A 121,896-nucleotide genomic window follows, 5' to 3' on the forward strand; every position below is an offset into this window, starting at 1 on the left:
TTGACGTAAGTAAAATAAAAATTACAAATACAATACTATAATAACGCTTAGCATCAATACCATACAAAATCCCCGCTAATCACTCTGGCACCCCAACCTTCGCGACCCGTCATTTTAGTGTCGCTTGCGCTATCACGACTTTGTAGATGCAGTATCATCAATTAATAATAATAAAGTCATTGTAGAATCGCTAACCGCTCAACAATTCATAAATATGCCCAACAATATTTCAGATCGACGAATTCAAAAATGTTCTCCAAGAGCATATTTGAAAACTATGGTACAAGTTAATTTTAAAAGAAATGAATTTGACTTATTTTATAAAAATAATTTTGACGAAGAAGAAATAGTATTGAGATTTCTGAATGATAAATATCTCAAAAATCCTAAAGCTGTATCACTATCTTTCAGATCATTTCCTAAAGGTATCGAGCAAGAGCGAAAAGATAACATACATACATACATAAACTCACGCCTCTTTCCCGGAGGGGTAGGCAGAGACTACCTCTTTCGCTTACTTGCCACGATCCCTGCATACTTCCTTTGCTTCATCCACATTCATAACTCTCTTCATGCAAGCTCGGCGGTTTCGGGCACTTTTGACCTGACCCTTCACCAGGACGTCCTTAATTTGATCAAGATATGTTCGTCTAGGTCTTCCCACCCCGACCTTTCCCTCCACACTCTCCTTGTATATCTGCTTAGTCAACCTGTTTTCATTCATCCTCTCCACATGACCGAACCATCTCAACATACCCTTTTCTATTCCTGTAACTACATCTTCTTTCACATCACAACATTCCCTTATCACGCTGTTTCTTATCCGGTCACTCAATTTCACACCCAACATACTCCTTAACGCTCTCATTTCCACTGCATTTATTCTGCTTTCGTGCTTCTTTTGCCATACCCAACTTTCACTCCCATACATTAATGTCGGGACCAACACGCCCCTGTGCACAGCCAGTCGAGCCTTTTTAGATAGTTTCTGACTGCTCATAAAGGCATGCAAAGCTCCATTCACCATGTTCCCCGCGTTCACTCTCCTTTCAATATCACTATCACACTTGCCATCTGATGTAAACTTTGATCCTAGATATACCCAACTCTTTCACTTGCTCAACTTTTTCTCCTCCAATCAAAATATTACATGCTGTCATTTCTTTCTCCATTTCAAAAACCAGTGTTTTAGTTTTACTTACGTTCACTTTCATTCCTTTCTCTTTTAAAGCTTCATGCATACAGTTTACCATCTCCTGTAACTCCTCCGCTGATGACGCCAGTATAACCTGATCGTCGGCATAGAGCAGACATTTGACGAGTAATTCATTCATCCTTAATCCACTTTCAGACTCTTTCAAATCTGTCAAACAACTATCCATTAATAGGTTGAACAGCCACGGTGACGCAACACATCCCTGCCTAACACCTTTCTCAATCTTAAACCACTCAGTGTGCGCTCCGTTTATCCTGACACAAGCACTCGAATCCTCATATAAGGATTTCAGTGCTCGTATCAAGAGACTGCTCACCCCATGCATAGAAAGTGCTGACCACAATTCATTCCTCTCAACTCTGCCATAGGTCTTTTCCAAATCCACGAATGTGCAATAGACTTTTTGACTCTTGGCCAAAAACTTTTCGGTTATGCACCGCAAAGAAAAGACCTGATCAGTACATGCCATTCCCTTTCGAAATCCCGCTTGAGCATCCCATATTTTGTCATCAGTTTCATTCCTGACTCTATTAATCAATACCTTAGCATACAATTTGCCGACGACGCTAAGCAGGCTTATACCACGATAATTTTTGCAGTCCAGTTGTGACCCTTTTCCTTTGTAAAGTGGCACAATAACAGCCTTACACCAATCTTTTGGTACTCGGCCGCTTCTCCAACACAAATTGAAAAGGCAGTACAACTGTCTAGCTACGACGCCTTTTCCTGCTTTAAGCATCTCGACCGACACTCTATCATACCCGGCAGCCTTACCCGCTTTCATACTCTTAAGTGCTTCCACAATTTCAAACATTTCAATTTCGCCTTCCATCTCATTCTCTTTTTCTTCGCTATAGCAGAACTCTTTCTTATTTTCTTCCTTTTTTTCAAATAAACTCTCAAAATAGTCCTTCCATATCTTTAGCACACATTCTTCTCCTTTCACAACGCTACCATCCTGGCATCTGATCCTAGTCAGCTCTCTGGTTATAGTTTTTCCTCGGGCTGACCTTACGGATTTCCAGAATACTTTCAGATTTGACTGAAAGTCTTCTGATAGCCTTTTATCAAAATCCTCTTTATACTCTTCTTTCTTTCTAATCACAGCTTTCTTAACCAAATCTTTCATTTTTTTATATTCCTTACGTGCTTCATTCACATCCTCATCTATAACCTCTTGCATTCTTAAGTTAGCTTTTGCTGCTAACAAATTTAAGGTTATACTAAGATTAAGATTTTAATAAAAATCAACCTCTAGGAGGTTACCTTTTTAATTTAATACAAATTGTAATTGTTTTTGTACAAAACCACGTGAACGGTTAAAACTTCTTAAAGTAGTGTATTGTGTCTTATGTGAGAAATTTGTTTAGTTCTAAGCTTGTCACAGTCATTATTTAAAAGTATACCTATATTTGTGTTACATATTTTATAAAAAAATCTTTCAATGTGATCTCATTTTACTAAGTAAGTATAAATATATGCTGTGTGCTGCCGACAGGCCTATTTTAAGTTTTTGAGAAGTTTATTACCAACTCAAAATGCATATTTTGAACGCAATTTGTAATGTAATTTTTAATTGTTATTCAGTGTTATTATTTGTGGAAAATCGTGTGTTGGTTATTACTTTTAATAAGTGTTATAATATTTTTTTTTATTTCTGTTTAGTTTTATTTGAAGTCAGAGTTTGAAGATTTTGGTTTGATATAATTTACCTATTCTTTAGAGAACCATAGCAAGGCAGGTTACATATCTTTCTTTTAATAAACCTTAAAATACATAATATTTTGTTTCAATTTGGTAGTTAATGTTCCTATTTTTCTATAATTGCATAAACTTTTCCAACCTAAAGTCACAGCTAAAAGATCGCTTATGTTCAAGGTTTTGGGCGTAACGTCTTTTAAGTGTTTTAATAATAAGGTAAACAATAGAGAAAAAAAATACAGCAATGTAGCAACACTGCAAAGCTAGTCTTGAAGGTTGTTAAAAAGCTTTTGAGTTGATACAGTCATGTTTTGTTTCAAATTTAGAGCTCTCAATAAATAACTAAAACGTCGTTAAACACCTTAACGATATTTTAGTAATTTATTGTAGACTAGTTTTTAGAACCTAAAAATGCAAGTCATATTTATATTCGAATCATATGCTATAAGGTCGCTAAGGTATACTTAATGATCTTTTAGTAAAGTATTCATAGTAAAAAAAAATTTAAAAAACACAATAAAACTGCCTTATACGCTCATTTTCAAAATAATAGTTGATTAATCTTATTAAAATTATCGATTTTTAATAGTGATTTTGATTGCCTATCTTTGGGTATTTAAAAGTTCGTTGTGTGACATATGGTTTTAAAATGACGACAATTCTAAATATTTCGCGCGTTTTTCGCTCGTATCTCAAAACTTGAAAATGTGGGTTAGCGTGTTTTTAGTAATCGTGCGGCAGCATTGTCTTTGGGAATCCGCCGAGCGAAGCAGTCAACGGGATTACACATGTCGATATCGCCCTAATGAAGAAACACCTAGTCTAAGAATCTTTGTCACTGCTTATCTCTGCGCATGAACTTTATCAGTATTTAAATACAGATAGTGTTTTAGTAGAACATTGTTTTATATCACAAGTAATATTTAGTTCTCTCAGTAATAATCTAGGTTATTATAACATCTTATTTTACTAGGGCTTTACAATGATTAGTTCAAAGACTAAAATGTGTACCGTGGTATAGGTACGTATACGATTATAGGTACTTTGAAAAGTAAGTAAGTTCAAAATATGAAGAAATTGTAACATTTAACAAATGGAGGGGTCAGATGTAGAATAAAATTATAACGTCGTTTCAGTTAACTGCATGCTACCCACATAAATCTTCTTACTTCCGTACTTAGATGAAACAAAAGAATCGATTTTACTAAAAATGTTTCCTACATAAACTGCATATTTACAATCCCAGATGAACAATGAGAGTATTTGAAACAATCAATGCGTTATTCTACTTTATAGCCATCATAATTCAAGTGTAGCATAATAGAATAAGTAGGCCAAAGCATCCACTGAGTACAAGTATCATACTCGTAAATTAGTAGGAATGTAGATTATGTCATTAATTCATAGGCCTCTCGTTGATTCCATGATAGATCTATTTAGCTTTAATATCTGTCTAATGAACGATGGAAGGTTTATCTTTCCTAGCTTGTGTTGTATTAGGTAATTAAATAAAGTAGGTAAGTAATAAAATTTAATATAATAGCACTATATATGACCACTAGGTACCCTCTATAGTTGATAAAAGTATATTTAGTAAGTAACATATAATAAAATATGTAATTCTTTGCTTTCAATTTGTTTACTTACTTATTAAAACATAAATTTAAAGATTTTAATAACAGTAAGTTTCGCCAAATAGTAATAGATCGATCAGTAGGATCACAGTTTATCTTACTGAACGTTCCTTCAGTAAGATAAATTGTGACAGTAGAAATAACTACCGAATAGTAATTAATTGATATTGCAAAAAAATATACAGAAAGTGGTTTACAGTGTCATGAATAGGCGAGGCTTCTTTTGTGATCCTGTGGGTGCGGTGCGATCCCAAATTTACAACGGCAATGATTAATGATTCGTAAACTAACAATAGACCAAGTATACCACCGTCTTCACAACTACTTATTAATGATCTTGAAAATTCCGAACTGATTTATTTTTTTATTTAATCAGCCTTCCTCCATTTAGATAAGATGACCGTGATGTTTTGACAGATAAAAGTTAATGCCTGGAGCCTTGTTGATTATTAACTTCCTTGGATAATAACTGTGAAGCTTTTAAATCGATATTTGATGGACATTTAATTTGGTAGCAAATTCAAACTGACAATAGTCAGGTAATTCAATTGTATGACAGTAACTTTACAAGTTAGTAGTTTAAATATTGTTTTTTTATTTATTCAAATTTCAGAAACTAATAGACAGCTTTAAAATACTAGAAATATCTACCCTTATTTTGAGTGTGGTCATGATCAGGCTTTTGATTCGTTTACGGTGAATCGTCGGATGAAACCGCTGAAAAAATTTAACATTGTGATACTAACTTAATATGTTATTAATAAATAAAGATAATCTAGTCTGATAAACTATGTTAAATACTAGTTCATGTAGCTCGGAAGCCGTATGGTTGCACCGATGTGTTAATACGCGAGATTGCTTCATCAGAGCTGGCATACCGGTGTAAGAGGATTAACTAATGCCTCTTAACTCACATCACACCATAATCTTGTGAATATCGACCTTGACAATTAGTAAATTTATGATATGGGCATTTTGAAATACTACTATTTCTGTGGATGATAAAGATTCTTAAGGTGCAACAGTCAATATTCTTATCGTGTTGTGGTTAGGTTTCTCTATTTCATAGGTGAGCCGACTTTTGCCGAGCCGACCATTCTTGCATTTTAGTAATAGGCGAACTCTGCGCTTCTCTCTGCCACTTATTTAGTATCAGACCATACCTAATCTTGTGATCTTAGTGCACGATGACTGGAGAATTAATGAAGTTTTGGTCAACTTAAGAACAGGACCTATAAGTTTATCTTTATATATCGTTTGTTGTTCTCGTTTGTTCACTAGTTCACAGTTAGTTTTAGTTCTCCTAGTAAAGATTAGGAGGACGATGATACCCGGTATGAGAACTAGCTAATGCTCTTATCTGGCATCAGAGGACAATCTCGTGAACCCTGGTGATTGGTAAATTGCCGGACGGTTCGGCACGTATCACGTCCCACGTGTGTTCAGAAGTAGGAAGTCGGGACATTGTTCTTTTTGAGGATTGAGTAATGTTCGTCAGGATAAATAACTCACTACATGACAGCTTCCTCTTGTACTTCCCTAGTCCGTGTAGTATGTGTTGCTTAATTCCGACTTAGGCACTATGATTTATAATGGGCTAGCAACTGCACTACCTGAATTTCAATTCCTTTACCTTCCAGCTGAACTGAGTCTTCTTCAGTTCTGTCAGGAATAAAAACGTTATATTTTATTGATATTGTCTAGTCTGTATCATTGGTTTTGAATATATGAATGGTAATTCTACAGGACAACATACTCGCTGTGTGCTATAGTTGTACATTCGTAAGTACTCGTACTTATTTGTGTGACAATAACTAATACGGCAATTCTGGTGTAAATAAATGGAGCCGTTTGCCATTGCCTTTTAAATTTGGCATACTATTAAAGGATAATGGCAGATAATTACGACTGCGCCTCAATCTTTACGGCAACTTTCAATACAATGATAATATCAGAGCACCTTATACAGAATTAAGAATTGTTTGTTTATTTAATTCCAAATCGGTTTAAAATTAGGGTAATAAACATCGCCCACAGAGAATTGCAATCATTACGCCGATAATATCGTACCGATTAGTACAGTTTAGTCGCGACATTGCGTGAGACTAACCAATTAGTCGCTGCCGCCAATTAAAACTAGTCTATAAAATTAAACAATGACGAAAATAATTAAAAAGTTTGAGCACAGCTTCGTAAACGTTACATTATTGATATGTGCGACAGAAACTATTAGTAACGCATTGGATTGCAATGCGCTATTTTTGTCAATATTTTGACTTGAGTTTGTATATTTTTTTCAGTATAACATTGATGAAATTTGATTAATTTTGTATTATTTCTATCAATCTCTGTAACAGGAAGGATATCTACATCTTTTCAACAATAATCACTTGATATTCAGCCTTTCCAGTATATACGAGTATCAAATTGGAATAATATAAATATGCTTCCAGATATATGCAGTTGATAGTAAGATTTATAGATTGGTACAACGCGGTGACGTCAAATGACGTCTTTATAATGAGAATGACCCTGACTAAATGATTTGATTACTGTTAATCTTTTGAGGATATTATTATGATTAACATGACATTCAAGTGCAGAGTCACTGTGGCCAGTTTTAAATTATCAATCTTCTTCTAACGAAACTTGACCTTTCTATGGTATTAATGGTTAAGTTCTAGTGCAGGTACGTTAACGTTACGTCAACAATTATGTTAGGTTGACATTGGTAGAAATGTAGGAGTGATTATACATATGGTTTAGTACAATTTAAATTGGCATTCATTCATTCAAATAGATGTATTACAGTTACAAGATGTATGTTACAAAGTAATGGATAGCCATTACCCGTGATTCGCTCCTGTAGCGGGCCGGCGCGTGAGGTCGCATACAAATTGAGTAGCTGAGCGTATGCGCAACTACTTACTTTCAATTCAGTGACGCAAAAGTATATTGTGTCCATAGAAAACTCATGTGAAACATCGGCGAACCTTTCAGCATATCTTGAAAATATGCAGAACGAGCCTTGGTTGCTTCGGAAGAATGTAGAGCCACAAAAGTATTTGATCAATAGTTTTATTTAAAATAGTGACGGTGCTTATCAGTAGAAACTTAAAAAAAAAACAAACTTTGAATAAAGAAACAATTATGATGCATTCTTCTTACCTCTTTACTTATTTCAAAACAAAAGCAAATCGATATACGATATCCTTGATAGCATATCAACTAACAAATATCACTGTCTAAGCCACAAACTTCGATGACCTAAAGCATCAAGTGGTATATTTGTAGTGATGATGCAATTCTTCACACTAGATGACGATTTTGTCGAAGGTCATACCATGTCCCACTGATCAACTTTTGCAACAATTGATAGGTACTGTTTAAACATATCTTCGTTGGCGTTTATTTTTGTTAATACAAAAATAACTAAATAAGTAAACTTAACTCTTTTCGAACACATTATTTCTAACGTCATGCACTAGTTACTACAAAATATAAATATCAGTTTAAATGCCAGAATCTCATCAAGGAAAATATAGTAAGAATATTTAAGTTTTATATAAGCGTGGGGTTTCTTTTCATAAATATTTTAATTACTATTTTATGGATTAATTGATGTTGTTTAACGGAAACTGAAAGTAGGTGAGTATTTGTTCCCGATAAGATAAGAGTGTATCGAAGAATTGCATTTTTCTCGACGATATGGGTCGAGATAAGAGGATCTTTTATAAAAGATTAAGGATTTTACACACTGAGCAGTCAGAGGAAAACCACCCACGTGGAGGTCCAACAACCTTATCACGCGTGTAGGAATACTCGTAGGTTGTAATCTTGTAATCCATACTAATATTATAAATAGAAAAAAGAATATTACAAAGTACCTATAAAATTTTGTTTCTAAAAAATAAACTTAAAACTAACTGAACTAATTAAGCTTCAGTAGGAACATAGGCTAGCTCTGGAAATTCAAACGGGAGCGGAACTAAGTAAGTAGTGTTTATTATAAATATACAAAACCTCGGTTTTATCTTTTTAGGCATGGTAAATGCGAAAAGGTTATTTTTGGGGTTGGCCGGCTTTGGGTATCCTTGGAGCTGAGGTGATATTGATGGCAGGCATAGTTTATAGTGAAAAACATAAAAATAATGAAAAAATAGCGTTGACATATAAACATTATTCATGTATATTTTATAAGAGACAATAGAACTAACTGTTGAATTATTTATATTTTGGTTAATAATTTAATAACAAAGATACTATTTTGATATTTAATATTTCCCTAAAATGATTTTTGTCAAGCAGTTAAGAAGCTGACTATATATTTTAAAAACGAGTAGGTATATACGACGAAATATATAACTTAACTTAACTACCTAATAACATACAGGGTATATTTGTACACGACATTAAAAGCTTTACGTTCCCAAAGATTTACTAAGATTTTTTTTAATTTATTTGAATCAATCTCAAAATTTTCTAATAATAAAATATGAGTAATGTGATGACTGTCCAAACCACCGGATCTATATTTTACCGTTAGGACTTCCCACTTATTTGAAAAAGGATAGTGTAATGGGCTCGTAAAATATAAATAGAAAATGCACTACAAGATATGTTTTAAAGCTCTTGGATGCTTTTAATGGTATGCTTTGTTCATAAAGTTAAACCACGTGAAAAAAAATTTTTAGACATAGCTATTGTCTTTAAAATACTTTTAAAAGACAATCTTAACAAAATATGCAAGAAATTAGATAGAATTTTGAACAATATTTATGAGATATTTTAATAAACTGGAACGATACCTAGTAGGCGTGGTAATTAAGATTTGTTTCTTAGGTATATTTGAGAGTTTGATGTCTTGTTCTATTCACTTTTTTGGCAACATTATAAAAATGATGCTATTATATATACCTAATCCATTACATTCAGTTTGCCAATGTTGTTTGAAAAGCAGGGTGAAATTAGTTTAAATTCGGGGACTCGTCACATTGTTCTCTTACATCAGTTTTGCGGTTCGGTTAAGTGAATAATCGCTAAATACCCAAACAATTTGTGGATTATCTGTGAAGGGTGAAAATGGGGCTGAGTCATGTCGGCCATTTCGCCGGAAAGGGTTGAGTAGGTATTAGGGTAGAGACGCAAGACGAGTCTATTGTTCCACATCGATCCCAGAATAATTTTACTTCGTGTAGAACATTTTAAATATGGGTAGGTAAAGTTTGCCGCGCATTGCATAAGCAATATCGTCCCCTTACTGCAAAAACCAACTAAGTGCATGAAATTAGGTTTCGAGAAATTGACGTTTAAAGATTTGCACTGTCAAATCACTATTAAGATTGTAACCTATCAAGAATCTGTTCATGTATTTTTAATACTTATTTATTATGCTTTAAAGGTAATTAGTACAATAAAAGGAAATCCTCATAATACTAGAATAAATTAAGGTATTAGGGCGAGAGGTGGTGCAAATAAATGGTTTTTACTGTAAAGATTTTTTAACTTTACTACTTAAGTGCCCTAAACATTACTTAATATTGGGTTAGTTGCTTTTAATTTAATATTAAAATATCCCATAACTCACTAAAATGTTACAAATATGTTGGTAAAACGAGTTTAAAACACAATTTTGTCGGCCTTAATACTTTATTATGTTTAAAAACAATACTAAATAGTACAATCATCATCATTAATGTTGTGAATATAAAAAAAATAATTCTTTATTAATTTAACATAACCAAAATCAAATAAAAAAAGTCATACAAAAAGTCTGCAGTTTTAGTGGCTGATTCGTTTAGGTCTGAAGATCCTCTACTGTTCTCTGCTAACTTGCAAATACATACATGCATACATATGTACATACATAAAATCACGCCTCTTTCCCGGAGGGGAAGGCAGAGACTACCTCTTTCCACTTGCCACGAACTCTGCACACTTCCTTCGCTTCATCCACATTCATAACTCTCTTCATGCAAGCTCGGCGGTTTCGGGTACTCTTGACCTAAACCTTTACCAGGACGTCCTTAATTTGATCAAGATACATTCGTCTAGGTCTTCTCACTCCGACCATTCCCTCCACACTCTCCTTGTATATCTGCTTAGTCAACCTGCTTTCATTCATCCTCTCCACATGACCAAACCATCTTAACATACCCGTTTCTATTCCTGTAACTACATCTTCTTTCACATCACAACATTCACTTATCACGCTTTTCCTTATCCGGTCACTCAATTTCACACCGATCATACATCTTAACGCTCTCATTTACACTGCATTTATTCTGTTTTCGTGCTTCTTTTGCCATGTCCAACTTTCACTCCCATACATTAATGTCGAGACCAACACGCCCCTATGCATAGCCAGTCGAGCCTTTTTGGATAGTTTCTGACTGCTCATAAAGGCATGCAAAGCTCCATTCACCATGTTCTCCGCGTTCACTCTCCTTTCAATATCACTATCACACTTGCCATCTGATGTAAACTTTGATCCTAGATATACAAACTCTTTCACTTGCTCAACTTTTTCTCCTCCAATCAAAATATTACATGCTGTCATTTCTTTCTCCATTTCAAAAACCAGTGTTTTAGTTTTACTTACGTTCACTTTCATTCTTTTCTCTTTCAAAGCTTCATGCATACAGTTTACCATCTCCTGTAACTTTTCCGCTGATGACGCCAGTATAACCTGATCGTCGGCATAGAGCAGACATTTGACGAGTAACTCATTCATCCTTAATCCACTTTCTGACTCTTTCAAATCTGTCAAACAACTATCCATAAATAGGTCCTCGGCCGCTTCTCCAACACAAATTGAAAAGGCAGTAAAACTGACTAGCTAATACGCCTTGTCCTGCTTTTAGCATCTCGACCGACACTATCATACCCAGCAGCCTTACCCGCTTTCATACTCTGAAGTGCTTTCACAATTTCGAACATTTCAATTTCGCCTTCCATCTCATTCTCTTTTTCTTCGCTATAACATAATTTTTTAATATTTCCTTCTTTTTTTTTCTAATGAACTTTTAAAATACTCCTTCCATATCTTAACACACATTCTTCTCCTTTCACAACGCTACCATCTTGGCTTCTGATCCTGGTCAGCTCTCTGGTTCTAGTTTTTCCTCGGGCTAACCTTACGGATTACCAGAATACTTTCAGAACTTGCAAATATTCAATTCAATACATAAAATGAATGAACCGATTTAGATATGGAAAGACTAGGAGTCGTCGAAAGCCTAAAAGGCGAGGTAAAGTAGGAATGGGGTGACAGGGGAGATGATGCATCATCTCTCCTGTCACCCCAAATGGATAGACAGACGGACAGCGGAGGCTTATTATCGGTCCCGTTTTACCCTTTGGGTACGGAACCCTAAAAATGATGTACACATATAAATTCACTTTCAAAACCTAACAACTATAAACATTCATTTAAATATCTTTAATTAGCAAATGAATAGCATAGTAACATATATCAAATGGTAGCTAGACATGTAATTTTTTGCCATAAGCACTTATACGAGCACTTACGGTCAACTCCGATGGGCTAGATTCTTTCACATTTACACTGACTGGGTAAATATTATTATAGTCACCTAAAAATAAACGATCATCATCACATGCACATTCTTTTGTTAGAAGATATAAAAACTGTTGTAAAATATTGTTAACTAGCTGTGCAAATGTGTGCACCGTAATAGGATTAGTTCCTGAGATTAGCGCGTTCAAACTAACAAACAAAGAAACAAACTCTTCAGCTTTATAATATTAGTATGATTAAACAAACAAAATAAGCCTTCCCGCCACTCCAGGTCGCATTTATTAATTACATAATGATTTTACTTACCCGATTTTTTCGTATTATTACTTTCTCCCCGTACAAGGTTTAACATTTTTCTAGATCTGGAACCCATTATTATAAAAATATACACACAAAACAGCAAATTTAACGAAATTCAACGCAGACGCACAGTAAGAGCGACGGTTGAAACGCGACTTACACGGTTTTTGCTGACGGACCGAATGAAATCAAAGTTTAAAGCTTACAAGTAAAACCAAAAAAACTACTTTATTATATTTTTCTTGTAGATAATATTTATTTACGAGGGAAATATGAATCAGTAAAAAGGACTAACAGATTATTAAATATTTCGTAAGTAGGTAACATAGAGAATTTTATCTAACAAGTAACTGCTAAAAGCTTGCTAGTATTGTTTAGTATATTTTTGCAGTACTTGAATAATTTTGTTTTGTCAAAATTTAACATGCCAAAACCATTGAAAATACGATTAATGATCTTTTCTGTAAATTTTATTTAAACATTTTATTTAACCACTACACATTACTGTTTTACTGTACATTATTTTCAAAATTACATTGTAAGATATCTTAGCGAAAAGCTAAATCAGGAATGAAGCGTCATATCAAAAAACGGGTTTTACCAGCGTATAGAGCTTGAAAAGGAGATTATGAAGGTGCACTTAACTCAGTTTTGACAAAAAGTGACTTTAATTGGTTTTTGCAGTAAGGGGACGATATGTTTATTTATGGAATTAAATATTAAAACCTGTGATTATAATTTACAAAACATCGTTGTTAACATTGACCTTTGATATTTTATTACTTGGTTGTAAATAATTACTAAAATAATAATAATAAAAAACTCTACATCATCCGTACATCCATCTCACTTTTGTCAACGAAAACGTTCGACTGGCAGAGAATGCCTTGTGGCATTAAGTCTAACTACTGTACATTTTATGAGCATAAAGTTTAAATAAATAAATTTAAGTTTTAATATGAAATAAATACTTAAATGCTTTTAATCCTGCCGATTCCTGAACGGTAAATATACAAATATAAAAAGTAAAAAAAAAATAGACAGCGCCATCTAGATGAGATGAAATTATACTTCCATGTTCATAAAAGCAGAACCACGGTTGTAGCATTTTACCATGCATTGTACTTCCATTCTCAACGTTTTAGTCCTGTGATATGATGATAGATGGCGCTAGTATTAACAATCTCGCAAAAAATTCAGTTTTTGCAACAAAAGCGATGTTTTTTTATCTTGGAAAGGTTTTCGCAATAGCTAGTGCCTTGCGTAATAGTTGTTTTTTTAGATATATTTAATAACCTTTGCAAGACCTTTTCGTTGAATAAGTTAGATTTAGTAGATTCATTGGTTTAAAAAATTAAAGACCTTTTGTAAGTGTAATATACCTACCACATGTTACAAAAAACTTGATCTTTAAATAAATAAAAAAGTTATTAATTGCCATATATAATGATTCAATAAAAAAATACTACTTATTTGTATACATAAATTACGATGCCGACTCGACATGTTTTTAAATTTTTTAATCTAATCGAGGTTTTCCTAAGCTCTTTCGATTTGACCTATTTTGGTGTTTAGTCGATATTCTGCAATTTAATCTGCAATGTCAGAGTCAATCAATATTATTGGAAAACCGTTTATGGGTGCGCTAACCGATACAAGGGCGAATGGGATCACTTAGAAAGCGAACATGACGTAGCATCCTAGTACCTATACGCATTATTATAAAGAATTTATGTGTGTGTGTAATTATGATATTTTAATCTCTAACAAAATAATTATAAAACGGAAACAAAACTTTTATTCACGTAGCTCTAATATTTCGTAGCTTCCTTAGTGAAATAGTACGAATTAAAATAACAAGGATTAGTAGCACTTGCTACGACGGCTACGCTTGCTACGAGCTACGAATAGTTGTAGAATCTATAGTAATATTATAAAGCTGAAGAGTTTGTTTGTTTTTTTTGTTTGTTTGAACGCGCAAATCTCAGGAACTACTAGTTCGAATTGAAAAATTATTTTTGTGTTAAATAGACCATTTATTAAGGAAGCCTTTAAGCTATATAACATCACGCTGCAACTATAAGAAGTGAAGAAATAATGGAAAATGTGAAAAAAACGGGGAAAATTATTATTATATACATCCTTAGGGGCTTCAATGATGCCCGAAATAACTATTCCACGCGGACGAATTCGCGGGCACAGCTAGTATTTTGTAGTGTAATAGTTTAGGACATAGGAATGTAAAAAAATTGTGGTTGTACATTTAATTAGCTAAATAGGCCATATTTAAGTATAAAAAAGTATATATATACTGAGTAGATAGGAGATAGGGATAGGGTTATAAACTTGGGATTCTTCTTTTAGGCGATGGGCTAGCAACCCGTAACTATTTGAATCTCAATTCTATCATTAAGCCAAACAGCTGAACGTGGCCTATCAGTATTTTCAAGACTGTTGGCTCTGTCTACCCCGTAAGGGATAAAGACGTGATCATATGTATGTATGTATGTATATACTGAGTAGAATTAGTAGGTATCTTGAGTAATAACAGCAAATTTTCAAAAATTGGCCAATAAATTATCAACATCTTCGTCGGAATAACTAGGTTGTTTCCTGCAAAAGTTTTTCATCTATCTAAGAAATGGTATCGATTGACCGATAAAAGACAATGCAGCGTGAGTTCCCGCGGAGGACACGCACAGCTCGTAATGAAACTGAGCACGCGATGACTTCTTCCTGCTTCGAACGCTCGTAACCTTCAAGGACTTCGATATGAAACATCGACACTATAGAAGATAACACGTGGGTGTCAATACTATTTATACAATGACTCTTTAAGAAAGTACTCAAGTTATACACTCTTTATGGAGAAATAGCTTAAAGATGGTCTTAAAAGACGCTGCAAACTCAATAAAGTTGAGAGAGAGTCCCGAAGGATAGTAGCAGAGGATATACGATAATAAGAAATAAAATCTCCGCATAAAGGCCTGCACGTACCCACGTAACTACGTAAAGTTAAATATTTAAATGGATGTACGTACATAAAAATAAAGAAAGGTACCTGGCGTAACTATATATTATTTAATAAAGACATAACAATTATTAAGTGATATGAAGTATCCCATAATAATGAAAAAATATGTTTGAATTTGAATTAAGAATTCCAATTTCATTTTTTTTTGGTGTTTATAGGCCTTTGATAAATAATTTATTGGTGGTTGCAAAAGTTGCACAGGCCATACAGGAGTCGCTTCGTGTAAACAAAACAACCTGACTTAACCAATTCCAGATCATAGTCAAACGGCACCCCGGGCTCCTCTCCGGAGAAGTGAGGATGTAACTAGAATATTGCTGTGAATTTTATATACTTATTAAGCTTTATTTCTAGACAGTCTTTGCATTTTGACTCCACAATTTAAATCAGATCACCGGGGTCGAATGTTCATATTTCTACTGGCAACTTTCGCCGTATTGTGGCGTCACGTCATCAGATTGTTTTCAGGCATAACTATCTACTTAAATCTTACTTGTACCTACTTAGACTTATTATGATCACGATGGATTATAATTATAGTATTTTCAAGATCAATGTCAAAATAAGAAATATATTTTATCGATAGTTTTAATTAGGTGATTTAGTAGATTGGTACTCGTATTAGATTAATGCATAAAAGGAAGATTGTCTGGTAAAGTGACATATCAACACTCAGTTTATACCACTGGGTTTAGAGATTATAAATTTGGCGTGTAGGTTTCTTATGAAGTTAATGGATGCACCAAAAGTTCATTTCTTCTCAGTTCAGACTTTAACTCAGGCGGATTCGCGAGCGTACTTATTGATTGGTACTACGTTTTTGATTGGTCATCATGATTTCCCTAGTTAGTTTCCTTAGTAAAAAAACCAATTTCGTTAAATAAAGTTGCTATAACATTGAAACCAGTGACCATATCGTAATCGACCACAATGCGTAATCTCGATACGTCATGATGCTGCAATGACGTTCATAGTGTGCGTTATTGAAATTGATGCCGAGTTCACTTGGATTACTACCCTGTTTAAAGACCATGATCAGAACCTCAGACGTAAACCGTAGTGGGAACTGGCCCTATGGGAATTTCAAATCCATAGACTCAGCAGGTTTCTTTTTCTTGAATTTTAGAGCCAACTCTTATCGGTGGAGTTATGTGGAGCTTCCTATATTAATATCGTTTCTTTGTTAATTTTTAAAGTCCATATTTCACATGTATTAAATTCAATCATCTTATTATAGTAGACAAAAAAAGGAATTGACACAGTGGTTTGGGCTGTGCGTTGTCTGTCAGTCAATCACTTAGTAACAAAGAGTTTTATATTTATAGATAAATATAATATATAAATATATACGGGATAAACAACACAGATTGTAAAATAGATAATTACGAGTACCTAACAATTACAGGCAGTAAGCACCGTGCTTTTGGTAATAGAAAATTTAAATAATAAAGTGAGTTTAGTGAATCAATTTAATTGAATAGGTAAACAAGATAATTTTGGAGGGGCACCAAGTCGCCACGTCAGGCTGCATATCGACTGAATTACATTTTATCTCCATTTCGTGAATTGCATACGTCTATTTTATCGCATGATATCATAAAGCTGGTATGCCATCCAGCTGAAATAAAATGTAGTGACATAACATAATATTTGTATACTAAGAATACCAAACCGATGTGCTGTTCATAGCTGTTGATCAGAATGTTGTCATTATATCAATACTCAATTTATTTCCTTGCATCGATTTAAAGAGGTTCAAAGTTTTTATAACTAGATTTTCATTACATCGTTTATTATGATCGTTGTATTTGGCGACAGAGCTTTTGAGCATTGAGAAATTACTCAATCCTCATTAAAGCAGATCTTAATTACCTTATCGGTAAATATTTCATAATATTCGTATTGAAATCATTAGTTTGATATTCATTCATATTTTTTAATGTAGACAATGTGCATTCGTCTATGATTTAGATTTAAGATATCTATACTGAAAAGCCACGTTCAGCTTTAAGGCTTTAAGGTGAAATTGAGATTCAAATAGTGATAGATTGCTTGCCCATCGCCTAAAAGAGTAATAAATAAAAGCGTAGTAAAAAAGCAAGTTCTGCTGGAATGTTGCAATTCAATTCTGTTCTACTTCAGAATTTAATTGCAACATTCCACTCAAAAATGATATTTTACATACTTTTATTTAAGTTACTTGCAATGTAACTAATTGCAAGTTAAATAAAAGCTTGTAAAAAGGGCTTGTACAATGTATTGATTCTGCTCATGTTCACATTGAATATCCCTTTTCTGGTTTTGTCAGTACAACATGATGTATTAAATATGTTCTTATTTTTGTTGCAGGTAATCACTGTTGGCGATATAATCGTAGTCTTAATTAAGAATTAATTTGAATTATTTTTATTAATTAATTTAAATTTGAATTTTGAATACAAGTTTGGCTCATCTCAAAGGTTCTACCAGGTCTATTTGACTCTTTAGTTAAACATTTCCTTATTTAATATTCACATAATATAATAAACATGGTACTTTCATGTTCTTTGTTTACATACTCACAGCTCTGACTAATCTTTCTGTAGGCTGTGACTCACGGCCGTTATACCTCTTTCAAAGTTTAGCGGTATCGCGTGTGCGTACCTTTTCGTTTTATGATGATATGAAAGAGAAAGCAGACTTTTCTCCTCAATGGTGTAAGAAATAAGCGCTGTATTGTAACATCCCGAACGCGGGGCTTGTCCAGTGGAGGATGCGCGCGCATCTTTTTCAGGGCGCAGGACGCTATTTTCACTAGTCTTATAAAGTTATAGACTGGTTGCATTAAAAATATTATGACACAAATTTGAAATAAGTTAATGCGAATTAAAAAATACAAGTAACTGTTCTTTTAAACACTTCTGCAAACAAAATTCTATTGAAATATTGTATTGATTTTATCTTGATACTAGTTGTGCCCGCGACTTCGTCCGCGTGGAATAGTTATTTTGGGCATCATTGTAGCCCTCAAGGATGAATAATTTTCTCCGATTTTTTTTACATTCTCCATTATTTCTTCGCTCCTAATAGTTGCAGCGTGATGTTATATAGCCTAAAGCCTTCCTTGATAAATGGTCTATTCAACACAAAAATAATTTTTCAATTCGAACTAGTAGTTCCTGAGATTAGCGCGTTCAAACAAACAAACACTTCAGCTTTATAATATTAGTATCAAAATTAAAAATTGTTTTAATCAACATCTAAGCAGTGTTTTTGTTATCAAAAAATAAAACATTACTTATAGTATTCAAAATGATTGGGGCTTGAAGTTTTAGAGGCCTAGTTCCTCAGTAAAAGGAATGCCATTTCTTGTCAATTCTTCACTCTTCACGTGCTTCAGCCGATAGAGGCCTTACGTATCACGGCATATCAGGTTTTGTCGGCCACCACATCGGAGGGTGCCTATACCATTATCCTTATTAAATAAAACCTAAACTAATTATTATTCTAACTGCTGTCCATCACAGTTTTCCAGCTTCCGAGGTGAGTGACAAACAATTTAAATAGAGCACAGCCTAAGCTTTTTTTCTTATTTCACTGAGAATTTTCTAGTGTCATGTCGGCATCACGTTAACTACGCCGTAACTAGTAAATATAGCAGTTGCTGGACAATTCTAATGTAAATATCGATCGTCTACTTCTTAATTATTTAAGGGGACACGCATACACGATTCTGTAGTTGATCACCGTCGATGAGAGCTTATATGTAGATCACTTGAGGGTGGGTCTGTGTGTATTTTTAGACATGTATTTTTTTAATCGCGTTTCGAAACCATCTATTAATAAACAAATACTCATTTCCCAAAAATAGACTTGATAAAGGTCTAATTTTCCGGACGGGCTAACAAGCTTCTGTTAGACAGTATATTTATTAAGGTAGGCAGTTCAGAGTATTTAAGATTTAACTATTTTATTCATAAGTTCTTACTGTAATCATAGATAATAAAAACCTAATTAAGTTGGTTTTGGTATCTCTTAACATCTACCGGTGATTCAGTTGGATAAGCCAGATAACCATTAAAATATTAAATGATATAAGTTTATCTGATACAAAAGTCACTATTATTGAATTTCTAAGTTTATAAGTAATCTATTCTACCTTCAACAGTTCTCCGGAAAGTGACAAATGTGTAATAATATAGTTACAAACACTTAGATAATACCTATCATAGGTTTGAACATATCAATTCATAAAAGTACAATATCTTATCAATCATAATGATGTAAAACATTGTTAATTCCTTGTTATTGTAAACTATTACAAGGAACTAAAAACATGAAAATTTTGCACGTTTTAGGTAACTCTTACTTATTATAAATAAACAATATACACACCTATATTTAAATTAAGTAACATAAGGAATTGGTACTTGGTTATTTGTTGTCATATTATAAATAACAGTTTTTACCGTTTTGGGTATATTCAAGAAAATGGCATGACACACTATTCTCTGTAATTTTTTAATATTCAACAGTAAAGTTTGGTTGTTTTAAAACACAGATGAAAGTCGTTGACATCAGTACAATGGATCATTTGACAACGTCCGCCTACACCGTTTTAGATAAATTGTAGAAGAAAAATAGGCATAGCACCTACCAATAATACATTCTAAAGAATGACATAAGACTTTGGTCTGAAAATGAATTTATTTCTTTATATATATACCTATTGTGCGCAGATAAAATTACTGAACAGGTTTTAAGTGAATTTTGGTAGTGAGATTTCCCACGCCAGCAAAGGCCCGGCGGACTTGACTTATATTTGATTGATTTTTTAAACTGGAAGACTCCTAAAGTAATACGTAGTCAAGTTCTTTTATTTGAAATAGAATAAGAAAATAATAAAATTCAGGGTACTTAGTAAAATAATGGAGAAATATATCAATTTAGTTACTTTGAATCTTAAATGATATTCGTTACCATATTTGTTTTTATTCTTGTTTCCTTCTGTTCAAGGACGTAACTGCTACGTCCATTGTTTATAACTCACTGCAACTGAAATAAAAACAACAGTTATTGAAAAAGATACCATTAATTCTATATCTGTCTTCAACTAAAACAAAGACATTTACGTATGTAAACTTACAATGTAATTATGCATAAATTCTATCGACTTATCATATCTGAGAACTAAAACTGTATTAATAAAATATGGCCACGCTAGAACTCGAATCTAGGACCACCGGACGCTATGGTCGTCATATCCTGGTTCATAGGTCATTTACCCTACCTCGTCAATTATACTACTTACGTCAGTCAACCTAGTGTTTTTTTTTCACTGCGGTTAGATTATCATATCATGTAGGACTTTTTTCTTAGTATGTGATTAAATCTATATAATTAAACCTTTTTGGAGCTTTCTGTTGGTAATAACGACACGTAATCAAAATCTGTCTAATGACTAACTAAAAAGACTATATAAGAGAACTTTCTTTTTTACAAGTGCGCGAATAAATCTATATAAATATCATTATAAATCATCACATTTGCTTGTATACTGTTGGTATTAACGAAAATGGTCATATCTATGTAATCTAATGACCGACTGACTGAAAAAGCAGACTATCTAATTGATACTAACTTACAAGTAGAATAAATTATGAATGAAATATTTGCTGTAACCTGCAGTAGCGTGACATTACATTGATACTGTATAGTATATGCTGTAAAATGATTTGGCACCATCGATTTTGGTAATTAATACATATAAATTAATACAGATTTTGTATTAATACAGATTTGTATTAATTTATATGTGTGCCGTGTGATTCCCGGCACCAATATAAAAAAGAAATGGACCACTCCAGCTCATTTCCCATGGACGTCGTAAGAGGCGACTAAGGGATAGGCTTATAACCTCTTCTATTCTCTCTTCAATTCTTATTTTAGGCGATGGGCTAGCAACCTGTCACTATTTGAATCTCAATTCTAACATAAAGCCAAACAGCTGAACGTGGCTAATGAGTCTCTTCAAGACTGTTGGCTCTGTCTACCCCGCAAGGTATATAGACGTGACTATATGAATGAATGAATCTATCTGTGTTTACCAAAAACCTTTTTTCCCTTTAATAAGGTAATAGTATAAAAGAAGTAGATAGCAATATTCAAAAAGGGTATGAATTCAAGGTTTTTCTGTTATCAGATGACGATGATAATAGAACAGAATAATAGCTTGTCAATATCGATCAAGACTGTCACGGTGTCAATATTATCGGTATTGTCTTACAACATGTCTGTTATCTCAATTATCATACGTTGTACCTAATGTTGAAATTACGTAAAAGATTTTACGAAGAAAATCTTTGACTTTGCATGCTCATAAGTTGAAAAGATAGCCATAGATCATCATCATATAATAAGAAAAAAATATATTTAATTAAAAAATATATTTCAATAAACTTGGGATTTTATAAACATAAATTTATATAGTTAATTCATGACTGCCAAAAAACCTTAGTTGTTTCTGGTACTGGCACTATTTTTCTGTACCTAAGATAAATTTGATGTACTCATACTACGTTTCTAGTTTTATCATCTAATACATAAATATTTTAACTCCGAAAGTAAATACTTTTTTGGCAAGAACTTAACAAACGTTTCTTTCACGGAAATATTGATCAAATTTCCGTGGTCGTTAGTTTTTCTAATCGATTAACTTCAAGTTATGCGCTATAGAGCATAGATTAGATACATAGAGTTTGAAATGAAATCTGGACTTGGAAAGTTCTTGTATGGCTTCAGATGCAGGGGTTTAACCTTAGAGGGTTGTGGTAATAGATTAGTATCGCTGAAAACATGTAGATATTTCTAATATTTTTCAGGTATGTATGTATAATTTTTTGTAGGTTATATTCGATATTAAAACAAAGCGAAATGAAAGGTTCAATAACAGTTTATTTTCAATTTAATCAACAATCCCGATAAATTCTAGATAATTAACCTATTACTTACATGTTAATCTATAATTTATCACACTATCATAATTTATATTGCCTTTGGTGCACGCATACATATGTTAAATTTACACCGATATATCACCAAAGTAACAAAAACAATATAGTCGTCCTGTATATATTGGACGGTAAATAAACCCCACATTTCCTCGTGCGACGGCACATATTTACAAAATCTTGAGCAGATATATCACACACTGGGAAATTTTCGTCCACTGACGTATTTTGGCCAAAGTTTACTCCGGTCCGTGTCCGACGGAACGAGACATATTTTTATTCGACTTTGTGGAAAGTCCGTGTTCTGACAAAATGGCATCTTGCCATTTGAGAGCTATATCGTTTGTGGAATGGTCTGCTAACTACCCTATTCGCTTGGGGAAGAACTCGAGGGGTTGAGAGTTGTTTTGCGGTGGCGGGGTCGCAGGGATGTCGTGCTGTGGCTTCAGCAGTGTGGGGTTCACAGGCCTCTGTGGACTGATGTCGGTCTTTCTTTGTGCACCGTCTGATGGTGTCAGGTGAAGCAGAGGCAGCTGGTTTTTTGAAGCCATGGGCGGTCGGTCCAATTTCGGCTGCATTTTGTCTAGAAAGAAGGAAACAATTAATTAGGTGCTTCCTAAAATGATTGCGCAGATTTATACCGACATCATTTCAACATACATACATACATATAATCATGTCTATATCCCTTGCGGGGTAAATTTTATTGATATATCTAATCATTTTAATGAAATATTAATACCGTCCTCCTTAGTTTTATTTTGTACCCAATACTAATATATTATTATTTCGAAAATTTTCACTGGTGTAAAGATTAAAGAAGAAAAAAAATATAGGAAGACATTGAAAAAACATTTAAGATCAATGGAAGATATTGTTACCCATTCGTTATTAATTCACATAAGCACAAACACCGGATAAACTCACTTTGAATATCCAAACTGATGTTTCCCAACTGAGAGTTTATAGCTTCTACACCGTTCATGAACATTTGGTTGCTGATATAACGGAATAATATCAACGTTGTACGAAGTTTCGATATGGAATGGCTCTAGTGTAGCTATACGCTGTGGTTTTATATCGCGGCTGAGTCACTTGGCAAAAGACATCCATTGGAGAACACGTCACGCCGTCTGACGCAGAGTGACGCTAAATAAAACGCATACGTGCATTTATTGATATAACGTTTACTCTCTACGTAATAATTTGGGCCATTAATTTCGTTGAATAAATCGAAGCTCGACTCGACTGATCATCACCGTGATGACTAAAAAGCTATTACCAATAAAGTTAGGTAATCTGTTAGAATCATTAAGATACTTGGTGACGACCTGTCTTTTAAAGCACAGCTGAAACGAGTGAATGGATTTCGTTGTTAGCTGGAATAGTGAGGCTTCTGGAAATTCCCTTACAAGCAATCCCGGAAAAAATCTAGTACTTATTATATGCGAGTTGTGATATACTCTACATTTGTTTATGTTTGCCGTGTGGTTCCCAGCACCTATGGAAAAAAGGCGACTAAGGAATAGACTTATAAACTTGGATTCTTCTTTTAGGCGATGGGCTAGCAACCTGTCACTATTTGAATCTCAATTCTATCTTAAAGCCAAATAGCTGAACGAGGCCTATCAGTTTTCTCAGGACTGTTTGCTCTGTCTACCCCGAAAGGGATATAGATGTGATTATATGTATGTTTATGTTTGGGGTATACACACGTTTTCAATTTCAGGAAATTTAATTAGTTGCATCGAAAACTAATCATTAGTTCACGCTTTGCGCGTTAACGAGCTACACGTGTGTTTGGAGCATATCATATCACAGTTTATCGATTCCGTTCCATGTCTGGAAAATTACCTACCTAATATAAAGCCTTGAAAATACTGAAGGGATCGCGTTCAGATGATGGAATGGGATTCAAATAGTGACAGGTTGCAATCCCATCGCATAAAAGAAGAATCCCTATTTATTATCCTTGATTGATTTTTACAATTTAGAAGAGAAGAGAAATAGCTGACACAAATTGTTTTTTCTTCGCTTTCTTACTTCCTTAAAGATACTAAAATAATTTTGCTCTCATATCAATAGTCTCTGCCTACCCTTCCGGGAAAGAGGCGTGATTTTATGTATGTATGTATGTATCAATAAAATTCAATCTTCGTAATTCCGTGCATAATAATCCCTGCAATAATCTAATAGTTGGTAAAAACACGGATAAGCTAAGTGTATTTCCCTAAGATAGGTAATGAAAACCTCTCGGAAAACCCAAATGAGACGCGTGAGCGCAATAAGTACCTAATCAGCAATATTTAGTGATTTTATTACTGACAACTTGTTTGAGTTAATTTGCATTTTATATACAGGATACCCTAAAACATTTCATGTGAAAATTGTTATTTTTACTTACTTAGGTATTATAATTAAGTATAACTTTCACTTAAGTAATACAACATACATACATACATATGGTCACGTCTGTATCCCTTGCGGGGTAGACAGAGCCAATAGTCTTGAAAAGACTGAATGGCCACGTTCAGCTATTTGGCTTAATGATAGAATTGAGATTCAAATAGTGACAGGTTGCTAGCCCATCGCCTAAAAAGAATCCCAAGTTTGTAAGCCTATTCCTTAGTCGCCTTTTACGACATCCATGGGAAAGAGATGGAGTGGTCCTATTCTTTTTTGTATTGGTGCCGGTAACCACAAGGCATTGATTACAAACTAAACATACATACATATGGTCACGTCCCTTGTGGGATAGACAGAGCCAACAGTCAGTCAGTCTATGTTTAGTACAAACTAAACATAGACTGACTAATCAAATATCATGTAAGATGTTCTTTTGAATCACAATCGTCCTATATATATTTGAATCTCGAAAGAAATCTTGTTCTTTTTTTCCGATATGAAAATGACAAAGTTCACGTGATTGTTGATCTATTTTTGCTCTGTTCTTACCAGACACGAAGTCCATTTAATCGCCATTGATAATTAGTGTAGCCTTCAGTACGCCTAGCACTTTAATTAGGCTCTATTGGTTGTTACTGGATCCGTGATCATTATTCTATATTTAAAACTAAGAATAAAATATCAGTTAAAAGCAACATAGTTACATACTTAAAGCAATAATCAAGTTAACGATATGTTTTTGATTGTTTTTATTTTGCTGCCTTTTTCGAGATCTTATACTGTATATATTTCAGAAATTATAATTTTGCCCATTAATAATTGAGTCACATTTGCCTCAATTATGTATATTATATTTGACTCGTTGGAAGCCCACCTAAATGTTTATTTTAGTGCCATAAAGAACATAACAAAATATGATTACATACAATGTATGTATAGCATATTAGAGCTGTTAAATTGGAATAAAACCTTATTTTGTCGGTTTCGGGAAGATAAATCGAACTTAAGTAACAGCCTACTGCCAGCCTACCTACCTATAAAGGCTTGCTATTATCCATAATAATTACGATAACTTAGAATGTGGGTTTGTGTGTTCTTTTACACTTAATCTCCTTCAGTCTTCGCGAAATTTCTCTTATATTTCCGAAAAATTAAATAAGAACTGAATTTCTTATAAAGGAACATGAATTTTCAGAATGATTGATATATTATTTGTTGCCACTGCATCTTAATGTAGTGCATTACTTACTTACCTCTAATAAACACATTTACTTATGTGGTAATTACATCAGAGCAATAGAACCCTGCCTGAAGGCCATTGTCCAAGACCTTGATTCAAATGGTACAGTGCGATAGTGAACAAGACTGCCAAGGCTAAGGCCAGCCAAGCCCTCCGGACCAGCTCCCATGGGTGCGACCGAGCGCTAATCTGTTCGCGTCAGCGCCTCATATACGCGCACGCGCATTCTGCGTGTTTGTTTACGTCTGTTTCCAACGAATACGATTTTAAACGCAGCGATGCTTGCGTTCTTTGAGATAACAAACACATTTTCTTTTCATAAAGTATCGATTTATTTTTAAAACCAACATCATGTTTGTACATCGTCTGAGAATATAAAAAGGCCTATTTCGATATCGATATTACACTTATAATGTGATCTGACTGACGTTAGGCAAATATCAGTAATTTTCCGCAACAGTTACGTGTTTTATTTTTGACTCCCCTATAAATATCCAACCTATTTTTTCCTATGTTTTATGTTGATCGAGATACCAAGCATTTGTATTCTCATTAACACTTCAGCAAAACTTCAGTATTTCATGTAGATTAAAAAAAAAAGAGTGTACCTTTGTTTTTTTCTGAGACTTGTTAAGCTCGTGATTGACGTAAAGACCTACTTTCTAAAAATTTTCTCCAATAAATTTTGGTAAAAATATTGACGATCGTAAAACTACGGAAGCCGAGGTCGACTAACGACGACATTCTCTACTAAATAGACACAACACCGGTGTTATTTTCCACTTCGAATATATGTTTTATTATACATACATATGATCACGTCTATATCCCTTATGGGATAGACAGAGCCAACAGTCTTGAAAAGACTGTTAGGCCACGTTCAGCTATTTGGCCCAATGATAGAATTGAGATTCAAATAGTGACAGGTTGCTAGCACATCACCTAAAAGAAGAATCCCAAGTCTATAAGCCTATTCCTTAGTCGCCTTTTACGACATCCATGGGAACGAGATGGAGTGGTCCTATTCTTTTTTTATTATTGGTGCCGGGAACCAAACGGCATATTAAAAACAAAATTCTATTTTCTAATATTTACAAACGATTGTGTGAATTTACCTACGTGTGTATTCGGATAATTACACAGGCGCTGTTTTAATTTGATATTGATCAAATCGATTGATGTCACGTAAATGATTCAAAGTACCTAACTTTATAATTTAGTCAGGGATGTCAGTTATCATTTACTTATGAAAGAAAAACGAATCAGTTGCCTCATTTTGACAGGCATTGAACTTTATTTACCATGGCATATGCTGAGAAGTTAGAAAAATTTTTGCTTTGCTTTTTCGTTCTCTTTATAATTTATCAAGCTAACTGTCGTTTTCTTTTGTCAGACAACAGGGAAATAAAATAATGTATGCCACACTTTCACGCTTCTTAATGTGTTTTTCAAGTTGTGGTAATATTAATTATTCAAATTAAGCTACTGACTAACGACAATCCAAAAATGAAAATACGCATTGATTTCTGTATTTACGTTACCGATAAGCACTAGTCATTTTATTCTTGTCACAATATTTGTGTATAGTAGTCGGAATCGTAATGATTCACACATGGCATTGTCTTTTTCGGTTACAACATCCACGGCTAGCTTAAAGTGTGATTCATCGATAGAGATATATTTTTTAAATTTTAGGCAGCGTTGCTGAATCACATCTTTAATCTTATAATGCCATACAATCAGCCCACGAATTAGTTATGAATGGTATAATCATGGCACTTAGAGTGATAAACAAGGATCCATCTGTAGTAAAGTAAAACTTTTAAAATCCTGAGATAAGGTAGATAAGATTAATACAGGTTTACGGATACATGAAGATACTAGAATGTTCTTTATTGTAATGATACAACACCCGAGAAAATCAATAATATCATATATTCATTGTCCATAGTTAACGATTATCACACTTTCAAAGCAAGCAAGTACTTAAAATCATCACTTTTCACTGTCACAACAAAGTAGATGATTGTTGGGAATTCTGCAAAGCACAACAATTTCATAGCTACACGTTTGCGTGAGAATAAGCTAATAAAAATTTTATTATCTTTTATAGTTTCAAGGAGATATCGCAAAAAAGCAATCAACTCGTCGCAAGAAGAATTATGATATATAGTTCGTCATTGACAGTTTGAAGATTTTTAAGGTTTAATAGTCGAGTATGGAATCTAACAGCGTCAATCGGGTAAGCCCAATCGTGACGTCACGAAGGCACCGACTGAAAATAGCACTAACGTCAATGTAGTAGGATAATATCATCCATATTTGTCTAGCATTTGTACTAGCATCGACCATTTCAGTATGAATCAAACCAAGTATTTTTTTCTGAAAGGCCCAATTTCATAGCTAGGTATTGGTGGTTTTATATTCTGACAAAAGGTGTTAAAACCCATGCTCTTGAAACTCATGTTTATTCAAATGGAATATTCGCAAGTCACCTTTGAACACTCTTACCTTGGTTAAGAAATCAGTTTGAGTTTATATCAAATTAAAAATAAAATATGATATCATAAGATTGAAAAAAATTGTGTGTAAGCTCCTATTTATACTTTTCTTTTATTTTGTTAATTAACAAGAATATTTACAAAATATAAGTGCGGTTCTTGTTTGTGTTTCTATAACTAAGAAAAATTGTTTTTACAATTATAAAAAATTGATTAAATGTTTTTTTTTCTATATGAAAAATATTTAAAAATCGTAACATTGACTGAGGACTAGTGCTTGGAAATCAACCATCATCAGGAATGAGTGACTTTAAAAGAAAATCATTTCACGGGTTCAGTTGGAAAACTGTATTATTGTAGTTTTAATCAATATTATAACGAGGCTATGCTTATTTTTATACTACCCAAAACTTGAGTTCATGTTTTCAATGTTCAAAATAAGAAATAAATTAGTGTTAAATTTTCCATTAAAAGAAATCTTGATCAGTATGATTACCTAAATCCTAACTCGGTAATCGGGATTTTCTTTTGACTGAATTTTTATTTATGTTAGTTTTTGTGTAGTTTTGTTAAACCTGTATATTCAGGTGTAACACAAGTATATTTATTAGCAACTAAATATAGAAAATACACAATGGCATAATTTTATACAAATCGCAAAACAGCCTGAAGTAAATTTAACAGGTTTCGTTGACAAGAGCCGTAAGCTTTAAGATTGCCTCAAAGGATGGTCACGCGAATACGAAATGCTGAATTATACCTTTTGTAGATAGGTATAAATATGTAAATTGTATATGGTTGCCCTGGGGTTCTATACTTCATATGCCTTTACAATAGTTAACACCGTTAATTGATACTGGATTATTTCTCATATGGTAGAGAATGCTATAAGCATTAAGTCTAGCTATTGTACATGTAAGGCTCAATAAAATTTTAAATAAATAAAAAAGTTGCATTGAGGAGCTTAAAGGTAAAGATAAAGGGTCAGGTCAAAAGTACCCGAAACCGCTGAGCTTGCATGAAGAGAGTTATGAATGTGGATGAAGCGAAGGAAGTATGCAGAGATCGTGGCAAGTGGAAAGAGGTAGTCTCTGCCTACCCCTCCGGGAAAGAGGCGTGATTTAATGTATGTATGAGGAGCTTAAAAGAATAGGCAAGTAGAAACATTAATGTACAAGAGAAAGATAAGTTTGAGCCATATGTTTACATATTTCAAAGAGGTAAATATAGGTGAAAACATGGAAATCGGAATAATATATCTATATTATTTTGATTTCTATAGGCATAAATATCAGTAAGTAACTATTGGAAACAATTTAAATATAAGAATTGAAAGACTAGGTTAGGCTAATCGATGACTTACCAGCCGAGTTTGTATGGCTGTATCTGTATATATATGCATCTGTATGACTCCATGATGGAATTGAGATTCATATAGTGACAGGTTGCTAGTCAATCACAAGAGGAATCTCAAGTTATAGGCTTATAAACATACTCTTAGTCGCCTTTTATGACATCCATGGGAAAGATATGGATTGGTTCTATTATAAAGTGCTGGAAACCCCACGGCATTTATACACTTTAAACATATTTTCATAACTAGATATTTGTAGTCAGTTTATAAAGAAAGAGGCAGTTATAAAAGGATTGTGTGGTAATTATCACATCATGCGACAGTTTTCTTTGAACTTAAATTATCTGTAATTGTTTTATTGTCCTAATAAAATCGCACTAGATTCCTTTTGAAGGTAAAGATTGGAATGATCTAACATGATTCACAGCAGTAGAGATTTTTGAATAAAGTTTTTTGATATCGTCGAGAGCAAGCGAGGTGAGGCGGTGACAGCACAAACATCTCCGCCCCGTTTTCGTGTTCAATCGTTTTTATTTCGCGATTGTTTGCCAAAATCGTTCTGACTATGTTAAATTATTTATGGCTTGCATCTGAGAGTTCAATAACCAGTTGGTAATAAAATAGTAATTTTATTCTTTATATAAATAAAGGTTACAGTTTCATAGTTAATTAAATGCGGTAGTTGTTTTATCGGACCAATGAAGTAGGAATATAACAATGTACATTGACATGCAAACCTTACTTCTACGCTAATTTAAGGTGTAATGAGTTAAACAAGTAGTTAAAATTTTAATGGAAGTACCGACAAACTAACTTTATCTAAATTGTGATCTTCCTGCGAAATTTTAAGCACTATTCATACAAAAGGATCTTTATTTTTTTGATAGATATTAAAGTAAAGAAATAAATTTATTACAAAGGCACCCTTGGAGACCCGTCCTCCGAGTGCAGGCCCTCCTGGCTCGGAATCTTCTGGGCCGACGCAGCTGCCTCCTCGCCCGCCGTTGAACAGAGCTGACTCACGGTCAGCATTCCCACCACAGCATTTAATACGGGCAGGAGCTCCACCACAACCACAACTAAGACCACAATTTCAACCTGGAGGCCCAGTGACTAGTGCACCGCAGTTTATTCGGCAAGGCGCTCCAGCACAACGTGGTCCTATACAAGTACAACAAGGTCCCATTGGAAATCAACAACCAAGACCCCAACCACCCCAAGTGAGAAATTTGGGGCCACAATCAATTGCACCACAACAAGTACCTAGACCATTACAGTCCCCGACTTCAGCTCTTCCACAAAGAGGTTTTCCACCAAATAACCTTCAGTTCGGTCCTAGACAGCCATCCCAACTTGGAGCGACTACGCCAGATGGTTCTAGGGCACAAATAAATCCACTTTTAAACGCTGCTTCTAAAAACGGTACTCCGCAGTTAAATCAGCTGCCAAGACAACCGTCTGAAAGCTCTTTGAGGAGCGCTGATCCTATGAATATTTACCAAAATAAATCAGGCAACCTGGATAATCAAAGCATTGCAAGTGAAAATCAGAATGTTATCAAATCTGAGAATGGCATTGATATTACTGGAGTGCCAAAAGGTAGAAGTTATAGCATTGCAGCTGCCCCTGGGGCACCAAGTCCACTCAAAATGGATGACGATAGACGAAAATCTGTCAGCGTCATAGGTGGTAAAATTGAAGAGATTTCAAGTCGTAGTCCAGGACTTGGCTTGATTCAGGAAGGTAAAATGGACAGCAAAGATAACATTAAAGGATCCAAAGAAAGCGTGGTATCAGAAATCAAAACTGATGTAGGAAAGGATACACTTGATAGACCTGAATCAAGATTATCAGGTTCCAAGATGACAGATTCAATAATAGGATCGTTATCAACTCCAATACCAAGAAAGAAATCGGATGATAATGATGACGTTATTTCCCAAAGTAGTTCAGTGCAGTCGAAGAGCTTAAACGAGGCAGCTCGTAATCAAAATAAAGTGGATGTGTCAGATCGGTCACCATCACTAACACGAAGTGATGATTCCCCAGAACCGAAAATTAATCCTTCTCAAAATTCCGTACCAAAACCGCAGTCAGTGACACCAGATATACAACGTCCCAAAACGCCTAAGACCGAAACCAAACAGGATATGAAAATAGACGGGAAACCTCCAATAACGCCTAACAAGGTTCCATTATCTATTCCAAAGTCACCTGTTATGGAAACAAAACCGGTAAACAAAAAACCAACCGAATTATACACTTCTATCACTCCTTCTGAATCTAAAAAATCTACTCCTAGAAAATCAGTATCTGCACCAAAGACGCGGCCAAAAGGTAAAACTAATGAGATGAGCTAAACTATTTATATTTATAACATTGTGTTGGGTCTGAAATGACAATAAATTTATTATAAAAATATTTTCAGATGGTGATAACGACAGCGGCGTCGATGAGTCTACTCAAGGAAATGTAAGTTCTCATGTTTATACACACATGTTATAAATATTCTGAAAGAATACTCAATGGTCATTAAGATTTTATTTTATGTTATGGGTTCAGTAGACTCAACAAGCATAACACGCGCAAACAAATGTCCTTGATAACAATGTCCTTATGAATCGAACCCAGAACTTTTAATCTAAGGGATAGGAGTATTTTATTATACCTTCTTTTAGCTAAGTTATATTAATTAAGTACCTACGTAACTCGACACAACGGATATCCTTAAAAACACAATGTAAGCATTATCTTAGTGTTGCATTCTGGTACCATGTTTTGAATGATTGTGTTGTTGTTGCACAATATATTTTCAAATAATATTTTAGGATCTCAATGGTTCACCGAACTCACCAAACAAGAAAATTGCTTCTAAATTACCGACCAAAGAAAAATCTAGTAGCAGCTTGAAACCAAGTCTATCCAGATCGTCAAGCAAAAGTGCTACTGTGAAAACACCTGAAAATCCATTACCAGCTGAGAAGAAAAGTAAGTGATTCAAGTTTATCATCTTCTTGTCCTGGTTTGTCCCGATCGCTAATGGGAGTGAACCCATTGCGAACATTCAAACAAAGGAAGACATAACCCAACTTGGATAATGATAACATTCCTTTTTGTGAATGTGTGAAACACCGATCAGAATGAAAACGTTAATCATTTCATAGCAACATATTCAATTTTGACACGTTTTTATTAATTGCGGGCTAGGCAGAGCCAGTCAACTTGAAAAGACCAAGGCCACATTCAGCTTTATTGGTATAAAGATGGAATTGAGAATCAGGTAGGTTCTGGCAGGTTGAAAGCCTATCGCATACAAGAAGAATCCATGTAAAAAAAATTATAGGAATATATCCGTAAATGGAATGAGGTCATTCTTGTATGTTTATTTATCTGTGAAAACTCTTATAATGTATTTCTCCTCTAATTATGACATTTCATTATATCATTATATATATATATATATATCTGTGGATAATTAAGAAACACATCCAGCCAAACGTATTCTATGAGTCTTATCTAGACTGTTAGTAACATGATTTTTTTCTCCTGTTTACAGAGGTACCAATGAACAAAATTCAAGTTGGTAATGCTCCGTCACCTAATATAAAGACAGTTAAGTCTAAAATTGGATCTTTGGATAATGCTACATACAAGCCTGGTGGAGGAAAAGTCAAAATTGAAAATAGAAAGTTAGAGTTTGGTAACGTCACTCCGAAAATTGCAGCCAAGAATGATGCTTATACACCTAGTGGTGGAGCTAAGAAGGTATACTTTTAAATTTGTTTAACCCTTATTGCATCTTTTTAAATTTTATGCTTACGCAGCATTTGTGTTTAAAATATAATGTTGGTGTAACAGATAATAACGACAAAATTGGAATGGAATGCGAAGTCAAAAATTGGTTCTCTACAAAATGCTGCCTACAAACCTGGTGGTGGAGATAAGAAGATAGAGACAGTTAAATTGGACTTTAAAGACAAAGCTAAGCCAAAAGTTGCGTCAACAGCAAACATTACCCACAAGCCTGGCGGAGGGGCTGTTAAGGTAAATTTTACTTTTTTATAAAAAAACAGGTTAATCATCCCCATATCTATTCAATTTGTACTGAGTGTTTAATTAAATGAATTGCAGATCATTAAGTGAGTACTTACAATTATTTCACAATGAATCAACACGTCGAGCTTATAGTACAATACAGCCGTACAGAATATACAGTAAATTTACGTAAACACTAGCAGACCACTCTAATGAGTAGATATTGCACAGCCAGTATGAGCTAAATAAGTAGTTTAAAAAGTCATACATATTTAGTAGTCGTATAATCTAGGTCATTAATATTATTTATCTTTAGTCAACAGTGACAAAAAATGGAGCCAGATCAGTAAGTAATTCGCAACGTTTCCAAATGTTCACTTATGAAATTCAAACGTGTGGTTGACACAATTCTGCACACAGATCTTGATGTGATAAAAACTACACTTGTATGTTGTATGTAATGGTACCTTCAAAGAGTATCTTGTCCGGTGTGAAAGTTAACGTGTCACTATTGTTTTTAGTTTGTTAAATGGGCGTTGCCACGGTGGAGGGCATCACATAAACACGTTGCCTTCCACTCGTTGTGGAGTAAGGTCAGTTCGGTACAAGTCCATGAAAGAGGATAGTACCATAGGTATTCACATTTACTGCGTTCTGTTAAATTATGTTTTAGATTTCGTTAGGAATATGTGGGGCTGTTGAAGTTTGCACGACGAATGCTGTGCTTTGAGAAACGCCTTCGGTGATGAAATACGAGTATATATTAGCGAATAAAATTTTACTCAAACATTTCATATAAATTACACTATCGTGATTTTTTGTTTGTTTTATATTACAAAGCATATTAAGAATGTGTTGAAAAACTTCATACAGATTGCAATGAACTTTCTAAACATTTACGTACACATGCAATTTACACGAAAATTGTCTTCATGCACGCCACGAAAATCAATAAAATTTGAAATAATTATAAGCAATGCCTCGGTATGAATACAAACAAGCACAACTCAAATGAACCGAATCTGTCTACAAAAGCACGAACCATATCACATAGTGTTTATTTTTATATATTTATTACATTATATTGGACTGCTTTAGTGTTTCACGAGGATTCTGTAGGTTCTTGATAAACGCATTTAGGTAAAACATGTGATTCATAGAAGTCATTTCAAAAACTCCAGATTTAAAACTCAATCTACAGAATCCTTTAAGATATGTGTATGTACACGATGAGCAATCAACTTTATAGATGTCTTAAGCAAGCACCCTTGACTCTTCCGAACAGATTGAAAATCAAAAATTGGAATTCAAAGCACAAAGTAAGGTGGGCTCGCTGGATAATGTAAAGCACAAGCCAGGAGGCGGAGACATCAAAATTTTCGATGATAAAGAGTACATCAAGCAAATGGGCGGTCAATCTCCGGTCCCTGATGGTCTCAGTCGCTCGAGGCAGTCGCTAGAGGTGAGGCCCCCTACTTTTGTTGGGCCTAAGTTACTTTTTGTTGCTGTTCCTGCTTCTTTTACGTTTTGTTTTTTGGTTGAGGTCTTCATCATTGTCGTAACATTCATTGTCATTCTTTGTTTCAGCCTGACTACTTATATACATTTTATTAAATAGGTAATTAAATTACACGTCCGAGGTTTGGTTTTTGGAGTTAACTAATATCATCACTTTTGTTGTTTCTGGTTATTGTTTGGTTTTTGGTTGCTCTTTCTAACTTTGTGTTTATACGTTTTTTTTAATGTCTTATGTGTTAAGGCAACGTTTCAACAGTCTTTAAATATGATTTGTTTATTTTACAGAGCCCGTTGCCGCCTGCAGCTCAGCCACCAAAATCAGATGAGAATCTGAATCAGCAGCAGTGTTAAGTCGTCAACTTGAAGGACCTCATATATATAATTTTCTCATCATACTACTAAATTTCAGGAGTCCAGTTTCGTATAATGTTTTATTTTAACTTTATTAATATTATTATTGTTATTTCTAGCTGAATAATTATTGTTAGGTATGCGTTTAGTTGGCAAGGAATGTCTGCAGTTATGTTTAAAATGCTATTTATTAACTAATGTCAATGATTTAGCATATCTTTCGACAATATTGTGATCATTTATTACATCATTAATGTTAGTCTTAATAGTTTACTATGTTTGTCATATTAATCATCTTTTTATTTTCTGTTTTATAATTTCCCATGCCGATCTAATATATCATTGAGTGCCAATTCATATTCAACTTACTAGGTACTTATATCTATCTATGTACTAACCATTATCATATAAACAGATTTCTGAAATATTTCGTAATATAAGGTTAATGTATCCCATTTAATAAAAAACGAGTATGTACGTATTTACGGTTAAAACAGTTAACTGTGTTTTTATTTTAGACATATTGGCACTTTTATATTTACGGCACCATCACATTGTGTTATTAAAGTTAAAATTTATACCTATTCAGAAGTGATATTTATGAAACATTTAATGTTTATGTAATAATAGGTGTAAGCAGTTTAGATATTTTTGGTTTTGAATGTTTGATAAACAGCTGACTCTTGATAAAGCGGCGTTTTTGTGTTTATAATGTTTTCGTAGATTTGTCTGCGCAGACTAATGATTTGGTGTGTTTAAGTATATTGGGCAGTTCTTGGCACAGCAAAGTTATTAGAATTTGTAATTTCATAAAAAATACGTTAGACTAAGCTTTTATTATTTTATACATTTTTGTATTGAGAACACTGATAATACGTATTAAGACACCTCTCGAAGCTTTTATATTTTTGTACAATTGCTGTGGCGAGAACGGTGAGGGCTCGAGATGACTGACCAGATTTATTACTAGATTAATTAATGTTTTATAGTGTATTATGATTACAACTAAGATTTGTTAGTTTTAGATAGCGCGTTTCAATCCACTGTTATGGCTTTTCAAATATTTAATTTATACCATTGATTACTATGCGTTGTATAATAACAATTAAACGAATGAAATTTTGATTAGTACCCGTTTCATTGAATTGAGCTTTTAGATTCAAAAAGACAAGAATCATTTGAATGTTTAGTTAAGAATATTAATAACATTTAATATTTTCGGCCTTCTGACCTATGTGAATTTATACTAGTAACATATAAGTAGATAAACCAAATTCTATTCCTGATATAATTTATGAATTAGATTATTTGTGAACTCAGAATGTCTTACGTAATTAGTAAACATTAATATAACATAACAATAACTATTTTGTTTCATTTTAAATTGTTGTATATAACATCGTGTAACTGGGCCCTAAGCTGTAGCTGCAAGCCTAATATTTTAACCAGTCATCATTATCAAAAGAATAAGTGATAATTTATTTCTGTCTTTAACATAAATTTGTAAAAAAAAATTACTTCTTGTGGGAGGCAATTATCATGAAAAATACGAGTTGTAATTCGAAAATATTTAAATACATTGTGATATTTTTATTAACTTTAAAATTTATTTGCCTTCATAGTAAAAATATTAGGCTTAGCTTTCTGTTTTATAACAAGGACTTTTAGACTGTGGAAATCTTGATAATATTGCCTTATTATTCAGATTTCTGTGCTTAGTGTGTTAAATTTAGCTGTGAGTAGGTAGGTAGATAATTACTTGACACAATGCACACACATGCACATTCACAGTCTAAATTATGCCACCAGTAAATCGGTAAGTAAATTTTTAATTTTTTGATAGTGTTAGAATAAAGTATTTGTATCCCTATTAATTAAACATAAAATTTTTGTAAGTTTAACAATACGTTTACTTTCTTGTAACACTTACTTACTATAAAAAGGCAATGAGTTTGTTAAGACAATCAATGAATCCACAAATTGACGGAAATTATAGATTTGTAGTGACCTAAGAAGCCGATTTTGGAAATATGCAGTACTGAAACGCGAAACGAGATAAGGAACAATAGAAACCGAAGCCGTGTATGAGATTACAAAACAGATTGATAGTCCTTTCAGGCTTTGATACCGCATGAAAATGCATTCAAAATTATAAATGAATAACCATAAATTTCTATGACAGGAACATTACTACATGTCGGTCTACGAGTGGTCGGAAGAAGACCGTCCTCTGACCCGTTGCCGCTCCGCCCGCGCGCCCCGCACCCCGCGCACTCCCCGCGCCCTGTCCCCTCGTCGCAAGTACACCGGTGGTGGGGATGATGATGAACGGGTGATGAGGAACAACGAGAGGAACCGCCGCGCCTCCATGGCGCGCCCCACCAGCGCCCGCGAGCCTCCGTCCTCAATGTGCTCACGACGCACGTCTCTTGCGCAGCGACCAGCGTTCACAATTTATTGAGGCTAAAATTTTATTTAAAGCTAAGAATGAGGAGTTTTATCAATAATCTAGAAATTGCTACGTTTGCATGTATAAGACAGCCCAGACATTAAGTTGGAAATCGGACAAAAAACAGAAGTTAATGAAAATATTACATGAAAAATACATTGAAATTTTATGAAATGTAGATTATTCTAGTTGTTTATATTACAAGCCTTAGGACATTCGCTACTGAATATGGGCCTCACTCAATGACTTCTACCTCGCTCTATTGGACGCCACGCATCCAACGGTTCCTCGCGGATCACCGTCCGTCAGGGCGTCCTATGCTGCGCGAGAATAATTTGGTTTTTAATGCACATAAATAGACCAGATTGTAAGTTATGATTCTTAAAATCTCATTCTTAGCAATTTGTATTCCTATCTTAAGAAGACATAAAGAATTGGCAAAAAATTATAGTTATTGTTGCAATAGCTGTTTGACCAGCAGCTGTTGTGTAGTGATAGCACATTCCACACATTCTTCTTGTAGTAGATATTTTGTAATGAGAAGACCATCTTTTTTGTTCTGTTCACACGCTACTGAAACGTTTTTCGTTTTTACATTTAAAAGGGACAACAACAAACATTTTTAGGTCGCTCAAATTAATGTGACTTTACCATATTATTAGATACTCGATATATATATTATTTTCCAGCCTCATGTATTCTAAGATTGTGAGATCAGGTTACGAATAGAATTTTTGTACTTACTTCTCAGTATTCACAATATTAGTAGCAAAGAATTCTATAGGTCCACCTAGTGTCCTATTGCACATAATGCAATTATAAAATTTGAAAATAGTTTATTGTTTTATATTAAAAAAAATATTTCCTTCTGAAAAACTGTATTAACTGTGTTCTCTACATTTTCTTTGATTAATTATTGAAAGAAATAAAAGTTAAAAATGTTTTGAAAATCGAAGTTGCAAAGACATTGGAAGAATTAAATTTATCTTAGAGCCATTATTTGGAAATTCTAGAGTCAATATTTGTAGTTCTTAGAGTTATTTATTATTATTTATATATATTGATTATTTAATTGTACACAATTAAAATGTTTTTCCGAAAAAAAGTATTAAAGGAATTTGATTAATTTTTGCATTAGATTAGAAATAAAAAGTGTATATTTACTAAGTTTTGCAACACATCGCATTATTAGGCACCACTGGGGTGCAAATATTTATACGTTTTATGTAGCTTCATGAAAATAAAAGTTAAAAAGCGACTGCAAAAATCAACCTTGTGTCAAATTGTCTAAAATTCATCATTCATTCATCAAGGGCATTCATCTCAAGAATCTTATCGATGTTGTTTGAGCTCTTTCGAAGTACTTAGTTTATACTATTCATAAACACATTCAGTTAATAGGACAAGATAAATAAGTTTTGCAACACATCGCATTATTAGGCACCACTGGGGTGCAAATATTTATACGTTTTATGTAGCTTCATGAAAATAAAAGTTAAAAAGCGACTGGAAAAATCAACCTTGTGTCAAATTGTCTAAAATTCATCATTCATTCATCAAGGGCATTCATCTCAAGAATCTTATCGATGTTGTTTGAGCTCTTTCGAAGTACTTAGTTTACACTATTCATAAACACATTCAGTTAATAGGACAAGAAAAATAAAATCTGTCCCTGCAAAAATATTACGAACATGTTAATAGTTACACAATCACAAATATTAAGTAGATGCTTTCAAGCAATGTGCTCATATTATATAGAGTGTATATTAGATGGAATCATTATTATTGAATAAATGGATGTGAACAAAATAACACTGTTATTCTTTCAAGATGCCTCTACGCCGTAGGCGTTAACTCGTAGCGACCGCGACGAGATTAGTCTGTTGCCCAATATTTTGTTATCACTCATGCACAGATATATAATTTTCACCTCATAAATATTACCTTGTATGCTTCTATATCACCAAACGATGAGTCGAGTAATAATGAGAGAGAGAGAGAGAGAGAAAGAGAATATTATAGTAACTTTATAAAAAGAAGGCGGAGCCAAGAAATAGGATTTGTTGAATAAATAAACAATGTGCATGTACATAATTTATGTTGATTTGTTTTGTTGAGGTAGGTTTAAATTCGTAGCAAGTGCTACGAAATTTGTCTACAAACGAATTTGACGTAGATAAAATTCTTTAAAAACTATCTAATACCTAGTCTTAAAGGAGCTCTGCATTAAAACAACTATATCTTTTATATATTGTTTAATTGGTGTACATGGTTATGCATTACAATAATAGTTATCAATCGTTAATTCATTAAATTATGGCACTTAAATAAAATATTTAAATAAATACTTTTGACAATGTCCAATTGAAATACTATATTTTTATGTAGGTATATATATTTATAGCTTGTTTTTCGAGGTAAACTTAATAATAATAACATTCGGAATTAGTTTCTCAGTCGTTCGTTGCGCTTCGTATGTTAACGAAAGCCTCTTTTTAATTTTTACATTTTTTTTTTCTTAAGAAAATAAAGATTTAACTCAAAAAATATTGATCCCGATCGTAAAATATAAATTAAATCTTACACTCATAATAATAAAATAACCTTTGTACCGATAAGGACAACTGACTCGCCACAGTCTTCCCAACAATACCCTAAAACGAACGCGCAGGAGTTGTGTCATTTTATAAAAAACCTGTTCAACATTCGATAATACAAACTGTTGATAAAAACTTACGTCTAACAAACTCCTCTAAAGGTTTCTAAATTACGAAAAGTACATGCTTCCTGCTAAGCGATTACGTGAAAGCTGTCGCGAAGCTAATTTGTGGCCGCATCGCCTTTCCTTCGTGTTCCTTGGCTAATACTTTACGGCTATTTAGGAGTTCCATTACTATAATATTATAAATAATTTGTGGAAGCATTCTCCAATGCAATGTTAAGTAGACGATACATGAATACTCCGACTGATGCAACAAGCGCACACTCACAACACTATAACATTATAATAACTTTAATACATACAAAAGGCCACATCACATCATTCAGTCACAAAGCGCTTATTAATTCTAAAGTGGTAATGAGGCGAAAATTTTACATAAGGATAATGGTTTACTCGGGTTAAGACTTATTAAACCGTTTAACTACCAGTAACGTTACGTATCTAATTATTGTATTATTTATACTTTACAGTCCTAAAATTTTTGTTAACATATATACGCCCATCCTATAATGAGATTTACGCGTCGACAAGCCTCTTGTTTCTTTGATCGCAGTTCGCAGTTGGCAAGAGGTAGTTCATCTATGCTTCGAGAAAGACACCTTTATAATATTTTTTTACTACAATTACCACTATGATTTACCAATGTTGTGGCTCGATAGCACGACGGACTACGAGAGGAACTGTATCGTGCATTTAAAGGTTTGTTACAAATTTTAACCTCTAATTTTTTCTACTAACGATAATTCTCATAGAATATTACTTATGTACAATTTAGTATTAAATCGATAAAATACGCAATTGATGAGTACAATAAAGGTTACATACCTACTACATTTTTGAGTATTTCGTGAATATCATACCGTCTTAAAACGTTTCCAACTTGAGCAATACAAATTCGTACCAAAATATCATCTTTACAATTCGATTATAAGCAGTGATATGGATATGATATCACAAAATCGATGAATATTTCTAGCGTTAAGCATCTACGTTATTAAGAGTAAAATGTGGTGCGGCAAAATGAACAACTGCTGTTCTTTTGGTAAAGAACGTAAGATTCATAATGCTGTGCTGGGCTGAGGAGGTGTAGTGGGAAGAGGCGCATGCGATTAGTTGAAGACAGGGTGTTAAGCACCAACACCAACACTTCCAAAACTAGTAGGTGAGCTCCACGGAGAGGTGCAGGGAAAGGTGATGTTAGTAGGAAATGATTGTTACCGCCACCTACTGAACTGTTGCTGTAATGAGCATGAAACTGTAAAAGGACCACTGACCGTGTAGGAAGGAAGGTGTTTCAGGATTGGATGCAAGCTGTTATTGAGATCAAGAGTTAGCACAAATCTGTGATCCGATTTAGTTTTGTCTGTCAGTACTATACCGCACCGCGTATCGTTTTACATACACTTTTGTATTTAGGATACTGGATTAATTTATTACACAAAATATGATAGCAGGTTCCTATATTACACACAATTTAATATCATTATGATTATTCATTATCGTTAAAGGGTAATTTTAGACATCAAACCACATAATAATAATATTCATCTAAACACCGAAACAATTTTAAGTGTCTTCCTCTTAGCAATGATGAATTTAGAATAATTTAGCATACAAATGAGATTTTTCCTATTTATACGAGATTTTATTCTTACAATAAAGTAAATATTTATCTATATCACATCCCATTGGAGAAATATTTACTGTAAAACACACGCGATCACCCGCCGGATAATCTATGATAAATACTCGTATGTACAAACAGTCCAAGACTATGTCGTTCCCTAAAACGTAAGACTAGATTTTACTACAAATGAGAATACAAAGGTGATGTTAAGATCTGAGAGTAAAAATAAATGATTCGTAAATAGGTAACATCAAATAAAATAACTTTATACACTAGATGAAAGTAATGCAGACGAGAGTGACTCCCTATAGTATATGTACAGGAGCAGCAGAATTGCTTTCATGGATTTGAAATGTCCCAGACAGATTATAACCGCATACAACACACTCGAACGAAACAAATCCCATATTCACATCACTTACAATGTCCATTTTATTCAAGTTTCGATCGATATGAATAAAAGAGATAACAAACATTACACACACACATTAACACAATAGTTCAACGCACTATTTTCTGGGGTGTCTGGTTAGTTGCAAGGGCCGCCAGCTTGGCAGCCAGTCGTGCTAGGGCTGCCAATATCAGAAGTCCTCCAGCAAGACCGCGTCTCTCGGGACCAGCCCCTTCTGTTCGCCTCGGCAACATAGGAGGTATTGATCATCCACCTCGAGGATCAATCGGAGACGCTCTCCCTCGTTGAAGGCGAGGTGCCCCGAATCTGATGGCAATCTGTGCCACAATGTTCTCACGTATCTGGAATCAGGAGTAATTAAGAATAAGAATAGCTATATATTTTTACAAGCGAATTAGAAAACTTCGGGAATCTAGGTGGTCTGTTTGGCGCAGTAGCTGCTGCTCCATACAAGCCATGAAAGGAAAAATCTAATATAACTTAGCACAAACATTTAAATTATAGTGCTCTGTACTTAGAATTGTGAGGCAGGATTATCACTAGTGTTAGATTACTCACTTGTGTTTCTGTGGCGGAGTGGAGTGGTGCCTGGAGGCGGAGGAGGAGGCGGCGCGGCGGGGCGCGGGCGGCGCGGCGGCGCGCCCGTACGGCAGCGACGCCGGCCGCGGCGCCGGCGCACCCCACGTCTGGTCCACGCGGGACGTCCTGTCATGTCATCGGGGTAAATAAAAAGGGTTATTCTTGAATTCAGTGAAAGTGAATCGCTGTTTAGAGAAAGGTCATTGTCCGAATATATGGTTAGCCTGCTATTGTATCTCAGAATCTCAACTCGACATGCTTGAGAATACCTACTTATTAAATAAATACGTAAATAAGTAGGTAGATATTGTTTAAACCACCATTTTTATTTTTTTTGTTATGAATACAAAAACTGAAAACTACTTTTGTTAATGAGTTAAAATTTAAGATGGTACATGTTATTGTCATTCATCATGCTAATAATGTTAGTCATCAATTCAGCATGTTAGTTGCATGTTAACCCATAAAGTACATACGGCGATTTCTTAGCAACTGGGATGTTTTTAACAACTGTTGCCTCTATGGATAGTCTTGGCCGAGGTTTGGTCTCTGGTTTCTTCGTTGTAGTCTCTGGTAGTGTTCTGGAGGATTGTGCATAGATATTTGAGGTAAAGCGTCTACAAGAACTACATCACCACAATACGATCCCGTAAAAAGGTGACTGATTTTTTTTTGTGCATAGGTGTTTAATCAATGAACTAAGCGAGAAAGTAAAGAGTTCCACCACCAATTTTTAAACGATGTTTACTTGAAAGTGCCTACATACTGATTTGTATAATACAAAACAAATTTATTCTTGTAAAATTAAGAAAACTATAAGGTGACTTTAAATATCTGAAAATTGGGCACATAGATTATGGTACTGAAGCAGTCATCTTAATAAGAATAATGATAGTGATTATTAAAAATTTAAATGTAAAATTCGCAAAGGGAAGAATATTGTTATAGTGAACAGTACCTGTTGGCAGGCTGCGGCCTTTTCGCAGCGGAGGGGCGCGCAGTGGAGGTTGCGCGCGGCGTCGATGTGGTGGGGGACGTGCCCTTGCGCACAGGTACGGGGATTCCGCTGTAGGATTTTTTTTATGGAAAAATACATGTAAAGCATAATGAAGACAAATCTTTACCGCCGCTATAAGTGAGGCTAGATTGACAATAAACTGTTTTATTACTTTATACTGTTGTTGTTTTTTATTATTTAATATTTGATTTTATACAGAAGTCCCAACAAACAATTTAAGCATAAATTCTCTTTGTGTCGTCATTTAATTTAATAAAATTCTTAGAACATTATTAGATGATAACGTTTGCTATTGTATCAAAAAAATGAACTTCATTTATAACATTATGTAAACTTATTTCCATTACTTTAACGCAGGTGAACCTCTACACACTTTATAATTAGTGATTTGTAAAAACTGGTAATCGTTACAATAAATCGTAAAAACTGGTAAACTGGTAATAAAAGGGGTAAATTACAAACTCACCGATGTGTATTTTTGGCAGGCGACTGCAGCGCGGGCGCCTGGGGTCTGACAGGAGACGACACGGGCCTCGGGATCTTGGAGCCCCGGGCCGCTGCTGGAGACGTCTCGCCTGTCGAACACATACAGACAACATTAAACATTACAAGAATTTTATATTGATTTGATTTGTTAGTAATTAATAAACACAAGAACTAAGTATACTTGATCAACTCGATGAACAAACGACGGCATTGGCAGAACCACCGAAAGTCTGGTGATAACCATAATATAAAAAAGATAGGAAGATTTTTTAAATGAAATAAGCACACAAAATATAGGTCTACAAATCTATAGGAGTAATTTTTGGAAATTTCCAATAAAGAGAAGTTAAGATAAAATCTAGTTTAAAGTAAAAGATAAAGAAGAGATTGTAGCGTTATCTACGGAATTTTGTTCTCCATTCACAAACATAACTTTATAGAGAAAAATATTGACCTACCAATAGATTTATAGTTGCTTTGCTTTAAAAGTCATGACTTAAATAAACATGTGTGTGTGTGTGCGTCATTGGTTTAATGGGAAGCGATGAAGCCGGCTATGTTTTTGTTTACAATTCACAGATGTTTTTCATATGAACATTTGTAGGTATAAAACTAAGTATGTTCCCTCATGTGTGTCAAACTGAATTTCAGTTAGCGGAACTTGTAAATCACTTATAACTAATAATATCAATAACTATTAACCTACATAGAAATAAGACTAGCTGTGCCCGCGACTTCGTCCGCGCGGAATAGTTATTTTGGGCATCATATATATTTATTCAGGCGGTCACGCGTATTAGAAAGAACGCTGGTTCGCCGTATTAAATGTTTCGCTGCAAATTGCTTATAACGACTATATCTCAAAACCTTTTCGTCTGATTTATATGTATACTGTAAATGGCAATAAATGGCAATTTTAGTCTACATGAAAAGCCGAAAGTAATAAACATATTTATTTGGATAAGGATTAATACTGAATTAAAGAAAATTGGTTTCAAAATAACTTAAATGTTTAAAATGAAAAAATTATCTTAAAAAATGAACATAAAAGTGGTTATTGTAAGTAAACCTTAAGAGATAGATATATGCTCTCGCGGACATTTTTGTGGCAAAAAATGAGTACTTCACATCTTTAGTACATTGTTTTACTATATCTTTGTTGGTTTGCGCAGCGTTCGCGTGGAAAGCTCGCAGATGGCCGACTCATTCAACTTTCACCTGAATTGTTGACGTTTCCCGTAGGAAGTCCGGGATAATGTAGCCTATAGCCTTCCTCGATAAATAGACTATCTAACAGTGAAAGAATTATTCAAATCGGCTCAGTAGTTTCTGAGATTAGCGCGTTTAAACAAACAAACAAAACAAACTCTTCAGCTTTATAATATTAGTATAGAAATATTAGTATAGATTACGTCCGAATATATCGTGTTGATTTTACCTGAAGGCGTGGTGGGGCTCTCAGCGTTGCTGAGCAGTTCCCACTTGAGCTGCAGCCGCCTGAACTTCCCCCCGGAGTGCCCGCTGCCCGCGCCGGTGTTAGCGCTGGCTCCGCTGCTCGCAGACCCTGGCCGGTATTGTTCCTCACCACTACACTCCAACTGGAATATTAAGGGATATTGTTAATTTATACCAATATTGGTATTGGTACACGTAAAACCTCATTTAAATTACCATTGTACGTAAAGAGACACAAAGAAAAACTATATATAGGTATAGTTCACCTAAAATCTCTCTAAATGAAGTAGAAACATTATTGCTTATCTTTGGATTATAATACTTACTGGCTTTATTTGATCTTGTTTATACTATTTTAACTAAGACTCCCGGAATGGTAAATAAACAAGTAATCATCTAGTTGGTCCATGCGAATAATAAAGTGTGTATACAAAATTCAGAGACAAATTTGAATAATAATACATTAAAGTCTAACATTGCAATAAGACGGTACCTATATAAGTGGGTAAATGACGTGTCAATTTTCTTTTTATATTAACCAAAACAAAGGTGATAAATGAAATAAAATCGCAAAGAAATGACCTACGAGCAAATTAATGGTGTTATAAGCTGTAAGCATGTTGCTTGATAAAATTAAAAATACGCCACTGTAAAAAAAAAAAAACAAAACGAAGCACACTCAGTAAGGTCCACACAAAGCCCCTCCAGTTACCTTCGTCTCAGCTGTGGCGGCCTTAACAGGGGGCTTATTGTTTTCAAGACTATCTGTGTAGTCGTCACTATCGTCAAATACCAGACGGTCGAATGCTTGCATCAACTTCGAGCCTAACTGAACCCCAGACCATCTTCTATTGTTCTCTAATTCTATCCTGCTGTTATTCGGGCAAATGTCATAGCCAAGTGCCGACGGGTTAACACATGACCGAGGTCTATTCTTTTCTAAGGTAGTTTTTACATTTGCCGAGTCATTCAGTAGATCAGGGGTTGACGGCTCCTTAGTTTTGGGCTCTTTATGCCTCATTATAACGCTGGTCTGACAATCATCGCTCGAGAGACCGCTGGACTGCATGGACCGCACCAATTTCAGCAAGTTGCGCTGGTTCAGTGTGAGTGGCGGAGTGTTAATCGAAGTAGGCTGTTAAATACATCAAAGTTTTTTTAGCATCATGCATCATGCCATCCGTTAGTTCATTGCGACCTTGGCGAGGCCGTCATATCGATTATACGTTACACCTTTATTTGCATTTTATGAAAGCTGTGCACGAAACGCTAACATAACCCCGCTTAGACAATATCGACGCAGTGATTTGTGATCCGTAAGCACATGCAGTAAACAATAAAATGCAAATAAAGCGATGCCTGTTTGGGTATGCGGCGGCGGTTCGTGGTTTAATAGACAGACAACACGTTATCACATTAACCTACTTACCAGAAGGGAAATTTGATTAGATATAGTTAGTCCGTTATGGAATGTTATTAAAAAATTGTGTTATACATATGAACAATGTAATAAATTAATTGCTTACTCGACTGGCAGCGCGCATGTCGCTCTCGATTTTCTTGAAGCTTCTGTGAAGTTCTCTCATTTCGAACATGAGGTCAAGGGAGAAGGGCAGCAGTTTGAGTGGCTCCAAACTGGCCAGCAAGGTATCCAGAAGGGCTCGGCAGCGCGGCTCGCCGACGCAACCGGCAAGCATGATGGAGTCGGGCCCGTAATGCTTCGAGAGAATGGATTCTCTCGTCCGCACATACGATACCCAGGCGTCCACGGATTGTGAGCTGGATAGAATATTTGACAATATGAAATAGGCAAAAGGGTTGAAGGGTAAAATCATTTAAGTATGTAACAATTATGTGTTTAGGTAAACAGATGTAAAGTATTTGAAGTAGTTTACAAATATGTATCCATGAACACGTTTCGTCAAATTCCTTTTCATGTTATTAGGTTTGCAAATAAGATTGAAATAAATGAGCACACTAAATGGGATATAATAGGTAGGTTTGGTACAAATCAAATCTAAATTGTGCCTCATCATTAAATATTTCTTCGTTACTTCCCACAATAAAGGAAGAGAGCGATTTATAAACTTCAGAGCAAGCGCGTGCGAGGCAATAGATTTGGCCTGAATTGACCTATGTTCCCGTTATACTTACTTGAGTAGGCCCAAAATGAATGCATTGAATTTGACCAGTCCTTCAGTCACTGCGTCCTCGCTGTTGATTCGGAGTACTAATTCATTGAGGGATTTTGTTATCGGACCTAAAATCAATAAATTATTTTAAAAAGATAGGATTTTTTAAAACTATGAATGAATTTTGTAGTTATTCTTATGTTTGCATACAGACGATGCAATTATGTATATTTGTAAATGTCATTAGAAAGATTAATAAATAAGCATAATTTCCATTTTAAAATCAATTTAGTTTTTATAACAATCATTACTTAATCGACACATTTTGATCCTAACGATGTTTACCGTACGTAATGACTAATTGTTTTAAATGTTAAACAAAATGTAAATACAATGTTTTATGCTTATATAAAAAAGGTAGAAAAAAATCATTTGTTTGAAATAAAAAACAGTTCCCAGTCCTTAATTATAATAAAGATACAACTATACCTTAAACATGATACCTACCTAGTTGACATTAAAAACAACTTACCTTGCCTTGCCGTGGCTTCGACCATTTGCCAGACCGAGTTATTAACGGCTCCGAATGAAGTTTCAATACTCTCCTTGAGGCCATCTCTGAATATAGCATACAAAGCAGGGCACAAAGCATTCAGTGCGATTTTTGCACAGGCTGGAGACTGCTTGGAGTCCCCTAGGAATGCTAGCTCAACTTGATCAGTGGCGGGCGAGAAATGTTGAATCAACATTTCTACCGCATCGGTGACATTAGAAACGAGAGCTGAAATGTTTCGAAATGATTTCAGTATCATAAATAAATTTTTGGATTTTAATAAATGCAGTTGACTAAAGTTCAAGTATTGAAAGAAGTTCATTATTTAGGTTAAAAATAAATTAAGTGAGTAATTATATATAAAAAATCGACGTACCTCTTTTTTGTGAAACATCAATAAAATCGTATTTCCCTCTACCTTCTTGATGTACTGGACTTCCAAATTCATCTGGACTTGTTTCTGCTTCCTCACATATTGGTATTTCGGCCAAGTTTTTGCCCTGTTGTATAAAAATTATAACTTAACATAATAATCATTTGTGAAAAGACAAATATAGACAGCAATAATAATTATAATGGATAGACTAATATATACGAAATACAAATACATGTTCAAATCATAAATGGATAAAAAATATATAAAGAAATGCTGGATAATAAAATTTTGTAGCAACCGAAATCAAAAACACTGAAAAAAAAACAAACAGAAAAAAAAAGAACCAAAGGTACTCACAGAAATCTATGGGCAATGAGGTGAGCTAAGTCGACAGAAGAAGATCGTTACCTGATAAAGTCTCTGCGGTACCATTGCAGAGATATTAGGTGAATTGGGAGGAGTTGTTACACCTTTCAATTCTTCTACCGATTTCAGTTGCGTCTGTTGACTTTCAACCTTCTCGGACTTTTGCGCAAAGCTCACAGACTTCTTGTTAATACTGCCACCAGATTCTATGGACCTCTGATTCTCTTCTTGTGATCGTTTCATTTGTAAAAACTTCGCCACTTGACTTCTTACCTTTTGCACTTGAGTATGATCCCATGCGTCCATATCTTGACATTGAACTCCACTAAGCTTCAAGAATTCTTCTAACTGTTGTAAGTCAGCACTGCTAATAAGTGCACTTGGGGGTGGAAATTCCATATATTCAATTTTCTTTGTTCTTGGTTTAGGCATTGGAGGTGTGTGTGGTCTATGATACTTCATTTCATTCGATTTTCCAGATTCTAAGCTACTTTCAGTACCAACTCCCTCATCTTGATAGTACTCATTGTAGTCGGCATCTTTATCTGCCGCATCTAGGAATTGCTGAGAAAGTCTCTTTGCTGCTAAATCGTTATTTTTTTTATAATCCAAATTTTGATTTTGAAGGTAGTACGGCTCTTGTAATGATCGTCGTTTCGTTTTATGTTCTGTTGCAGCTGTCATACAAGTTATTTGATCCTGCGCAAAATTATCCATTTCAAACATACTGTATCGTTTAGTATGTGAACTTGACTTTCGTGTTTTATCCATTGATTTTCGCAAAATACTTTTAGGTAGTGGTGGTCGTGGAGGTGCCAATTCACCTTGTTTAGCGATTCGATTTTGATCTGCTAATGAAAGAGACCGCTTTGGAATTGCAGGATTAGCTCGTTGAAGATCATTATTCATACAACTCGCTTCGGAACTGGTTGCACTGTCGTAGCGATAGACAAATAAGGGATTAAAGTTGCCTGCAGGTGCTGGACTATTTTGAGCTGAAGAATCGGTTAGCATGGTTGAAGAACCTCGATAACCGGAAGAAGGTTGAGTGGCGGTACTTGAACTTGATGATACTGCAGTATTATTACCTACTAAATTATTGCAGTCACAACTCATTGGTCGAGTTTTGGACTTAGATGAACGTACAGCGTTGCAGTATTTATCCCCACATTTACTCATTCCATCTTTATCCCTTAGATGTTGCATAACTTCAGGCAACTCTGACAACATTTGTTTACATTCTTGTGGCAATAAAAAGTTAAGCGAGTCCCAGTCTTTAATGTGACCGACACCTTTTTTCTTAAGCATCTCGAAATCGTTACAGGAAAATGGTCTTTTTCCTTTATCAAATAATCTTGTTCTTTTTTTGTTACTGGTTTTTGATGTCATATTAACTGGCACAGGATTCAAGTAAATATTTGGTCTTCCATTTAAAAAGCTAATATCTGGTAGGGTATAGTTCGGATACAAGACATATACCGGTTTCTCAAAATCGCCTTCTTTCAATTTTTCAAGAAAAGATGGTTCTACTATCTTTAGCAATTCACGCTCATGAGTTACAGTTGAGAGTTGCAAACTTGTCTGCATACTTTTATCAATTTTAGTCGCTTCCAAGTGTGTAGAAGTCGATTTATGATCGCAAGGTTCCCGGTGCATTAATTTGTTCATTCTAGTGATTTGAGTGCCATCAGATTCCGAACAACTTGAAATACTGACGCTAGTTGCAGATGACTGTGAAGAATAAGACTTTCTTGTACTTTTTAGTTTTGAGGGACTGTTCATAACATTTACATTTGTTCTTTTGAAATGAGGTTTGTTTACTGTGGCATATAAATTAGTTTCACTATCACTTAGTTTAACTCCATCTGATATCTCTTCTTCTTCTAATAAAATATTATCATATATTCTATTGTTGTAAGGATTTATGTTCTGAACCTCTTCATAAACAACATCTTCATCATGGTTTGGAATTTCTTCTTGGGCACGATCTTCAATTTTTGCGTCAATTTTATTATGCTCTCCGATAGAATCGCCACTATCACCGCCAGAACTTGACGGCCAACATTCAGACCTATCAAGTTGATCCATACTTACAATACCTTCATTGCTCATACTTTTTTGTTTCATAAACAATTTAACTAAACTAAATTGTTGTTTCGGTTGACTCTTATCAGATGATGTTTGATTATCAGTTGAAGAAGTACTCATAGGTTCTGAATGTTGACTTTCATGAGCAGAACGATTTTGTGATACATCGTAAACTTTCATACATATGGAAGTACCCGTTAGTCTTTGGTTCGCAGAGAATGAATCCACCTGAAGAAACAAAAAAGTTAACTAGGTTCTAATAAGTGCCTCAAAGAAGGTCAATAGTAATTTATTTATAGCTTTGTTTAAACTTTTACTTACCGTTGAGTTACTAAGAGCTGCCGAATTGATGGAACTGCTCATAAGTTTTCTTTTATACAGATTTGGCAAACTTTGGCTTTTGATAACTGAGTTGCTCATCTCATTTGTAGCATCACTTGGTTCGTTTGAATCTTCATTATTATTACCAGATGGGTGCCTGTTAAACGTTTTATTGATTAATCAAAACAGATAATTTATTGAGATAACTTTGTAACACACAGTTGAAAAACACGTAAACGACACTCACCTTCTCAAAGGTGACTGACTGCTTTGTTTCTTAAGTTTACTCCAAGTTGTTAATCCTAAATCGCTTTTTGCCATAGACGTCGTTAGCTTATTAGTTATTTTCTTACATCTTTCAAGTAATTCTAAATTCCTGCGCGTTCTTTCATCATTATCTATAACTATATTCTCGTCATCTTTTCCTGGATTGTCTGAAAAACAGTAATTATGTTAGTAGGTACTTACTGTTATAGCTTATCAAAAGGAATGAATCAGTAGACTAAACATTATCATGGTTAAAAAAATTTGTGACTTCCTAAATGCTTGCGTAATTATATAGGTTTAATAAGTGATATAATAAAACTTGTAATATGGATTACAGGCTCTTAATACTGTGAATCATGTGGATCTACACTGATTATTCTACAAACCATGCTTTCTCGATACAAAATATATTTCTAGTAATATTACCATGTTTGTGATTGACCGGAAGTTCAACACACTCGCTGTCCTCTGAATAAGTGGTAAGACTGCCTTCAAACGCGATGGTGTAGTTGTCCTTATTGGCTTGGCAGGTCAGGATGAGGTCCTGCTCTGTGGGTAGCTCGCAGTCGAGGCTGTCCACGCTGAAGTGAACGCCATGGATAGCTTCTTTGACGGGAGAGAACAACAGCTCGGACTTGCATATCGACATCGTATTAATCGAACCGACTGATTCTTCACCCTGATAATGAAAATTTGAATATTTTTAAAAACGTTATTAATAAATTATTTTTTTGCCTGTATTCTGTATTTTACACTGCTGGGTAAAGGTCAATGTCTAAAATTAAACTTTGTCGTAACTGTACTGTGTTTTATACATACATAAAATCACGCCTTTTTCTTGAAGGGGTAGGCAGGGACTACATCTTTAACGTAATATCTCTTACATTATGTGTTTTAATTCATTAAGTGGCTGCGCTGTTATTGTAATAATTCATATGTCTGTTATTGTACTATTTAAGTCGTATTTTCCTGGATATAACCCAATTATTCATCGTAAAGCATTAAATTAATATACCTACGCAATTCTAAGTGCAAGTAGGTGTAAGTAACAAAGTTGAATGTTCTCGATATGGTTCGAGTTGTATTTCGAAAGCGTTCGGGCATAAACATTTACGTTTAGCTATAATTCGGGACGCGGATGTAAGATGTGTCTAATTTTGAAACTGCAGCCGGCATGCAACTAAAGTTATTTCAACTATCACTAGGTATGCATTTTATACGGATGTAGGTATCTTATCTATGTAGCGCATCAAATTGTTATCGACAGGAACTTTTTGCTTTAAGTGTGTCATTAATTGTGGTGGTATAGTATCCGGCACTTAAGTATTCTTTACCACTCCTTTCTTTCCTGTTGACGTAAATGGCGACTATGGGAAATAATAAGCACTTTCACCAAGTGAGACAGCTGGAACCAAGCTCGATTAGGTTTCCCTATTGACAGAGACACCGAGGTCTGAAGGTAGATGCTTCTTGTAATAACCCGAGTTATTTAAGTACTGTGTGGGTATATCACGTTGAAATGTTATAGGACATATATATAGTGATAACGACAAAAAGGACTTTGCCGTACCTTTATTGAAGAACTTATTAATATTAAATCAAAGTGAAAGCAATTCTGAGATAATTAGCATTCTTATCTAGGTACACTCATGTAAGTGTAGGTACTTACATGAGTGTACCTAAAGCACCAGATGCAATTTCAAAATATAATGTTGACAGTGGCGACAGAAATAGATAAATGTTGACCTTTAGTAAAGAAAAACAAAATAAAAAGTGGCAATTAATTTTTTTGATATCAAAATATCTGCAAACATACAAAAAGGTTCATGTACAGAGTGTAAATGTACATTTTATTTGATGATGATGTTTCAGAATGTGACACATTACAACATGGCGGCCAAACGGGAGCGTTATCGTCAATTATAATTCCTTTACTTGCTGTAAATGAGGTCACATGAAGAGCAATTAATGATAATTGTAATTTGAAAAATCTTATAGTAAACGTTTGTAAATACAAAAAAAATAAGTAGAATATGAAGTACAGCCGAATAAGTGGGTAGTTATGATCGTATGAGAAAAGTGATAGTGCACAAAATATATAAGTATTAACTTAATAATTATATGAATGGATCACAAAAATCCGGACTTATTTTGATAAGGTCTTCTTCCTCCTGGCTTCAGTCGCAGTTGCATCATTTCAATTTAGTCTTACCACTCTAGAGCCGGAGTCCGGGGTATGCCTTTGACCATCGATCCCGGATTGGGCGAGTTAAAATATTATGTTAAAAAGTTAAATTATTATAAAAAAGAACTTAATATTAAAAACTATTATTCAAAATTATACAAGGAAAATGGACGTTTTATCATCATTTCATTCTATAAACAAACGGCTTATCATATTTGACTCACTGAATAACATCCACTGTAGGAGTCCCAGTCATACTCGGTCACACCCATTTTAGTTGCACCAATGTCCCCTACTGTTTTTATAGCACAACTAAATCACTACACTACCTACGTCCAAAATGGTCTACGTAATTAATGTCACTAACTCTAAATTAACAAGTTCGAGTAAAGTTCACAGGGTCCAAAAATTACACTATCTAACGCACACACAATTATAAATAAGATTTCTTGAAGAATCACTCAAGCGGAAGTTGTATGTGATTGGATTCATGGCAGAAGATGCACAGCACAGCACTCCCGAGGGCCCTGGGCGCGACTGGGGCCGGGAGTATCAATTTTAATATTAGCCACTGCATGTGTTTCTCAAACTATTCTCAAACGAACGATATACAGCGTCCTATCGGTACCGCACTCCGAGCGCAAATGTTATCACAGCGTTATAATGAGTCACTTCGTAGGGTTTTGAACAAACTGCTAATTAGCGAGAAAAGCTATTAGGCGCTATTATCTCTCGATGAGTGTTGTAACACTTTCAAGGTTGATAACAATGCGAATGCATTATAAATTTAGAGCATTGCATTTTCACAAACCCTTGTGAATTGAACTTTATTGTGTTAAGTTTCGGAGTGATGGCACAGTTTAGGAATAACTGGCGTACAGGATAGACTTCATTGGCAACTCACACATGGTAGCCGCATGCGGGGCCGTACATTTAACAATTAAATATAGCACACTCACACATGAGAACCAGAGGAGGGAATGATTGTATGACCGGAGAATACACAAGTTAACTGATTGACGCAATTCCGTGTACAGTACACACACACTTGAATAGTGCTCTTATTTTATCTTTACTAGTGTTAAGTCCGGAGGGACATACCCAGGCCAGTGTATTGAAATATTAGTTTAAATGCGATCCAACGGCTGGCTTTCCTACTCAGAATATAATAGACTTTTCTTTATCGATGATTCCCTACGAGTGTGTACCCTTGGGGTAGATGGATTAAAACAACCGTTAGTTTATTAAAATTGAATTTTGTAACATTTTGTTATATCTATAGTCAGCTTTGAATAAGTTGTTATTGAAAGTTTAGCCATAGTTATTTCTAAAACCACAAATACAATTTTTATTCAAATCATAGAAATCTACTAAGAAAAAATATCTACTAAAGAAATGTTTTCCTTAAATAATAAATTTTAATGATATTCTTTTAAAAGAAAACCTATTGCGGTCTGACAAATTGCACTGTCTTAACTTCTGGATATAGAGATTTTAAATTTAAATTATAGAATCCCTAGGTGATCTAGGTGTGTACTAATAAGAGGATTTTCCGAAATCCCCGCGGGAACGAAAATAAATGGGATGATTCCCATTCGTCAGACAGCTGAAGTTTGCCATATTCTTTGCGCCAACGGGAGTAAGTACTAATAAATCTCGGAAAAGAGGTACCACCAAAGAGGCACTACGCACCAAATGCTGCTAAATTCAGATACCGATAAATAGTTTTCTTTTCTACTGTAGTAACAACAGATTTATTAGCCGCTACAATTTGTTTATTGGTCTTAACTTTGGCCAGCTCTTTATTTTTACTGCTTTACAACGAAAGATCAATTTCTTACTGTTTAAATCAACGATGACCTTACTTTTTATACCATGAAGCACACCCGCACACTTTGGGTTGTCCTCCAACTTTACCCTCTCATTAATTTGATCTAAACGATTAAAGTATTTAATTAGAAGCTTCTATGCCTAATATCAAAGATTCATGGGCTATTTTGTGATAGCGAAAATTTTGCGTGCGTTAAAACTAACATTGAACTCATCATCAACACGACATCTATTGGTTGACTGAAACAATTTTCATTTCTACTGCGTCTTAATGCAAAATCATACAACTAGATGGCGCTGGTATTCCTAAAGCCTATCAATATTATGTATTCAATCTAAATATCCCAAAATTATGTTTTCTGTGTGCCTATCTACGTATCAAATCTTCAATGGAACTAGTAACGCTAACGACAAATATTATTTACATAAGACTGATTGAGTTTAGAAAAAATGAGATGGAGTGGATTAGGTATGTGGGTATTATGATGGGTGTGAACATTGAACAGCAATGCGAGGCGAACCTGAAAGCTACTGTGGAAACTGAAACTGCTGTCGAACCGAAACTTTTCCAAGAGAGAACTTGAGATGCTGGCGAACATCTCGCCTCGGGGGTTATTCTGTAAGACATCGTGCAAATTAATGGTTACATCAGGGAAGCAGAACTGAAAATAAACGCAATAGATAAATAAATAAAAAAATAATGTAATAATTATAATATATAGAATAAATTAAAGGTTAGTTTTAAATGAAAAATCATTAAACGTAATATTTAAAAAATAAACAATCCGGTAATGATGTACCTAGGTCGTGAATAGTTAATATATATAGTACTAGAGGCCGCCCGCGACTTCGTCCGCATGGAAACCCTATCAATCCCGCGGGAACTCTGGGATAAAAAGTAGCCTATGTGTTATTCTGGGTCTTCAGCTACCCACATACCAAATTTCATGGTAATCGGTTCAGTAGTTTTTGCGTGAAAGAGTAACAAACATCCATACATCCATACAAACTTTCGCCTTTATAATAGTAGTAGGAAGTAGGATGGAGACCAGGTTGCATTGTGTGCTCAAAAAAGAGGTGAAGATATGTCATTAATCTTAGTCAGATATGATCTAAACCGGAATAATACGCGTCAAAAAAGGAAACCACAATATTTCAGCAATTACAGTGTTTTAATCACTGTCATTAATTAGAATTGTCCATGTCCAGGCTTTCAGAGTTCATCTTCAATAATAACTGCACTATATAAAACAGGCCGATTCAATACAGATTTTAAACAATATAATGCATTTAAAAAGTACTGTAATATGCTGCACTTGTTCATGTTATTTATCGTTTGAACAAGACATTTCAGCTGTTTCATGCATGGTTGTCACGCGATCGTTTTGTACCTTAAATTTCTATTACTTTAACAAAGTTAATGGTAATTATAGTGAAGTTTTTGGATACTTAATGTTTTTTGCCAAACATATAATTTAATGAAGCATTAACCAAGAATATGGAACAGTTATGATCAGGGTAATGTTTTCGTAAAATTTCTTTGAGTGAAAACTTAGTAAAGCGACTTTGAGGATATCTTATAAACTAATTCGTATGCAATAAATTAAAAATATCATTAAGAAAATTCTACTTTCAAAAATCTTGGTGATAAATCATGTTTTTATATTTTTATAAAAAAAGGAAATTGAGTATATTATACCGAATTATATGAAATAAGATACGGTTTAAGTTACATAAGACGTTTTGAAATATTAAAAATAAGGAGGACTGTAAAAAGCAAAAAGAGTAGTAGGTAGTAAGTGTATTAAAGGGTTTTATTCACTTATTAATTTTAACTCTACAAATAGGTCAATTACATTTTTGAAATGCCACAAGAACATATGGTTGACATCAATTTAATGAACCCGACATTCCCAGAGTATGAATTTGGGAGCAAAAAATACATTGGTTAATAGTTGAATGTCTTTATGTATGTGGCATTCATCTTGATACCGTTGTGACCGTACCGTTGAGTATGTTTTTATTAATTCTATGTATTTCTGAAGCAGGCTCCACAAGAACAATCTATTGGTCTTTTATTAGTAATTAATTCTCTCAAAGGCTTTTCAATCTTATAAAAAAGAGTAAAACAGTCATTATTCATTCTTGTATAAGTAACACAGGAGTAAACTCTTCGACAACGGCGTCTTAGCAATGGACGTTCTTTCTAATAAGTAGCTTTTGTGGCATAAGGCGGAAACATAAAATTTGATTATGGTCAGCAAAGCATTAATGTAGATACTCGTAATTATGAGCCATTGTATTCATTTAAACAATTGAAATGGGTCAAATGTGCATTCAATGTACAGGTTTCTATAAAATTTCTTCGTTTACATTATGTCCTATTCATTCTCAAGTTATTTAGCGTCGTCTATTGTTTGGTGTCACTTGATTTTCAACAAAATATTCGAATTTTTACCGTGATATTTATGAGCATTATTAAAGCTGGCTTCATAGAAGCTTTTCATTACAGATGTACATAAATTTAAGTCACATTTTTGTAGAAAGAGAAATTAAATTTAAACATCGTTCAGTACAGTCAGCGGCTAGAGCTGAGCCAAATTGGGAAGAATTAGGCACTTATCGTTCAAAGCCTGATTACCTGCCACATAAACAAAATCGAAATTAGTTTTCAGATTTTTTTATCATCAATTACCCATCATCCAAGGCAAATGGTTCACTTACGTCATGATTCCTGTCGTCAATGATAGTGTCGTGTGGCAAATTTGTGGTCATGAGTAAAGCGTGTATGTCTTCCGTCTTGAAGCTCTCCATGTCAGCCTCGGCCAGGTTCGCGTCCAAGTCCCGGGCGAGGTCGTTGTAACGGGACGTGAATTCGAATCGGGACGCGAGGTCACTTATTCCCTTGTAGGACGCTGATACGGAGGACAGGACTGATGTGTGGTGGCAGTTGCTGTCTCGAAATATCGGGCTGGAAAGAATGAAACATCTTAGGTTAATATTCGTTTAAAAAAATAACTCGAAATTAAAATTAATATTATATTTCCTTTAAATACATCGAAGTTTAAATTAGTAGGTACACTTTAATAAAATTTGCGGAGCGATAGGCCCCAAAGCATGTAGCGCAGGGTGCACTGAGAACACGCAAATATAAAATAAGAAAGAGAAACAATAGAAAAATTGCAATTGTCACAAACTAGACAAGGCTTCCTTTAAAACCTAATTTGAATGTATAGATGATTCATACCGGAAAAGCATCTTTTATGGACAAAGTACAGTAATCTGTCTGGCACTCTGGTCACATAAAGCTGTAGAGTAGTACTTGCTACCATAGTACTTTTTCAACACGAATACATTTTATTTGTACATAAACATTAATATGTAAATCTCCATGACAGTAAATACTGAGGCTAGAATATTACTTTATTATTCAATTGTTACATATAAGTACTGATTAATGTTCAGTTGTTACTATCTATTTCAATAGCTACTACTCTAACTTAATTATTCTGCTAAATTTAATTTTAAAATGTTATACTCGTATAAGGTTCTGTTGAATTATAATTTTTTTATCACACTGCTTAATATAACGTTCTAAAAGGTATCAGACACTGGACTGGACATAACAGACATAGTGGTTAGTCTTATCAGCCTTTTCGTACAAAACTCCTAATAAAAAAAAAACACTTATCACGTCTTTACCCTTGACGTGCTAGTTTTTATATATCAAATAAATAATACACGGCGATCTTAAACCACGTAGGGTTTGTCTGATCAGTCAGATTCAAGTAGTCATGAGACTGTTGGATAGCATATTTAATTGAGACTCAAGGAATGATAGGCTTTTCCTTGATTGTCTTTTATAATATGCACGAGAAAAAGAAGCGGTTGGCCAATACTGTCTTTCTCTGTCCATAGATGATGGTGATAGCAAACACTTACTTATAGTCGAGAAACCAAAGGTATCCGGAGTTGTCGCAGTGCGCGTCGAGGTCATCGTGCGCAGAGTGCTGGCTGCCAGCGAGGCTGGTGTTGCTGTTGCAGTCCTCGTCGGTGCCGGGGCTCGCCGCCTTCAGCCCCAACCGCGGCGGTGGCCCTGGAATACAGAAACGTACGAGATTATCATCATGGACTTCATATGACATATGTCGGCGTTCGTAAATAAGGCAATATGACTTTTCGCCTCTTTCTAGCTTTGAGGCTGACTTAAGTGGTGGGAATAAAGGGCTAAGATAATATTGCAATTAATCGTTTTTTAATAAGAGGGTTGGTCTTTGGTTCCAATTCGAATTTAATTCCCTTTAGAAGTAAAATATCATCAGGTTCTTGTTTCGTTCATAAAATTACAATGTGTAAATACAACAAACTGTAAATAGATTATCATCACTGATTTCATCTTTTAGTGCCATTTCTTTTTATTGTCAGTACTCCGATACTGAAACTACAAAACATTATAAACTATTCTCCTTCCAGTGTTATGATTTCCGTACCCGCTTTACTTAATACCTTCATAAATTACGAGCGTAATTTTGAGGCACTTTACAAACTAGTTATAAACACCACGGCTACCTACTATAAATACCTGGTAAGCCCTGTGGCGCCGCATTAGGCCGTCGGAGCATTGAAAGACTAAATGCAGTTTTAAAGTGCTGTTTATTCCACAGGGGCGTGGGTGGGCGAGCTGCAAGCTTGTCCGCGACCTGCCTTTTAGGGCATGTTGACGTGTATCCAGAGAATGCATAAGGAAACCACGCATTAAAGGTACATACGATATAAACAAATCATTCGAAAATTTATTGTCTTTGAATTAGGACACCAGATATTAAGGTGATAAATCTTTAATCGTCTGATGAAGTGTGTCTGGCATGTGATATCTATACATATAATAAATCTGTAGAAAGGTCAATTCTGTACATTGAAAATATTGAAAAAATAAATAGCAGGGGCTGTTACTGGATCGATACCAAACACAAATATGTGATTAAAAAATTTTTTGTCTGTCTGTCTGTATGTTCAGGCATCACGTGAAAACTAACGGTTAGATTTTGATGAAACTTGGTATAATTGTACCTTATTATCCTGGGCATAAAATAGGATACTTTTTATCCTGGAAAAATACGAAGAAAAAAAATCTTAATTTTTCAGTTTATCCGTAGACTTTGTTCTGTAGAACCGCGAACACACGTTACGTTACCCGCAGTGGATTCAGCGCCGTAACTGTAGCGCCGAAAGTCGGATTTAGCTTGAACCGTTTGCGGCACACGCGGGCCGCTACTAATTACTATGAAAAAAATACTTAAGTCCGGTCAATCTAGACATTCGAAGCTACATTAATTCCCATTAAGCTTAAAATGAGTATAATTGTTTAAAATACAATCAAAAGCATTATTTCAAAATTCCCCATGATTCCGGTTTAAGGAAAAAATTTACCCAAGATCAAAGGTAAAAAATGGGTGTTTCGCGATTTTCTTCAAAACGCTAAGTTTTTCAAATCGGAAAATTACCTCAGACATAAATTGTAGATCATAAAGTTATCTATAAAAAAGGTATCAATATTTTTTTTTATAAAGCTAACGTTTCTGAGATATAACGATGCAAAAAGTTGCAAGCGTCATAATATGCACACGTTTCCAAGCCACCTCTGAGGTAGTGTACTATTAGCGCGTTTTTTGTAACATTTTTATTATTAAACTTGAAAAAGTCTGAAATAGGTTAGAATAAACACGTGTTTTCACTACGCAGTGGCACTCAAGACTAATTTTCGCATTTATTATTTAATAAAATTAGAATAACCCTAAGTGAAGAAAATCATTATAGGACAATAATAGAGATTACAATTAAATCAAATTAAAACTAAAACTACTTATAAAAAGAAAGATAAAAGATGACTACAAACTAAAATTTAATTTATAAATTATACAGTCCCTGCATAGTATCAACATGCGGGAGTGCGCCCAGAAGGCTGGCAGCATTGCCAATTTGAATGGCAATGCTGATTCTCTGAGCCAGATAATTTCCAGCCCTCCGGTCAAGAGATACCTCAATCAGCTTTTTCGACAATTTTCGGAAAAGCTGATGGGCAGAAAGGCCCCCCGGTCCCAGAGTTTCTACCCCAAAAGGTTCAAAAGTATAGGTATTACCGATACCTACATAGATAGATAGATAGATAGATAAAACTCTTTATTGCACCATAAGAGTAAAACATACAAAACAACACAAAGCAGATATAGATGGTACAAAGGCGGACTTATCGCTAAAGCAATCTCTTCCAGTCAACCTTTGGGTGGAAGGAAACCAAACAGGAGATCGGCGTTGGCGCAGAGCAAGATAAATAAATGTTTGAACATAATAAAATACATACAGAATATATATCTACATATAATACATATAAATGCGCATAAATACAGATAAATACATAATAATAACATATTTGCGCCTTTTGAGGTTTTTTGCCTCATTTGAAGCAGAACCGGCCTTAGATTTAGTAACCTGAAGATGAGACGGCGCAAGTGCGTCGACACAAGTAGCATCCCACACCAAAGGCCGCCCCAATCTCCAGGGTACCAAAGGCATACCATACGGTCTCTTGGCATCATCCCGAGCCAGACCGTTTGGTTCTAGAACGGCTGGAACATGGATGGTGGCAAAAGCACGGAGGATTATATTATTTAGGGCGGCATGGCGCCCTAAACGGCCGGCACTCCTAGGGCATGAGAGGCCGTGGTGTCCATAGCCGTCTACTATTATTAAAGACTAACGGTATTTCATGTGTTGAGCATTCTGAGATAAAGCATTTCTGCTACATATACGAGACGTGCTTATGCATATTATGACGCTTGCAACGCTTGCATCGTTATATCTAAGAAACGGTAGCTTTATTGAAAAAAAATATTGATTCCTTTTTATAGATAACTTTATGATCTACAATCTATGTCTGAGGTAATTTTCCGATAAAACTTACCGATTTTCAGTTTGATGGGAATTATTGTAGCTTCATTCTTATTTTTTTGGTCTAAATTGGCCGGACTACTTACTACAGAACGTGAACTCAACTGCAGGCGGCACCAAAACGGCCTAGCCGTAATTGGGTCCAAAAGATATTTATAAGATGTCATTGTCAGAGTTACTCAAAATGGAGAAATAAACCATCCACGCGAAGACCGACATCCGCGCGGACGGAGTCGCGGGGGGAAGCTAGTTTTTAAATAATCAGAATGTGGACGTGTAATCAGGAACTTAATTGGGGTCAATAAACGTCACGGTTTTATGTATAATGTGACGTAAAGCTGCCTAAGCGGGGCCGGTTAGGAGATACGACATGCGGGCTGAGTCATGCAACATCATGAGCTGTATGACTGGCCTGCGATTGGTTTTGTTTTCAACTTACATATTCTGACTTGATTTCATTGTGATTCACGTTTTCCTTGGTATTAACGCCTTCACTAACAATTAAACGTTCTGATCAGATTCATAAACTAACATAGCCGTTGAAATTGGTATTTATCTTCAAGAAAAGGTTATGTTTAAGTACATTTATCTGGAAATTGGTAACGTTATAATTACCGTAACTTTAACCAAAAGTATAAGATACTGTTAAATTGGCTAAGCAAACATAGGTACCTACATATGGTATATTTTATTCATCATAAGGATAAATAAGCTCGAGAAACTTTAATGATGTGGAAAACACATCGATTTATTAAATTATTGAAGATTTTTTTTATAATAGATAAGATAGACTGTAAGATACAGTACAAAACATAACCAATACCGTAACTGCGTTAGTCCCACGATTTCTTCAATTGACGAAACTCAGTGGAATGTCGTCTTCATATTGCTGGTATTTAGCACAACATCTGAATTTAAATGCGTCGTATGGTAAGTCGTTTTTCCTTTTGGAAATATAACAGAGTACGTATAAAGTACATCGAATATTTTTGATATAAAGGAAAATAATTTTGTATAGTATTGTAGAACAAAGCCAGTCAGGCGTTAAAATGTTTTAATTAAAACTATGTTCTTACTTTATCGCTTCAAGGTCCATGCATTTGAATGCGAGGTAGGATGTTGCTAACATTTAGCGTGACTTTGCAATGACTAGTACTTTTCAAGCGAAACTCTATGCAACAAATTCCTACGTGATACTGGATATTGATCATGATTTCACTATATAATATAGCCTCATCTTTTAAATTATTGCCAAAGCTATGACCACCAGACAAAATAATTGTCACAGTAAATTATATTTTAAACTGCATTGCTGCCGTCTGGTTTTTAATTAACGATAAACATTGGGGAATGGAATAATTAACGGTATTGCTTTTACCCGAAATTCTTGGAACTCGTTTGGGAAGCATTCCCAAATGTATGTGTATGTTTTGATAGCAGTCTTCCCTCAGCTCATCAGTGGCATTGAGCCAAAAAGTAAAATTCTTTATTGCGGTCTATGTCTATGTCCTCCTTTTACAAAAACTACGTATCATGGAAATGCGTACTGCGTTGAATAGTATTTAAAGCGTTATTTGCGTCCAGTCTCTTCATATGGACGCTTTATTTTGTCTTGCTGCGAGGGAAGTGTCATTTTTCAAAAGGATTTAACACAGCATCACATATAGGTAATCCTTTAACTAATGATAGAGCGGATGTCCTATTAAAAAGAGTTATTCATAAGATGATCACGAAAGAGTTACGTTGTTTGTTTAGTAAGGAACATACTATGTAGCATCTTTGCTGTTATTTATGTGTGTTGGGTTAGCATGATCGAATAAATATAATATTACACAACTGATACCTCTAAAATATAATTAACATACCATTAATGTAAACTGCAAATAGCATTGTAATCTTGTATTCGGCGGTCCAACCGTTTTCAGTGCAATTTTTTGCAACATCTATACAATGAGACAATAAAATGCCCGTGAGATCGTCGACAAATGAAATCATTAGTGGAATGGAGGTTATCTGACTGGTACTAAGATGTATTTTACTAGAGTTTAATCTGTTGGGCTTAGTAAAGCAAAATTATCAATGAAGTGCTTATTGATAATTTTGCCTTACCTATGTGTAAAACTAAAAACAACTAAACTCTATAAAATACTTAAATTAATATTTTGAGTTTTTAAATGTGTATGTAAAACGGAACTGACATTCTTAATCCAATTTTCATTCCTTGTTGTTCATATAATAAAAAAATCAAATAAACAATGATATGGTTAAAATAAAATTCATATTTTGAATAAGTACTCAATCCACGAAGAAACAACTATGTAAATTCTTACTTGAAACTACATAGTGATTTCATAGAAAATCATCTTGTTACTTTGTGCAATTCTAACATGAAGTTATTTTAGAATAAGGAACATGTCTTAGGTCAAACTTAAAAATAAACAGTTTTCTTATTTGGTTTCCACTTATAACGTAGAAATATTTATTTGCAAATTTTGTGTAAAAAAACACAATCGCGCAAATACAGAATGATTCTATGTAACCGCTAATATGCTCACAACTTAAACATTAGAGAAAGACGGTCAACAATAAGGACGTGAGAATCTCAAAGGAGTAAACATAGCAACCTTTCACCTCCCCCGCAGGCTAGCCTAATATGGCCGGCCCTGGGACCACAGGCATTGAGAAAACGTGGTCTGAGTTCGGAGAAACTGTTACATGCTGAGAATAGGACATGTAGCTATTGCTGTGGCGCCAGTTAAAAGAAACATGTTGATATATGATCGTGTATTGGGAATTTTTCGTAGTCTGTTTATTGTTATAGAGAAAAATATGGTTAATGGTTAATAATGATAAATACGATGAGAATTGAGTTGAGACTACTTTTTCTACTATTATGTGTCAATGTAATTTGATAGAAGTTGAAGAACCATCTGTGATTCCAAAAAATACATTTTTACCGTTACCGAAATAAAAGTAGGGTTTACTCGAACTAGAAAAGTCTTCATCTTTCCTTAGGAATTTTAATCCATAACATTCTGATCACAACAAATAACCTTAATTCCATAAAATCAGATTACTGACCCTTCTGACTCAAAACATAATTTCAACGGCGAGAACAGATGAATCTTTTATAATCCGGGGTGAAATGTTATTAAACACACGGTTACCAAAAGCCTGGGGGAATGGATTGCTTTATTCAAAAGATTACCTGCCAGCTTTGGTCGTAAAAAGCTGACATGTTAACCATAAAAAGCCTATAAAATTTAATCCCAAATTATCTTAAGCGCAGTTTATGATATTTTTATTGTGATACACAAAAAAATAATAAGATGTCACTCCGGGCTACTAATATATTGGTGTAATACTTCTGCAATTTTGTGGAAATCTGTCATTATTTATGCATTACGGTAATAGTAGCAGTAGTCAAATTTCAATAGCCATGAACTGCCCGATACGAACATTGAGAAAATTATAAAGATGAGTAATTAAGTCCAACCAAATGTAGAAATATCTAAAATTAGCGGTAATCTAAACGAGAATCTGACTCACACGAAACTCGAGCAACGCAACCAAACAGACGATAATAAAATGAAAAAGCGCATGGCGCCTGGTAATTTCACCGTTTGGTATACGGCTTTGGTGCAAAATGGAAAAAATAATCTAGTGAACGTAAATAAGCGTTCTCCTCTTCCAGTGCATGACCAATTCTCTAATTTTACAGTGGTGCTTGCTGCGAATACATTATTTACAATAGTCGGGTTGGAATATAGCATGAAATTCAAAAAACTTAAAGTCAATTATTGTATAAACAATAAAAACAACTGAATTGGGTACGTGTAATATGCAATAGATTACAGTTTTAAATGATTACCTAAATACTTGATTAATTTTAAAGAGAGTGTGCTGAAACTGAAATAATTATGATCTCGTTTAAGCGTGGGATAGAAATACCTACACAAATTACATCACAATCGTAAAATGATAGGTTGTTTTGAAATATTGGCCAATTCACTCTAATGATAGAGCTTTAAAAAACTACAACCTACACATAAATCAGAATAACGTCTAGTAAAGGTTGAGAAAACCTTGAGATCGACTTTACACGCCAATAAATAAAGCAAATGACTTGACAAATTATTAAGAACATGCCTTGGAAAATAAGATAGTGAGAGAAAAAATTCACAATGAAATCAAAGACTTGAATGCTTTTGCACAAAAAGTTAAGGTTGCCAACTTATTTGTGGTGGATTTACATTCAAAGCAAAAATTAAAATTCTTGGCGTCACGGTAATAGCTATTGATTGATTTTTTATTATTTCAGAACTCAAAGAAATTAATATTAAAAAAAATACATATACATACATACATATGGTCACGTCTATATCCCTTGCGGGGTAGACAGAGCCACCAATCCTGAAAAGACTGAATGGCCACGTTCAGCTATTTGGCTTAATGATAGAATTGAGATTCAAATAGTGACAGGTTGCTAGCCCATCGCCTAAAAAATAATCCCAAGTTTGTAAGCCTATCCCTCAGTCGCCTTTTACGACATCCATGGGAAAGAGATGGAGTGGTCCTATTCTTTTTTGTATTGGAGCCGGGAACCACACGGCACCTACATTAAAAAAATACCTAAAATATATCGTAGAACGAACATAATATGTTACTGATTGAATTTTCTATGGTGTCATCTAAACAATAGATTCGAAGGCATCTAAGTGTTAAGAGGATAGGATATTATCTTGTATCAGTATGTTTGCGGTGTCATTATCTGGTGAAGGAAAGAGACGTAAGGAGGTAAACAGGTCACGAGAAATACTCGTTAACACCGAGTTTTTACTGTAACGCATATTTGGAGGGAAAGATAGAACCTAGTTTATGGCAACTTAACAATTTCGAATGATTTGACTATCTGTAAATAGTGTTAGATATCATCGAAACAAAATTTATGTAAAATATATTGAAAAGCGGTACTATAGCAGCATTAAATATCAAACTATTCGTACAAAATTCCCCATGAATATTGAATTTCGGGCACTTTCTCTCATAAAAAACAAAAATGTGAGAAATATTATGTTTATGTGGTGCTGAAAATTTATATTATTTAGTAGACATGTATCAGTTTATTTCGATGTTTCATTTTAAGAATGCCGTGTGGTTTCCGGCACTTTAGAATGGGAACATTCCATGTCTTTGTCTGTTTTTGTTGTCATGTGTCCAATAGATGTCATAAAAGGCGACTTAGGGAAGGGCTCGGGACAATGCTGTCATTAGCCATACAGCTAAACGTCGTCTTTCAGTCTTTTCAAGACTGTTGGCTCTGTCTACCCCGCAAGGGATATAGACGTGACGATAAGTATGTATGTATGTTGTTTCATAATTGGACATCAACGATAAATGTGATTTGTTTGTTTATACAGTGTAACTATAAGATTGTAGAGAAAAATAAAGAAATTTTTAATTTTTTAAATCGGACTTGAATTAGGTATTATTATCAATTGCCACACACACATATTTCATACAAGCTGGATTCTCAAAATGTATATGCGATACAGAAAAGAAGCATGGAATACCTAACACGTATCTTCATACGGTTTTACCGATACCCATTGCTTAAGACAGACACCAGACTTTAGATAAAGACTGTATTCCACCTGTAGAGTTCAATATGAGTCGTGTGGGCGGATGTATGTGAATACACAACACAATACGTACATGTGTGAATGTGAATGACACTCAGACATGGAGACACGGATGAGTAATCGAGTGGTGATCTGCAACCTCGGGACAGTTACATCAATAACACCAATTTAGACGCTGGACTAATGGCGACTTCCTTTTGCAACCTCTATTCACTTCGTGCCTCTCGTGTGTGAATATTAACGATTTTATTAGTCGTCGCATTTGTTTTAGCATTTCAATTTGTGTCTTTATTTAATTATGTTCTTATTGTAAAGTCGTCATAATGATGTAATAATTTAAGTCACTTTAATCGTGAGAGAAATGTAGAATGTACTAAATAAAATATAATTTACATTAAAACTTAAATTATAACTTAACATTTAATTATTCCATTCAAACTGGGCAATATTTTATTTTACAGCGTAGGTATATAAATACTGTTCTGTACATAAGAGTATATACATATATGTACTGTGCATAAAAAGATTACTGTATACCTGTGCGCATAAAACAAAATATTGCAATTTACGCGAATTTCTCTTTCCAACTTTTGGCAACTATCTACATATCATACCCTCGTTTTAGATTGTAAGTTAAAACATTCGCAAAAGTCATAGCTCTAGAATACTTTTATTAAACTGTTCTGATCACTAAATACTATTTTCTACATATTCTCACCTAGTTAGTACTATCGTGTGTATAAAGAGAAGGTCACGATTCATTATTATTATTTTTTTTCAATGGGAATTGAAAACTTTTCAATAGTAACGTAACAGTTTGCTAGCTTTTACCGGTATACGTTGACCGACTTTTAAATACAATCCGCTCGGGAAAAAAAGCAGCTGGTATATTTTGTTTATTTTTAGCTCATACAACAGAATTTAAGTTGTTTTCTTAACTATTATTATTCCTTTATAAGCCTTATAATCAAAATCCCTAAGTTTTGCTAGTGGTACTTGAAATTATTCAGAATTTGGCCATTTCTAAAAAAGCAATAAGTTAATAAGTATCCTACAAGTAATTTATTATATTTAATATCAATGAAGATTTGATTGAATTATGATCACACCTCTTTCTCTGATATGCGGGCAGAGACTTAATTCTACCATTTGCCACGCTCCCTACATACATCTTTTGCTTAACATTGCCTTCTCATGCAAGCTTATGGTAATAACAATAAAGAAATCATGTGTTAAACAAATAGAAATTGTCATTTCATTGACTATGGAAATGAAACCAGCATTGAGTGTGATGCATCAATTACACGGGCTAATGCTGGCCCACCTTCGTTAGAATACAAAGGGGTTCGTCCGATCGATTTCATTGTGCGTGCGTCGCATATGTTACTGCTAGTAATGACTCGACTTATTCTTTTGTTTAATGAATTAATTTAATTCGATTTAAGTTAACAAATACCGGAACATTTTAAGGCCATCACTTCCATGTATGGTATTAATATTTTGGTCCAACTAAAAGGTTTTATTGTACCTACCAGCACTGTTGTACCATTGTACAATATAATAAAGAATAAACAGAATAGACAATTTAAAAAAGACATCAAAAAAGATAGTTATAAAATTTTAAATATGCTAAAGTAATAACTATAGCATTCATGGCTTAATACAATGTACTGAAATGAGATCGCTTGTAGTTGGGTATCGTATCGTATCAATGACGTCTAGTTTCTAAGCACTTTATTGTTAATGGTCCGGAACGCGGGAAAGTTACGCTTATAACGCCTCATAAAAATATCTTGAGGTATTGAGTGGGATATTTTGCCATACTACGAGTATACCCCAGATTATCTATGAATTATCTTATGCGCGAATCATGCATAATATCAAACATTTTTGTGAGATTTTGCTTTCCTAAGCAAGAAAGACACGGGTCTTAAACTGAGTTGTATACTATTGATTGCCTAAATGAACAGAAGGCCACATATAAAGCATACCAGCTTTGATACGTCTATGATATAAGGGTGTTCTCCTTTTTATTTCACTCACTGTACAAGCTTAATCAATGTAAACGGGTTTGCTCGTTAAATTTTTTTGTAAATATCTAATTGAAAAGATCAACTGAATTTTCCGTTCCAATATTCTAGCTTCTACTTCATTACTGTACCAATGGTACTGACAATTTTGCAGTACGTACAGAAACTGAACCCGTAGCCACTAGCCTTGACTCGTGAAGCTGGCGCCACAGCGCGCTCGCCACCGCCGCCGTCTCTTTGGGGCAATTTCATACAGACATTATTAAATTCTTACGACGACGGTTCGCAAAATAGGCAAGAATCTATCTTCTTGTCAAACGTCTGAAAATTTTTATTAATATGAAACATGTTAAGTTTGCTGTGGTTTCATATAATTTTTAGTAGTCAATACAGAAGACGACGATGAATTGGTATGCTACGTGATTATATTACATGAAGTCATTAACTCAAAATTAATGGTATCCTTTTTTTTAATTGATCGATTTCAATATCAAAATTTGGTTTCCTGACAATAAATTTTAGTTAAGGCAGTGTGTGAAGAATTTCCAGCTACTTAAACTTATAAATTTAAATGTGCTTTCGCCTTAAGAGACTTTCCGCCTCTCCCGGATATATTTAGCATTACCCCAACACCATGTAAGTAATTTATAGTACGCAAATTACCGTAAAAAGGTCCTCAATTGCCTGATTGATTACTTTGCCAATCGTTAACACCATTATTAGCTTTTCTTCATCATGACTTAAGCATTCTAAGCGGTTGCCCGTTGTTTTTGCCTTCGGAACATTCCTTAACCATTAGTATGTTTTTGTGTGTGTTTGAATTGAAACAATTGTGCAAGTGATCTCGGCGAGTTGCCTAAACGGTAAAGCCAAGTCAATGACCACAACACCGCCGCAACTTGACATGAGCAACAAATACCGTAATGACTGAATTTGCGGAACGACGTTAGAAACAAATAGGTCAGTTCTCAGTGTGACTGTTTGACATGCTCTAATTCATAAAGAAAAGGGGCTATAACTTATTTTGTTTCCTTCATTTAATAGTCAATATGAATGGAAATTAAAAAACCTTTCATTAGTCCTATTTGATTAAAACGAACGATGAAGACTGTTCTTGGCCTTCCTTCTTCTCAAAAGCTTCCATTTTTAAATTTGCTTTGTTCAACTTTTTATACTTTTACGTAGGTAGTGTATTAAAAGAAAAGGGTGACGTTGAGACGTTTGGTATTAACTCGAAATATTGTGCTGAGAAGGATTTTTGAAAATCACTACGGCCCAAAGTAATTTTATTCATTTAAACACTCATTACATCGAAAGTCCTTTTAATACATAGTTTCCTACTAAATTTTAATATCAGACAATTCTTAAAATGAGTTTTCATTTAAATCATTGCCTATAGTAATTATATTAACCTTGCTCAGCGCGTAATTTTTCTGACAAAATACCACTTCCTTGGTGTCAAGGATAATTCCTTATTTTGTTAAATATACTGTGTTGCATTGGAGCAAAAGATCATATCAGCACGGTTGCATGCAAAGCGTATGCATTTTGTCTCACGTCGCACGGTCCCAAAATGGTATTTATTTAAATCTTAAAATTTAAGCATAAAAGGAACAGCAAAGATAACTAACATATATATCTCACAGCAACGAATAGCTGTTGCTGAATAAATGGATATCGGTGTAATGGAATCCCGTAGGTGTAGGTGTATATCTACGGGATTCCTTTATACGAGTATTCTGTGTATCAAAACAATTTTTACGTATTTTTTCATTAATATCTTTTTAAATTTAAATAATAGAAATTAATTTCAAATACCGTGTGTAATTTCAAGCGCCGTGCAGTTCCCGGCACCAATTGAAAAAGAATATGACCACTTCATCTCTTTTCCATGGATGTGGTAAAAGGCGACAAACCGATAGGCTCATAAACATGGGATTCTTATGGTAGGCGATGGGCTAGCAACCTGTCTCTATTTCAATCTCAATTCTATCATAAATCCAAACATATGAACGTAGCCTGTCGGTCTTTTCGAAACTCTTAGCTTTGTCTACCCCGCAAGGAAAAGAAACACGATCATAATGTTTCTACGTTGTAATTTCAAGTTTATGCCATGTATAGCCTTATAAACGAAATTTAGCATTGGAACAATGTTAACTGGCGAGATCGATTAAAGTGTTTTAATTCCGAAAGTTAATATGTCATGGATATTTGCACGATTATCAAGACAGGTATCTTTCCAGCTTCGGCTAAAATGGGGCCTTTGAGTCTTGTGACCACTAGCTCTGCATATTTTCATACTCTTAAGGAAAAAATACATGAAATATGTGGTAATTTTCTAGACCATAAAGTCAGTGAGATGCAGAGTTCTTACGAATGTTATATAAGCAGCTTTAGGCAAAAAGGCATAGAGGTAAATTTCCCGATGGGCTTGATTGGAAGATATAAATAGCGCAGCCGGCATGCGACTGGTCGCGCCGTGGACAATGGATTCCGTAGCCGAGCCACGTTCCATATGGATGAACCGCTAAAGGGCATACACGATAGCTCGAAATGCTAACCCGTTCGATGGGAACTTCAAAAGATATCGTCTATGACCGTTTGAATTATGGGCGGCTTGACTAATACCTACTATTATGGACATTTTCTGAGGTATATTTTATTTGAAGATTTTTTAAAATGTAATTTGTATCATTCCTTTTTACTTGATTACGATGAAATTTGGTATATAGGTAGCTGAAGACCCAGAATAACATTTTTATCCCGGAGTTCTCGCGGGATTGATTGGGTTTCCATGCGGACGAAGTCGCGAGCGGCCTCTAGTATTTCATATAAAAAGAGTAATTCATGTATTTCCAGTTTATTCGTTCGAATATCCAAGCAAGTCTGACATCAAATAACAGAAAAATATTCTCAGGGTATCGTATTCACATGCCAGCACACTTGGTGATGTGATGAAACGCCAAGCACGTAACGACGGCATTACAGACTTCGACAGTCGCCAGATAAGGCGTCTGGGTGTCGTTCATGTCTCCCTCTAGTCGCCATCAGCTATTTGCGTATCTTCATCGCACTAAAACACTTTATAGCAGTTGCTACTATAGATTTTATTAAGCCTATAAATTAGCAAGCTTTGATATTTTCAATATAGATTTAGAAAATGTATTAATTTAAGATTTTTTTTCCGTATTTACTTTATAACATAACGAAATGTAATAATATGAACCTCCCATAAGTGATCATCATTGTAAATGTAAAGTATTATAATACAATTTATAGTCACCAAACCGTATAGATTACCACCGATCATTTATTTGGATCAAATAAGTCTCAATCACGTAATTTCAAGCCTCATTTAGTCAAAGTTAAATTAAATGCTTGATTGATTCTTGCCCAAAATGCAATCTTTTACCAGTTTTAACACCTCTCAGGCAGGTGATAAGTTAATTAACATTTCATGATTTCTTGAGCCGAAATAACAAATTTAATTAACACCAAATATTGTGCAATTTTTAATTGAGATACAAGACTTTTTAGGCAAATAAGGCTTGTAGGTAGTTGTAATTTGTAGTACTTTACTTTACTTCAATACATTGATTTATAAAAAAAATATTGATAAAATAAACGTTTTCTATAAACGCAAAAACGAAACCGCTGAACAGGATTACTGATACAGTTTACAGATAAAGGTTTTGGTTTGATTTTTTGAAATTCACGTTCGAGCAAAGCCAAAGACAAAAAAGTTAAAATTCAGTTAGAATGTTTTAACGCATTGAAACATTCTAATTGAACTGCCGAAATATAATGTACATACATACATATGTCACGTCTATATCCCTTGCGGGGTAGGCACTGTATATAGTGATGGATATTGGACAATAACTGCAGAAAGCAGAATCTTGAGTATTCTTTTACAGTATTTTATCTCATTTAATATTGATTAAAAAAACCCAAATTAAAACAAACACTTGGCATTGAATCGAAAGCTATTGTTCCAAAGTACGGCTCGATTTGGTCCTAAAATAACAACAGTGCGTGTTCAAATTCTTCCGAAAACAAGTTCGGTTCCTGCGTCGATAAATCAGTCGGTACCGAGAATAATGTAAATCATTAGGATTTATGATATAGCGAAGCATAGTTTGGTTGATTCGGTTATCTTAACTCTGTAATTGGTTATTGAGAATTATCATATTATGAAACTAAGTTGTAGTTTATGTTTGATATAAGAAACCTTCATGCCAAATTCTTATATAATTGTCTTCTTTTACATATAAAGATTATGAATTTCTTTTGTTTGTGATATTTGAAAGCTTCCTAGTTATTCTGCAATACTTGTGTAGACAAGAATGTAATGCAACTTGTAGGAACCTCTAGTATATCCCTACATCGGCTTAAACTCTCACCTCGATCAATTAACTGGATCGTAGTACTTGTACCACATGGCCACAAACAACCTTTAGGGCCCCAAGCAACTAGTTGACTTGTCAGAATCATGTACAGAAACATGATACACAATGCCATGAGTAATGAATTTATGGGACTGTCTCGAGACTAGGGCGAATGTTTGTTGTCGACTAAGAAAATATTCAATAATTCAATAAGATCAAAAGTTATATACTCGTGGATAAAGGTTTTTGAGAAAATAAATATTGGGATTGCTCTTTAATCAACACTGTTAAAATGTTTTTATAAGTTGGTTTTGACGTTATTATTTTTGCTAATTTTGCTTTGCATGCTTCTTTATAAATATCTTTTACCATTTTCTCTTACAAAGTAGTTGATAACTTAACGCAATTACTTGGAACCAACATCTCTGTAATTATGACTTCTTAATATCTGGTTTTGCAATTCCAGTTAATGACAGTTAGCTATGGAAACATGGCTCACATGGGTTATTCGATATGCCTAGTGAGCAGTCAGTTCCATTCTATTTATTCCGTATATAGCTAACAGGAATGCAGCCTAAGATTTCGCAGACCAAGGATCTCCTTTCCAGTCAGTCGTAGGCGAACCGGACGGTCGACTTTTACTGTTTATTTTATTCTGCTGGCTGTACCTCGTAAAATAAATTGGCGCCGATTATCTTCTAGTATGGACAGGGAAAGCTAATATATGGCTTGTTTAATTTGCTAAGTGTACGTAGGTGCCGTTTTGTTAGAATTGATTTTATGTTTGAACACGCGCTGTAATCACATTAGCATAAACTAAAGCAAGTGAAGCACCAAATATTTGTTAAAAGTACAAGTTGTATCCCGCTTTTAAATCACGGATCCCGCGCTTTGAAGTAATATAATCGGGAACATGCTTTCATGAGACCTATTATTCAATGTTATCACATTAATTTAATAATGTTTTATATAAAATATTTAAACTTGAAATACTAATTTTAAAATAATCTTACATAAAATTTGCTGTAATAAGTGTATTCCGTTATATTAACTTACTTTTATTTAAATGTATGTATGTTAATTAATGTGTGTAACGGCTGTAATTGTGACCACATGGTAAGACATGTTATTTAACCAGATCTGTAATGTAATGTGCAACCTAGATGTTCTACGGAGCACAGTCAAGAGCAAAGATGCGTTACGTTGACCGAACAACGTATTCCAAACTCTTGAAGAATTCAGTTATCTTGATTAAAACACTTGTTTTTTTTTTGATAAAAAGGTAAACCTGCTTATATAATGCACTCATGCTAATTTCATTACAAGAGAGTTAACAGATAATAATATAAAATTATAACAATTAACAAAAACATCTTTAAATTTAATTCTATGCATGCAAAGATATTTATTCAACATAGGTACAATTTTTGCTAAATAAAGCTGTAAAAAATGGATATTGAGCACAAAATATAGTAAGTTGTAATTTATTAAAATAAGTAGTAAACTGTGAAGTAAGGTTTTATAAACTTGTTTCCCATCAATTTCATATTTTAAAGGTCGATTCTCTATGTTATTATTGCAACGTTGTTAAATAAATCATATATATCATATATATATATATATATATTTAATAGTAGGTAGCATCGTTAATCTAAATGGTGTGGTATGTGGGAGCCTGCGTCCGCCCACTTGATCATTTGGACGCTTTAACCGCATCCAATCTATAAAACCTATACTTTTGTGCTATAAAAAAGTACAAAGAAATAATAATATAATGCGGAATAAAGTATTTGCTTGGTTATAATTTAAACAACTGAACTTATTTTAAAAACACAACAATACAGTAAAGTATTTAACGTTATAAAGACTTCTTAATCAAATATGTATACAAGGTTTAAGATTGACTCTTAAAACGCCTTACATAAAGGATTTAATAAGTATGTAAGCGTAAACAATATAGAGAACCCAACTCAACTTTAAATGACTATTTTTGGAAACTTCAATTTTTCCATTTACACCAAAGGCGAAATATGTTGAAAGTAGTAATGGATTTTTCAAATGTACTGATGTCTAAGAATAAAAGTAAATTCTCGAAGAATATCTATATATTAGAAGTTAAATTCGGCCAATTCTAAGATACTAAGTACACTTTAATTCGATAAATTTCGAACTATCGCCTATATCGATTGCACTATAGAGCTAATCGATAACAATCCAGCATGCTAAGCACGCGGATATGATATAATTAATTCATTACAACCCGCCGTCGCCAGCCACGATTTCTATCGAATAAATCGGCACGTCGTGACTGCGTTTTATGTCGGATCGGATTTGTGCGGATCACTGGCTTCGTAACCTGTACTGCACATGATGTGGACAACTTTTATGGTTTATTTAATCTGCAAAGGTAACTCATCAACTTACCAGAAAGATAAGATCTAGTCATCGACACGAAAGGTTACGTCAGGAGTTGAACACATATTTGAGTTAAATTAATTTGAAAAAAAATTGGTGATTATATGCTGTCTACCAATTCTCTTATGAAGTTCTCATGTAGATTAAAATTAACAAACACTTGTTATTTTTACTCACGGGACGGGTTGTTGTTGAATTTCAAGGTGAAGTTTTATGCTGTTATTCTTTTAATTTTAGTACAAAAAATAGGCACGGCAATAAAATTTACAATTACACATGACTGTTTCGTCCTTCTTTATTTACACCTCTTATAATATCATCAACAACAAAGAATAACTTTAAAAACCTGGTAGGCATACTGACCGTAAAACTTTTCCAAACTTTTGTCGAAGCCTTTTTTGGGTATAATTTATATGAAAATTTATATCTATATTAATTAGATACTGAACATACCACCAATTGCTAATATGTAAACTGCATCTAATCGAACTTACCTGAAATAAAATAAAACATCATTAATATCAAAAGTTAATGCACCTGATAATATCTAGAGAAAATACTATTCCTGCTTACTAACAGGAAGCCGATATGCCGATCGATATGCTTACTAGTTTTTGATGAGGCTTGATTAACATATTATATTGAATGCAAATATCTTTCCAAGCTTCGTGTAATCGCTTGCATAGAAAGTGAGCTTACGCAATATATACAAATGTCATAGTTGCTAATCAGTGTATTTTTTGGATCGTTAATGTCAAAACGATTCTTTGATTCGATGTAATAGCGTGACGTTATCTCTGAGCATTCGATCGATTACATAAATTGATTAGTGTTATCAAATATTGCTTTATATGTGAGCTTACACAATGTCCGGAAAAATTAACCGAATTTATAAGTTTAATACTTATTAATTTGGTTAATTTCTCCGGATACTACAATAAATTTCTTCTTCATACAAATAAATTAAGTATTTTAGTAATTAAGTATTTTATGATATAAACGTTGTAAAGTCAAATTACTTAGTAAAAAAGTGAATTTTCCGAAAATTCTCATATAATTTTGACACTCACCACCTTAGTATGAACAAACGGTAAAAATCAATGAAAATATGAATTTCACTTATAAAGTATAAGCACGTATTACTATTAATAGTTCTGTGGTATTAGAGGCTAATATACGAGCACAGCTATGTGCCGACTGACTGAAAGACACCCGTGTCCTTCCCTGGAAACTAACTACTCCTGTTGAAGGACGCTCTCCTTTGTGTCCCAGTTGCTCACCTCGTACGTTCATCACGGGAATACTTTATCTTCTATGCCATTTTAATCTCTAACACGACAGAAATAAAGAAGATAATAGAGAATACTTTGAGAATGATGCAAGAAAAACCACTGAATGTGCGGCAGCGGAGCATGAACCATGAAAAGACGCGACTCGGGAAACACTGCTGAAGTTTGTATAATAAACTACCTACCTCTAAATGTAAACTCAAGATAACATAGTATGAATGACATGGTGCATACATTCGTGGTGAGTCACATACCTAATGAATGTTATACGTGCATTATGAAGCGCTGCGTCGGATCTATTTTGAAACGGTCAAGACCACCGGCTGTTTCTAATACACCTAACACTTATTAATCTCTGTTGATGATAATTTGTTTGGACAACTGTGATACTGAAACTGGTGAACTACTGTGAAATAGATAGGATAGAACTGTAAAATCGTTAATCATGTCACTTTAAACACAGAACAAAGTAGTACTAGACATAGCTTAAGCTAAAGCTAAATCATTTTTGGAAACCATTGTAAACTGTTAGTAGGCCATTATTTTTACTATACCCGAACCTCATAAAGTTTAGTACATCCTACCAATAACATTTTAACTGTGTTTACGTAGTGGTAATTGGAAACCCATCAGCAATTAAGAGGTTTGATGCGGGTAGTTAGAATGAATGGGCGTATTGACGCATGCGGCGCCCGCGCATGGCTACTTGGTGTCAGGGACTCAGTGCGTCTTAATTCCTTCACACTGCCTTCACTGCATTCATATTGTAAACACAGAAGCTCATAAAACTCGTAATCACAAAAGACGCTTTGATTTATAACAAAGACTTTCATTTCAGTTAGTAGTTAATGTACTAAAGAATAAAATTACGGCCAAACTAAAAATTTTTGGATTTTGTATAAATTGTATTCATTGTATTGTATAAATCGTCAACACTAGTTCAGAAATGCCGCGAGTACTCAGCGTTTTAGTATAACAATAAATAATGCAAAAGAAAGTTTTGGCAGGTGATCTGATGATACATACATACGAGACATGTTATATTTATAAAACGGAGTCGTACCTACAAAGATCAAGTGCTTAAGTTGGAAATAGCATTGGGTAAATACCAGCGTGTGATATTTACAATGTTGGGAACGAACATGAAACGACGAACGAACGTAAAAGAGAAAAAAAATACTTAACCATTTTCATAACAAAATGTTCAGTTAAATAGTAGCTTATTATCACCGTTAGCGTGGTATGTAAATCCGATTCAATGACTTTACTTCCATTGTGTTAGTACAGGGTAAAGTACGACGTTTGGCTCTCCATCGAGATCTGCACAACACAATACTTGCCATTTCTGACGATCAACAACAGGGAGTTACTATTGTTCAACCTACACTGAAGCAGTTTTTGACAATAGATGTCTATGCAGAAGTACTATTGAGCAATGTATCGGGCGCAAATGGAATCTGTTATTCATTTATAATGTCGCAACATCGATTGACATCGTAGGCAGTGTTTTGTAATGGATATGTTTACATTAGAACAGAGTACGCAACAAATTGTGATTAGCTACTGATAGTTTTTGGTTTTATAGGTGAAGATACATTCGTTTTCCTTTTCCCAATATCTGGATCCGGTGTAATAAGTCTTCTCTTTCTCATGGTTCGCTATGACAGAAAAAGAGGGCAAGTGACAGAATCAATTGTAAAAAAAAAAAACTAACAGACTGTGCTGACTCCACGTAAAGAGTAGGAAAAGTTGATGAAGAAGGAAAAACTTAATGATACGTTATGTTATGAATCAATAAATCAGAATTTATGATTTTTTATTGTAACATGCTTTATATTACGAGTATCTTAGAATTCCTTCCCAAAACACTAAAATGTTTCATTTCGGGCAGACGAAAACCATAACTTTCGCCCATGGCCATGTCACTAGAATGTAATTGTTGACACCACTTTCCACTGTGGGTGTGCGTCCGCCTATTGTATGCAGCGAAAGGCGAATAATAACAAAAGGAATTAAATATTATTAATGTTCATCATTACATCTCAGATTAAATACGTATGTATTTTTCTTAGTGAGCATTCGAGATAGTCACGATCATCACAATAATTGTAGAGGCGTGCATGTCGACAATATTTTTTATCGACAATCGTTTATCGATACAAGTGTATGCGTAGTCTGTTTGTTTGGGGCTGGGTTCTGGCGAAGAAAATGAAGTGTCTTGGTTTATCAACCAATATTAACATAAATCAATTTAGCTAAAGTTTGCTAGCTATTCTCAGATAAAAAGTAAAATATTACTTTGTGTCACAACACCCTCTTCTAAAAGCCATCCGTGATATTAAAAGCCAATAGTCAAAGATACAGTTATTTTAGAGACTATCATTAAAATGAAAAACTTAGTTTTTATCATTAAAATGAAAAAAACTAAGTTTAATGCTTTATCACCTCTTTCTTTTTACCAGGCTATGTACACTCAAGGGTATGTAAAATAGTTGGAAAAAGAAACCGCTTTCCCTGACATTGATTGAGGACGCTAAAGGTACAGTTAGCAGTAGACGTTGAATTAGAAACATTTTTCATTTTTGCCCAAATAAAAACTAATTCTTGGGACCTTTTCATGCATTTTCAACAAAAATTTGATTTTGGTCATTGAACTGAATTTTTTTCTAGACAGCTTTAAGAACATTATTAAGAACATTTAGGTACATTGAATTTTTACTTAATGCCAATAAAGGAAGTACCGACTCTTCCTCACATTTATATGCGTACGATATCTTCAAGCTGCTCTCTCTTTTAATAGTTTCCGAGAAACACAAGCAATACTGACACCGGTTTGTAAACATACATAGACTAGATATTTCTTTATTTACACTTATATATCAAAAGATATTTTTTGTACCTCAACTTCTCAAAAGACGATAAGGTTAACCCATTTTGCTCTCCATATGTTTAAGGTCATTATTCATCTGCACGGGTTATCGATAAAAATATTTAGGACATACAGTATACCAAAACATATTTCTTTAAATTACTCATACAAAGTAACTTTAATGAATGCAAAGTTGGAGGCGAGAAAAACTTGAAACTAATTAATTTTTATTCATATGTGTAAAGTGGCCTCATGAGGACCACTTACATTTCCTTTCAAGAAATGAATTGACCTCACATGACAGTTGGAACTTTGTCTTTGTTTATAATTAATGAATTCTTGCAACCTTGGCACCCGTTTGCTCTAATAATAATCTCATGAGCGGCAACACGCCAAGTCACTGAAGTATCACCTTGCAATCAACACTTCGTCTCTCGAAATGTGTAGAAACTTAATACTAGGTATTTTCATACATCATTCTTTAAATTCAAAATAAATTCTCATAAAAAATTTTAACCGATGTGAGAGCACGGCCCTCTGTGGACTTTAACAGTGAAAATTTTTTATTAAGATCTTTCAAATTCCCACGGAATTGAGATTCTACGAAAAATCTAGTCAAAACCAGATGATTGACAAAACAACTTTTTGAAATTGATTTGGAGTCCTGGGGAAAATGCTACATACCTACCAGACTGCAGGTTGTTCTGATACGAGTGCATTCTGTTACTTATGAAAATCTAAGAATAAAATTCGAAAAATGCGATTGTATCTTAAGTGTTTATAAAACGATTAAAATGAACTTGTTTGTTTGTCCAAAACTAATACAACGTATTGAATTATGTAGGTAAGTTGTGTACCTATTTATTCACTTCATCTGACACAATATGTCTTCAAATTCATATCTAATTATAAACCAAAAGTGCTAGTTTTTCAGCATTTCGTTTAGCTTTATTTCGTTACAAGAGGCATGCAAATCAATATTGACCTGACGACCGCCAGTATTCAGCCACAAACCCAGCCAATTCGGCCGGCTTGTATAAAAAACAACTCGGAAACTATTGCTCTCAGGGCCGTTTGGTTTTTGTTCTCGATCGATACGGCCGTTTTGAGATAGTTTCCAAAGGTGATTTCAAATTTCGAAAATAATCCGAGCTGATGCTGCGTTTTGCTGAAGAGGTTTTGTACTAAGAAATTGAAGCATGTTGCTGATAACGAGATTTATAAATACACAAACCCATCTTCGTATTTCAAAACTATTTCGAAACAAAACTAGATGTTCTGTTTGTACAATAGTTCTAGCTTCATTTCCCTTGAGTTCAAAGAAAATTACATAAATTGTAGTAGGATAGCTAGACCATGTTGTTGGAACTTGATAAACGATACAACTGAGATTTAGCTTTGAGGTAAAGCAAACTGATGTGTGGAAGCAATACTGATTACAAATGTTCGGACAAAATAGACACCTTATAAAATAATAAACCAAGCTCACTATTAAAATTTCATGCGTCGTACAATTGAAATAAGTAAGCGGTATCTAGTATATTTTGTTATTATAGCTCTTGAAAGTAATTCCTTTACAGAAATGTAAATAAGTGGCAATTATTACCTACTGGCTGGTATTGATTTATTTAAGTGGATTTTTAAAGCTGAAATAAAATTAAATATATTATTATACAACCTCAGACAGCTTTCACTTTTATGTCATCTAATTCGATGTTATCAAGAGGGTAATTAATTACAAGTTTCTATGCTAGGATATAAGTGTAGTAACATGATTAATGGATTCATTAGCTTCCTTAAGTAATAAACAACGTTTTGTATAAGAAAACCTACGAGTAACTTTGCTTTATACATATACTTTCTGTCACGTACAGTAATCGTGTCTATTTATTCAGTAAAAAATTTGAAGATATTAAAAGACAAGACGTCTTTTTAATCCGATCAGAAAATGAATTTCCTAAAGATAAGTCTCATAAGTTCCATCGTTAATTTTACTTTAGATTAAGATATTTTATGAATTATTTATATAAAGGTATACCTATAAGTACATATTTAACCAATTAATATTACCTAATTAGTTTGTACCACTATTCTATAATTTGAAAAATATTCACAAGTCGCAAAAGCTTTTTTAGCTTGAGGTGCAGAGCTAATGAAACCCTCATTCATGATTGGCTTATCAAATCATCAGATAGATGCAATGATAATGGTTGCGTGCCTACGTTCGTGTCGCACCAGCATCATTGCTGATTACGATGACACCATTCCGAGTCGTGGTTAAACAAACCATGATGACGATGTCGAAACAAGATACAAGTCATTAACTCAAAAAACCATCAAGTGATTCCATAAAGCGAATTGGAAACTATTACAATAGTCTTTGGTTTTGCTTACACTTGGGTTTATACCTACTTAAAAGAAATGCACTTTTTTGATTAAGTCGTTTTGATATACATATCGTGATTTTACGTAATCGTTTCGATCTGATTCAAGATATACCAAGTCGAATATCGGAATTAAAGATAAACCGAGTATGTATGCGATATTCTGACTATGAAATACCTGTGGCGCACGAACAAACTCGAGCGCAACTAACTTTCATCGCATTAAGAAAAACAAGCAAAAATACTACAGTCCATTTTCTTTAGGTTTTGAAGTTATTATTTCAGTAGTTCCACAATTATCTTGAAATGTGTTTAAATTAAAAAATAAGTTTCCTAAATTAATATGTTTAATAGCTTAATGAATTTATTATATTAAATTTGTTATCCTATTTCGATTTTTGGCTTTTAATCTGTATTGTATTTTTCGATCAAAAGATCCATCAAGATCGTTAACCTTTATTTTAGTACCTAAAGAAATGAACTATTAAATGTCTTCCTTTTTACAGATGACGACATTCATTCCACCTGGCACTGATCTCATTTGATCTGATTCAGACAGCCTTTTAAGGAAATCGCCTCGAAAATCTAACGCCCTCCACAATGGCATGTCCAAACTTGAGAGAGATGAACCATATGGTATTTATAAACAGAGTGACAAGGGGAATAACAAATATAGTAGGCTAAACTTATGATGATTAGTGGCCACGTCCAGGTGGATGGCTTCATAATAGAAATTGAGAAAAAAGAGTAATGATGATGATGATGATATATCACAGGAACCTATAATCCTTAGAAAAATGATCAATAACGTATCAAAAAATTCCACGGCGAAGCTGGAGAATATTCCGTTTATAGCTCTCAATATACCTGAAGAGCAATAAACTGGTATATGTAACGATATCGCATCCACATGCCTAGACTCGCGGTAGAAAGTTTACCTACACGCTGGACTGGACGTGTGTAGTCAGACAAACTAACTGCGGCTGCCTCGGATACCTTATTAATAGCGATTAAACAAAATGCACATCAAGTACTTTAATCTTCTTATCGTCCAGGCCGATCGGAGAAATACTTCTTACCTTACGCATCTTTCAAATTTCGATGAAGGGTATCTCATCAAGGACCGCATTAGATTTATAATATAACTTCACTATCAGTTAAGGTTGTTTCATTTTTTCCTTTCGAGCAAGTAAATCTCATCTATTGATCTTTCATCACAATAATCGATATGGTATGTACGAAGTGATGTAATAAAATCGTTATGTGTACGAAGGATTAGCTAAAACTTTCGAATCATTAGTCATTACAAAACAAAATAAAAGCTTTTTGTCTGATGGTTCCTTATAACTGTATCAGTATCGATGGTTCTCACTTTATGATGATGGTTAATAAAATGTATTTAATGCCTTGGGCTTACCCAAGTAATTAAACTTTGTTTAATTGCGATAAAAATCCAAGTCACGTCACTTCATTGCACGACCTTAGCACGCACATTGTTAGAACAGGACAATCACAAATAAAAAAAAATTAAGACTAAGAGAAATAATTTGTAATAACTATAAGTATTGTGTACAATCATGATGATAAAAACAAATTTCTCAACTATTATTCTATAAAATCAAATACATGAAATAAAATTCTATAAACAATGTTAATTAATCTCACCACATGTTATAATCCCACAGTCGTCCCACGTATCATTTCATAGAAATAATTTAAAACATATTGGAAACAAAGAGAAAATAAATAGGTAACAGTATGTCATGACATATTATACTCACGGGACATTCATTATAAAGTGACGTTGCCATAACAATCCAAGCAAAATGTTAGTAAAATTTTCTTAGTAATGACTGATTGAAAACAATTGCATTCCAAGACTACTCACGAGACAAAAATAAGTATGTTTCTCGTTAGGCGCCCACGATGTCGCACCTTGGCAATGCAAACTCTTGGCATAGACACAAATTGAGTCAAGAAGGTAACTTTATAAGTCCGTGATATAACTGTGCTATGTTTCGCCATAACTCTTCATTACATAAACTTTTATTGTACCTCATACTAGTAACAGAAGGCTAAGTGCAATAAAAGTGGTAAGGAAAAGTATTATGCCACTAAAGTTGCTAACAATCATTTTGGTAAGCTGCAAGACGCAATGATTTGACAAGCTTAAACTGTCAATTATACTTACATTATAACTTATATAAGTTTACAATAAGTGAGATTAATTTATAGAACATGTACTAAAATTAAAAATAAACCTTTTTCATCTTAATTTATTTCATAAATTAGTTACATAAACGAAGGGCCGGTATCACAGGGAGAGAGTATTAAGTCCTCGTCACCTAACAAATGCTGAAGTGTTCTCAACTTTGTAATGAAGTAGAGGCACAACAAGTTAAGCCGACAGCACTATCGTCTCTCGTCTCTCCTGTTTACCAATGCCACTTCTACAACTGGTAATGTCAACATGCTGAGCGAAATTGTAAAGACAATATGACAAGTTGACAATTGTCATTTGTTTATTGCTCAATGTCGACGGAACTGGTAAACAAAATTGAAAGAAAAGACAAAGCCATTAAGTTAGTAAGACGTCATTAAGTGATATATTCATCATATGTTTTTTTAAGATTCCTTCTCGATTTCAATTGCACTATTCTACTACCCACTTCCACCTTTTACCGTTAAGACTTAGAACGTCAATCCGCTTTAGTTAACTTTACAGCTCGTAAGGCTTGTCAGACATTTAACACATGTCTGTTCATCGTTATCGAACGCCGGAATCGAATTCCTACACAGTATTTTTAACTTCTCTTCAGCAATAGAATGTTAGAGTAGTATCTGCTCGATAAATTTAAGTGCATGTGAAACTAGACCAAAATTTATATATTTTAAAAGGTTTACATCCAAAGCTAAACAATAATTTTCAAAAATACGTGACCAAAGAAATTTGATCATTTTCTAACGTATCATTAGAATAAATCTGTAGCTAAAGTTGAATATAGTAAGATTTGATGTATTGGATATGAATGCATATGTTTCTCATCTAATTAACAATTATTTCTGGGAAACTTGTTCCTTTATATTATGTTGATTTAATTAAAACCTTGCCTTGCTCCACATTATTAGCTACTTTCGCACTGATATCGAGGTCTTGCATTTCGTACGTGATATGAAATCGTTTCTTGGGGGTTTTGGAATTGCCTTGTCATTTCTAAAAGTATTTATTCTTGACAAAAGTTGATTTATAAAGCATTATACAGAGCTTGGATTTGTAGAAAAATGTTAGTGAGGCACGCTATGTAGGTACGAGTTATGTCGACAAAAAGTTGTTTCACCTTTAGGAAATAAACTGTAACACAAACTTATTTAAATTGCAGGCGACTTCAAAGTTAAAGCAGTAGAGGAAGTGGCAATGGCTGGACGATCAGAATAAAATAAATCAGAATTAGTTCTAAAAGTAATAAAGCTCATGGGTTATTGCAGTCATCGTCTAGGATATCGACTGCGAAGTGTCTCGGTATCGACCTGGACTATAAAGTTACAAGGAAAATTGGCCTCATGCCAGCGGCTGAGTGCCGCGATTTATTGCTTGCAGAATCTTATTTCTTATTCATGTGAATATAACACCAACATTGAAAGCGAGAACTCTCATATTTAGCATATTGCAAACACAATATATTTTTATGGTGTCTTCTTTTAAGGCAAACAACTTTCCATTTATAGTGTCTTTTATTACTATTAGGTACACAAGCTGCAAAATATTCTGTTTAGCATCGTGTTAAAAGTGATGGAATATCTCCTAGATGTTTCGGAATGTTGCATATTGCTAGTTTACCATCTGTCATGCGGTTTTTTAATTTCACAAAGTATGATAACCTAAAGCTAATGTACGCGTCATCGCTTAAACATTTTAATGAGCGTAGGGGAGGCAACGATATTAATTTTGCCGCGACGTGCCACGCGAGAGGGTACTGGAGCCGCCCCCGCACTCGACACTAAACGTGACAAGTATCTGCCTGTCTTATCTACTTTGAACAACTCTGCATTCTGAGATTCATGGCTGAGGCATTAAGTTGATGACGTCATTAAAATTCATCCCGCTAAATGAAATAAATTTGCAGTTTCAGAAGTTTTATAAGAAGTATCTCCTTATTTATATACTAGTTGCGGCCCACGTATTAAATCAATTTATTATATCCCAGGTTGAATACGATAGTTCGTAAAGTTTCTTGCCTTTAACTTTATAAACTTAAATAACTGGTATTCAAATTCTTACAAATATGGGTTTTGATAAGTGAAATTTCATTTTAGATTTTGCAAGGGCTAAATGGGCTATACATATAGCTACTACCCCATATTATACGTGTAGCACTATTTATTTATTTGTATAGGTTCCTGCACTTCTCTTAAAAGAAAATGTTTCTAAAAATACTTGGTTAACTGAAGCGTTTCCTTTTTTAAACAAGTCTGTGGCGACATCTCTACGCCACTCGCCACAAACATCAAATCAAACAACTACTGTCAATCATCGCGAAGAAAATGACGCGCTCAGCCAATAGCAGCGAAGAACCCAAATCGCGATTTCAGAGATTTCACGGATTGGAGCTATATATACAACCTCCGACACAACATCGTCGGAGCCGCGGTTCCCCAGGCATAACACCTAGCCTGGCGGAAGATCTTCCCTTTGGTGGCGGTCGAGCCGAATCATCGCTCCCGCTACATTGGTGACCCCGACGTGATTGGAAGCAACCTTCTTCATCATCAACTCCAATCCTCAGCATCACTCCTCACTCTGCAAGCAGTCTCACAGCAAGCCAGCAACTGGGTATCGCAGCAGGTCCAACGCAGCCAATTCAACGAGCTTCCTGGTCCTGTCTCCACCCGCACTCACTCTCCTCGACTTCGGCGACCGACGCATCTACCGCAGCCCACGCCTGGATCTCTTCGACGGCCGCTCTTCTCTCCAGCGTGGCAGCTCTGCACCGATCTCTACCGGCGCCAACAAGTCGACTTCGCTCTCTACTGTCTCGACTCACCGCAGACTACGAGCAACGCTACGGCTCACTCCTGACTCACTAGGACTTCGAGCAACTTCCGACTCACTGGAAGACAACTGGCACTTGCAAGCTTCTGAAGCACAGATTGCACAGCAAGATCTCAAGACTTCAGACCTCCGGTCTTGGGGGGGAGTACTGTGGCGACATCTCTACGCCACTCGCCACAAACATCAAATCAAACAACTACTGTCAATCATCGCGAAGAAAATGACGCGCTCAGCCAATAGCAGCGAAGAACCCAAATCGCGATTTCAGAGATTTCACGGATTGGAGCTATATATACAACCTCCGACACAACATCGTCGGAGCCGCGGTTCCCCAGGCATAACACCTAGCCTGGCGGAAGATCTTCCCTTTGGTGGCGGTCGAGCCGAATCATCGCTCCCGCTACAAGTCCATTATTGGACATATTGTTCTTTAATTATATAAATAAATATAATATAATATCTACTCCGACGTAAAAACCTTGACACAACCTAGAAGTATACCTAATTCGTCTAATTTCGGCCAGCCAGGCCGTATACTTTTGTTAGCCCTTGAACCGGCTAAATAACGGGTGAGAAAGGTCAATTATACGCCCAATGTATAGAGCTAAACTTGTATTTTGGAAAAGTCACAATATAAATTCAGTTATCTGACCTTTATAGTACTTTTTCAATGTAAGATTGTCTGTCAGTTAAGAAAGAAACCTACATGTCTTTCTTAACTGACAGACAACGCAGTGTAACCGATATTAGTGGACGTATATATAAGCTGAAATACAGCAAGGTTTTAATCAGTTTCTGGCACAAGAAAAATCTCCTAACTGTAGATCATGTATCAAAAATTGACATGGAGACATCTAATAATAAAAAAAAATTTCTTATCCGACTCAGTTTTGAATTGGCATCTAACAACTGTAATTGCATGAAGAATATGAGAGATATTTTCAGCTAAGTCTTCTAAGTCCTGTTTTTACATGAAGTGACTCCTAACCTCCGCAACCTTTGCAGGGTATTTTCCCATATTGGATCGTGGCCAAAGCTGCACTATTTAGATGAATTTGCTTATTCGCCTTTTAGTGTTATTTTTAAAGTACCGGGAACCATACGTCGCGAACAAGTATACATTGATTCCATACCTGTATATTTCTATATAACTGCCGAGGGTAGTGTAGGGGTGAGTTTCGTGCCGAGTTCACCCTAGCTGTTAATCCTCCCCAAGTATAGTACTTTCGTGGATACATTTGTTCTTTTTTTGGAAGGCGCGCGTGGAATGATTCCCCGGGTTATTGCAAGGGGAAGTTGTAAGGTTTAAGCGGAATATCTGACAGATTAGGGGTCAAATGATATAGAAATTCAATTTAAATTTCATGCATTGTTATAAAAACGTGAAAAATCAAAACATAGGTCCTTTGCCATTTTTTGTTGTGAATTGAAGATAATGTACAACATATTGATAATAGCAGATACATCAATTATCATCTGGTGCTTGTAGTAAGTCCTCGAGAGGACATTTTAAAGCCATTATTAACATTTTGAAATTTATATATTTACATTATCTGTAATGTACTTCTTTATTAAACAATATAGTATTTATTCACTTATTTGAAAATAAACTTCTACCAAATTAAGAAGGCGGGTGGTCATTATATATCTATGGATTATGCAATGTACAGACATCATTCAATATTGATCAATAATATCTAATGTGAAACTTATAAAATCAATTCAGATCGCGGTCTGAGAGGCACTGAACTATGTAATTGATCTATTCTACTGTAAATGGAATTGTTTAATGCTTGTGTTCGTCGGAGCATAACGGACGTCTCTTGAAGTGTCAGCTCGTTTCATATAAGAATTTTACTACTTAAGTACCTTCATAATTAACAGGCATAATAAATGTACATAATTTAACGGCGGTGCCAATCACCTGCTAAGTAGTACTACGACAAACTTTCAACTGTAAGAAGGCTGTTTATGTTAGTAACACTAAAATATATTATGAACTAAAGGTATGAAATTCGAAAGTGATATTGTATTCAAATTTAGTTAAGGTTTGTCGTAACAAAAGGGAAACTATTGGCCCTATGACGAAAATATTACAATGAAATACATATATGTCAGAAATCTCGCATATTTCTGACAAGAGAAAAAACAATGCAGACTACTATCTAATGTCCGGTCTAGACGTGTGATTTGCGTGACAAAATTCTATTATTTTAAACCAGTATGAGAATTACCTACATAAGTCTTCTTACTTCTAACATTTATGAAACTTAAAAATGGTTTATCTGGAAATTTAACATAATAAATTAAAAATATAAACTTAGGTATCTTGTGTAAGAAATCAACATATATACACCTGCTTAAGTAAACTTCAGAATATTCCCACAAAAAAATATGACCATTATAACGACGACGGTTATAACAATGGATTGCATAACGTTATTGAGAAAATACAGGATGTGTGCGATATGGAAGTGGAAGCAACGCAACGTAACGCAAACATTGTTACGTAAAGCAATGTATTGGACGGGCACTATGAGATGTACGGGGACGCCACACCACGGAAAGGAACTTTCGCTCAATTTGCTCTTGAAAGTCTGAAGTATCTCGTACCTACATATAAGCGTATTATTCGTAATGACATAAATAATCACTTCTATATCCCTATCGGAGTAGAGAATGCCAATAGTCTTGAAGACTGGCTAGGCCACGTTCAGCTGTTTGGTTTAATGATTGAAATGAGATTATAATAGTGACAGGTTGCCAACCTTTTAACTAAAAGAAGAATCTCAAACTTATATATGCCTTAGTCGCCTTTTACGACATCCATGGGAAAGGCATAGAGTGGTCCTATTCTTTTTTCTTTTGGTGTTGTGTTATTCCTAGTGAATCTATTTTTTTTATTTGATCACTAAAATACAAAAGCAGGCTTTAGTTATACTCATGTTCATCGGAACATATGTATATCTGAACATTTGTGAGAATGAGCAACAAAAAGACGTACATAAATAAGTACACAAACTTTAGCATATAATGTAGTAGTTTTAAGTACATATTACATAATTTGCTTCATTATGTGTGACTATTCGATAAAGATTTCACTTTGTTATTCAATTTAAAATTGAATTCAAAGTTGTAACCATGTATTACGATAGAATTTCTGCTGCTAGTGTTGAAATTACTATAAAATGGTGCTCATCAACGTTTATTTCGTTCAATTTGCGGTATACCAGTGGCAAAATGTACAATTAGTGGTTAATCAGATTATTTTTCATACAAAAATTATTTGAAATAGCTATAGAATATTTATGAACATTAAATATATGTGGCAGACCTGCAGCAATGCAAGATTAAGTATGCTGAAGTAAATTACTAAAATACCAAATAAATCTCTATCATACATACATATAATCATATCTATATCCCTTGCGGGGTAAACAAGGCCGACAGTCTTGAAAAGACTGATAGGCCACGTTCAGCTGTTTGGCATAAGCCAATTATCATTCAAAATCACACTAACAGGACTAACTTTGGAGAAATCGTGCTAAAACCTCTAATGTGGGCAATTCTCTTTTTATTATTTATTAAAATTCCTACCTACCCTATATGATTGTTAAACCAATCTTAATTCAATACGAAATAAGTCATTACGAATAATTTTCCTTGGCTTCATCAAAAGATCATCTACGTATGTCAAATGTGTCCATAGGTTCCATAGCTCCTTGCGATGGGGACCTGAGTCAACATCCTACGTCGCAGAAGGGTCGTATTGATTCGTTCGATCCCCAATGGGGTTGCAGTCAAGGGTAGCCGAGCGAACCTAACTCACGTTTCTTAGACGTCTTCAGATATAGTTTGGCTTCACAGCTAAACATAACCTCCATAGAGATATTTTTAAAAGAAATTTTAGCGATGTATTAAAAAAGTACGCAGTTGTTTTATTATTTCGTATATTAAATACTTTGCGAAAATCATTTTAACGAAACTTTGTATAAAGAAAGCCATTGAAATTAAAATTAAAAAACAAATGTTAATAAATAGAGAAATAGTTCAAGTATTTGTCTTGTTCCTACTTAAAACTGCAGTCAGAACTCATTCCATTTTATTATACATGCAAGTTATAATTTGATTTATTTATTTTATCTTGATAAAAATTTATATACCTATAATAAAAAGGTAGGCAAATACCTGTAGCAATTAATATATTCTAATTATTAAAAATTATACTGAAAATTTAACAATTCTTACGGGTAAAAATCCACTATTGTATAGACAATAGGCTTCGACAAGCGGCCTATGAAAATTGAAAAAGGCGACCGTATTCTACACAAAACCCGACACAGATCCATCAAAATGGCACGCGCTATTAATCATCCGTCTACTTTGGAATATTGCAAATCCTTATATAAAAATGTCTCTTCTGATGGACAATATCAGAACACATATTTTTTAAAGATAGAAATTCTCTGTTTGTTTTTTTGTGTTCCTGATAACATTTTTGTAATGAGGGTATTATAGGTGGCCTATGAAATAAATTAGTTCTTTTCTTTTCGTTTCTTGTTACGTCTTTCGTCGTCGTTATGATACCTTATCACCATACAACCATTTTGTTGAGTGCATTGAGTACTAAACAAGTTTTAACTTTTTTATAAGAATCGGTAGAATACTTTATTGAATGATAATAGGACATTTTATATGTATGTGTACAAACAGCCAGATAACTTCGTTTGGAGAACAATAGTCGAGGCTGAAAGAAGTGTTGGTGCTCCGGGGTCATTTCCGATGCCTTTGTTAACAGAACTCATTCATAAAGTGTTATGTGTTTTGTATTACAAACAACCGAATCTATGCTAATAAGGAAACATTTGTTACTTGCACTTAAAACTTTCTAAAAATGAAAATACACACAACTGAAAGCAAATTTCCGTAGACGCGAGTTCTTCTATTTGCTGTAGAATTCATTAGACCTTTTGTTAGATAAGTTTATTATTTAAAATCGAAGCTGTGGATATTAAGAAATTAGGCAAACAAAATTTAATGCGAACTTTGTTGATATAACCTACTTTGAGGGACGCTATTTTAAGCAATATCTCTAATCCATTGTGATGCATGTGTGCTAATGAACGCCCTGTGTATTTTAACATTTTCGCTTCTTTTCCTTTTTTAATTTATAAATTTAAACTTCTAAGATGGATAAATAATAATATAAAGAAAAATGTTTCATTAGTTTTCAGAATAAATTATTCTTTTTTAATCCTTTTTCTTTATATTTATATAAATTTGACGATTTTTACATTAAAATAGAATCGTGTGCTGTTTGATTTTTAAACGTCGAAAAAAGAAAAGTTCCGGTTTTAAATATTTTGAGCGTAGCACCTGCAATCAACTTGAACAGCATTTTAAATTCAAAATTTTATGAAGTTAACTTTTTGTGTAGTTTAAACATCATCAATATGCAAGACATACAAAATATCATAATTACCAGACCGTAAAACCACTGACGCCGCATATTATTTTTTAAGAGAGCTATAAACCAGACCAGCTCCTAATTAAGTTCACTTTGGTAACTTTAAGCATGAAGCAATAATCAGAATTATCATTGAGATTAACGTGCACATATCACATATCGTAACTGCAATCTTTGAATCTCTGAATACCGAAAATTTCGACATGTTTACCCTAAATGCTTCGGGTCCATATGTACAACCATATGGGATAATATAACTTTGTATTTATGAATATGATGAAACCGCGAACGACCTCGGTAGTTACAATTGGGCCAATGAGAGGACGCTGTGGGTCCAGTCATCGCAATTTAAGTCATTAAAGCGCCTCTCAGCCATGCCGGTTAATATGGCACTTAGTGGAATAGAAGAAGTATCGTCATGCTCAAATGCATCATGTCCTGTAAGTTTCTTTTTCCTCCTGGGGTTAGTCCTATATATACTTCCCTCTCTAGGGAAGAGCCCGAAGTACCTGCGCTATTTTTTATCTTGATTGGGTAAGACGGGTATTTACAAGAATCGACTTGCATTTGACCTCCGCAGACCTCCTTGGCAGGGGAACCTAACCAATTTTAGACCATTGTTACACATCCAGTTGCCTGAATGAGCAGGTTTCTCTTACCATGAACGCATCGGTATCACTTGTCCTGTATATTTCAGGAGGGTTTAATAAATAAAGGTGCCAGTAGACTAAACACCTGTCAATTGTTTATCGTCACATACTTTATTATCAGTGACCGACTATTTGTCAAACAGTAATGATAGAATAAGATTTGGTATAATCGGAAGCAAAAAAAGATCTTGGGTCGTATTTGCATCTGGAATCGATTCAATTTATATTGATGTTATAAACATTATAAATGAAAATCCAGTGAGTCAGTTTATATTGTGTCAGCTTGTTGAGCTTGGGATACGCCCACATTGCTTCGTGCCATTTATTTACATATTTAATAGGCGAGACAGACACAGTCAATTCATTACATTGCACAAAAAAAAAATCTTTTATTAATAAATAGGCGAGTTGATCATTATAATATATTATTGAGGTATATACCTACATAATCAAATAAACTAAGTATATTATAGAAGACTGACTTACATACATATAAACGCACAGTCCAAACCGCTGGGACTAGATTTGAAATTTGGCATGTTACTACCTTATGTAATCTAGCTAGGGGTACATAAAAAGATGAGAAGGATATTTATTGAGATACTAACGTAAACGGAACGGACTAAGCTTTCGTTTCGATATTCAATTGTTTTTTATAGGTAAGTACCTACTTAAGGTACAAACACTCTAAAATTATTTGCTTCAGTTTCTGAGGTACTTGAGGTAGGTACGCTGCTTATATCAAATCAAATTTCCAGTCAGCACCTATTCGATTTTCAAATAAAGCTTACCTGAGTATTCAGTAGTTTAATATGGCGATATATAATGAGGTACTATACTTCAGTAAAATGGAAATTGTTGAAAAGGTAAGTATAGTTAGGTACCTTTTTATATTATTTTAAGTATAAAAAATTATAAAGTACGTAGGTATATCAAATAAAGCCAAAAAGTGGGTAGTTAAGTAAGTACCAAAATTAAATAAAAATTACCATTCGGGCGAAAATCTGTGAATGTCTTGATCCGCATTTTCTTTTCCCAGTGTATCCTTTTTGAGTGTTCGAATAATATTGCACTATCGCGAATCAGGCTTCATCACAACACTCCGACACTTGAGGTAAACCTAAACACCTCACATTTTGCGTCTTCGATCGATTTTTTAAACCATACAAGTCAGAAAGGATACAAGTTACTCAGAAATTTATTAACAACCACTTTTCACATTGTTTTTGCACGTGACAAAACACAAGTAAAGACACTGCAACGTGAAAAAATAATATAACAATAATATGTAGGAGTTGCGCCGCGTATCGCTTGATTTGACAGCTGCGAGCGTGCTATCCCGTATTTCTGATACCAAATATTGGATGTCGGGATCAGGGCGCGTGAGCGAGCACGCTGTGTGAGAACGGGACAGAAACAGGAGTGAAGGCAGGCACAGTAGGGATATACGGGAGCGGTACGGGACATAAATAGATCGGGAATTAATTGGATTATACTGCGACCAACGCTTATCTAAATCTTGATACTGGCAAGGTCAAAATGCAATTTGTATGTTGATACGAATGAACTAAAACTAACTACTATCAAACATTGCAAAATTGTTCTTTCCGCCTGAGTAATAATGAGAATGCAATAATAAAAATATATAACAAAAAGACGATTAAAAAATATTAAAGCATAGTCGGTCAAATCAAGCTTAACGATGCGCTAAATATAAATTAATAATATAAAGTGCATTAGTAAGATAAAGAAAAAATAAAACTGACGTTGTTAATCGGATCACGACTACAGCACCGCCGTATAAACCGTCAAACGCGCAGGCGCAACGCGCGAAACTGACGTACGCATGCGCCCCAACTTCACGCCAGTCACCATCAACTCGACGTCACAATTACAATTCAACAGGCGGGAGGGTGATTATAATTTCCCATGATATGAATAACCACAGGTAACAAAAAATGTCACTCACTCAATCACTAAGATAATATTTGGAAGCAATAGTGCTAAGTTTTTGCCTTAATAAAATTTGCCGGTATGTAGGTTGGTTACGGATTTTCAATCAAAACCGCACTACATATTTTTTTTTTGTAGTAGTTAATCTAAAAATGCCCGATTTTTACTTTTACTGGTCACAAATACCACATGAACGTAAAGAAGAAAAATTGGCATTTATTTTTAAATGTTTAGGGGCCGGCGCAAATTATATGAACTGAAACTACTGTACTTTTGTTTTTAGCAGGATGAAAAATACCCTATGTCCTTCTCCAGACTCTTAATTATATACCTTTACTAAAAAAATCCTATACTAAAATAGATTGGTTCAGTAGATAACGCTTGAAGTAAATACAAATGAGAAACTTACTTTTGCATTTAATAAGTCGGGATATTAATGATACTTACAAAACCTTTGCAAAACAGATTTGACATATAAATATATATGGACATAGAAGCCGAGCGCTAAATCGGGACTTTTGGAAATTCTTACGAAAGCAAACACCAGGCAAAAGTAGTTTTGAAGTACTGACTTACCAGCCTACTTCATAAATTGCTATTATGATGTTTGGCCAAATACAACGGTACTACTACTTGCCAAAGAAGACATGTTAATCGGAGACGGCAAGTGAATGACCGCGGAGTTTGGAAACGAATATCTGGATCACAGTCATTAGTCCACATTTTGTTCACATTATGTACAAACTGTTTCTATTTGCATAATACAATTTTGAGAAATTTCGCTTTTTATTTTATTATAGGATTATAGGTAAATATGCTGTGATTATAGATAATTTTTATTTAGTGGTTCACCTTGACTTAGCTTATCAGGATGCTTATCAAAAAACGCTTCACGTGAGGGCTTTCTAGTCGCACCTGATTTGATTTTCTGAGAAAAGAGAAGAGAGAAAGTTTTCCAACTTTTATAAACATTCCCAGTATTTCAAGTTACCGGGGAACACTAACGCCATCTACTGGATATTTCCATTACAAATTACTACTTGTAGAAGCAGGTAGCATTATCGATAAAGCAATATTGATCAATGATAGTCATATAAAAATGGTTGATAGATGTCGCCGAACGATAATGTTATAAAAGATAAAAAAATACTTGATTGTAAAAACTCAGTCTATACAAACACATATTATTGCTCTCAGACACAATATTATCAAAAACTAAAACAGATGTCAATACCTAAATATTTATTTATTAAATTAGAAAAACCAAGTCCTTATAATCATTTGATAGAAGAGATAACTTTTCCGATAAAATGAATACACAACATACCACTAGACTTCATTTTATCAAATCCGAAAGAAAATAAAAAAATCAGATAAAAATATCTTCTTAACGAATTATTATTTATTTATAACTTATAACTATCTTTAAGTATAAGTAATCCTCAATGAATTTATGTAATTTTAACAGGTAATTTGAAAAAGGTAGTACATAGGTACCATAACTCTATATAATATATGTATATCTATTGTTTTTAAAATAAATTACCTTTTCGCTTTCTTCTTTTACGAGCTTGCTTTTTCCGATTTGCAATTTCGACTTCTTGAACATTTTCTTCATGTGATTCAATAGAATAGTCGTATGCATTTTTAGTAAATTCTATTATTGTTTCAAATACACACAACACTAATGCAATCATTACACCAAAATATATTGTATTTTTAACTTCAACAGGATTATCATCTAAGATTTTTTCTTCCTTTTCTTTATTTTAGTCACAAACGTAAATCTACCGTGATTCTTGATTTTCAGCGTCACTAACACAATTTTAATACTGTTTACATTTATTGACCACATAACCTTGAGAGGATGTATGTCAGAGACAGCACCTGTGTAACTAGTATTTTAAAGAAAACTATTGAATTTATCTTTAAAGTTTAATAGTTTATCACCGGGTTATCATGGCCCTGTCGAGAGGCAAACATAGCGCTGACTGAGTACACGTAGGATGTAAGGTGAGACTTGTTGAGCCTTGACGAGATTTCTATATTATGCTTTAAATAATATATAATCTTTACCGTCAGTAAACATCAACATATGTAACTAAACAAATATTGTCCTTATTTTGTTGAAGGTTGCGTTCAACAGGTTCAACGAAAGCTGAAGGTGACCTTCATCTATATCTATAAAACTTCGATGGTTGATGTACGTATACTGAGACTGCCTATCCCATTAAGTAGAAAAATAGACAATACTTACATAACCATTAAGAATAAGTACATACTTATTCTTATTACTTGTAGATACCTATTCTTAATGGTAAATAGACGGTAAATAGTAATATAACATATCATATAATCACGTCAATATACCTTGCGTGATAGACAGAGTAAACAGTCTTCAAAAGGCAGAGAGGCCACTTCAGCTTTTTGGCTAAATGATAGAATTTACATTCAAATAGTGATTGGTCGCTACCCCTTCGCCTAAAAGAAGAATCCCAAATATATAAGCCTATCCCTTAGTCGCCTGTCACGACATCCATGGGAAAGTGATAGAGTGGTCCTATTCTTTTTTCTATTGGAGCCGGGAACCGTATGGAGCCGGCATATACAGTAAATAGTAGATTTCACAATATTATAAATAAAAAAAAATATTTGAAAATTATCAAGTTCTTTGAACTTACGATAACGCAACCGCAACACGTGATAACGATTTCGATAATGACCAAAGTGTGAATGTTAAATGCATTAACATGAATACGTTGATACAAAACAATAAGCTCACACCTCAAGATATGGACGATGATCTCAGAAAACTAGAACATCATAGAACAATCAAAAGCTACTAATTTTTATTTTACCCATAAAACTGACCGAACACTTAACAGTTTGGCATTTATCTTTTGAATAGATAATTGGAATTTTCCAAATTCCATATTTATGTCACTACAATAAGGCTCCAATAAATAAAATGCTCTTTTGACTTGAAGTTTTATGATATCCGCAATAGAAAAGCATTTTCCGTCGTTTACAGATCGGCATGAAAAAATCATGAATTTCATTATTTTTTAGTATTTTTTTCTGTACCTTTTGTTTGCCCCATGTTTAAAATGTTATTACGGTGACTGCAACTTAGTGTAAGCATATTTGTAAATTATTTTTTCATGTAAGTGGATTTATTGTAGGTAATCTTTTTATGAGAATAAATTGTTTAAACTTTTATGTGTATTCGGCATTTTACGTAAGCATTACGTTGAAAATCATTGATTTAGAATTAGATTTGGCATAAAGAATGAACTGGTGCGTAATCGCTAAGTTAAGAAATAAAGGGCTAATAAGTACTTATTTATTTCAATAACCTCATTAACTGGACACAAATATTTATGAAGAGAACTTACCCAACATCCTGTTAAACTCTCCCTTTTCAGTCATCCTCGTCAAGCGCTTTCATTGCTTTTTATCTGAAATCAATGAAAATTCTGTTGAAAAATAATATTAGGGACCATTACCACTTTTTACTTTATAGTTTTGAAAGTCATTAGGTATTTGAAGCCTATACAAAGATTTTATGGGTGGGGATACATACTAAACTATAAATTAAAAATATTTTTAGTAGATATTTAAGTACCTGTCCAATTTTCCTCAAAATATTTGTGAAAGTAGTGTTTCCAAAGTAAAAAAACATAAGGTGAAAAAAATGATTTCAATAAAACTGCGAAAATGTGCCAATATAAGTAGTTGAGACAACGTAGCCCAAGATATATTTGTACATAATCCCACTAGGACGAACCCTGAGGCAAATGTTAGTAAGCACATAAGAGCTTTACACAAGAAACTAGCCATTTTCATGATTATATTAAAAGTATTACTTTTAGTAAAACAATTTAATCGGTGAAAATCTATAAAAATTACATAAAATTAAAAACATTTTGTTCATACCTTTATTCCAAACTGTAACCCTCTGCTGCACTGTAAGCACAACAAAATTAACTAGCACTAGCACTTAAACTTAACAGATTAACAGCTAATATACGATTTGTTTCGAAGCCTTTATTAACAATTTATAATCACATGATTTTCACTGATTTATGGAAGAATTTAAGAAGAAAAATAGGAAATATTGAGAGAGGTTTCCAAGCGTGTCAAAGGCATCGTTCCGAGGGTTGGAAAGCGATCCCGCGGAAATGCGCGACTTTTGCCGATGGGGGCCGAATGCAAATACCACAAGGGATGGACTTAGAGACGTGACCTCTTTTATATAAAAAAAAAATGTATACAGTTTATTTTGATTTGGATCTAAAGATAAAATTACATACTTTCTAGAGCAACTGCTTATAAAAACAGCTTATTTCACTGGCTGACTACCCCCCTTTAAATAGCTTAATACAAAAATCTAACCAATACGTCGGACTGCGTGACTTGAGGAAATGAAAATTTGTAATTTGTAACATTACAATTTTCAAAAATAGGGTTTATGTAAAATAACAAGCATTTAAATAGAATTAAATTTTCTTCAAAATCTTATTCCATTGTTAATTTTAATGATTCCTATGCGTGTAGCTATACGATAATTTTTAAAGAAATATTATAGTATTATTCTCAGAACTGAATTCGTCCCTGCCCAATTTCCACCCTGCAGTGAGGTCGCCGCCATATTTTCCACGCCTGCGCTCTAATTTTCTCGAGTACGAAACAATCACTAACCAAGGTAAGTACTTATAACACATGTGTGTTACTTTATTCTTCTTCGGTAATTGTTACTTATTTGATATTATAAAAAATATATTAAAATTAGTACTTCGGTGTCTAGGCTTTGAAGATAAAAAACTGTAAAACCTGCGCGCGCAGTAGAGTTCGAATTGTGTGACGTTGTTCAGCGCATTGACTTGACAGTAGATCAATATTATGACGTCACACCATTGAGGGCTCGCTAAGATAATGCACTTCCGGTGACGGAAATAGATAGGTGCATTAAGTGAAAAATTTTTAATCAATGGATAGGTGTGTATAATCAAAGGCTTTTATTGAGCGATCATGATGCCTGATTAAAATCATTGATAAGCATATCTCTAATCACCACCATCACCAATTTTTCTGAGTTATGTACTACGTTAGCGATGCTCTTACGAGAAGGGAAAACAGAATAAAGATATTTGCACATTCAAGTAACTTAAATTTATATGATTGATAGTATAAATTTTGAAATTGCAATGATTTTTGTTTACTAATCTTACCAAATTAGAACAGGTAATAATTTTTACAAATGTATAAAAACTTTATATTTCATTTATATCACATTGTCATAGCATGGCTGTGACCATGAGCTATCCATACTTAATTATCATTAAAATATGGAGCAACATTACTCATTTAAAGAATTGAAGCAAGTTCCTACAATGTCTTATTTTTTAATTACGAGGCTTTTGCCCACAAGCTCTGCCTATTATAAATCTCCCGTTACCGTGAGAATTACCTACGTTTGGTCTTGGTAAATAGACTATTAAAGGTCCAGCGGTTTAGCCGGCAAAGCCGCATTTAAAAGAACTTTAGATCGTCACTAATTACTAATAAACTATTATTCTACACAATTTTAATTTCTGTAAGACCTGAACATTTCTGGAGGCAATGCAATAAACATAGAATAAAGAAACAAATACAGACTCTTGCTCATTGTATGGCAGGTGTCAGGTCAACCAACCTTGCACCTCTTAATTCAGTTTTCAATATAAACCGTCTTTAAACATCTGATAGCGTCCTAAACCAACTTGGGTATCACTTTCTGAAATTCCATGGAAATTTTGGTTATCGTAAATTCCAGACTTAGTTTCAATTAGAGGCTTACTCATTTTAATTATCGGATGCGCAATAAGCGTGGTCGATTGTACAGTCAACTACATAAATGTGATTCGGTTCATACGTATCGGAGAGATCAAAATTTAGTGAAATGATTAATTAAGTAACTATGTTGAATATGCCCAAGTTTTTACGAATAAATAATCGATTAAATAAAAATGTTTACCGCTATTAGTTCCTATAGGTAGGTACCATGTTTTTTTTCTCTAATGTATTCCCTTTTAATGCCTTGTTCATTTAATATTTCATGTTTATAATGAATTTTAAAATTTAGTCCTTGTTGACTAAACTCAAAAACGACGTAAAATAAGAGTAAACAAGTGTCTGTTATCCTACTTAATCAAAGATACATGTATTTTTCTAAGTGGGATAGTATCCCATTCTGTTCAATGCGAGCTCCTTCATACATGTTTACCGACTTTGTAGCCGAGTGTACAGGCACCAAGGTTGCTGTTTCATAAGGACATGCCGTCATTCAATGATAATGATCGCAAACGTAAGCCGAAACATTCGGTATAGCCAGTCTAATGAGCATACCAGCTATTGTTTGCAAGCTCAGAGGTTTCTGTCCCGAGGGACAATGGATACCAAAGTATTAAATGAATATATACATAATTTAAAAACGTAAAAATAACGGTTACGGTGTTTTAAATAATCTCCTTCTGAGGCAAATGAGATTTTATTCTTCGAAAGGGAAAACATCTTAGACGTTGACACCTATGGCTGGGCACACTTTTGCACACTATACTACATACCGTACATGTTAATAAAAAAATCTTGTGAACTCCAGTTAAACCTATACTATTCCATTTTATATTTTGGTTACAATGTTGAGTTTGTGAATCATTAATTATTTTAACAATGTACAGTAGGTACGTATAACGAGATTTTTAATTTCGGTGTAATTTAAAACATGCAACTAAACTTATTAAAAGGCATTAACAGCATGCTATGTATTCAAAATTTATCACATTTTTTTCCATAGAGTTAATCGGTAGCTATTCAACTAGGCGTGTACAAGACCAATATATAATTAAGGCAAATCCTTGAGTATTCATTTATCCATTCAAACCTTTAAACCATATTTTATTCATATTATTAGTAAGTATTTAATAACTTTTTAAACGAAGCATTCGTGACTTTCATGGAAATTTGAAAATTCTTCTCAGCGCGTCCCTTCTTCATCATCATCAGTCCGTTAATAGTAAAGTCAGACACCTTTTTCTTTATATATTCTGATGAATGTTCTAATAAGTTTTTTTATGTAGCAAATAAGTTACTAAAGTATTAATTTAAAATGCTAACTGTATCAGTGTTAATCGCGCAATGTGGTTTCCTGCATTATAGAATAAGACCTTTTCATCACTTTTCTCTAGTGTACAACCAGATACAGATAGAGTAAAGCTCTTCTTTTACGAAGGTACAATAACCAAATTACTTACTTTTAGATCGTTATCAAAGGAGGACCCCGGAAGGACTGGTTTCGTATCTAAGACAAATGCCTGGAGGATAATGATTTTATCAATGACTTATTATATTTATGAAGCTTTTTGATTGACAATTCTAAACCTTGGAAATAGAACCAATGCCACTAATAATTTATAAAAAAATATCACTTTCTCCCTAATGATACTAAAACTAGGAAATTAATCAACCTATAAGTTCATTCAAGTGAATTCACTTTACCGAATTAAAATCGTCTTTAGCCACGAATTTTTCGAACCAACTGACTGATTAAGGCCATTTTGCAAGTCTTTGAACTGGATTGTAGCTCACGCAAATGTTTCCTAATATTTGTTACATTAGGACTTATTTTCGCGTGGAAATGCGCTTCCGTCTGAAGCGTAGGTAAATTTAAACTCGTTTTACAGAAACAGATAGCCGGCTAATTAGCGCCAACCGAATTCGTTAATTTAGTAGAGTTTTGAACATGCGTGTGGGCTTATTGTTAACCTAGGTATTATAACCTTACATCATCATACATTTTAATCTATCTTTTATTTAAAATCGTGCTAGTATTATAATTGTCTGACAGAAATAAAAAAAACCACTATGCACATTTTTTATAGTACTTATTCAAAGGAGTTTTCAACTTTTAGTGAACAATGTATCTTTATATTTAATATTAATCTGTATAGAAAAATAATAATAGCCTAAAGTAAATTTAAAAAAGAAAAAGGCGAGAATCTTATGGTGTGAAAGACTTAACGCTGGTGGAAACAGAAGAACTTACAAACAATTAATAAGAGTTTGATGGTTTGTAAAATAATCTACACAATTATTCGAAACCAATGTTTTACCTATCAAAAAGAATCTTGTTAATGTTTCCTTTATAAAACAAAAGGTATCAACATCAAATCAGATCAATGTAAATTGAGTCTTAATTTTTTTTTATCAAATTTAATCAGTAATAATCGTGCTTTTCTATCATTATCAATAAAATCCACAAGTAAACAATAGTTTGAGCAGTAAAACCAAACAAAACAGAGCATGCTACAATACAAATGACACTTGTATCGATAACAGCGAGTAGCAAAGATCGCGATTCGGTAACAAACTAGGCCATCATTAGGTAATATACTTGCGATATGCACTTGTTACTATAAATCACATACATGTAATACACCGGGTTTCGCGTGGGTGGTACGTTTCGCCCGCCGGCACACCGATCAGATTCACAACTGTTTTATTTTAGAGTTGGCTCGCGCGGCCGTGAAAACGTTGCAAATGTGCTCGATACAAAACCTACAAGCGTAAAATAAAAAGAGAATAGAACAAAACACATACATACACCACAGAATTAATAATCATTTTTCTCAAACTCATTGAACTCAGCAACGATACTTGACGACTTTATAAATATTTTTGTTGTTCAAAAATAAGTACTTAGAAATCCTAGAATAGGTACAACTTATGGATCCCAAATATCGATATCAACAATAACAACGAAATGTAGGTATTGCAAAAACAAGATTTTCAGCATTTTACCACACATTCATTAAGGAGATAATTTTTTTTGTGGAAATTCTCATACCGTACACGTGGATGGACCCCACAAATATTGATTTAATATTAGTAACTATTCTTATCCGAAGATATTTTCTACATAAGTTATACGTCTATGCACTCTTTATTTTGCATTATGAGCTATGTACAATGTCGTTCATTGACTGCGACTGATGTCTTTTGCATTATTAACCGCTGAAACAAGAGCACTGTGAAACTAATTTACACGGTTGGGTATTATCCACTTGTGGACTTACGAAATAACTGCTTTCCATGCCAATTAAACACAATGTTCATAAATTAATTTACAGAAAGAAGCGCTTTCCCACCATTTGTATGTAGGTATGGGTTGAGTGAAACAATAAGGATTTTTCAAGAAAATAATTCAGAGATGTAGTGTGTTGCTCTTATAAAATCAATAACGTGATTATTGCATAGGCAGAGACTATGGATCCTTACAGACCTCTCCCGCTTCCTCCGCACTCATTACTCTTTTCATGCATATTCGACGATTACGGGTACTCCTAACATCCCTTTTTCAAGATACTCGATATTTTCTTATCTTAAAAGGTTTTCAATAACAAAGTTCCAATAATTTTAAGTTCTCCTTGCAAATTTTAATAATTATTTTATTTGTAAGGCGATAAGATTGTAGATCTGAGACAACGCACTAGATAATACAATTCTATATAAAAATTTATTTCGTCTTCTTGTAACAAAACCGTAATCATTTCAAGTTCATAGACTAAAACAAAAAAAATATTGTAATCGTTGTTACAATTCGAATGTTAATTTTAGTGTTACTTTTAATTGATACAAAAGTATATTTGTTCTTTAATTTATTGAAAGAACAGAAACAGTTAGAGATTTTAGACACAATGCACTTTAACACAAAGTTTTCCCAATCTATACCTACATTACCTATAATTGATTTTGTTGACTTATTTCGAGAAAGGCAAATAAGTTGATTTGTATCAATGTAGAAAAATATGGCAAATTTATACATTAACTCATAGCTCGATTATATTATGTATTCGTACTTGTTTTATTCGGAGTTGTGCTCGGATTGACGACGACCTTTAGACATTTTATTTAAAAGCAGTCCCTTTTTTAAATACGGTCGGAAAAAAGGATACATTCTGAATAACAAAAATAATTACATCGAGATGAAATGTCAGACAAGCTATTTTCAATTGTTTTAAAATAACATATGTTATACAGTCAGTTATACAGTCAAAACTTTTTGATTTTTTGTTGTAGATTCTGTAGACAGTAGTATTAGTAGTTTTGTACTTTTATTTAAAAACATAGCTTTGTTAGACCTTTTTAGAAAGATTAGAAATGATCTTAATGATTTTGCTTTGCCAGAAATCGTCCTCTCCACAATTTACTGGCTTGTACTATGTGATCAATATCACGTATGTATGTATATGACACAGCAGAAGAGTACTTTGTACGTATCGATAAGTATCTTAGATTATATAAAAGACCGATTTAGTAAATAAATTTAATATTATGTACTCGACCTAATTGTTTTCACACATTCAGTAGTTCAGGAAGCTCAACGCACAAGATCATAGATTTATAAGGGAAGGGAAGGAATATACTATTAATGAAATTCTTTTTCATTTAAAGTTCCATCTACAACCCTTTAATATACATATGCTTTCCCAAATTACTGGAGCCAATATGTTGAATACCAACGAGACAAGAATAATTAATGATTTCTACATTGTTATAATTTGCACTTAAGTAGCTTAAAACTGTTTTATAAGTAAATTTACTTTTTAACCCTTGTTATGTAAAAGAAGTCCACCAGTAAATCCTATAGATATTGGTATATCGTGTGGTAGATAGGACTCAATTCAGTGCCGTATAGATTACATGTGTCCTTTTACCGTTGATACGCTATCGCGACTGGAATCAATTGGTATAATCGAACGAAATTGTCCTGAAATGTATCTTTGTACAGTATAGTTCTATGTCCTTTATTGTTAGACGTTCCTTTGTGCACATTAAAAGATGCATGTCGCGGTCAAAGAGCTATCTCATTTATTTAATTAGAGTATTTTGTTAACGTGCAAACAGAACAACTATCTTATCGACGCGTATTAGTAAATGTACTGCGTTCCGGTACACACGTTCGTTCACTCGTGGGTTGTGATGTGATCTCGTATTTCGCTGGGACTTTTAGTAGTGTATTTATAATGTCCGTTGCAACTATAGACTTTCACGAATTGGAAAAGTTAAGGTTTGTTTGTGTGACAGAAACACGATTTATCATTTATTGTTTTGTATTTTTACTCTTATATTCGTTATTCACTCAAATTTTTGCATTGAGCAACAATTTTACACTATTTAATTTTCTTTTAGTAAAAATAACACAGTCTTCATGTAAATTGTTTGTTTTGTTGATAGGCAACTTAATTCAATCACTACATTGGCTATTAAAGAAACATACTTTTATGTAGTAAATAGGAACTCTTCTTTCATTTTATCATCAAAAAAATATAAGTATAATATTATACTATCCCTCTATTTCTCAGTTGGTTCAATTATATATTAATAATTTCATTTTTGTGCACCATGATGTTGAAAGATAAGAGCAAGATGATTGCGTGTGCAAACTTAGATAAGTATTCAACATTTACAAAGTCTCCCGCAGCGTCCTTAACTTGTTCTGGTATTGTCGTCTGTCGAGTTAAAATTACTTGGTAATTTAAATTCTACTGACCAAAATAAAAGTTTATTCACATAATAAAACCTGTCTCTTCGACTTATGCTCACTTTTTCATTTATAATGATACTATGTCTTTTATGGAGGACGACAGCAACTAAACATCTCTAAAGATTTTTACATCTAAACATCACAACACTTTCAGATAGGAATAAGTAAAGACTTCATCTTTTTGACGATATTCATCTATTTATCTTTGAATATTTGGATCAATTTGGGGGTGATTTGGTTAATAGCAACTTCAATTACCCAGAACGGATAGGCCCGTACGATTGTTTATTTTTATTTCTATTTTACGTCTTACCACTTATTTACAAATCATTGTTCTTAATTAGAAATGAATAATTACCAAAAAGTATCCATATTCATTACCTAACAGTAATAACAATGGTTAATATCTTAACACTACAATGCGCAGAGAACAAATAGCAATAGGAAATTAACTCATTATCATTGATCACTTTTATCAGATTACTTTCCATGAAATAATACTTAAGGTGTTTAAGTTGATTGAAATATGAACTTCAAATACTGATGTAATTGTTTCAACTAGAGAACTTTAATTAATATTTTTACCTCTGAATTCCAGTCCAAGTTTAGACAGAAAATCTAAATCAAGAGCAGAAGAAATTCAAGCTAAAGATGAAGCTAACAAGTACAGGATCTTGCTGGAACCTGCCTTGGCAGGTGCCATGATTGCCATCAACCTGGGCCAGACTTCGCTACAGAACTTATACCTGAGGACAGCATGTACAGTCGACTTAAATTATGGACCACAGATTTGTGACAAAGGAGTGGGGGAGGAGTTTCGAGAAGCAGAGGTAACCTAATTAATCATTATTCTTATATACGACAATGCATTGGATTCTTATGCAAACTTAATAAAAGCTTCGTAGTTTGTCTTGTGCCACAGGCAACGCAGTTTTTGCTAACATTCGTCATCTGATCGTGGTTGTATCTGTAGCTCTTTATACACTATAATTTAGTAAGTCTTTCGAAAACTCTAAGTTGAAGTGCCTTTGGATGTTCGGCCTTCAGCCTATCAGAGTAGGCCTCCCATTTAAATTATAAGAATACATATAGTTCATATACACATACTGATACAGTGGAAATAAACATTCCGTCCGCATATGTCAAATGTAACATTGTAAGAACTGTGTCAATGATTCTTTAGTATCATAAGTAAAGGCATTACAAAGGTAAACAACTCGTTTCTCCTAGGGCAAACAGCAACAAGTTGACATTATAATTAAAATAGTAAATCTGCGATTATATGAGTTCGTATGATTCACAAATAAGTAACTGGTCTTATTTTAGTCTCCTTAAGTTTTTTTTTAATATAAGTAAGTAGGTATAATTTTGATTGTAGTTTTTATATTGCTATTGGAGCGTGATTCCTTATCGTACGTTACACTGCAGACGTTGGACATATAACTGAAAAAATGGTATTGACTACTATAATTTTACGAGGTTTTCAAATTCTATATTTTCCTACGTTTTGTTTGTACAAAAAACATCCACAATATTCGATCCATAAGATTCACACACGAGAGCAAAATCAAACAAGATTTTCGAAGTTTTAAAGATTTTTATAAAGCTTTTTACAATAAATTGAGATTCATTTTCGAATAGACGGACAAATGTATATGGTTTACAAACTACTTCAGCGTGATTGTGGTCCGTCGTTGGGTTTATTGATGGAACAAGTAAACGTTTGGCACGTGGTCATAGGCAGACCTCGTATTCTTCCCATGCAGGTTTCATCCCAAATAAATCCCAAGATAATACACAATCAATCATTTTTTTAAGTTGTGGGGGGCTTCATGAATATCGCACGCCATCAAACTAATCACCAGCCAGATCTCCCATTAGTGGCGGTTGAGCCCAGACTATCTATAACTACAAAGTCACAGAAACGGGTTGCCCTACATATTATGTAGGTACACTGATTATTTACGTATTTCTATGTATAACTTGTTAGAAGTCCTCGATCCCTTCCATGTTAAGATCAACCATTATAGTCATACACATACAAAGATAAATCTACTTCTCTGATATCTATTTCCTTAATGCCCATCTGTGGGAGTATTCAAGATCGATAAGGCATATGTTTTATATTTCTTCGCTTCATTTCCGATGAACGGAAAAAATGAACAAAACCCACAAAAGAGTAGGCTTCCTGAAGCTATTACTCTGTGAAATTATACCATCATCATCATGCATGGTATTTTTATCTCCCTCGCTCATATATTTTTGCATATTTCATGGATCTTTTAGATCCATATTAGGATATGACCCAGTAAAGACAGTTTGCAAACGGTTTAAGAAGTATGAAAGTATTGTATTCTATAATACCTATTACCTATACATACATAATGTATGTAATTCTTTTGTGAACATGCTAGTACATGCTTATCTCGAAAATACTGTAAGGCCACTTTCAGTTGTATGGCTTCAGGATGGAATTGAGATTCAAAGAGTGACAAGTTGCTAGCACATCGCCTACAAGATAGGAATACTAAGTATGCCTGTCCCTTTGTCGTCTTTAACGACATCCATAGGAAAGATATGAAATGGTTCTATTCTAAAGTGCCGGAAACCACACGGCACGTATACACACATAAACGTATTATATGTATGTATTTATTGACATCAAATCAAATATAATGCATTATGTGAAACTTTCTCATTTCATAAACTTATAAATAAAAAAATTGATGTTCAAAGATAATGTTATCTTTACTTAATATTTAATAAATTAGTTTATCTTCATATCAATCGAGTTTTAACAATCGACCTTGCAAATATCAAAACACCCCAGTTATCATAGAAATCAGACTGTTGAACTTCAAAACATAAATAGAAAATTTTTTGATACTCTACTCTAAAATATTTTTTGATACTCTAAAATACTGACATAAATTTTTTAATAATTAAAAAAAATGTAATTTATCTTAGGACTGATTATGGTAATACAATGGAAAAATTACATAATACTCCTGTATATTGATAAAATAGCAGATAGACGATTCTTGATAAAACACCGCCGAACCTTTCCAGTTCGCCTCGTTGCAAATCCCAGAAGATATTGTGCGTTTTTATCATGCAGTAATAGATAAAGTATCTATATCTTTTCATTATGAATCTTCATGTTCCTAGATAAGCTTTAATATGCGTTAATAGGTACTTATGCAACATAATTTGTAATTAACATCATAGTTCCCAATTTTTCAAAACTTTTGATCCAGTTATCACAGTTCTACAGAAACACTACAGAAAACAAATACAAAATATAGAAGATAAAAGTCATTTATAGCTAGAATATTGCGACCCCTTTCCGCTCCCGAAAATTCCTGTCTAATGCTAAAATTCCATTCAAGAAGCTGAAGGAAGCGGCGATCTTCTTTAAGATCCCCATTTAAGTATGACCATATCCAGATCACTGATCACATCCTTTTTTAATTTCAGGCTGCGAGTCAAATGTTAGTATCAAGTATTAATATCAGTAGAAGTTTTGTGGGATCCCTGATTGCGACTGTGGTCCTTCTTTTTGTGGGTCCTTGGAGTGACTACAGTGGTCGTCGGAAACCTCTGCTGATTCTGCCATTGGTGGGCATGTCTGTCATGACTACTGGGGTACTCTTGCTAATTACTTTTCCTGGAGCAACTACAGAGCAAGTGCTGTATGCAGTCCAAATACCCATTTCAATGGGTGGTAATTTCGGCCTACTATTGGCGGCCGCTTTTAGTTACATAGGAGATGTAAGTATTTTTAGATATTCTAATACATCTAACATGTTGGTTAATACTATTGACATAATAAAAACCTGAAGAAACAACTCTTTTGCTAAACGTGTTACTGGTTGTATCAGTTTTGACTGTAAATTACAATCGCCTACCTGAAACCCTCTTAAGGAAACTGTAGGTGCATTTCAGCTAGTCATTATCAATCCATTTGTCTTTTAAGGTAGAAACTTAAGAAATCCTATTCTACGATAGGAATCACCAACCTCTTAGGGAGAACTTTGAGAGAGATAAGTACTTCTTCCAAGTTTTTGTTAAATAAAACCTCTTTTTCAATTTTACAAAACAATTAATCAGAATCCTGCTCTTTGCGTAACTATATGTATATTTCCATTTTCCAGGTTTGCCACGCAACAGGCCGTGACGTCACTCGAACGATGGGTGGTCACCGAGCAGCCATTCAGATATCACACGTGGTCGGCGCGGTCAGTGGACCCCTCCTCTACAGACATCTAGGATTCTACGGTGTGTTCCCAGTTGTTTTATTACTGCAGGTACTTGGATTATCTTCTTCATGTTTCTGAATTCCAAAGAACAGTTCTTTTTATAATTAATTTTACTTGATCTCTACAGCAAGAGATACGAGTACTATTGAAGTCTATTCCGGATGTGCCACCTGGTCCCGGCTGTTAATGACCTAGATCTTTCTCTGTTCTGTGACAAACAATTGAACAATACCCTCATCGTTACAAAATTTGTTAGCTTCCAAACTATTACAATAATATAACTTCGAAAAGAGTCATTAAAACATTGAAATTCAAACCCTGTAGGTACTTCTCGTTTGCTTACTAATATCACTTCCAAACTGTTTTGACCATAGAATTCAGAATTAATTTTGTAATTCGACTCTATTAAAAACCACGGAGCTAGATTGTTTTTTATTTTTTTATATTTTAGCAGGAACATAATTAAAACATTTCTGTCAAACACGAAACATTGGTCCCGCTTAAAATAGTGTTTAAATTTATTTATGTTTTAACGAACCATTTTGTTGCATTAACTTATTTCAGTTATCATCCCTAGTCTACGTGATTATTATGGTGAAGGATGTGAATGTAAATACTGATAACAAGGTGTCTGTCCTAAACTGGAGACTGCCGGTCAACGCTGTCACGTGTCTCGTGAAGAAAAGAGACGGCTTCAAAAGAACGACCATTCTGTTAATGTTGGTTGTCGCATTGGGCGATAGGATGTTTTTGTCAGGTACTTTATACTTAGTCGTATAGGTATAGGTAAACGTAAATAGTGTCTGTTATGCTAAATCTGTATGTAAAGTAAAAATGAGACTGGATTTTACTTAGTAAATCGGTTCTTTGAATTTTAGGACTTAGGTATAAAGTTTATTGAATAAAGTTGTTGTTGTTAAATATACCTGAATTATCACTAATTATTGGTTTAACTTTTAAGTGACAAGACATTTAAACGTTACCTAAATTTGGTTTTTCCAGCTGAAGTGTTGATCGCGTATATGTACTACAGATACAAGTTCCACTGGGATGACGTCTTGTTCGGTGGTTTCTTGGCCTATAGGAACATCGTCAGTTTTACTGGTAAGTAAACGATTTTTGTCTTGCTTGGCCATGATTACTAAATATTTAATTGTTCCGTGTGGTTCCCACTTTAACATGATACGCCGCTCCGATTGGACCGCTCCATATTTTATAATAGGCGACTAAATAAATAGGTACCTTTATCTAGTGAAGCTTTTACCAAACCTAATATGAATCAGGTTTCCCTGGAAGATTGTGAGGTTAAACAGGAATCATTACCTGACTTACCCAATCCAGAATCATGGACAAAAGAAGCACCCCGGGCTTCCTTACAGACAGATTAGGAAGTAACCGAGAGTAACAGCAAAAGGAAAACATTTTCATCATACTCCTCCAAGTACCAATACTGGTTTTTGTCCATTGACAAGCAAACAAACGTTCTGATAAAAAAAAACTATTTAAAAAAATATATTCTTACATAAGTCTCAGACGTATACAACCGCACAACTCATTCCTGGCGTTTGCATTTTGCATTGACATTCCTTGCTTAATTTTCTCTGTTCATGCAAGCTCGTCGGAAAATACTTTGACTTGACCTTTCTCCAGAACGTCTCTAATTTGTTCAAGTTATGTTTGTGTAGTTCCAATGCTTGTATATTTTCTTTCCCAAATAATGGTCCTATATATAAAAATGATCATTTATTTCAGGAACATTAATAATCTTGACCATTCTAAAGCGTCGACTAAACCTGTCTGACGAGGTGGTGGGAGCCTTGAGCTGCGCTTCGTACGTCCTTGCATCAACTGGCCTCATAGCAGCCACTACTACACTGGCTGTTTTCATGGGTTTGTCTATAATTATATCAATATCTAGAATACAGACTCGTAGTATAAAAATTCCCGCTAATTTCTTTTCTCGCAGGAATTTCGGGATACATTTTCTTAGTACTTAATACTTTCCTAGTACCACGCTTAGTGCAACAACCGTTTTCTAATTATTCTCCTGGAAACAGGTTGTTAGAAGGGAATCGTTTACCTGAATTGTTTCGTCTTGACCTCTCCCGCAGTTGGTTTAAATTACTGTTACCACTAGGTACTGGATTATTTTTGATTACTAAATCAAAAGTAATCCAGTACCTACTAAATTAATAACTCTGCTTCAATAGGTACCATATTGACTGTTAGCATAGGTAAATATTTTTAAGTTACATTATAGCAATTGGCCAAGTAACATCAGCAAATAAAATGGTGTGCCAGCTGCTTCTCTTCCCGCGCAGTTTAAAAGTTTTAACATGTTATAGAAGATCAAGTAATACATATTTTTATTATTTATTTTGCAGTGCCCTTGGTGGGAATAATTTCACAAGGATCTCAAGTGGTTCAAAGGCCCATTTTAAACAAACAAATTTTTCCCAATGAACAAGGTAAGCACATATTCTTTTAATGTTGTTAAAATTATTAAATTTACATTTTACAATAGTAAATGCTAAAGTCTTCTTTCTGTAAAGAATGAATGATACTTATTACCTATATAAAAATGTATCACTTTTGTGGAAAATTATTCTGAGTTTCCATTACTTCTCAATTCTTTTAATCATGTTGTATTCCCCAATGCATACTCAGTCAGTCTGTGCTGTTAGAAAGTGTTTGTAAATGATATATACAATTAGCGATAAGTATCCTGATTATTCGGCATACTGAGAAAGCATACAAATGAAACCATGCCGTTTTATCTTTCCAGGAAAAATATACAGCGTACTGGGTGCCCTAGAATCTGCAACACAGATCCTGTCATCTCCACTTTACTCTTTGCTTTATAGCAAAACAGTATCTACAATGCCTGATGCTTGGCTACTGCCTGGCATCGTACTAGCCATTATACAACTGCTAGCGTACTTAGTCACCAGGAGATTAAATATTTTATCTGCAAATAGTGCGCCAATCAAGAAAAATATACCTCTTGAAGATAGAGGCGAAACAGAAAGATTGAGGAAAAAGGATGAAGATGTCAAATCTGAAACTGTAAAAGATCCACCGAATGATCTAGAAAAATTGCAAACGTAAAAGAAATATAAACATTTCGTTTTTATTTGGAAGTTTTATTGATCAAATCGGGAAAAAATATTTCCAGATTTTTTTTTATGTAAGTTATCCTCAATTTCAATAGTAAAATACTCTAAGGTGTAAAAAAGTATATGAGAATCCTTGAACAAGATCGTTGAAATTCCAAAAGATTACATAATTTAGCTGATTTTGAAACTTTCTATAAGAGCATGGAAACAATATCTTCTGCAGTTTTTACTAATCATTATCATGCTACTTTTTGTTCTATTAACAATGAGTAACTATTATTGTGCAATTATTGATACTAACCATATCAACCAATAAATTTGTGCCATAAAAGATTTGTGTTCCTAACAAATCTTTTCTGGAACTACTTGTTCTGTATACGAACCATTTAGTACATGAGAAAAATGGAGAGCTGATTGCGAATTCAATACTTAGTGGGACTATCATGAATTAATTCATACATACATACATACATACACAAAATCACGCCTTTTTTCCGGAGGGGTAGACAGAGATTACACCTTTCTACTTGCCACGATCTTTGCATACTTCCTTCTCTTCATTCATATTCATAACTCTTTTCATGCTCGGTCTTCTTTTTATGAATTAATTCATAAAACCATTAACTAATGGATTATTTTCATATGACAATTACGTAGTATATTAAAAAAAAACAGACACTTAGATAAAAGTCATAATGAATTGGCGGACATGATAACACTTCTATGAAATTGTGATAGCATTTTGAATTAATGATCCATACTTATTTTTGGTCCTCATATGTAGAGCACTATCGTTTCACGGGTTTAAAATAATCATTTGATTGTTTGCATTGACAGATGTATCTTTTACAGTACTATGCATCGAGGTCAAGATTATACATAACTAAAGACTAATTTTAGGTCCGCGACTCCGTCGGCGTTAACGAAAAATTCTGGTACTTTACGTTCCCGCGGAAATTTCAGGAAACCCTATGTAAGTGGTTTCTGAACTACAATAGGACTCAACATGCGCAATTTTTTTGTTTCGGCTGTGAATCTTTATAAAGATGTATCCGACGACCATAAAAAGAGTGAAAAGATCCCTACTCGTATAAGTTGGTCGTTATCGTATCGTAATCTATATAAATTCGATTTGCGATTTCAAACATTTCTTTTTTTATCCTCTCTGGTTCCCGACAGTATATGTCGATTGGCAAATCAACTGAGGCGGCGAAGTTAAACCAGGATGTTTTCAGTCTGCTTCTTCTTTATTGGAGTTATAGGCTCTATTTTGAGTAGCCTAACATTTGTTTCCCGGATATCTTACAGGTGGCCACTATCCCCGACCATACACTTAGACTGTTTATCCAGTAACAAAAACACATTGAATGAAGACCGAGCTTTAGAGTACGAGTAACACAGAGAAGAGTTTTATGCCACCAATAGGCGTCTTAACCAAAGACAGAATATAAATATATCTCTTTGATCCAATATATCATATCATTCATAAAAAAGGAAATGCGTGTCCTCTGTCCTGTATTTCTCCATTAAATACAATCTTATCATTTATTAGAATGTTTTGCGAATTTAATCTTTCGCACAGATATTGTATCTGCGTTTTTACATCAAATTTATGATGGAGATCACGTATTTGGCAAACTTTAGTCACAAAATATGTCATGAGTATATTTATGATATCATGGACAATGGTCATATGATAGATAGAACTTATTTACTTATCTAGCAGTTTCGCCATGAAAGCCTTTTTCACACAAATTGGCATCAAACATATTATTCCAAATTGTAAGTCTCCAGTTCCGTCAGTCAGTTAGTTACGGAAGAGTTTTGATACCTAAATAGGTTATTCAGCCCAGAGTTGAGAGCCACCTGAGCATTTGTAGTTCCCTTGATGACGTCCTTTCTATTAAAAAAGACGATTTCTTCTGAAAAATAATGTTTAAGCGGCTCTAACTGAAGCCGTTAATTAGTTCAATGGATATGAACAAGGACCAATTAAATACACCTTAGGTACACTGCAGTAATACACCTGACACCGTAGTCTAATGCAATTGGAAACTAAAAATATTTGGTCCAAATTTTTTTTTTCCACCCTGTGAAATACTCTGTGGCGTGACGTTTAAATAATGTAAAAAAAAAGAATAATATCTGCACGCACAAGATGCCGCATTTTAGAGCATCGCCGAACCGATCCGAAAAATCCACGTCAAGGTCCTGTTCATGTCGCACGTTCTCGCGTTTCTGCAATAAACATACATAAAATAAAAATAATAAATAAAAATGGTTTATTTCGGTAAGTAACAAATTTACAATAGATGGTAGTTGGAGTCCACTTTTAGGTATGGAAATACCTGTGCCAGTGGACACCGCTCATCCATATCATACATATATTTACATTTCCTTCATCCTCACTTTTGTTAGAAGTTTGTGAACCTCAAGGCATCACAGTCCTTCTACAACTCTAACTATCTCAAAACAGTCTTATCGGAGGTCTGACGTATTGACCACTCCGCCACGTTGTGCGGCTGGGTGGCTTATCGTGGAACTGAGAATCAGAATAGGTATTTATTTTAATTAGATATTCATTGTGTAATCAAGAAACCTGGAATACCTACTATTAGGTACTTATTTTCAAAAATGTATACGTAACCAATAAGTAACGGATTTATGATTGTATATCTGTTCGGAAATCTATGACGCAATTTCCTTTCGATCGCTATGTATGATTAAATCATGTGATTGAGTTTATCACCTTATTAAAGCTGTTTGTGCTATTTTTGGCCACTAATCGTAATAATTTACATCTACGTGTAAAAATTATTTCTGCATAGTCTATATTTAGCGCACAATAAAGATAAAATGTATCATATAAAATATGATTGTGGATGTTATAAGATATTTGGTAATTTATTTGTATTAATAAAAGTTAAAATTTATTGTTTTATGTGAATTTTATTAGTTATACAATTCTTATTAAACTTATGTAATTAGATAAACGTGTCGTAACAAAAACTTACGACTACATTATTTACATATGGACTCTAAAACCAAGCCTTAAAACAAATCTTTCATAGTATCATATTTTAACAACCTAAGTACCTACCTAATTTTCAGACCTATTTTATATGTAGCTTATAAATACATAGTTATTTTCATTACATGCAGACAACAATAAATTGACATATGAAACCCGCAATTCCGCTTGTGTAAATCAAGAAATCGTTTTGAATTTTCCGTTTCCTCGGGAATTTCGAGATACATTCTCTTAGACTCCCTATGTCAATTTGCAAGAACCATACATATTAAATTTTGACCCAATAATTACTGCAGTATTTTTTTGTTTTCTGTTGTTAAAAATGTACAGTAATAACTAAGTACCTATTAATGTAAAAGTAAAATATTATGTATTGATATAATACCTGACCTGCTTCCTGTATCTGTTTTGATAATTTATTTTATACGTACTTAGATTGATAACAGTCACTGATTTATTATAAACAAGTACCGGTGATTTCGCTACGTGTTTACTATGTTACCCGCTAAACTTTCCGAATAAACAATGATTTTGTATATATATCTGTCTATCTAAATCAGTTGGTGAGTTTTCCTCCTTTCTTGGAAATATTGTAAACAAGAGTGTGACAGCTATGACTAATCATTAAGCCTCATAATTTTTTTATCAAGAAGTGGCTTTTACCCGCGGTACTAGCCACCCGAATCCGAAGCAAGCGCGAATTTAGCCCACCTACAGAATTCCATAGGAACTTTTACTAGGATGAAAGCACCCTAAATCCTTCTCAAGACTCTTACTTATACGTACGCAAAATATCAAGAGAATTGATTCAGTAAATAACGCCTGAAGAGAAAACAAACAAACAAAATAAACTTATCTACTTTCGCATTTATAATATTGTATTTATTTATAATATACTAGATATAGTCACGTCTATATTACGAGTAGACAGAGCCAACAGTCTTGAAAATACTGAAAGGCCACATTCAGCTGTATGGCTTGATTACTTTTTCATCTATTTATAAATTATATAGGTATTAAACTCGTATTTTTTTATCTTTATCTTTTCTCGGGCGTTTTGAATCGGTCGCATTGTAACAAGATTTGAAACGCCAAAAGAAAATAAAAGTACCTTACATGCGCGTTAAATACCTAAATAAATTTAAAAATACTCGTAAAATGCAACAAGTTAATAATGAGTTATAGTATAGATTGCCTTTTGGTGTCACCAATGATACCAGAAGTACCCCGGTTATCTTCCTACAGCGATGTCTGTAGTAGATATTTTGAAAAACAATATTATTGCGCGTAAATTAGTAAGAAATGTCTTATTTTTTCTAGACCATTGATTCAGGTTAGTAATCGCTCCCTGGCGAAGTAGATCACCGATAGATATGATGTGATTGTTCTTTAAGCCGATAAGATTTCATATAAAAACCTGCCGCCCTGATTATATGCATATACCTGAACAGTCTTCAGATTGTGGTACACGCTTCTAAGAGCTCTTGTGATATTTATTTTTAACACTTTCACCAATTGTCAACATCACGTAAGTTGAAATAATTGTTTGTTTTTGCATTGTAATGTAATTAATTTACTACTCGCCTAAGTAATTCGTTACCTATGCAGAACTTGACAAGAATTTAAAATATTAATTAAGTGTAGTATTGTCAAACAAATTGTATTATTGTGTTCTAATTCTGATTTGAATAGTTACTTAGTTCTTGAATAATCGCTCAAACGCAGTGGTCACGCATATATGCGGAACATAGCAACATAGTTCCTTTTGCCAGATTTTTAATACATTCTTACATTAAAACAATAAAACTTATTTTTCAGAATGCAACGCCCATCAGCATTCGGTCCCCAATACCCCGGTGGCCCCATGAATAACGGCTTCGGAGTACCACCCAACCCTGCTTTTGGCGCCCCACCCAACCCTGGATTTGGCCACCCACCCAACCCTGGGTTCGGCCCTGGCAGACCAGGCCCCCCTGGCCCTGTTTTCGGTGGACCTCAAATGCCTCCCGGCCCACCCCAAAACCCTGGATGTTTCATGCCAGCAGCCACCATTCGCAAGATCAGTAACACCACCCCCCCTGTGTTTGACGGTCCGTTTCGTTGCTAGCTAGTCTGGTGCTGTGTGTTGTGGAATCT

At 34.1% G+C, this 121,896-nt stretch overlaps 4 protein-coding genes across 12 annotated transcripts; 2 read left to right on the top strand and 2 right to left on the bottom strand.

Moving 5' to 3' along the window:
• Positions 1–22,340: 22,340 nt before the first annotated feature.
• On the bottom strand, positions 22,341–23,499 carry LOC132902146 (uncharacterized). 2 transcript variants are annotated; one of them, XM_060946147.1, is made up of 2 exons: positions 23,342–23,499; positions 22,341–22,997 (listed from the first exon to the last, which is right to left on the bottom strand). In XM_060946147.1, exons 1-2 carry the CDS (start codon positions 23,403–23,405, stop codon positions 22,777–22,779), a joined length of 285 nt encoding a protein of 94 aa, XP_060802130.1. In that variant the 5' UTR covers positions 23,406–23,499; the 3' UTR covers positions 22,341–22,776. The 2 variants fall into 2 exon arrangements, with proteins under 2 accessions (XP_060802130.1, XP_060802131.1); XM_060946148.1 differs by having other exon boundaries at positions 23,296–23,437.
• Positions 23,500–31,254: 7,755 nt separating this feature from the next.
• LOC106137684 (microtubule-associated protein tau) lies at positions 31,255–37,183 on the top strand. Its single transcript, XM_060946034.1, has 6 exons — positions 31,255–32,252; positions 32,344–32,387; positions 32,744–32,903; positions 33,472–33,680; positions 33,774–33,959; positions 35,754–37,183. The coding sequence occupies exons 1-6, from the start codon at positions 31,403–31,405 to the stop codon at positions 35,817–35,819; spliced, it is 1,515 nt and encodes a 504-aa protein (XP_060802017.1). The 5' UTR covers positions 31,255–31,402; the 3' UTR covers positions 35,820–37,183.
• Positions 37,184–40,736: 3,553 nt separating this feature from the next.
• LOC106137672 (uncharacterized) lies at positions 40,737–106,282 on the bottom strand. Of its 8 annotated transcripts, XM_060946360.1 has the most exons (21): positions 106,236–106,282; positions 101,707–101,736; positions 101,166–101,228; positions 60,628–60,781; positions 59,410–59,656; positions 57,207–57,302; positions 53,097–53,349; positions 52,651–52,837; positions 52,404–52,560; positions 50,268–52,310; positions 49,629–49,752; positions 49,232–49,480; positions 48,722–48,827; positions 48,094–48,346; positions 47,280–47,702; positions 46,551–46,710; positions 45,093–45,201; positions 44,567–44,674; positions 44,085–44,189; positions 43,588–43,734; positions 40,737–43,370 (listed from the first exon to the last, which is right to left on the bottom strand). In XM_060946360.1, exons 3-21 carry the CDS (start codon positions 101,197–101,199, stop codon positions 43,199–43,201), a joined length of 5,127 nt encoding a protein of 1,708 aa, XP_060802343.1. In that variant the 5' UTR covers positions 101,200–101,228; positions 101,707–101,736; positions 106,236–106,282; the 3' UTR covers positions 40,737–43,198. The 8 variants fall into 8 exon arrangements, with proteins under 8 accessions (XP_060802343.1, XP_060802341.1, XP_060802338.1 ...); XM_060946358.1 differs by lacking the exons at positions 101,166–101,228; positions 101,707–101,736; positions 106,236–106,282 and adding exons at positions 96,807–97,072; positions 97,584–97,647; XM_060946355.1 differs by lacking the exons at positions 101,166–101,228; positions 101,707–101,736; positions 106,236–106,282 and adding an exon at positions 99,317–99,716.
• A 2,249-nt stretch (positions 106,283–108,531) lies between these two features.
• On the top strand, positions 108,532–116,746 carry LOC106137665 (probable peptidoglycan muropeptide transporter SLC46). The gene is made up of 9 exons (XM_013338530.2): positions 108,532–108,877; positions 109,953–110,184; positions 112,832–113,125; positions 113,509–113,661; positions 114,178–114,370; positions 114,616–114,717; positions 115,366–115,503; positions 115,998–116,081; positions 116,399–116,746. The coding sequence occupies exons 1-9, from the start codon at positions 108,834–108,836 to the stop codon at positions 116,719–116,721; spliced, it is 1,563 nt and encodes a 520-aa protein (XP_013193984.2). The 5' UTR covers positions 108,532–108,833; the 3' UTR covers positions 116,722–116,746.
• The last annotated feature ends 5,150 nt before the right edge of the window (positions 116,747–121,896 follow it).

Source organism: Amyelois transitella, chromosome 10 (genome assembly GCF_032362555.1).
Source record: "Amyelois transitella isolate CPQ chromosome 10, ilAmyTran1.1, whole genome shotgun sequence".
Lineage (NCBI taxonomy): Eukaryota > Metazoa > Arthropoda > Insecta > Lepidoptera > Pyralidae > Amyelois > Amyelois transitella.

What these genes read in the sequence shown, in the direction of transcription:
- LOC132902146 (XM_060946147.1), bottom strand. Translation starts at nt 23,405, where the DNA reads ATGTTCATGAACGGTGTAGAAGCTATAAACTCTCAGTTGGGAAACATC. An exon ending in CATCAGTTTGGATATTCAAA is followed by an intron (nt 22,998 to 23,341) that starts GTGAGTTTATCC and finishes CCTTCTTTCTAG; the next exon opens with ACAAAATGCAGCCGAAATTG.
- LOC106137684 (XM_060946034.1), top strand. Translation starts at nt 31,403, where the DNA reads ATGAATATTTACCAAAATAAATCAGGCAACCTGGATAATCAAAGCATT. An exon ending in ATTACCAGCTGAGAAGAAAA is followed by an intron (nt 32,904 to 33,471) that starts GTAAGTGATTCA and finishes TCCTGTTTACAG; the next exon opens with AGGTACCAATGAACAAAATT. An exon ending in CTAGTGGTGGAGCTAAGAAG is followed by an intron (nt 33,681 to 33,773) that starts GTATACTTTTAA and finishes TTGGTGTAACAG; the next exon opens with ATAATAACGACAAAATTGGA.
- LOC106137672 (XM_060946355.1), bottom strand. Translation starts at nt 99,467, where the DNA reads ATGATTGCATTAGTGTTGTGTGTATTTGAAACAATAATAGAATTTACT. An exon ending in AGTCAGTCACCTTTGAGAAG is followed by an intron (nt 52,561 to 52,650) that starts GTGAGTGTCGTT and finishes AACGTTTAACAG; the next exon opens with GCACCCATCTGGTAATAATA. An exon ending in ACTCCGCCACAGAAACACAA is followed by an intron (nt 43,371 to 43,587) that starts GTGAGTAATCTA and finishes TCCTGATTCCAG; the next exon opens with ATACGTGAGAACATTGTGGC.
- LOC106137665 (XM_013338530.2), top strand. Translation starts at nt 108,834, where the DNA reads ATGTCCGTTGCAACTATAGACTTTCACGAATTGGAAAAGTTAAG. An exon ending in CACGAATTGGAAAAGTTAAG is followed by an intron (nt 108,878 to 109,952) that starts GTTTGTTTGTGT and finishes TCTGAATTCCAG; the next exon opens with TCCAAGTTTAGACAGAAAAT. An exon ending in GAACATCGTCAGTTTTACTG is followed by an intron (nt 114,718 to 115,365) that starts GTAAGTAAACGA and finishes CATTTATTTCAG; the next exon opens with GAACATTAATAATCTTGACC.